A 144,179-nucleotide genomic window follows, 5' to 3' on the forward strand; every position below is an offset into this window, starting at 1 on the left:
TTGGTGGGGCATCTGTTGATTGTCTGTTTTCATGTGAGCTGAGATTTGATGGTTCTTCATATGCTGAGGGTGGTAGGCAGAAGAAAGTCTCCCTCAAAGATGTCCTTGTTCTGATTCCCGGAAACCATGAATATGTTACATTATGTGGCAGGAGGAATTAAGGTTGCAGACACAATTAAAATTTCTTATCAGCTGACCTTGAGATGGAAAGATTTATTGGTGGGCCAAATAGAATCACAAGCATCTGTAAAAGCAGAGAACATTTCCTGGCTCAAGTCAGAAGGGGATAGGACAATGGAAGGAGGGTCGGAGAAATGCTAGGTCACTTGCTCTGAAGATGGAGCGAGGGGTCCATGAGTCAAGGAATGTGGGCAGCCTTTCAAAGCTGGGAAAAGAAAGGAAACAATTCTCCCACAGAGCCTCCAAAAGGAGCCAGCCCTGCCCACACCTGGACTTTAGCCCAGTGAGACTGATTTTGGACTTCTGATTTAACAGAACTTTTAAAAAAAAAAAAGTGTATTGTTTTAAGCCACTAAGTTTGTAGACATTTGTTTCAGCAGCAATTGAAAACTAATACACTGAGTAATGCTGGACTGCATCCTGGATATTCTGAATAATATGCTCTGAGACCCCGGGATTTGTTTCCACGTTATATAAAGGTTGGTATCTGTGTTTTAACAGGCAGTCAACCCAGATGGATTCAGGCTGAGAGATCTGCCAGCCTTCTGTGGGCTGTAGTTTCCATGTCGGTTTTGTTTTCAGAATCTTCGCAGCTACTATGATTTCCACCCCCCTACCCCTGCCCTGTGTGCCCTGGGTGGGGCATGGGGGCGGGAGGTGGGTGCCACCCTGGAGCTTGGGTGGTGGTCAGCTCTCAGAGTCTTGGCGGTGCTGCTTAGGAGCAGATCTGCCCACGCCCGGCATAGGGTTGAGCCCAGGAGTTTTTAAAGAGCTTGCCCAAGGTGCTCCCTTTTTGTGATCTCTCTAGCACTTTCTAGCACTCTGGCTGTCCTTGTCCATCCTCCGGACAGAGAGCTAGTGCTCTGTTTGCCTTACTGTGCTGTGTGCTTCCCATGTGTGTGTCCACCTTCAGGGCCAGGTCCGGGAGAAACAGGAGGAGTAAAAAGGAATGGGAGAACAGGTCCTCCGAGCAGAGAGGAAGGCTATTCTGTGGGCCCTTCAGGCCCCACTGCTCCCTGCCATGGCTCTGATCGCCTGGGGACCCCATGTGCAGGAGAGAATGGCGAGAAGAGGGCAAAAGAACAGCCCCCCAGGGTTAACTACACTTGGAACCAGAACTAGAGGGAGCTCTTTCTATCTGCATGTGGGGTGTTCACTTCTACATTTGGGGCTGCCCCAAATCCAGACCGGGGGGACTGTCAAAAAACGAGTGGGAAACTCACTGCTGGTTCCGTGGCACTTCAATTTCTGGTCTTTCTCCCCGGCCCACCTGCTGCCATTTACTTTCGAGGGCGTCCGAAAGCTGCTCTGCATGCTTTGCTCAGGTTTTCTAGCTCACCAAGAGGCTGCAATGCGTTGACTCCATTTCATCCAGAACTGGACCGCCGGCCCCCCACCATTGTGTCTCCCCTTGGCATCTGCTGACACTCACACTTTTCTTCTGGGGTCCTGATCAGACCATAGCTCCCCTCTCTTGCTGCCCCTAAATGCAAACAGGCCAAAGCTGCATCCATCCATCACGGTGAAGCCACATTTTCTGAGCACCGCTCGCCTGGTCTTGCCTGTTTGGCCTTCTAGGACTCTTATCAGGAGACACATGCACAGCTCAAGCTCACTCTAGACATCTACCTATAAAGAAATCCAGACAGACAGCTTACCGCAGTGAGTTATGAGCCTCAGCATCCTCTGTGGAGAATGACTGAATCCTTCCTCTGAAATGAGAGCCATGGAACACTCCATTGCTACCTTAACACCGCAGCGAGTTTCCTACAACAGACTCTGCTCATTCTGGTATAAAGCAGTTCCTTCTCCTTGAAGAACTGGTGACATCCTTTAGACAGTGTGGCTAAGAGAAGGGGTGAGAATGTGTCTCCCTGTCCCCCTGCGCGTGTGCCTGCCCCTGGGGAGGCTGTCTCATGCCACGTTCCGTGTGGTCATTTGGGAAAGTTCAAGGCTCGTCTACTCTATGGCCACGGAGCGGCTCTTCTTTCCTCTGCGCTCTGAGAAGTGCTGCTGCTTGGCATACAGAGTCTACACACATGCTTTCCCCTTGTTTGCTCAATATGCCAGCGCGGTGCTTTGACCTGAGCAATTTGCTGTCTGACCATCTGCCTCTATTTTCTGCCCTTTTGTTTGTAATGGGACTGTGGCAAAGTAATGGGGTTTTAAGTTCTTTTAGTAGGAAAAATGCCTTCAGAACTAAAACCAGATGACTCTTCTTGGGCAGAAAACAAGGGGGCAGGACACTGCCTTGCTACCAGTAAACATTCCGCTCAATCATTTCTCATCCAGGTAGCTTGTAGGCTGTGCTTGCTAAACATTAACATACATATGAGTCATCTGAGGATCTTGTCAAAATACACGTTCTCATTGCATTGGTCGGGGATGGGGAGTGAGCACCTGCACTTATGATACTCTCACCTGGGCTACTGATGCCCATTGCTGGGTCTGCCCAAGAGCATTCATCCCCTTAAGCATTTGAAGAGCTTTTCTGCCACTGGCAGTGGTAATGCAAAAAGGCAGACCTGGGAATATCACACAGATTAAGACATGTTACTAAATCCTCTGGTCACAGTCTCAGGTCAGGCTGTCTGGGGAGCAGATGCTGAGACTCAGATTGCATGCAGGAGTGTTTTGGGAAGCGCTCTTGAGACCTGCACCTGTGCCAGAGGCAGTGGAATCAGGCAGGACGTACAGGATGCTCTATTAACCCCCCTGGGAGCTCTGAAGCAGGGATGATGCTTTCCAGTCATCCTGAGCTCAAGTGCAGGGGCTCAAGTCTTTCTAATGCAACCTTGACTGGTCCTTGGATGCCAGGGGCTCCAGGTAGGGGGTGTCACCTTGAGTGAGGTGACTCTTCAGCTGAGGCCCTTCCTGCCCAAGACTGACAGCTGAGGCTCTTTGCGGGTAGGACCAGCAGCTGAAAGACCATGTGCGTAGTGTGTCATGTTGTACACTCAGGCCAGGAGCTAGCTTTCTGGTGAGCTAGCTTAAGCCCCTCCTCCTCATTTCCAAGCTGAGATCAACACCATTGACCACAGTTCCTTTTTCATACCTTGGCCTGAAAAGCCAACTGTGGTTGTCAGTGAGAATCAGAGCCCCTAGGTGGATAGCTTGTTGTGTTTTTAAGAATTTCTAGGCTAGGTGTTTCAACACTGGAAGGGTTTCCCTTAACATTTCCTCATAGGTTCCTGCTACATCAGGGGTCCTGATACCATAAGAATGTCTGTCTCTGTGGCTTAGGGAGGGAGTCAAGGCCTAAGAAGAAAAGGACTTTCTTTCTCACAGAAAACCAAGAACTCGAGGTCTCTGCAGGGTGAACTGAAAGAAAGTTCAGGACTGAAAGCCCACTTGTAGAGGAGAAAAGCAGGAAGAGCCCAGAACAGGCTGTTTAATGATTTAATCCTGTGCCCCACTGATTGTGTAATGTGAACTTTAACCTCCTGTTAAATATAGTTTGTGCTGAGAATCCTTCACACTCTAGTAAAAATAGCTGCACACTTGAATAGCTCCTGTGCTTGATGACTGCAGGGGAAAAGGCTGGGAAATCTGGGAGAGAGGAAGGTAGAAGGTCGGAGAATGCCTGTGCTGGACTGTCTGCAGCCTCCCAGCCATTTGAATGTTCTGGACAGCAGTGGTAGAGGTGCCTGATAAAGCTGGTAGCGGGAGGTAGCCGGACGGTGGCCCGGCAGTTCCCTGGCCAAGGGGCTGCAGCAAAGCCCATCATCGCCTCCACTTAGTGCACTTCTTGTCTGTCTCTCCCACCAGAGCTGGACTGTGATGCTGGGGGAGGACAAGGCTTCCTGCCTGGGATTCCTGTAGCCTGAACATCAGGAGACCCAGTTCCTGGGTGGGAAAAATGGGAGCCCAAAGTGTGTGGGTGATGGAAAAGAACTTGAAACCAGGGCCTGGGCAGGAGCCCCGCACAAAGGCAGACATGAGGATGAAAGGCCACACAACACCCCCAACAGAGCAGAGACAGCCCCCTTGGCTGGTGTGTGGGGGTGCCCCAACTGTGCCACCACTGGACATTGGCTGATGCCCAACGGTGGCCGGGGCAAGGTGCCAGCAGAGGATCAAGTGTCCAGGAGGAGAGAGCTCTGACTTTTTTCTTTTTTCTTCTCTTTTCTTTCTTCTTCTCCTTCTCCTTTTCCTTCTCCTTCTTCTCCTTTTTCCTTCAGCTTGTGAAGTGCAAGAGGAATAAAGCCTGGAGTATGATTTTTGCTTTTGTGACTAGGGTGGCTTCAAGAATCAAAGGCAGCAATTACTGCTCTGGTACAGACTCTAGCTCCATGCCCTGCCTCGTGGCACCAGAATTTGCCATATGCTGTGTATTCAGAGATGAGAAAGGAAATGGCATCTGATGCTCCTGGGAAGGACCATGTTGAATTATTTGCACAACCAACGAGGCCTCTTATAAGGGTTGGGTTGGCAGAGAATCACCTCACTTGGGTAGAAGTGGCACACAGTGTGTCTGACAGGGAGGAGAAATGGGTCTTCCCTGAGCCAGTTTCGTCCTGCGTTCACCCCACTCCCCAAAAAAAGATTCTCCTGCAGGCTTAATGTTCATGAACAGAAAACCTATACAAGCAGAAGGTACATGGAAGCTCCCCAACCTGAACAAAGCAATGTAAATCATTCAGCGGATAGAACCACGTCCAGGGGATTAAGTGTGCCCAGCTATTAATTTACATAGATTTCTTTTTTCTAGCAAGAAAGGAGAGCAGAAGGCAACACACAATTCAGATACACTGATCCCATACCCAACACCTTTCACACCACCTGCGCCCTTTCACTGGGTGACTTCAGACTTCTTTGCTCTTGCCATTTCTAAATGTCGAAAGGAAAGAAGAGTCAAATGTATCGAGGAACTACTATATGCTTTATATGCTAATCTAATTTAATGCTTACAACCACTCAATGGGATAGGATTTTTTTTCTGTTTTCTGAAACACATGAGGGAAATTCAAAGAGAATAGGTACTCCAAGTGTCAGGGTTGGGGATTTTTAGCCTGGGCTGGACACCAAAGCCTTGTTCTGCAGGGCTTCTCAACCCTCCCTGCCCATGCATGCGTGTGTACACACACGCACATGCATCACCGAAGGAATCTGGGTGATGTGCAAGCGTGTGGGCCCCCTGAGGGGGCCAATCAGTCAGCATCTCCAGAGGCAGAGGCGCGGCCCAACATTGGTACTTTAAACGTTGGAGTGATGCGAACGCATCTGGGGTCAAGAACCACCTGGCGACACCATACTGACCTTTTCCTGTTAAAGTACCACCCCTTGGTTCTGGCCTTCCACCTGCTTTCTCTGGCCTTTCAGAAATGCCCAATCCTGCCACTTTGTCCACGGAGGGGCCAACACATGAGAACAACGTTTGAAAGTCTACAGATCATTCCTTTCATAACAAAAGTGTGCGGGGCACCACCGATGTAGGGGAGCCTTGTTCGCTGCATGTAACCAACCGTGTCTGACCAACACCAACTGAACTGCACTGTAAGTGACATGGCAACTCAGAGAGAGGGTCGCTGAATGGATGCTTTGCCGTTATTCCACGAGGTAGCAGGGAAAGTACCACATTTGGAGCCATGAACATGGGGGTTCTCGTTTCAGTCTGCCTGCTGGCTAGCTTCGGGAAATAAAGTTTCTCTCACCACCTGGATCTCAATTTCCTTCCTTGTAGAAAGGACGCCGGTGTAGGATTTGATAATATTGGAACTTGCTTCCATTACCTACCACGTGGGTCATGACATTGTTATTGTCTCAAAACCTTGCAAGGTCCAGCTATAGGACGGCTGCTGTGTCACTTCACTGCTGAGTTTACCTTAAATGTGATGGTCTCTTTCTAAAAGGAAATGTTCTAAAAACACAAAAGGCTGTTTTTCCTAAATAAAAATTAGGTTGAGCTCTCTCTCTCTCCTACCCGCCTTTTGAGAACAATCTGAATGAATTTAGAGAGCCTACTGCTTACACCTGCATGTTAATTATAAGTACTTTCAGTGACATGTATGACCTTGACTTTTAGTATTCAGGAATGGCAAGCATGGAACCTGAAGCGGGTTGTTGACACAAGATGCTTGGAAAGCAGGTAACCTTCTCTCTTTCCCAGATCAGCATGCAGCAATTTTTTTTTTTTTTGGTGCAAGTATGAAGGACACATTCATTTTAGAGAAGGTTAATTTAGTCCGATGGTGCAATTCTGTTACTTAGGTATTATTCAGGCTGCCTGACAAAGAATAGTAGAGGAATCTCTTACTGGTCCGGGGCTTGTACAGCGCAGATACCAAGAGGTCCCTGGGCTGGTGTGGAAGCTGCCAGTTTACTAAAGGGCTCCCTTCCAGCCTGGTAGCAGAGGCGTCTGAAGGCACCAGGAGCAGCAGGTGCACCCTGGCAAACCAGCTGAAGTGTGCTAGGCTGTGCTGCAAAGCCAGCCACCCTGCTTGCTCTGCCCTACCTTGCCTGGGAATCCAAAGCAGGGGCCCTAACTTCTCAACACTGACTGCAGTGTGCTTCCCAGCTGAGGTCTGAGGAGTCTGGGGTCTGCAGATGGGAGGGGGCGTCAGGAGGGCAGGAGGAACCGAGCAGGCCAGGGAACCAGCCTATTTCTGATGGGACCTGAGAGGCTGGACTTCTGTACCGTGTGCAGGTTTTCTGTAGGAAAATGTCCTGTGGCAAACAAATAAAACAATTCTGCCACACCCACCGAAGGGGATTCTTACCTAATTCCACCAAGAGGGAATAAATCAGCATCTCGTCCTGAGGAGAGCAGGCTCTGTTCCACCTGCCATAGCAGGTGGCAGAGGGACCTGTAAGAGCCGTTCTTCTCTGTAAAGATATATTTGCTTTGTAAAATAACCCAGTGAGAAGCCTTTCTTACTGTTTGGCTCGGGTGTTAACAGGTGGTCAAGACCGGTGGTCATACCCACCCACGAACTTCTGGAGGAAGCTCAGAGATGAAGGTGAGAGGGAGACTCCCGACCCCAATGCCCTCATTCCCTTGGGAACCAGGCCAGTTATGACTTTTCTCTCCCTTCTCTTTTGCTATGGGACACTGCCTGGGGAGATGATCTCTGCAGACCCAGGGCCAAAGCTTAACAATCCAAGGAGTCATCGCAATTGGAACAATTTCTTTCATAAAGTTTACGGGTACAGCCTGTGAAAATAGAATGTTCCAGCCCAAGGTACTCACCAGCCTGAATCCCACAGCTCCTAGCCAGGCACAGATGTTTACTGAGTGCCATTTCTGTCTCAAGGAAGGCTTTTTGCCCCATTCCAGTTCTGTCTCAATAGTCTGGCAGTTTGAGACTTGCTTCCCCAACCCCTAGCTATATAATAAGGACAGGTCCAGGGAGATGAGATTTCTATTCATATACTACATTTTCATTCCTTCTGATTATACAGTCCCTGTATTTTCCTAGCCTGTTACAACCCTACCAAAGCCTCAGTCCCCTTCCTGAACCTCCACATCTCAGGCCCCAGCTCCATGACATCAGGACAGGGCTTCTGTCCTCTCAAGAGTGTCTGCCTTTGGCTCAGGTCATGATCCCGGGGTCCTAAGTATCAAGTTCCGCATCGGGCTCCCCACAGGGAGCCTGCTTCTCCCTCTGCCTGTGTCTCTGCCTCTCTTTGTGTGTCTCTCATGAATAAATAAAATCTTAAAAAAAAAAAAAGAAAGAAAAGAAAATAGCTTTGAGGATAACTGAGGCTTTTTAATTATTTGGGGTTAGCTCGGCCCGGATGCAAGCAAGCGTGTCTCATTTTTTGCATCACGTCTTCCTGAGAATGAGAGCGGATGAACTCAAATTTAAATCCACTCTTTCAGTGGAGAAAGAAAAGCAAAAAATGCATTGGGAATTGCCCCAATTTATCTGATGGGTTTGGATTTTTGCAAGCACTGCGCTTCCCTCATGGGTGACAAGGTCACACGTGGCTGCCCTTGGACTATGGTCTGATCACAGACCTCGTGCATAAGGTGGAACGTTTGCCTTTCCCCATGAACTTTTCCAGTTGTTCCTTGTTGTTCTGTCCCATGTAGGAAGAGCTTAGACTCCCTTCTGTCTCTCTGGGTTCATTAACTCTCCTCTCACCTGGGCCTGTGGAGCAGACTTTTGTGTTTGTCATTGTGGGTCAGATTGTTCAGAACCTGCAGCAGGAAAGGCTAGTGCTCAGAGCTGCACCGGTACAGGATCCTGCTGGTTTGTGGTGCTTTGGCCAAGCCCAGCAGGATGGCTCTGGCAGTATGAAATAGGATTCATGTGGGTGTCGTGTTTGTCTTAAGGAAGAAGGGGAACGAGATTTATTTTTGTCACGACTCATGGTTCCTAACAGCTTTCTCTCAGCAGATGATTTCTGAGCTTTGACAATTTTCAGAGATCTCAGTTATGTAAACTTTCTTGGAGAAGAGACCCATCTTTAGAGGATGACCGATGGGGCCAATTGCTCCTGGACCCAGTTTTCTGGGGACCGTGGCAACTGAGTGATGAGGAGGGGCAGTGCTGGGATCACATTCACCTCCCAATTACGATTCCTTCTAACCAACTCCCTACATATTCCCAGTGGCCTGTTGCTGAGGGGTCCTGGCGTTGCTGCACCACCCCAGTGTTTCATTGGATGTTGTGGGCACCACTCACCGAAGCTAACCTCAATGTCCATGTAAGCCAGAGTTTGACTGTATTCGGCTATTATGAGAATAGAAAACAAGGGCCCTGCCCGCTGTCATTAACCTTGACTCAAGCTCCATTAGAGATTGCTCATAAATGTTAATTCTCCAGAATGAGGTCCTCAAAATTTCTCTAAAGCTATATGCTCCTTGGGCTATTTCATCTATTCCCATGGATTTAATTTTCACCTGAGTGTGGAAGGTCTGGTAAATCTACGTTTCAAGATTTCTTCCAGACGTCAAGAGTCCCATACCTGCCTGCCCCTTCTCATCTCCATGTGGGAGGGTCTTACATTTGTCTCGACTTTAACACATCTGACATTTAACTCTTTGTCCTCCCCCAGCCAGCGTTTTCTTCTGTAGTATTTCTCCCAGCGGGATGTGTGTCATCATCAGCCACGTATAAACCCAAGAGAGAAACGTAGCTGTCGGGAGGTGAAACCTTCACCTCCTCCCAGTGCCATCTCTCCTTCGTGTCCCTGTGCACACCAAGCAGCCTCAGTGGTTTTCCATCTCCTGCAGAATGGAGTTGAAACTTTCTTGTATAGCACAATAGGCCCTTGTCATCAGGTCCCTGAATCTGTACATGTGATCCTTGAGCTTGCTTCAGCCAAGTGTCACTTCTGGAAGCTTTCTGAATTAGCTCCTTTTTTTTTTTTTTTTTTTTTTTTTTTGGTGCACTGAGCCTGTACATACTGTTATGACAGGTTTTGTAAATGCCGAGAACACCCTTCATTCCCTTCATCCCCTGCTAGTTTCTATTGCTTCTTTAAGTCTGCTCTGGTGTCATTTCCAGAAATGCTTCTCTCTACAACAATGCCCCACCATGGGAATTTGTAGGTATTAAATTCTGGTAGGGGCTTGGCACTCCAAATATATTCACATATGTCATCTTTTTAATTTTTTTCAACAGCCCTGTAAATAAGGCATTATTGCCCTAGTTTAAGGATAGGGAAACTGGGAGGTGCCTGGGTGGCTCATTTGGTGTAGGGTCTGCCTTTGGCTCAGGTCATGATCCCAGGGTCCTGGGATCAAGCTTGAGTTGAGCCCCAAGTAGGGCTCCCTACTCAGCAGGGAGCCTGCCCTCTCCCTGTTTTCATGCTTGTGCCCTCACTCTCTCCTCTCTCTCTCTCTGAAATAAATAAATAATATCTTTTTTAAAATAGAGAAACTCTCACAGAGGAAAAGAAATCAGGGAGCTGGTCAGAAATGCGAATTCTCAAGCTCTATCCCTTGCCAGGTGAATTGGAACCTCCGGGGGCAGGACCCAGCACTTAGCTTTGTAGGAGTCCTCAGGTGATTATTTTTTTAAATTTAATTTTACTTAAATTCAATTCATTAACAGTGTATTATTAGTTTCAAAAGTAGAGTTCAATGACTCATCAGTTGCATATAACACCTGGTGCTCATCTCATCACATGCCCTCCTTCATGCCCATCACCGCAAACCAAAAGACAACCTACAGGATGACACAAAATATTTGCAAGAGTTCGCGGGTGATTCTAAGGCACAGTGCAGTTTGAGAGGCATTGCAATTGCATGGTTTTATGAGTTAGGGCAGTTCTAGAAGGGGTTGGCCCAAGGGAGAGCACCTTTATTTCAAGTGCTTGAAAACCAACTCAGTGCCTCTCAAAGATAGTAAAGATATAATTTGAAGAGGGAAATAACCTGGCGAATGAATTAGAGCACCAGGATTAAGTAAACCCATGTGAGTTAACATTAAACATACTGCTGAGTTTTAGGAAAATCCTCTTTAAGACGATGACTGCAGACAAATGTGATCTTGTCTAGCAGTTTAGTCTTAAAGGATCCCCAGGAAAGGAGTGAAGTGGGGATAGGTTGTCCCAAGTGGATATCACCTCTCTTTCAGCCACCCACAGCTCCCCTGGGCTAGCAAATATCCAACTCTCTAAGAGACCTGGAGTGGGGTCCAGTTGGACTTTGGGGGACAGTTCAGGGGTACTTACTCTTTGTCAGGAGTCTCTTTTTTTTTCATTAAAATGTACACTTTATTTTTTTTACATTTATGGTTATTGCTTCTTTTTTGTATATTTTTTATTGGAGTTTGATTTGCCAACATATAGTATAACACCCAGTGCTCATCCCATCAAGTGCCCCCCTCAGTGCCCATCACCTCATCCCCCCACCCACCTCCCCTTCCACCACCCCTTGTTCGTTTCTCAGAGTTAGGAGTCTCTCATGTTTTGTCACCCTCTCTGATATTTCCCACTCATTTTCTCTCCTTTCCCCTATGATCCCTTTCACTGTTTTTTATATTTCCTGTATGAGTGAAACCATAGGATAATTGTCCCTCTCCAATTGACTTACTTCACTCAGCATAATACCCTCCAGTTCCATCCATGTCAAAGCAAATGGTGGGTATTCGTCCTTTCTAATGGCTGAGTAATATTCCACTGTATACATAAACCACATCTTCTTTATCCATTCATCTTTCGATGGACACTGAGGCTCCTTCCACAGTTTGGCTATTGTGGACATTGCTGCTATAAACATTGGGGTGCAGTTGTCTCGGCTTTTCACTGCATCTATATCACCCCAAAGATACAAATGCGGTGTGTCAGGAGTCTCTTGAAGCTGAAAGCCTTATGGCGCCAATGGCACGCAAGCTTCTCTAAAGGTGAAATTTCAGGTCAGCAAGGGACATTTGGCAAAGAGGAATCCCCAACTGAAAAAGACTGCCAAATGGGTCAACTTGGAGATCTGACTCTGGCTGTGGCCAAAGAAGTGGCCCCGAGTATATTCCAGACAAATGCGGGGAGTCATTATTTATCATCACTGCTTGAAAAGGCAAAATAAATAACTGGCACCTAATAGGCATCATTTTACAGATACAGATACAGATATTTAGAGAGGTAAGGCAATTTATCCCAATCTACATTCTGGGGCATAGCACACAGAGTAAAATAGGAGGGAAAAAGTCTATTTTCCCCCATTAAGCTCGAACAGACTCAGAATCATCCCCAGATCTGGCATTTCCTTCAATCATGATTGTGAGCCATGAACCACTGTAGTCTGGCAGTAATGTGTCAGTAATGGAGGTTGCAGACCATTCCCTCTCATCTTCTGGTCATTGTGAATATCTGGAAATGTCCTCTATATTCACCATTCCAACAAAGTTTAGGCACTTATTAAACTTGCCTCTTGATCTTGTTACTTAATGTACTAACAAAGAAGCAAAAATATTGCTGCAACAAATTTACTTTTAAATATTATTAAAACTTTGAACATCATTTCAATTATAGTTCAGTAAAATTTGTTTCCTCTGCCATCTTCTAGAGTGCATGCATGAAAAAGACCTCATATGGGGAAGTGGCCCTTGGGCTTTACTAGATTCATGATGTCAAAAAAAAAAAAAAGAAAAGAAAAAAGAAAGAAAAGAAAAGAAAGAAAAGAAAAGAAAAAAAGAAAAAAGAAAAAAAGAAAAGAAAAGAAAAGAAAGAAAAGGAAAGAAAAGAAAAGAAAAGAAAAGAAAAGAAAAGAAAAAAAGAAAAGAAAAGAAAAGAAAAGAAAAAAAAGAAAAGAAAAGGAAGAGCTCCTGAAGGTGGAGCAGAAAGTCATACCCAGCTCCATTGATCCCGATAATCAATTTCTTTTCATACTACCTCCCACCTTGGTCCATGTTGGCCTGAGGCTGGAGTAAATTGGTAATACTCTCTGTAATATTCAGAGCCTTAGTCAACACAGTAGTTAGGCCATTAGGCCCAAGGGAGAGAGGCTGTGGATATTGGATGACTGTGCTAGTTTAAATCACATGCTGGGTGGGTCCCACAGATGCATCCAAAATGCTTTAGTGGTTTGAGAATCAATCTATAAGCTCCTTCTCTTATTACCTCTGACAGGGGAATTGCAGAATCATTGCCGACATTTGTGATACTTATTGAGTGCCGATAATGTGTTGGTTTCCATCCTGAAGCCTTAAGAGAAAGTTAGTATATTCAGTATATATTTATGTAGCATTGCAAAGCAGAGACATTGTGATAGGTGTGGGACTAAAGGGGGAAAAGGCTGGAGTTTATGCTTCAGGTGTACACAATCCAATCAGAATATAGGCAAATCCCATATTGATGGTACAGTATAGCTTGGGATCAACCAATATGGCTGTAGAAGTTAGGGATGGGAGAGCTCATTCTGACAGCATGGATGGGGAAGCCTAAGGAACAGAAGGGATTGGTTAGAACATGAAGGGTAAGCAGAACCAGTGGACTAGGGGGTGAGGATGGGGGTCTCTAGCTTAATAGGAAAAGGTAAAGTGTTTTAGTAGCCCAATACGTAAAGGTCAAACTCTTTGCAATGGTTCACAAGTTCCAATGCAGTCTGGAGCCCATGACCTCTCCCGCCTCTTCTGCTTTCTCCCTTTTGCCCACCCTAATCCAGCTGCACTGGCCTCCTCTTGCTGTTCTTTGCACACTCCAGGTCTGTTCCTGCCCCAGTGCCTTTGCATTTGCCATTCCTTCTGCCTAAAAACGCTCCTCCCCTGGATATCCTGGAAGCCCACTCCCTCATCTTTTTTTATGTCTCTGAGCGGATGTCACCTTCAGAGTAAGGCTTTTGACAAGCCTTCTTAAAATTGCACCCCCCTTCCCCACCCTGGCACACCTCCCAATTTTTCTACTTTAATTTTTAAAAAATATTTACTGTAACTGACATGCTATATTAGTGGTGCTTAAACCTGAGTAGTTACTAGAATCACCTGGAAAGTTTGTTGAAACTGCCGGGCACTATCCCAAGGTCTCTGATGCAGTAAGTCTGGGCTGGGGCTTGATAATGTGCATTTCTAACAAGTTTCCACGTGATGCTGATGCCTCTGGTCTGGAGGCTCTGAGAACCAGTGCATTCTGAATCTTACTATTTATTGCCTATCTCTACTAGAATGTAAGCGGCGTACAGCAGCAATTCTTTTTTTTACAATAATTTTATTTTTTATTGGTGTTCAATTTGCCAACATACAGAATAACACCCAGTGCTCATCCCGTCAAGTGCCCCCCCTACAGCAGCAATTCTTGTCGGTTTTGCTCATTGCTGGATCTCAGTGTCAGAACAATGGCAAGAACACTCAGTCATATCTGTTGAGTAGACAATGTAGCTTCAGTATAGGGTACACATCAGGATGCTGGGATGTGTACAGTGGGAGTAAGTTTGAAAAGGAAAGTTCGGGCAATTCCTCTTAACATATTCTTATAGCAATAACATGTTGTTATTATGAATATAATACTTATTGCAACACAACCATCATTTATTGACTGTTTGCACTATGGCCATTTAACAATGAGATTCAGACTCCAATGTGCCTAAGATCACAAAGGATGTGTAGTAAATCAGTTGGAATTTGGATTTTAACTTAGGTCTGTCTGACCCCAAAAGGGTGGCCTTAAACACTATGCCACAAAGTCATCTAATGCTTGATTTTTAAAACTTTTTAACTTTTTATTTTGAAATGATTTTAGATTTATAGAAGAGTGGCAAAGATGTAGTACAGAGTCCCCATATAACCTTCACCCAGCTTCCTCGAGGTTCTCTTACATAACTATGGTTGTTGATCAAAACCAGGAAATTCAAGTTGGTGCGATGCTATTAACCTACCTATAGACTATTTGGATTCCACCTATTTTTCCATTATAATGTCCTTATCTGTTCTGGGATCCAATCCAAGTTCCCATTGTCTAGCAGTTTTCAAGGACTTGCTGTGGACATGTTTGGATATGGGTGATATGAGGTACTGAAGATACAAGATGGCCAACATACCAAGATGGCAATGGAATCTCACATGACTCCATCACTTTCTTGAAAGGTTTCTTACTTTTATGTGCCTTGTTTTCCTCATCTGCAAAATGGGGAAACACTAGACCTCATTTTGTAGTGCTGGGAGGATTAGGAAAAATGATGGCCATAAGGCTAAGCACAATGCCAGCACACAGAGAGAAATCAATGAACGTTGGCAATTCATCAACTGTGCGTCTAGTTTACATCTTGCTTCTATTTCTTAGGCAAAATCTGAGCGGCCCGAGTAATAGTTTTGAAGAGAGCTTTCATGAATATATACGGTCTCATTACACCTTTAGTGCAATTTATCGTGCTTATTTTATAGATAAAGAAGGTAGTAGGACAGAGCAGAGTGGAATGCTAAAACTAAGATCACCTTATAATCGAGTTGAAGAGCAAGTTTTTTGGTTTAAATTCCCAGATGCTTTATATTGAGACATTGACCAAAGTCCATTAATGTTAAGGAACAGTTAGAAAAATAATGGCCTGCCTGTTCTTCAGGTCTTGTCCCAAAGATCAGCCTTTATCAGCAGTTTTGCCACATCAAACATTTTACGTGGTGGCGTATCAGACTTGTGAACATTTAAGCACCTCACAAATGCATATGGATTTCATTTGCTGAAGGACAAAGAGTCCTTGACAAATTGTTGAGTTGACAAATTGTTAGCTGTCATAAACACGGCTCACAGATTTGGGCACTTGGAGGTAGGTCTTAGGGGTTGAGCAGGCCAGTATCCATTCTCTGAGCGACCTTGAGTGGATCATCTAATGTGTAAGAGCCTCGGTATATGCATCTATATAATGGGGATTCAGATATTGCCCTCCTAAGGTTGTAGGGAGATATCAGACATACACATTGTACACACCTCGCCATTCAGATGGTGTTCTTCAAGTATGCGATTCTTTTCCTACACCATCCCTGTCCTCCTTTCTCATGGCTGTCGATGATCTGTCACAAAGGCCAGGGAATGGCAGAGATGTACAGAAAACACACAAAAATATAATTTTACCAGTGCTATTAGATGTCAGGTAGGAAGAGACCTTACACATCAGTGTCTGGGTAGATAATAAAACCAAGATGTGTTTTCCTCCCTTAAAAACTCTGAGAAGGACAGCCCCGGTGGCTCAGCGGTTTAGAGCCACCTTCAGTCCAGGGCCTGATCATGGAGACCCCAGATCGAGTCCCATGTTGGGCTCCCTGCATGGAGCCTACTTCTCCCTCTGCCTGTGTCTCTCTCTCTCTCTCTCTCTGTGTCTCTCATGAATAAATAAATAAAATCTTAAAAAAGAAAAAAAACTCTGAGAAGCCAGAATCGTCAATTAGATACTGCAGTTTCCTGTTTTAACTAGGTTTGGATTTTATTTGTGTTAATGGCTGAAATTGTGATTGCACGGGTAACTTCAAGCATCCCCAGTGGCCTGAGGTAGCCGTGAAGGACAGAGACCATTCACTTAGGTTGGACAGGCCCCATGAAAGTGTGAGTCCTGGTAACCACAGGCCTTGTGGACTGATAGGCTCAGGCCCAGGGTCGCATTCTGTATCACCCACAAGATGAGAATGAGTTTGGTTTCGAATATATACGGACATGAAAAGAAACAGCTGGCAACTCTTACAAGACAACCAATCACCAAACTCATCTCGAAGGCTCTTGTGCACATACACACACCTGAGCTGTCCTACCTTGCAAGCTGAGCTCTCAGAGGGCCACCTCTTAGAAACTGCTGTCTCCCTAGTGGCCTGCATTTCAGTGGGGACTCCCGTTTCACGGAGAGGGTGGAGCAGAGAGGCACTGGCTGTATACCATTGTGATGAAGCTCCTGGTCATCAATATTTGAACAGAGGCCCCTGAGCAGGTGCTCCTGGTGAGGTGCACAGTTGCAGAAAGTGCCCACGTCCTCGCCTTCATGTGGCCTCTCTAATGCTAGAACACACTGCCTAATCTCAAGCACCCAGTGGAGAACACATCGGCAAGGAGGGGCCCATGCCAGCCAGCCAGCCTGTGCCCAGACGTGCTATCTTGTTCTACAGACTTGGAGCTATCTGATGGTTCTCGTAGCCTGGCCAGCACATTCAGCTATGCCCTGGGGCCAGCAGGGGGTTCAGGGCAATGTTTCACTTACCTCCAGGACTGGCTAGTCTCACTTGCCTTTTCTCTAGTATTTAAAGTGAATTCCAGATCTGCCCCTCAACAATAGATCAATACCATGCCCACATTGCATGGGCTTTCCACTGCTACCCACATTCCGATTGTCATGAAAACACACACCTTTTGGCTAATATAAGCCAGGAACTGATAAGCAGTGTCCTCCTCTTTGTCCCAGACTTTTATTTCTATATATTCTATATGTTGACCTTGATACCGGGAGTGGGCATCAGGGGACCTGATTCCTGTTGTTTCTGTCTCTGGTCAACTAAAGCCAATAGTAAAATGATTTTGCCTCTTTCTGTCTCAGTTTTCAAACATGTTAAATGGAGATAATTGTCCCTTGCTCCATGTACCCACTAAGAATTTGATGGAGATAAAGTAGAATCACATATAAGGATAGCACAAAAATTAGAATGAATAATCTTTATAAATATATTTATATAAGAGCTTATATGATTTATTATATAATTATATGTAATTATACTATTTATATAATCATATTTATAAACAAAAATGAAGATGGTGGTATAGTTTTAATAGGAAAGCATCAGTGCTTTGGATTTTACTTAAGCAGAATTTGTAACTATATAGAAGGGTCAGTGCAAAAGTTTACTTTTGCACTGTTATGAAAAAAGGATGCATTAAATAATTGAACAATGCAAATAATACATGAGGGATATGTTTAACCTACATATGAGAACAATCAGGTTTCACAAAGTTAGCAGCAGCCATTTGCAGATTAAAAATTCATGTCATCCTTCTGAGTTCTCCACAGCAAGTCATGGAATACCTTCACTTAGGAAGACTTAGCTGTTAAAATCAGAAACATGGAAAGGAACTTTTAGCTCACCTAACCCAAAATTCTCATTTTAAAAAGACAACAAGGAGCACCTGGGTGGCTCAGAGGTTGAGCGTCTGCCTTCAGCTCAGGTTGTGATCACTGGGTCCTGGGATGGAGTCCTGCATCAGGCTCCCTGAAGGGAGGGAGCCTGCTTCTCCCTCTGCCTGTGTTTCTGCCTCTCTCTCTCTCTCTTTCTGTGAGTGTCTCATGAATAAATAAATAAAATCTTTTAAAAAATAAAATAAAAAATAAAAATAACAGCAACAGAAGGGGATTTTTTTGTAATTGTAGACACTACAGTATCAGACATCTTTCTGATGAGAGAGGGCTTCCTGTCTGAGTCAGTGCTGTCAAACTGAACCATTCACTTAACAATTTTCCATATCTGACGTTGGGAAGAATTTTCCATATATTAACTCTGACTTCATAATTTCAAACTTCATTTCTCTCCCACTCCTCATATATACCTGGTGGAGGGGCTACAGGGTATGCTCATGTATAATCCCAGGCCCTGTATCCACATGCTAAGATAGTGGACATGTCAGTACAGTGGGTGATAGGAGTGTTCTGGAAAGCCATTCCTTCTCTGGGATGAGTATAGTATGATAGTAACAGAACTATACACGGAAGTGACTGTGACCTACACAAATATGTGCTCCTGGGCCCAACCTAAACTTATCCTTCACTTACCTTCCCCTTAACTGGATTCCAAAAATCCCTCCAATGTTGCCCCACCTGAAGAGTTATGTGATAGAGTGGGAATCTGAGTAAAAGAAGCAGCATTATCAATCCGTTGCAATTAAAATGTACCGCTTTTGCAAATTTTACAACAGGTAACCATGTAAACACATTGGTAGGACCCTCCAGGGCCTTGGAAGGTGCTGATACAAATGAGAGTCCTGAAGATTAAGCTGCATTGACTTTGTGGTAGAAGAGAGGTCTCTGCTGCACAGGAAAGAGAGTTCTAGCTCTGAACACTAGAGACAAGGTGTGGCACATGTCTACAAGGATGGAGGTGGGAGTGTTGTCTGGGCAAACTGACAAGCAAGGAGTCTACCCTGCCTGGCTAAGGGAGGGCCAATGGTTTCATCAGCGGGGTCCAGCAGAGGTGCATGCAGTAGCACGCACTGGGTTCCTGGGGAGAAACGATCAGTTGGTGCTCATAGGGTGTGATCATGTCTTTGGTCCACCGCAGCCCATCCATGAGCCCAATTGAAAAGGAACTTAAAAAAAAAAAAAAAAAAGGAACTTAGTAATTCCTTGAAATGACATCCTTAAAAACCAATCTGTCACAATTGAAACATAACATTCAAATCTAAATTTGGATGACTGCATCATAACAAACATGTGTGTTCCCCAGACACCAGCTAACACAGGAGACAGCCTGGTGACCAAAGGAAGAAAGCCTTATGCAAGGTAAAATTCTCCTGGAGGGTTCAGATCCCACACCAAGGGCTGTTGGCTGGGAGTCCCTTTACAATGTATCCTAATGATTTGTTTCACTACAAACTTAAAGAGACCTAAAACAAATTGTTTAAGATATTCTAAAATTCTGATTTTTCACAAAGTCATTCTGGTTTTTAACTTTGGGTTGGACTCGGGTTCTTTAAGGCAGTATGGCCCAGACCATACTTCAAGGTCTGTTTTCCAGGCCTTCTTAAGCTTCATTCTTGCTGGTCAGAACGATTGTAACAACCTCTAGTCTCCCCTGTATGCTGTGGCCACATACGTGCTCTAGAGATGGCTTTCCTGCTCTTTCCCAGGAGCGATCTGTCCTGGAGTAGACACTCAGCCCTTTGGGTGGTTCTGGTCTTTCGACATTAAAGAAAGTCACCCTTCACTGTGGTTGTCTGTACATGGCTATCGCTCCTTCTATGAAGAACATTTTTTAGGATAAGAACCAAGTCCTACCTTTGCATTCCCAGCCCCATGCAAGGTCAAGGCACAAAACCAGAGCCTGGTAAATATCAATGATGACTCCATTATTGATGGTTTTCTTAACAGTCATAGTAATTGTCTTCTCCTTGCTGGCTATCAGTTAAGGGAGGTATCCAAGAAAAGTGTGTCTCTGATAACAGAAATGTGACTAGTGTGACTGAGGACCTTTGGATTTTCTCGGATTCTGATGAATTAAAACGTAAACTTCAGTAGAGCTCATCTATTGGACAGCGCGGGCCAGCTAACTCAGGTGACTCACGTTTGGCAGGGGAAATACCAAGCAGCCAGAGTTTTGTCTTCTGCAGGATGCTGTCATGTCTGGGTGTGATGCCCGGGACTATGCAGCCATCCCACAGCCTTTAGAGGAGCACAGTGAGGACAAAGCTGACACACTGAAGATGGCAGAGGTGATGGAAAGAGTGTGAGCCATACTCAGGCAACTCTGGAGCTGCCCTACCGGGGATTTCCTTCCTTCTGTGTGGGAAAGGACATTTTCCCCTTTGTTGAAGCTATTTTGAGTAGGGCTTTCGGTAATTGCAGCTAAAAGCATCAGAAGTGACAGTGCTGTTACGCGAATCTTGTGGGAAGAGGGGGCCAGGATACATCATGTCCAGTGGGATTTGTGGATGTCATATAGGGACCATGCATAATAATGCAAGAGAAATATGCTAAAAGAGAAGCCATTATGGAACCCCTGTGTATCTAAAGTATGAGTTTTTCTCAGGCACAAAACAGGGTTTATGAGTTTTTGTTGAGTGAAAAATAGAATTCCTTAGAGGACATCCATGGCTTTGGTCTAGTGAGGGCGGCTTTTGCCCTTCCTTTCTTTATAGAATCATACATCCTAGCAGGAATCATTCCTTGTGACTCAAGTAAGGCTGACCCCCAAATTCTGAGTCACAGAGGTAAGTCTGAAAGGGGAGTCTGGCCAACAGGATACCACACCTCAAGCCACAGTGTTTGATTAAAGAATGGGCATGTGACTTCCTTAAGATTTTATATGTGGACAATATAGACACTAGGAGAGATAAAGGGTGTTCTTCACCCCCCTCCCCACACATGCACCTGGGGTCATGGGCTATATGTTTTCTGGCTGGAGGAGGGAGCCCTTTGAGAGTCAAGCCAGTCCCAGAACCCAGAGGGACAGGAGAGACAGAGTCCGTTGTCACTCTCTGAGCTCCTGGGTGCTGCCATGCCTGAAACCCAAGTCCACCTTTAGACTTTACATGTGCAGGATCCAATTTGTTCCTGATGTGCTAAGTGGCTTTCTTTGACTTGCAGCTGAGAGAGTCCTGACTGATACCGTAGAGAATCATATAGGGCAAGGAGGAGGCAGGCCCTGGATCTGCTGCCATGATCAGAGTGAGGTCAGGAAAGAAAGATGTGCAGAAGACCAGAAACTGCCAAGCCTTCATGAGACAGCCTGGTACACTTGGACGGCTGTCTGGAACCTGGACGAGCATACGTTTGGGACAAAATGATCAGTGTTAATATCAGCTTATCCATTTGATCATTTGATAAATCTGAGAAAATCACTTAAACATAAAATACGGGTCTCGGTTTTCCAGTCTGTAAAATGGGAAAAGATGACTTTCCTCTTAAATCTGTCATGAGAATTAAGAGCAATGTAGATGAAGTCATTTGCATAGAACTTGGCAGACAGTACTCCCTTGATTGACATTAGCCAATAAGAATGTCCAAAGTGACTGCTTAAATTTCTTGGATTCTACTTTTCTATCTTTTGCTTGCTACTTAATCTTAGCAGTTTCAGTGGAAATTAATGCTAGCTGCCATTATTTGAACAAGGACCTTGTTTCTGTGCTTTACATAAATTATCTGCAATCTTGACAACAAGGATTCAAGGTAGGCAGCACCATTCCACAAGTTGGGAAAGATTAGTAACTTGTCTACACTGCAGAGCCAGGAAGGCATCTAGAGGCAACTACTGGGGGAGGAGAGACCGTAGTGGCATTGTTTACCACTGGGACTTTTCTTTCTCAGGAGAATTATGAAAGACATGCTGTTGTTTTGAATTTCAAACCACTAGCTACCTGTGTAATTAAAGAACCCGTAAGTCCCTCAATAGGAAAAAGTGGAAAATGACCCAGTGAATGCCAGACCAAAGGATGTATCCAATTACAGATCTCAGTGGTATATAGGTAGGGTAATGTCCTTGAACTTTGCCCAGTCTGATTCAAAATTGAGTATTTGGATTAAATTTAAAAGCAATAGTTTAGAATTATAGACTAGAAGATGAGACTCATGGTAAATGGACTTCTGCTTTCATCATTACAAAAATCCCCAAACCAAGCCAAACATCCACTGCTACCATCACCACCCCTTGCATGGTAGGGGGTGGGCACTCCCCACCCCAACTGTTTTTTTTTTTTTTTAAACATACGGGTGGTCCCATTCTGATTAGTGGCACCATCTTCATTAGGACACGAATGAAACTGTTTTTGTTCCTATGGAAACACCAAAGTTGCAAAGACCTGCCTGAGGATGTTTACTGCAGCCTGTTTGCAAGAGCAAAAACATATCTATCCTTATTACTGGTGTCCAGAAATAAGGGAGTTATTTAAATAAGTGGAACATTCTGCTACAGCTAAAAAAGAATTGAATAGATCTATACAACCTGACCGAAGAAATGTCAACAATATATCTAAACATTTAAAAACTAAGATGCAGGGACATCTGGGTGGCTCCACGGTTGAACGTCATGATCCTGGGCTCCCTGCATGGAGCCTGCTTCTCTCTGCCTGTCTCTGCCTCTCTCTGTGTGTCTCTCATGAATAAATAAATAAAGATCTTTAAAAAAAACCCTAAGATGCAGAACGATGTTTAGAATATAATCTCATTTATGTAAAAAAAAAAAAAAAAAGCAAAAAGAAAGAAAGTAACCGTATGATGGGAAAGCCTGGAAGTAACAGCAACCTATTATTAGTGGTTATTGGGTTACTGTTTGGAGTGGAATCACAGAGGAATCTTTGTGGTTTTTGGTCTTTTCTTTACAGTGAGCCAGTTTTATTTCTATATTCAGAAATATACATATATATAAAGATTTTTAAAGGTTGAGATTCACAGCATATTGGCAAATACCTAAGGGGACAGGCTGAGCTATTCACTGATACTGATGTGAATGGTAGTTTCTATTTCTCTGTCCTCTGCCCTGTGTTTATTTGCATCGCCCAGGATGGTTTCTCTAAATGCTGACTTTTTTAAATTTTTTTTTTATGATAGACAGAGAGAGAGAGAGAGAGAGAGAGGCAGAGACACAGGCAGAGGGATAAGCAGGCTCCATGCCAGGAGCCTGACGCAGGACTCGATCTCGGTACCACTGAGCCACCCAGGTGCCCCCAATTTAATCTTGCTTTAATTCTACTTGGGGACCACAGATTGTATGGAAACGTTAAAGGCAGGTTAAAAGCAGAGTAGCTACAACAACCTGGATGGACCTTCCCGAATTAAGGCAGAGGAAGCAGCAGACGAGGAGCTGGCCCAGCAAGAGGGATGGATAGTGGTTGGTGCTCCCAAGGCTAGCATAGCAGTCTCTAAGATGAGGAGCAGACTTGTTAAAAAGTCAGCAGTTAGAGGGGATCCCTGCGGGGAGGGTGCTGAGACGATTAAGATATGGTCTCTGACCTGTAGAGGCTTACAGTCTAAGTCCAACAGAAATCCAATGCAAGCCACAAATGTGATTTACATTTTTCTAGCCATATAAAAAGCATAAGAGAGAGGTGAAATTAATTTTAATCAGACATTTAGTTTAATCTAGAACATCATCGTTCCAACATGTAATCAATATAAAAATGATTGATGAAATATTTCACATCATTTTTTTCATACTAAATGTTTCGCATCCTGTGTACATCTTATACTTATACTTCAACACATCTCTATTCAGACTAGACACAGTTCAAGGGCTCAGTAGCCACATGGAGTCAGCAGCTAAAATAGTTGACAGGGCAGATAAAAGGGCAACATGGACTTGTAAATAGAACATTGAAAAACATATTGAAAGCTTCCATAGGGTGTGCCTAGGATGTTGTGGGTGATGGGCCTCACACCCTGGGGTGGTATGTTTAGGGGAGAAGGTAATGGTCAGGAAAGATTTCCTGGAAGCAGTGGCCCAGGCACAGTGGTAGTCTGATGTCTCATGGGAAGAGGCTATGTACACAAGGTGGAACAGACAGCCTGAAGATGGGCTCAGGGGCTTCAAACCATGCAGTGCAGGTAGGGGTCATCCCTAATTCGGTGGTTGTAGCTTAAAAAGTAAAACTGAAAACATACATTAAAAAGACAAAACAAACAAAGGGAAGGTTTTAGTGAGTAGGAATGAAGTAGGAGGGAAGTACAGAGGAAGGGCCAGCAGGGAGGAAAGGTTTTTCTACTTAAGGATAGACTTGACATGAGACCACAAAGATGAGGAGCACTTTGCTAGGGCTGAGCCCTGGTGAGTGGAAGCCAGGCCGGGTTTTGGCCACCGCGTGGCCCACTTTCAGGCCCTTTGTGAAGTGCATGGGCTGCACAGCCCTTTGTGGTGGCTCTTGGCTGTCCTGTCCTGCTGCACCCTCTCCAGCTAGATTTCTCCCACATTTACAGGAGAATAAGCATAGGGGAGCGGATTGGAGGATGTGATCTTGCTTTTTTTTTTTCAGGGTTGGTCCAGAAGCATGAGCTCCTAACTATGCTTGAGCCCTGCAGTGTGCCACATAAAACCTAGTGAAAAATACAGCCCATGCCTTCCTGGGATTTATCTGCCCCACACCAGCATTAAATTGGCCCTGCCTCTTAAAGGGCCTGTGTGGCTGCAAATGTGGAGAGTGAATGCTCATGCACGCTCAGCATGCGTCCAGGTGGTGGGTACCTCAGCAGGACACCCGTTCATGGGACTGACCTTGGATGAGTCACCCTGCCTCTCTGGGCTTCCTCTCAGGCTTCATCTCTTCCTCTGTGAAATGGGGGTTGGGACAGTTGACAAAGCTCCCAGGTATTGTGACTCGGACACTGTGACAAGCTGGATCAAACCTGTGTTCAAACCTACCCTCAGCAAACTATGCCCCAGGCTGTCCCCACCCCAACCCTCAGTTCTCAGTCACCACCAACCCTCAGTCTCAGACACACAGAAACCCAAACACTTGGTCCTCTCAGCCTCCCCTGAACAAGGTACTGGCTGAAACCCGGGAAAATCTGGTTTTAGATATGTCCTTATGCAACAGTTTGCCCCCTACTTTACACTGCTAGTGCCTTAGGAAACACAATATTGGCAAAATGGATCATGCTCAGAATGATTCCTGGGAACTGGACAGACCAGTTCGGTGAGAAGCCCAGGGCACCTTCTAGAAGAGCCTGGACTCTCCTGCATGCCAGCTCCCCCTTCCCTGGGATGCCGGGGAACCAGGAGCCCCGCTGGGTCACAGGAAAAAAGTCTGAACTAGCTGAAGCTGCCTGGGACAGCTCTAGCGTATCCGAGCCTTGGCGCTGCTCGCTGGGCCTTTAATAATGCAACAATAACCAGCTTCTACAGCACACAAAGGCTTTAGGAAAGCTGGAGATAAAAGTGACTTTGTTCTGTTTTTGCCCAATACAGTAGACATCCATAGGTGTTCCCACAGAAACTAGCTACTGGGCTGTCACTGTTCCTGGATTTGTTGCATTCCCTGCTTATGAGAAGCTAGGAGAGCTAAGAATGAAAACGCCATCCAGAAAAACGTGCTTTAAGGAAGAGGGCAGACAGGAGAAGAGCATATTGCAATGCTGGGTGTGCTTTCTGCAGAGCCCTTCCCTTCCGTAAGGCAAGGCCGTTGGCCCCTGCAGGATGCTGCATCCACTTCATCAAAAAGTCATCATGGGCCTAGTGAGAGTCTTAATGCAGTCAGAGCGTGGGCGGCTGCGGAGACAAAGTCATTTCTCGCCTTGCTCTGCATTCGGGCTGCATCGTGCCTGCTGGAGGGACAGCCAGCCCTGCGGGCAGCCCCACGCCTCATGTCCTCTGCCGCTGGGAACCTGCCTGCAGACCCCATCCCCTTCGCCCCGCCTCCCCCTTCCATGCCCATCCCCACCCCAGTCCCCCAAAGCTGGAGTTTAAATAGCTGGCTTCTCTGACCCCCACCTCGTCTTTCCACAGAGAGTCCAAACAGAGCGGGGCGGTAGATGGGATTCACCCAGACTGACCCACCAGTGCCTGAACTGTATCCTTATTGCTATTCATGGACAACAACCAAATGCTTTTTTTAAAAAAATAACCTTGGGACGCCTGGGTGGCTCAGCGGTTGAGCGTCTGCCTTTGGCTCAGGACGTGATCCTGGGTCCTGGGATCCAGTCCCACATCGGGCTCCCTGCAGGGAGCCTGCATCTCCCTCTACCTGTGTCTCTGCCTCTCTCTGTGTGTCTCTCATGAATAAATAAACAAAATCTTTTTAAAAAAATAACCTCAGGGATCCCTGGGTGGCGCAGCGGTTTAGCGCCTGCCTTTGGCCCAGGGCGCGATCCTGGAGACCCCGGATTGAATCCCACGTCGGGCTCCCGGTGCGTGGAGCCTGCTTCTCCCTCTGCCTATGTCTCTGCCTCTCTCTCTCACTGTGTGTCTATCATAAATAAATAAAAAAATAAAAAAATAAAAAATAAATAAAAAATAAAAAATAACCTCAGTTGTCTCCTTAAGGAGGGCACGGTGGGTCCTAGAACCAGTATAGATCAGCTTACTGGTCCAAGCTGTGTTTGGGTTTGGGTATGCAAATTTAGGGATAGCAGTCAGGGCACCACAGAATGACTCTGCATAACAGAGCAGAAGGAATCTGGGCAGGAGGAAGAGGATCCCGGAGACTGGATGGGGGCAGAGGGGGGGTTGGGTTGGAAAAGAAAGCCCTGGCAGGCTGTCCAGCAAAGGAAGGCTTTGCAGAACAGACACGTCTGGCTGTTTGTTTGTGTGTCTGAGATGGTTCGCCGTGGGTTGTGCAACTTTCACTCCCTCCAGAAACTGTCAGGAGATGCTCCGCGGCGCATTACTGTAATGTGAGTGGACAATATTACTGTAATGTGAATGGGAGGGGGGCGTTTCAAGAGTTGCTGAGAGCTGCGTCGGTGTGGATGCGGTGTGAAAGAGACAACTGCTGTAACTGCCCCATTCGGAGGACGAGAGGACAGCTGACATCTGGGCTCTACATGGAAGTCCTTGGGGGCCCAGACAGCCCTGGTCTTGATGGGCCCCACTTAGAACTGATCAGGCGTGGGTTTACACATGGAGGTGACCTTTGCTGATCCCAGGCTCTTGCCAATCTGTCAGAGCAGCAGCATTTGCCCCGGTTGCATGCCAGGCTGGAGGTCTCTGGCAGTCTTTTCTAGCTTCTAGGCTGTTGGAGTGGAAGCGACCCTAATCAGCAGGTCTGCTTCACAACCACAGGCTGCTTTCATGTGCTTCCTTCACCACACATTACCCAAAGTCCATCTGTGCGGGGCTGGGCCAAGCATGCTTCAAGGTTGGGAAATGGAATGTCTTCCAAGACCTTCATGATTTTTCGAATTCCACACTGATGGTATCTTCTTCCTGTTGCAAACTGCCATCGTTCCCTTGCCCATGGGATCAAGACTACAGTTGTGATCCTATGATTCAAACTTGTGTACTTTCTGGCCTTAACCTACACGCATGCATGCAATCAGTCACTTGCCAAATACCAATCTGGCTTCTTTTAAAATTTAAGGTGTTCCCATCACTTTTACCTTCACAGAAAAAAAAATTCCTTTCTACCTGTCCCTAAGTAGTCCATGGGAAATTCAGTCTCTGAGCACCCATCTATGCTGGCCTGGGCTCCCGGACTTCTTTTCCTCTGTGCTCCATCTGATCAGATCTGTTTCAGTTGAGCTCTTAGGTTGCAAGGAACAGCATTCACTCACCAAGGAAAGAAGGCTAGGAGTGGCTGTAAGCCTGGAGGCTGCAAGACATCAAGTTCCAAGGTGGATCCGAGGACTGGCAGCTCCAAGTTTCTCTTTTCAGTTGCCCGGTCTTTTTCTCATGCTGTTACCACTTATAATGAATGTTGGCTCCTTTACAGACCAACTGGCTCTGTCTACTCATGGTTTCTATTTCTTCCTGACTCCGACTTACACTTGACTTTGGTGGGCCCTTGACTCTCCAGCTCCAACTTGACCTGAAGGTAACACTTGAAGCCAATTTTTCCATGCCAGTCTATGCTACCAGATCTCCCATTTTAGTTTCCTGATTTCACATTCCAGAAAGAAATCTGATTGACACAGCTCATCTTCTTATGTAGGTCCAAGTCACAGATCTCAGACAGCCCAAGGATGAAACACCCTTGAATCAACTTTCTCTGGTCAGTCAACCCTGGCTGGTAGACAAGAATCCATTTCCTTCAGTGGGGGCTGGAGTTGAGTGTTTCTGCATGGGCAGTTTTAGGTGTTAGCTGGCACGCCTCTACCTACAAGGACTCTAAAGCCCAGCTCAGATCACATCTCCTCTGTATTTCTCTCCTCAATTAATTACTCATTTATTTGGTACTTGCAATATTGTATTTTTAGTTATTCTTGTCTGTGCATTTGTCCTTTGTTACCTGAATGATAGATAGCTTAAGGCCTGAGACTCTTAAAATAGAGGCCCATGAACCTTGCAGCCAAGGCTAAATGACCACCCAACCCAAATTCTTCGTGGCATTATGATTTCCAATATTCTCTACTGCCATCCCTAGAAATCAATGGAACATTTAGAGAACTTCAACCTTTTAGAACTTACTTCTGCTTATCAGAATGCCTCATATCTGGAAGTGACACAAAAATTTTATATCCCAATTTTTGAGGTTGAAAATGTGGTTGCAATATTCTTAAGGGATGGAGGACTTCTCTAAGGGTGGTGATGAAAGGCACCTAACATGCTGGAGAGAGATTAGAGAAGCAGAATAAGCTGGACTGGTGATTAATTAGAGATAGAGAATAAGGAAGAGCCCTAATAATAGTTATCTGTGTTTTGGCTTGGGTGATTGGATGGAAAATGGGAAGGGAATTCTAAATTTAGAAAATAGGAAGAAGTTTGAGTGTGATCCATATTTGATAGACCTTCAACATTAAGTCAATAAATATTTATTTAGTACCCATTCTATACCAGGTACTGGGCTAGGACTTGTGATACCAAGATGAACCAGATAATTTCCTCCATTGAGGTGTTCTGTCCAGAGAGGCAAATAGCTATGGAAAGAAAAAATTATAATACATTTTGGTAAGTATTGTAATGAAGACAGATCTGTGCAAGATCTAGTGGTATACCAAAAGGGAGAAAAACCAAGACTCCTTGAAAAGGTAAAAACAAACAAACAAACAAAAACAAAAACAAAACAAAACCTTACACTTTAGAAAGATCATAAAGGATGACTAGGTAATTAAGGAGGACATTCTTGCTATCAGAAACACCATTTGAAATATCGTGGATACATTCAAAGAAGCGATAGGAAATGAAGCAAAGTTCAGTTCCTTGAGAGCCTTACAAGGCAGGCTAACGAATGCAGATTTTATTTTCCAGAGAAGAGGGAATCATTGAAGAGTTTTAGCATGGAAGTAAGGAAAGCAGATGTGAGGTTATAAAATGACAACTCATGCAGCAATACGAAGTATGAATTAGATGGAGATGAGACAGGAGGTCAAGAGAGTGATTATGAGATTATTGCAATCATTCACAAGAGTTAGAAGATCTTTCTGAGGGAGGTGTGCAGTAGTGATAGAGAAAGTCAAAGGCTGAAGAGACATTACAGAAACAAAATGCACATGACTTGGGGACTCCCTGGATGGAGGGAATGGTGAAGAAGCGGAAGTCTTGGGTGACTGGGTTAGTGGTGGTAATTCTAAACCAGACTCCACAATACAAAAGCTGGTTTTGGACAAACTGGTTATCTCTACTAGATTGTTCTTTCCTTAAGAAGAGGAACTATGTGTTGCTCACTGTCACATCACAGGTGATGTGACAGAGCCTACTACAATATATTGAATGCGCCTAGTGATTAGAGAGTTTTGAGAATGTCGTTTTAAAACATCTGAGGGATATCTAGGTAGACACAACCAGTACTTAGCTTTGAAATTCAAGAGACAGATCTGAGCTGAAGACGCACATTTGGGAATCATCATATATAATGGTGGGTGAACGCATCCAGGGAGCCCCTAGAGGGAGACCAGAAGAGGGTTGAGGATAGGACATGGGGTAATAGCAATACTTAAGGGGCAGGTGGAAGAAGAGGAGCCATTTGTAAAACTAAGAACATTGTCATGGAAGCCAGTGTGGAGAGAGTATCCAGAACATGAGAGAGACCAACAATGTCAATGGCCACCAAGAGTTTATCACTCCCAGAAAGTGTCACTCCAGTTAATTGTTTGGCTTTAGTCTCAGAATCATAGACTGCTCTTCTATTAAATCCAGTCCTTCCAGGTATAGTCCTAGACCCAGTCCAGTTTCTCCATCCAAGGAGCCAAAGCAGCATGTGAGTAAACTTGTCCTGCTTTCCATCTGGTGCTGTTGTGAGGGTCAAATGAGATAACAAATGTCAGCAGCTCTCAAAATTTTTGGTTTTAGTACCCCTTTATACTCTTAAAGTTTATTAAAAATGCAAACAAGCTTTTGTTAAAATATGTTATATCAATATTTCCTGCATTATATAATAAAACTGGGAAATTTAGAAAAATAACTCATTTAAAATTAACAATAATAAACCACTTATGTTCATATAAACAACATATTTTGTGAAATACCACTAAATTTTCAAAAGCAACTTAGAGAAAAAGTTTTTGTTTTACAGTTTTGCCAATCTCCTTAATGCCTCGCTTAACAGAGACACTAATTTCTCATATCCACTTCTGCATTCAATGTGTGGTGATACCACATGCTGTGTAACCTCTAGAAAATTTTACTGTACTCTTGTGGAATGAGAGCTAAAAGGGGGCAAATAACATCTTGGTACTATTATGAAAATAGTCTTGTCCTTGAGGATTTCCTGCAAGCATCTCATGGATATTCAGAGATCCCCAGACCACACTTTGAGAATCACTGATGTATATGAATGCACTTTGGAAGCTGGAAAGTCCATACAAAGTTGTTATGATAACCCTGAAAATCTATACCCTGGGAATCAGAAAAGGATCTCTCTCACATGGATATAATTTGCCCCCAGAGGAGCATGATGCATGAGTAACATTGCTCCAAACAGGTCCTAGGGCCAAAGTAGAGAAAAGGATTTCTAGCCCAGATTTCTTACTTTCTCCCTTCTTAGAATTAAATGAAAAAAAAAATGTAAATGAAAATGTACTACAAAAATGCAAGGTGTAAATCCAAACTAGATTGTTTTAAGATCTTGTTATCTTCTGGCCAACCACCAAGAAAAAAATATACATTTATATATGCACACATACATATATAATACACATAAATGTACATCACACACACACACATATATATAGATATATGTATATACAAAGACAGAGCAAGGGAATGTTCTATGTTAGAAAATATTTAGAAAAGAAGGCAGTAATGAAGTCATAGAGGAACAAAAAAATCCATAAGGCACACAGGGGGGAAAAGTAGCAAAAGGAAAAATTAAATCTTACCTTATCAGTAACTACTTAAATGTAAATGGACTAAATCTACAACAGAAAAACAGAGATTGAAAAAATGGAGAAAAACCCTCCATCTAACTATATGCCATCTATAAGATACTTTACATTCAAAGATATAAATAGCTTGAAAGTAAAAGGTTGGGAAAGATATATCACACAAACAGTGCCCAAAAGAGAGCTGGAGTGGCCATATTAATATCAGACAAAGTAGACTTGAAATTAGTTATTACTAGAGGCAATAAGTACATTTTATAATAATAAGGGGATTAATCCATCAGGAAAACATAATGATTATAAACATATATCGACTTAACAATAGAGACTCAAAATACATAAAGCAAAAACTGAGCAAATTGAAGGGAGAAATGAACAATTTAAGGATTAGAAGCCTTAATACACCACTGTTAATAATGTATAAGTACCTGGGCAGAAGATCGACAATGAAATAAAAGAGTTAAACAAAGTGTAAACCAACTGGAACTAACAGACACTAAAACATTCTATTTAAAACATTCTAAAATAAAACATTCATTTTAGTGTCTAACAGACACTAAAACACCAATAGCAGAATACACCTGCTTCGCAAGTGCACATGAAACATTCTTCAGAATAGACCATGTGTTAGGCCATAAAACAAGCCATGATCTATTTAAAAGGATTAAGACAATAAAAAGTATTTCCCTGATAACAATGGAATAAAATTAGAAGTCAACTACGTAAGGATATTTGGGGAATTCATAAGTGTACAAAAATTAAACAACAGACTCCTAAATACCCAAAGGATCAAATAAATCACAAAGGAAATTAGAAAATACTTTGAGGTAAGTGAAAATGAAAACATAACAGTGCACCTGAGTGGTGCAGTTGGTTAAGCATCTGACCAGTAAGCATCTTGGTCCAGTTCAGGTCATGATCTCAGGATCATGAGATTGAGTCCTGTGTTGGGTTCTGCACTCAGCGTGGAATGTGGTTGAGATTCTCTCCCCCTCTCCCTCTGTCTCTCTCATCATTCTCTCTCTCTCTCTCTCTCTTTCTCTCCTCTCAAACAAATAAAATCTAAAAAAAAAAAAAAAACCCACACACAACATACCAAAACTTATGAATGCAACTAAAGCAGTGCTTAGAGAGAAATTTATAAATGTAAGTGTCTGTATTAAAAAAGGGAAACATTTCAAATCAATAACCTAAACTTCCATCCTAACAAACTAGGAAAAGAACAAGCTAAACTCAAAACAAACGGAAAGAAATAATAAATACTAGAGTAGAAATTAATGAAAAAGACAATGGAAAAGTGTTAGAGAAAATCAATCAAACCAAAATTTGACTTTTTGAACGGATCAAGAAAATTGACAAGACTATAGCTAGACTAAGCAAGAAAAAGACTCAAATTATTTAAAAAAAGAATGAAAGAATGACCATCACTAGCAACCTTACAGAAATACAAAGGATTAAGGAATACTATAAATAATTGTATGCCAAAAAATCAGATAACAAAGACAAAATTATCAATTTCCTAGAAAGTTGCAAACTACTGAAACTAACAACAACAAAAAACTCAAAACCCAGATGATCTAAGTAGATCTATAAGTAAAGAGATTAAATTATTAATTTAAAAACTTCCCCATACAAAAAAGCCAAGCCCCAGATGATTTCACTGGTAAATTTTAACAAACCTTTAAAGAAAATTTAACTCAAATCATCCACAAACTCTTCCTCTACCGCTAAAAAAAAAAAAGAAAAAAAGAAAAGAAGAGAATATTTCACATCTCATTCTATGAGGCTAGTCTTACATTGATACTAAAACTAAGACATCACAGGAAAAGAAAACCACAGACCATTATCTCTTATCAATATAGATGCAAAAATCCTGAACAAAGTATTAACAAATTGAACTAGCCACATAAAAAGTATCATACACATGATCAAGGGGGATTTATCTCAAGAATACAAAAATGGTTTAACATATAAAAAGTTAGTATATAAAAAAATAGTATAAGACTCCATATCAATAGAATAAAAGAAAGAAACTACATAATTACCTCAACAGATGCAGAAAAATCATTTAACAAAATCCAACATGCTTTCTTGATAACAGTACTCAAGAAAGTAGGAACAGAAGGGAGCATCTTCGACCTATTAAAATGTTTCTAGGAAAAACCCACAACAAACATCATACTTAATAGTGAAATGCTGATCTTCTAAGATTGAGAACAGGGCAAGCGTTCTTGCCACTTCTATTCAACATTGTACTAGAGATTCTAGCAAGAGCAATTAAGAAAGAAAAAGAAATAGAAGGCATCCAGATAGAAAAGAAAGAAGTGAAATTATTATTTGCAGTTGGCATAAACTTGTACATAAAAACCTAAAGAAGCCACCACAAATTATTAGAACTAAGAAACAAGTTCAGCAAAGTTGTTAGGATACAAGATTAATATATAGAAATAAATTATATTTCTAAACAATAGCAATGAATGATCCAAAAATAAAATTAAGGAAGTATGAAGGGAAATCACACTCCTTCTGCGTGTCTCCTTTACTCTCATGCTAGCACCATACTACTTCTGACACTTCTGGTCACCAAGTGAGTATGTAGGGGGTTTCTGCACTCCAGACGATTCTGTGACACCAGCTAGATGCCCTATAATTTAACTCAATTCTAACACTATATACTTGGAAATAGCATCAGATCCCATAGGTTAGGCGTTCAGTCCTACAAAACTATACCTCTTTCCCCTTGCCCTCAACTTTGGATGTCAGTTGGAAGTCCACATTATTTACCTGTACTTCTGACCAACTGGCTATAGATTGCAGGTTTCCATGACCTCTTCCTCAGGTTTGATTAATTTGCTAGAGTGGCTCACAGTACTCAGGAAAACATTTTAATTATGAGATCACCAGCCTATTATGAAAGGATACAACTCTGGAATAGCCAGGTGGAAGTGGTGCAAAGGGCTAAGTTTGAGGAAAGGGCACAGAGCTTCCATGCCCTCCTAAGCTTGCCACTCTCTAAGAACTCCCAGGTATTCACCAACTTGGAGGCTCTCTGAAACTCATTTTAGGGGGGTTTTATAGAGGCTTCAGTACATAGTCATGATTAAATAAATCACTGGCCATTGGTGATTGATTCAACCTTCTGTTCCTCTCCTCTCCCCAGAGGGTGAGAGATGGGACTGAAAAATCCAACCCTATAATCAGTGTTGGTTTCCCTGGAAACCAGCCCCCATCTTTAGAGGCTTTCCCAAAGTCCCCTCATTCACATAAACTCAAGTGCGGTTGAAAGGGGCTTGTTATAAATAATAAGATACCCATTTCATCTTTATTTCTCTGAAGCTGTTTCAGAAACTGAGGACAAAATCCAAATGTTATAAAAAAATATGATACTATTGCTCTAATAACTTAGGAAATTACAAGGGTTTAGGAACTGTGTGCTAAGAATGAGGATGAGGATCTAATACATATTTCACATATAAATCATAATACCACAGGAATCAATCCTATTTATATTAGCATAAAAAAGAATAAAATACTTAGGACTAAATTTAACAAAAGCAAATCAAGACTGTGTATACTGAAAACTACAGAAGTCATTGAAAGAAATTAGAGAAGTCTTAGATAAATGGAAAGGCACCCAAGGTTCATGGATTGAAAGAACTAATATTATTAAGATGGTAATACTTCCAAGATTGATCTACAGATTCATTGCAATCCCATTCAAAATCCTAGCTGCCTTTTTTTTTTTTTCAGATATGGATAAGCCGGTCCTAAACGTGTAATGTTGGAATATAAAGGACTGAGAATAGCCAAAGTGATCTTGAAAAATAAGAACACAGCTAGATGACTTAAACTCCAAAATTTCAAAACTTAATACAAAGCTATAGTAATCAAAATAGTGCAGTACTGCAATAAGGATAAACATATAGATCAATGAAATAGAACTGAGAATCCATCCATTTATGGTTAATTGATTTTTTACATGATTGCCAAGTCAATTCAATGGGGGAAAGACTAGTCTTTAACAAAGTATGATGCTACAACTGGAGATCTACATGCAGAGGAATGAATTTGGATACTGACTTCACATTGTACACAAAAATTAACTCAATGGATCATGGAATTAAAAGCAAAAGCTAGGGGATCCCTGGGTGGCGCAGCGGTTTGGCGCCTGCCTTTGGCCCAGGGCACGATCCTGGAGACCCGGGATCGAATCCCACATCAGGCTCCCGGTGCATGGAGCCTGCTTCTCCCTCTGCCTGTGTCTCTGCCTCTCTCTCTCTCTCTGTGACTATCATAAATAAATAAAAAATTAAAAAAAAAAAAAAAGCAAAAGCTAAAGGTATAAAACTCTGAAAAGAAAATATATGTGTAGTCATTGTGATCTTAGATTAGGCAATAATTTCTTTAGATATGAAATTAAAAATACAAGCCAAAAAAATAAATTGTACTTAATCAAAATTTGTTTCTTAAATGGGTATTATCAAGGAAATGAAAAGATGACCCAATGAATGAGTGAAAATATTTGCAAATCATATCCAATAAGAGATTTGTACCTAGAATGTATGAGGAACTCTTACAATTCAACAATAAACAAACAACCCAATTAAGTTGGCAAAGAATGTGAATGAACATTTGTCCAAAGAAGGTATAGAAATGGCCAATGAGCACATGAAAAGATGCCCAATATCATTAGTCATGAGGGAAATGCAAATCAAACCCACAATTAGATATCATTTCACACCCACTAAGATGGTTATATATACTACTAATACTAATAAGTATTGAGAGAAAGCGGAAAAAGTGGAACCCTTCATACACCACTGGTTGGAGTGTAAAATGGTGCAGCCACTTTGGAAATGCTGTAAATAGAATAGTAAGGTGAAGAATAAAGGACAAAATAGAATAAAGAACTGCCTTATTCTGGCAGTTCTTCAAAAAACTAAACACAGAGTTACCTATGCAATTCCACTCCTCGGTATATACCCAAACGAAAGTGTATGTCCATGCAAGAGCTTACACTCAAATGTTCATAGAAGCATTCATTCTTTATTCATAAGAGCCACAAGGTGGAAACAGCTCAAATGTCCGTAAACTGACAAATGGATAAATAAAATGCGGTATATCCACACAATGGGATATTATTTGGCCCACAAAAAGAATGAAGTACCATCCATACTACAATGTGAGTGGACCATGAAAACATCATGATGTGACAAAATCCAGACACAAAAGGCCACATACTGAGTGATTGTATTAATATGACATATCCATCAGGATAAATACATAAAAACAGTAGATAAGTGGTTTCCAGGGAGTGAAAAAATCTGGAATGGCCAGTGGCTGCAGTGGCTATGGGTTTCTTTCTATGGTAATAAAAATGTTCTGGAATTAGTGGGTTATGGTAACAAGGCTTTGTGAATATAGTAAAAACCATTGAATTATACATTTTAAAAGTACAAATTTTATGGTATGTGATGTATCTCTCAATAACGTTATTTCAAGAAACACTAGATTTTTGCTTTTATTGTGATTACTGTCTTCTGTTTCCTTCTAACCCATCATCTAACAGTTTGCAGGAGTCTAGAGGTGTGCTTCCAAATATCCTCATTCTTCTGTCTAATTTGGACTGGAGATGGAGATGCCAGTGGAGGTGGAAATTGCCCTGGAGAAGGGGTCAGAGGATGGAGTTTAAATCATGATTCTGGGCAGCCCTGGTGGCTCAGTGGTTTAGCGCCGCCTTCAGTCCAGGGTGTGATCCCGGAGATCCCGTGTCAGGCTCCCTGCATGGAGCCTGCTTCTCTCTCTGCCTCTGCCTCTGCCTCTGCCTCTGTCTCTGCCTCTGCCTCTGTCTCTGCCTCTCTCTCTCTCTCTCTCTCTCTCTCTCTCTCTCTCTGTGTCTCTATGAATAAATAAATTAAAAAATCTTTTTAAAAAAATCATGACTCTGTCTTACTAGCCCATTGGCCCTGGTTGGGCAAGTCACCTTGCTTCTCTGAGCCTTGGGTTCCTATTCTGAGAATACAAAAACCCTGGCCCTATGTATCTCCTAGGGTTGTGTCAGCAAGTAACCCTGTAAATGAGAATGTTGACTAAACCATAAGCACTATGCAAATATCGGCCTTTGTGATCGGGATCTCCATACCTTGATGTCAGGGTGGACAATCACAATCTTGTGAGTGAAGATATTACCATCGTTCCAGGTGACTAATCACAAGACCCTAAAGAACAATTGCAGGACCTCAAATCTTATAGTTGTTGCCTTTGGCTGTCTGGGAATAATGGTGACATTCTCCAGTGCCCAAGAAATTGCTGTTATTATTAGAAGTATTTAGTTAGATTATCTCCCTTTAAAGGATTCTCACTTGTCCAACCTACTTTTTGGCTTTTGTTGATTTTGGTGTTTATAGGCATTGGTTTTTAAAGCCCGGCTTTCTAGAACTTTGGTCAAATGTTGACAGACAAACTAAAGGTTAACCCAACAGAGGGATCTCCAAATGTCTCTCTAGAAGCAGCATAATGTGTAGCATAGATTTTAATGTTAGTCATATCTGGGTGTAAGTTCCAGTTCTACCACTTCCTACCTGTGGGACCTTGAGCAAATTATATTGTTTGATTTCTCTGAACCTCAATTTCATCATCTGTAAAATAGAGGTTCCTACCTTGATAAGATGTTGTGAGGATGACAAGAGACAATGTACAACACAAGGTTAAGCACTTCTATAGTATAGAAGTTAATAAATCTAGTCATCACTGGGTCTAGAGAATGAGTAATCAAGGTCAAACGAACATCTGCGGGGAAGAGGGTAGCAAAGGCTGGCTTTGGGTAAAACTGAAAGGAAGAGGCTCTGACAGTTATTGATTGCCTTCTCTGTGCCAAGTACTTTTCCATATGCTCTATTACTTGATCCTCACAACCCTGAAATATAGGTATTAATTCATATCTACATGTGACAGAGCAGAGGCTCCAAGAGATTAAATAATCTGTTTAAGGTCACACAGGTTATTAGTTGTCCATTTTAGAGTAGAATCCTGATTGGACTGGTTCCTAAGGCCAGGGTCTATTTTTTTCTTTTTTTTCTCTGCATGACCCCAGCCCATAGTCCCTGGTGGTCTTACTTCTTCTTGTCCATCTGGTCTTCTTTTGGTACCACAAATACAAGCCTGTCTTTTGCCATGTGACTCCATCTGTCAAGTTCCTATCCTCCTCTCCCCTCCACCTCCAACTATAGTAGCCTCTGGATGCATGCCTTCAGGTTCAAGTGTTTTGGGCAGAGGCTGGACCCATGTGACACAATGCCATAGAGGTGACTCGAGGGCTGGATGTAGGGTTGGATCCAATGGATGAGGGGCTCTTCGACCTTATTTATCTTTCAAGAGTGGGCTCAAATGTCACCTGTCACCCTCTTTGAAAGCATTAGAAAGAATTTGTCCTTTTTTCCTCTGTTCTCCCATAGTACCTTATCTAGACCTCTGTCATACATTTACTACCATACTGAAATTATCTGCTATTTGTCTGTCTCTCTTCTGGGCTCAGTGCAATCTCCAGCCTCAATGAAGAATTATTTAATACAAAATTTCTTAACATTTTTGTGCCATCTATCCTCTGGCATTTGACTAAGCTCATGGAGCCATTCTCAGTTCCTAAATACATAAAAGGAAACATAGAGGATTACCAAGGAAAAATCAATTATATTGAAATATAGTAATCAAAATCTTAAGAAATCAAATTTGCTTATAATAACATATTACATAGTTTATTCACACGTTAAATAACAAGATCTACTGGTAAGTCTAATAACTATCATGATTTTGAATTAGTGATGAGCATAAATATTACCTCAAGATCAATAACAATTTAATAGAATTGTTAAATATCTGTGCTTTTTATAATGACCAAGTCATGGTTGCTGTGAATAAAACTATGGTTTGTTCCTTATACTCATAAATAGAGAGAATGCCAAATATCAATTCTGGGTATTAAAAATAAAGATTTTTAAAAAGATTTTATTTATTTATTCATGAGAGACAGAAAGAGACAGAGACATAGGCAGAGGGAGAAGCAGGCTCCTTGTGGGGAGCCTGATGCAGGACTCGATCCCAGGACCCCTAGATCACGACCCGAACAAAAGCACTTAATCTCTGAGCCACCCAGGCGCCCAAAAATAAAGGCTTTTTTTTTTCTCATCCTAATAAACAGTCCCATGAATTCTATTCAGAGGCCTCAGACTAAGCCTCCCTGATTGAACGAATCATCTGAAAGTCCAGAGCGGTCAAGACTAACCTCCCTTTCCTGTGCTTCTGTAACACTTGCAATTGTACTTAGCACACTGAATTGTAAATTCTGATGTCTGTTCATGTGTCTTTCTCATCTACTTGGGCTGTGAACCCCTTGAAGGAGAGGAACTGTCTTATTTCTTTTTGCTTCTGAAAGAGTGCTTGGCAGAGCATGGGTCCTCAGTAAATAATGTGGACCCGATGGGCATGGATGATAAGGTCTGTCTGACCCACTGTTGAGTGATAAGAGGTTCAGCACCTCAGCAGTGCATCTTCCCATCCTATACTCTGCCCCATTCTTCAAGGTGCATCTCAGGAAAGCCTCTTCTTTAAGATGTCCCTGAGTGCTCTTGGCCTCACTCCTTTCTCTTCTAAGTGTGACCCACTACATTGGGATTCACCTGGGCATTGAATTAAAAGCCACAGTAATCTCTCCCCCAGTTTTTCTATTTTATATAAATATTTGAAAGTCACATAGCTGACAAAGGGCTTTTATCTAGACTACATAAAGAACTCTTTCAAGTCAATAAGAAAAAGAAAAATAACTCAATTACAAAATAGGCAAAGGATCTGAATAGATATTTCTCCAAAGAAGACATACAAATAGCCAATAAAGCACATGAAAAGCTGCTTAACATCATTACATTAGTCATCAGGGAAATGCAAAGCAAAACCGTGATGAGATACCGCTTCACACACACAATAGGTTGGCTATAATAAAGAGGACTGGCAATAACACGCGTTATAGAAAATATGATATACTGCAGGTGGGAATGTAAAATGGAGCCAATGCTTCTGAAGACAGATTGGCAGTTCCTCAAAAGGTCAAAACATATGGTAGTTACGGTATGATCCAGCAATTCCACTCCTAGGTGTATAATCAAGAGAAACAAAGACATATGTCTGCACAAAAATTTGTACGTGAACAGTCATAGCAGCTTTTTCATAACAGTGAAAAAGTAGAAACAATTAAAATGTCAGTCAACTGATGAGTGGATAAAGAAAATATGGCATCTTGCTACAGTGGTATATTATTCAGGAACAAAAAGGAATAAAGTCCTGATAGATGGTACAACATGGATAAACCTTGAAAATGTTACACTAAATGAAAAGAAGCCAATCCAAACAAAGGAGGCATAGTTGTATGGTTCCATTTGCATGAAATGTCCCAAACAGATAATCTGCAGAGGCAGAAAGTAGATTACGGGCGGGGGGGGGGGGGGAGGGGGGCTGTTGAGAAAAAATGGAGAGTGACTGCTAATGGGCATTGGATTTCTTTCTGGGGTGATGGAAATGTTCTATAATTGAGAATGGTAACTGGTACACAACCCTATGAATAGCCTACAAACCATTGAATTATACACTTTAAATGGGTGAATTGCACAGCATAAGAATTATATCCCAATTGTGCTATTATAATAGCTTTGAAAAGACAAAGGGGAGAGAGGCACATAGTTTATTTAGCAAAAGGAAGGAAGTTTGGTATGGCTGGATCATGAAGCAGAGACATAGACAAGTGAAGGAGCTTTGATTTGAATCTAAGGGCACTGAAAATATTTGCAAAAGGTTTAAAGAGAAGGATGACATGATCAGATTCACAGTCTAGAAAGATCTCTGAGGTGTTGAAGGAAAGCAAAGGGTAGTTACTGGAAGCGGCAATGAAGAGGCTTCTGGAGTACTAGCAATGTTCTGTTTATTGATCTGGATTTTGGCTACGTGAGTGCACTCTTTGAGAATTCAGCAAGCTGAGTGATATATGATCCTTTTCTTTATATGATGCTTTGGTCAAAATTTTTAGCATAGAAAAAAGCCCAAGGACTTTTTGATTGGATTAACTAAGATGTTTACTGCTTTCTGACAAAGCCTATTGATTCTATGCACAGAATCTAATGCAGTTACTATAAATGTGGTTTATAACTGCCAATTAATTCGGATTATCACCTGAACACTTTGACACACAGTTATAATTCATTTGCTTACCAACGGCTGGTCCTCGGAGTGGTCTGTTTCATGTGCAGTCGTAAGGAGCGCATTGCCTGGAGGAAATTTAAAACAATAATCAGACAGATTAAGAGTCGCTTTGCTTTTTTATTATTATACTGCGCTGGAAATTCTAAGGGGTTATCGGTAGTGAAATATTTCTTCCCTTCTCTAATAAATAATATGGTAATCTGAGGTTGAAATCAGTGCTACGGCTGCTGTTGAGCTACCTGGACTGCTCCCACGATACCATCCTTAGCTGGGCAACGATGGAGATAGTAGTTACAATGTGATAGGTGTGTGTGTGTGTGTGTGTGTGTGTGTGTGTTGTAAGACAATGGATCTGGCCATATTTTGAATATAAATCTCATTTAAACCTCATAGCTGTGCAGGTTAGTTATTCTCATCCCCATTTTACAATTCAGAAAGCCAAGGGCCAAGCAGATTAAGTGACTTGTGCAAATTCACTCAGCCGGTAGAGATATGAGGGAGGCGGTCAGGCTAAGCCTTCTAACTCAAAGCTCACTTTCCCATGAGGGTTTCCCATCCTTTGGTACCAAGTGGCACATGGAAGGCCCTTGGGATATATTTGCCGAAGGGTAAGTAGATGAAGAACTGGTCATTATTTTAGTTCAAGGAGGAGGTTCCACCTGAATATAACTTCTTACCTAAGTTGTTTTAGATACAAAAACCCTCCATGTGCTTCTTTCCTTCAAATTTTAAGGGTCAGTCCCTTGGAAAGTGTAGCTACCATTTCTCTGCTTATCATTGCATTTATATCATCTGGATCTCACAACTTTTAAAATTTTTTTAAAAATATTTTATTTATTTATTCATGAGAGAGGCAGAGACACAGGCAGAGGGAGAAGCAGGCTTCTCACAGGGATCCCGATGTGGGACTCGATCCCTAGACCCCAGGATCACGCCCTGAGCTAAAGGCAGACGCTCAACCGCTGAGACACCCAAACGTCCCTCACAACTATTCTAAGTAGGTTTATTATGTCTACAAATGAGGAAGCTTCAGCCTGAACACTTAAGTGATGGTCTTGCAGCTAGTAAGCGTGTAGGGGATTCACCTGGTAGTTAAGAACATGGGTTCTGGGTCCTAAGAGACCAGTGTTGGCTCTATCTCTTGCTAGCAAAGTGACCCAGATTTGCAAAGTTTTGGGCTTCAGTTTTAACACTCACAAAATTGGAATTATAATAGTATTCACCTGAGAGGTTGCAAACTCAAATGCCCACAGGAGCTAGGGGTTAGGGAGTTCTGTATTGTCGATTAGTCAGAGGCTTGGCACCTGCCTGGAATGCCGCAGGAGGCAGGGGGTTCTGGGGGTGGAGGCAGGATTGGACTCCACTCTCTAGGCTCACACTCACTCATTCCTTCGATCAATATTTCTGGAGCACCCATGATATTCTAGAATGGTTCTAAGTTCTGGAAATACAAAAATGAATAATGCTCAGGCCTTTTCTGCTCTTTCTGGAGACAAACACAAAACAACGAATGAAAACACGGTGTCGGGATCCCTGGGTGGCGCAGCGGTTTAGCGCCTGCCTTTGGCCCAGGGCGCAATCCTGGAGACCCGGGATCGAATCCCACGTCGGGCTCCCGGTGCGTGGAGCCTGCTTCTCCCTCTGCCTGTGTCTCTGCCTCTCTCTCTCTCTCTCTCTCTCTCTCTCTGTGCGACTATCATAAATAAATAAAAATTAAAAAAAAAAACATGGTGTCGTATTGTGGCACCTTCAAGTTCTGGGAATCAAGTCATTTAGCCAGTCAGCAAACCCATGAACAGAGTCGCCTACGCTCATTGTCGCCAGCAATAGGTTCTTCATGCCTGATGGAGCACAGGACAGTGCTAGGTGGGAATGCAGTCCTGTCCTCCAGAGGTTTAGAGCCTAAGACAGACAAACCAATCTGGACCAACACCTCAAGACCATAATAATACCAATCAAGGGGCACTTGGGTGGCTCAGTCAGTTAAGCATCTGCCTTTGGCTCAGGTCATGATCCCAGGATCTGAAATGCAGTCCCATGTTGGGCTCTTTGCTTAGTGGGGAGTCTGCTTCTCCCCCTGCTTGTGCTGTCTCTCTAACAAATGAATGAATGAATGAATGAATAAATAAATAAAATCTTAAAAAAAAACAATCAAGCATCACCCTCCTGGGGTCTCTTTGATGAATGGGTGGATTTAAGTGAGGGGCATTCTAGCTACGTGTGCATCTGTTTCCTGCCCTCCTGAGGTTCACCAAGTTCTCAGGCCGTCTCCCTGTAGCTTGGCTCTGGTGCTAGACGCAGGTGCAGAAATATACTCCCTCCCTTCCTACCAATCTTACTCCTTCTCAACTCCAATCCCATTCCTTTATGTTCTTTTGGCTTTTTCCTCAGGTAAGTCCATGTGGGGAGTGCAGTCTAAGAGATTAGCTGGAGTAGACTAGGGAAAACATACTTACCTGTCTTCTCACCTGCCCAGGAAAGCCTAAGAGGGGAGGAGGTGTTTCCGGAGGCAGCCGAAGAATGGAAAATGGATACCTGGCTGAGGGCAGGGCACAGAGAATTGGCCAGATGACTTGGGAGAACTATTGGAAATGAGCCCAGGACAGAAAGGATCAAGCCAATGGGGAAAAGATGACAGTTTGGAAGCAGAGGAGAGCTCCAGGACATAATCCAGGTACCAGTGGAGAGGCACAATTTGGATTTAGGTGAGGACACCAAGAGAGGGCAGGGAGGGCCGTGTGGGTTATCTAGGGAGAAAGAGCTCTACTCCACCAAAAATGAGGCCAATGCCTGGACTGAAGTGGTGACAGGGACAGGGTGGGGCTGGTTAGGTTTGGGTCAAGCTAAGCAGAACAAGCCTTCAGATTCACAGGTTTGGGTATTTCTTGGAAACTGAAGAGGCCAGCCCTCTAGTCCAGGGCATAGTGTTACATCCAGAAGGGCTCTGCTAATTTCTTCTTCAGCTCTTGTGAGAAGTATTGCAGGAGGCTTCTGTAAAGCCTTGCAACTCCATATGCTATCACTAAACCCTCCAGACTTGTATAGGGACGTCCCACTTTATGAAGAAAAGCCACCTTCTTGTTAAGAGTTAGCATGTCTTTGATCTTGGTCCACATTCAAGATGGTTCAGTGGGTGGCTGAGAGCAAGTAGAGTCAGAGGGGAGGAACCAGTCCTCGCCAGCCCTCTGTCTTGTCTTTCTTCACATGGACAAATACAAATGCTATCTACTTCGTTATTGCATTGTAAAGAAATTGAAGATTTTTTTTTTTTTAACGAAGGGCATTCCTGGATTGGGGGTCATCTATGTTTTTTGCTAAGTCTTTGTAATATTAAGTATAAGATACTTCAAAGTTCAATTCCTTGGGAGATGGGACTGTGGCCCACGTGAGGATGGAAAGAATCCCTGAAGGAAGATGCAGATCATGGGTTCACACATGAGTGTGGAACCTGGGACTACTCCAGACTTTCTCATCCAAAGTTCCTACCACTACCTATCAGCCATCAAGCTCTCCTCACATGATTTGAAATTGGTCTCTGGATATTTAGAGGAGTACCGGGGCCATGTGTTGTGCTTTCTGGAAGGATGTAAAAGCATGCTCGATTAATGGTGGGACACACAAAATGGGTGGCTATTTTGGAATGTGCTGGGTGGCAGGTGGCGGTCTAGTTACCAGCTGATAGTTGGTGTTTACCGTTGAAGGTCAGAGAGAAATGGCCCAGGAGAAAACCATGAAGACAGAAAACTCTCAGCAGATTACACTGTCCGGGTCCTGATACATAAGAAGATAAAAACAAAGAAATGTCAATCTGGATGATACCACTTCAGTCTTCCTTTTCACTAAACCCGTATTCCTCAGAACACACACACAGCCTATTTTCAGACCCTAGGGAGGCCCGTAGTCGAATTCTACCTGGGGGAGACGAGCAGTGTTGAATGAGAGTTGGGGATCGGGACTTAATGCCTGCAAAAGAGAAAGAGGGGTGAGTTCTCCCCCAGGAACATGCACCTGCCAGCCAGTCCCGAGGGGATGTAGAAATTGCCGTGTGTGTCTCAATGTGAGTGAAGAAAACCCAAATACTGATGTATTACTGAAAGCGGGTGTGTGGGGCAAATTTGCAAAATCTCAAGATCGGGGAGACAGACCACTGACACGGGCAGTCTCCGTGCTAAGTCCCTGCGTGTCTCTGACTCCACTCCTGCGAGGCTGGATCTGCACTTGCCCGGGACTCTTTTATTTCTGGTGTAGCCTGGGGAATCAGAGAGCTTGGAGACTCTGCCACAGTTCCTCGGGCACGTTAAGAGTTCCCACTAGAAAAAAATGACCTAGGTAAAAATAACACCGTCCACCGCACGAAGGGGTCTACCTGTGTTTGTATGAGAACATGCGTCCCTCCTTGAGAACTCGACGGCCAGCCGGTGCGGAGGGTCCTGGTCTGGGTGCCCGTGACCTCAGGCCGCCCAGCCCTGCCTCCAGCCGAGTGTCTGCAACTGGTCATCAGGGAACTAGATGAGAGAACGCGGATGGATCATTATTTTTCACTGTTGGAAAAACACCTGAAATCTATAACCAATTAAGTCTTGCCGAGTCACTCACTATCTTAAATCTCATCGTGTGTAAATTGGCTGACTCGTAGCTTCCTGCAAGTTTAAATGGTGAACTGCCTGACAATCATTCCTGAACTTGCCCTTGCCCCTCATCCTGTGGTGAGCGCAGGCCTTCTGATGACTGACTCTGTTCCCCAGGGTCCAACGGGGTCACATGTCAGCCTCTCTCTCGGAAGACCCCTCCAAGTTATTAATAACTAGGTAACATATTCTGTAATTACACAAATCAGGTTTTTTGGTTTCTGTGCAGTCCATGATTTGGCCCTTTTTTTTTTTTTAAGATTTTATGTATTTATTCATGAGAGATTTTATGTATTTATTCATGAAAGAAAATAAATTACATTTATTTTATGTATTTATACAGAGAGAGAGGCAGAGACACAGAGGAAGAAGCAGGCTCCCTAAGTGTAGCCCAATGTGGGACTTGATCCCAGGACCCTGGGATCATGCCATGAGCCAAAGGCAGCAGATGCTCAACCACTGAGCCACCCAGGTGCCCTGTGATTTGGACTCTCATCATAAAAAAGCCATTGCTTTTTTACAAATAAGGCACATGAAACGCAGAGAGAATAAATCATTTGCCTAAGGTCACACCACTCTCAGGTGGGAGAACCGGGGTTCGAGTTCAAATCCATCAGCTCTGAATGCCATGCCCATTCTTCTGTACCTGTATATTCTTTTTTTTTTTTTTTTTTTTTTAGATTTTATTTATTTATTCATTAGAGACACAGAGAGAGGAGAGGGAGAGACACAGGTAGAGGGAGAAGCAGGCTTCTCACAGGGAGCCTGATGTGGGACTCGATCCTGGAGCCTCCAGGATCACGTCCTGAGCCAAAGGCAGATGCTCAACTGCTGAGCCACCCAGGCATCCCTGTACCTGTATGTTCTAAACTAAGGTCTCTGCACCTCTGTGACACCAACAGAGAAAATGGTTCATTCATTCACCAAATGTTGATTAAGCATCTGCTTAATCTGATGGAGGCAATGTTGTAGATCAAGGGTTGTCAAACTTTCCTAGAAAAGACCAGAAGGTAAATATTGATGGCTTCATGGGCTATATGGTCACTCGTGATGATTCAACTCGGCCATTGTCGTGTGAAAGCAGTTGTTGACCATACATGGCTATATTCCAATAAGACCTTGTTTACAAAAACGGGCTAAGGCCGGACTGAGCTCATGAGCTGTGCCCCAGTGCTGGGCATGGGCTTACAGTGCCGAAAAAGGAAACCGGCAAAAATCCTTGTCTGTGTGAACCTTACATTCTAGAAAGGGGTAACACTTGTGTTTCCTGGCTTGTTTATCATGTAAAAACTGTCACAAAGTCTCGAAGGAGCTGAGACCTTCGGGGGAACGTCACCCAGTGCTGTCCTCATGGGCAGCTCGCCTTGCACCTCTCCTGCAAGATGGTCCTATTTTCTGTCTGAGTGCATCCGGGGCCAGGGGAGCCCACCCTTCCCTGCTCCCTGTCCCTTGCAGAGACCCTCCTATTTGCCTCCTGTCAGTCTGATCCCTTCATTCCTTTAGGTGAAACCTTCATGGGCCCTCTAACGGCTCCATACAGGAGAAATAACTTACAGGTGACATGACAAGCTCTGTCCCCACCACTCAGGTGGAATCACTAGGACACAGTGCTGGCATACCAAGATGGTCACCGCAGTCATACACAAACAATGAGAAACTGTGAAACCATTTCTGGAAGCCACAGAGAGAGAGCCAGTCAGGTGCTGAGACTGTGGGAGGTAGAAGACAGGGCAATTGAGACAGCAGTTGGGAAGGCTGGTAATAGTCTCTCTTCCACTACGTGACCTCAGGCAAGTCACTTCTCCTGGGTCTCAGCTTCCTCATCTGCAATGTGGAACCTGGCTGAGGTCCTCTGAGTAGTGGTGATTCTAGAATTCTTGAACAGGTAGCTCTCAGTAGACATCCTTACCACCTCACTCCTGGGTCTCTCCTAGGAGGCCACTAACCCAGATGGCACTTCTCTTCCAGCAGTCTGCAAGATCTGCCCTTATGTCCACTCTATGTTTGACTCTATTATTCTCTGCTTTGCATTCCCTGAGCATGTGTTAAAGTCTATGTTACCTACGACCACCAATGGCTTCCACCAATTACACTTTTCTGTTTTGCTCCACATCTGTGAGCAGAATGTTGTTTTGGGGCCTCAGATCAGCAGTTTGTAAACTCATGATACTAAACCAGACCTCTCTCCTCCTGTCCCCACCACTTGGCTCTCAAGAGGTAACTAACTCTATTGACTTCCAGGCCTTCTACAGGGACCAACGGGCCTCCAGGGCCACCCAACGTGGCTTGAGACTCCCCTTCTATCCCAGGGTCCCAGGCTCAGACAAGAACTCCCTGGTTCCTGGCACCCAGACCTTTGGAAGTTAAATTGTCATCCGTCCCGTTGTCTGATCAAGCAGCTCAGCAGCCCTTGACTTTATTTTTTTTTTTAATTTATTTTTTATTGGTGTTCAATTTGCCAACATATAGAATAACACCCAGTGCTCATCCCGCCCTTGACTTTAAACAGCAACCACAAAACAAAACTGAGGCCTCTTGGTCAGGTTTCTTGAGCTCAGCAGGTGATATGCAAATTCTGGGAAATATTGTGAAATGGGTCCATTTCCCTTCCTGTGAAAAGCTGCTTATAACAATCTGCATAAAGAGAATGAATATGGTGTCAGGCATTTGGGTAAACAAACCTGCCAGATGGGCAGGCCATCCAGCCATTGTCACGAGTTGTGTGACAGCAATCAGGTGAGCAGCCGAGTTAGGGGCTGCTGGTGGGAAGTTCCAGTCTGCCTGGAAAACAAACCTGGTGAGGGAAGAGGGAACAGTGCTTAGAGCAGTAGCATATTTGTTGTGTCAGTTCATGGAACAATTATTTATTCTTCTTAAGCCTCTTATAATTATTTCCAGAAGAGTCAGTAAATCCTAGTAAAGTGCTCGGGTTCTGGAGTCGGACCACTGGGTTTTTCTCTTGGCCCTGGTGTTTATTCACGGTATGCCTTGGGCCAGGACTCTTAATCTCCTAAAGCTTCTGTTTTCTTCTATAGAGATGGGGATGATGATGCCTACTTCCCTGGAACTGATGTAACATACAGAATAGTGTCCAACATATGGCTATTAATATTACTATTTTCACTGGTTGTTCCAAAATATTAACCCAGCTGTTTAACATATAACAAGCCTTTAATAAATGTCATATGATTAAGTCATAACCTATGGGTGAGATGGTCCAGTCATTGCTTACAAAATCCCTGGTGAGAGATGAAAGATGTTATTTGCTGAATTTCCATCACTCAGCAAACCTTTATGCTCTCTGGGTTACCTCCAGCACTTCTGGAAGTTCAGAGTGTCGGAAAACATGTCATGTTTAGAATTCGGTAGAGAATATTCACACAGAAGGAGTCTCAGAGACAGTTTTTTGAGTTAACCCACAGAGTGATCAGCTGCCCACCCAAGGTCACACGGCAGGTGAACGGTAGAGCTGGGATCAGGGGCCGTTGGACTTATTTCCTTTAGGGTACACGCTTTCACTGTTGTTGTACACCTCACCTCACTGAGTACCTGGGCCACGTGACTGAATCCACTCAGGCTGTTGGTGCCAAAGCCACAGTGACCTTTGTTTAGAAGTCAGGGCTAGAACAGAGCTAGGAGGGAGCTGGGGCAAGATGGCACATTGCTCAAGAAAATGGAGAGACAGGTCCATAGGCCTTTCTCAACTTGACCTCCTCACCCCATTCCCCACACGCTACCCTTGGTCCCCCCTCCTCCTACAGCACCTGCATCTATGTACAGATGTCTGGGGACCTCAGAATCCTGACTCATCCAATCCATATGCTGTAGACTTTCCCTTCATGGAAGAACAAAGTCCCATGAAATTGCCAGGGAATCGCTTTAAGGGCAGCTTTTTTTTTTTTTTTTTTTTTTTTTAAAGATTTTATTTATTTATTTATTTATTTTTTTTGTTTTTTTTTTTGTTTTGTTTTGTTTTTTTTGTTTTTTTTTTTTTATTGGTGTTCAATTTACTAACATACAGAATAACACCCAGTGCCCGTCACCCATTCACTCCCACCCCCCGCCCTCCTCCCCTTCTACCACCCCTAGTTCGTTTCCCAGAGTTAGCAGTCTTTACGTTCTGTCTCCCTTTCTGATATTTCCCACACATTTCTTCTCCCTTCCCTTATTTTCCCTTTCACTATTATTTATATTCTAAGGGCAGCTTTGAAAATTTAACTAACTCTATTATTTTTGCACCTTTGGCCTTAAACATTTTCCACTCTATCCTAACCAGCTGTCCCTTCTCCCTCTCTTGAGTGGTTATCCTCCCTGGAAATCCATTTGTACCTAGAGATTCTTTGCCAGCATCATCCAGTTCTCAGGGCAGCTTCTAACCTCCCCCAGCTCCTCCTGGGTGGTACCACTGGGTAGGGGTTTTGTCACTAGGTAACTGCTATAGGACAAATAAACTACAGATGCCTTTTCTCCTCTAAGACTCAGCAACCTTGCTAGGGCCGTCCTGGATGGGCCTGTGGACAGAAGCAAGAACAGCCCAACAGAAGTAAAGGAGACCCAGAAAGACACTGCTCGATTTGGGGGTCAGTTTTCTAGCACTGGGATCAATTATTCCTGACAGGGCACCTGGGTGGCTCAGTGGTTGGGTGTCTGCCTTTGGCTCAGGGTGTGATTCCAGGGCCCTGGGATCGAATCCCACATTGGGCTCCCTGCATGGAGCCTGCTTCTCCCTCTGCCTATGTCTCTGCCTTTCTCTCTGTGTTCTCTCATGGATAAATAAAAAGAAAAATAAAATTATTCTTGACAAAAAGCTACTATTGGAGAAGCAGGTCTCTTTGGTTGAATATCCAGCTTTGTAAGCAGTGCTGTCCTCTTCTTATGTATGAACTCTAGTGTTAGTCATTAAAAGGCTTAAGAGGATTTTTTCCACAATTTTCCAGACAAGACTCTTCCCCCCAGTATGCATCTTTCCAACATGGATTGAAAGCCTTACATGTAAGGAGCACTGTGCTGAGAGCAGAGGCCAGAGACAGTGAAGTACGGTTCTGTCCTGATGATCTCTTCCAACTGCTCCCTCCCAGATGAATTTCAAGGCAGTGGAGAAGTACAGGGATAGATGTGTGCATGAGGCACTGTGCAGGACCCCACAAGGGCACTAGCCTCACCTGGGAATGGGGTATGGGGGTAATGCCCTAAAGAGCACGGTAAGTGGAGGAAGGGGAACACAGGAGGCAGAGGGGCCTGCTAGCCCGTGGAGGATGTGCAGGGAGTGGCCTGGGCCAGCAGTGCTGGAGCAGGAGGCTGGAGCGGGAGGCCGGGAGGAGGCTGACAGACAAGGCAGGTCTTAGAGAGTCCTGTCAGCTACTTCAAGACAAAAGGCACACTCGTTGATTTAGCCTATAATTTATTATAATTTAAATATTTATATTTAAAAATATTTATTTTGGGGCACCTGGATGGCTCAGTCAGTGAAGCATCTGCCTTCAACTCAAGTCATGATCCCAAGGTGTTGGATCCAGCCCCTCAGGATCGGGCTCCCTGCTCAACTGGGGGTCCACTTCTCCCTCTCCCTCTGTCCCTCCCTCTGCTTGTGCTCTCTCTCTCTCTGTCAAATAAATAAATAAAATCTTAAAATTGATTTATTTTAATAATTTATAATATCTATGCAGCGAGAGACAGAATACATTTCTTTCTCTTCTTTTTTTTTTTTTTTTTAAGAGAGAGAGCATGCATGTGTGCACATACATGCATGTGCAAGGTGGGCTGTAGGCAGATGGAGAGGGAGAGAATCTGAATCCGGCTCCAGATTCTGTGCTGAGTGGGGAGTGTGATTCAGGGTCCAATCTCATGACCCCGAGATGATGACCTGAGCTGAATCAAAAGTCAGACACCCAATCAACTGAGCCACCCAAATATAAAAATGTAGAATGAATCTAAAATTCTCTCTCCTGGGATCCCTGGGTGGCGCAGCAGTTTGGCGCCTGCCTTTGGCCCAGGGCGCGATCCTGGAGACCTGGGATCGAATCCCACATTGGGGTCCCGGTGCCTGGAGCCTGCTTCTCCCTCCGCCTATGTCTCTGCCTCTCTCTCTCTCTCTCTCTGTGTGACTATCATAAATAAATAAATGATTTTAAAAAATAAAAAATAAAATTCTCTCTCCTTTCCCACCTCCCTGTGCCTGATCCTTCTCCACAAAGGAATTAAAAACGGATTACAAGGTATCTTTCCAAGGAAAACAATGCATACACTATAATATTTGAATATATATATATGCGCGTACGCTTTCTCATTAACATCAATGATTTTGTACAATGTTTATTGTTCTGCACTTTGACTCTTTTTTAAAAATATTTATTTATTTATTTGAGAGAAAGATGGAGAGAGAGCATGAGGAAGGGGAGAGGCAGGAGGAGAAGGAGAAGCAGGCTCCCCACGGAGCAGAGAGCTCCATGTGAGGCTGAATCCCAGGACCCTGAAATCATGATCTGAGCTGAAGGCAGATGCTTCACCAACAGAGCCCCCCAGGCACCCCTGCACTTTGATGTTTTTAGGTGTTTTTTTTTTCATCTTATATCTTAACAACCTCCCTGAATCCAGATATGCAGCTGTAAGACATTAGCTTTACCAACTGTAGCTTTCTCCAATCATGTACTTAAAGTCCACTCTGCTGGCAGAGTTGCATTGTTTTTGTCTATCACAAACATTGCTATAATGAACATTTTGGTTGTGTCCATTCCACAAATACTTATTGAGCATTTCTGTACACTAGGCACAGTTCTAGGAACCCAGGATATGCTAGTGACAGACGTGGGTGTTCTTTGTTCCCAAAGTCAATGGGAAAATTGCTGGACTAAAGTAAATGTGCAGTTTTAGTTTTGATAAATATTTTCAGAATGTCTGCTAAAATTGCTGCAGGGGCACCTGCGTGGCTCTGTGGGTTAAGCATCTGACTCTTGGTTTTGGCTCAGGTCATGATCTCAGGGTTATGAGATTGAGCCCCCTGTCAGGCTCCTTGCTCAGAGAAGAGTCTGTTGGAGATTCTCTCTCCCTCTGCCTGTCCCCTCAATCATTCTCTCTCTCTCTCTCTCTCTCTCTCTCTAATGAATCAATAAATTGTTATAAATAAATAAATGAATAAAATGGTTGCAGAAATCAATATGCCCTCTCAAACCTATGCAAATTGTCAGCTTTTCCACCCTGGCTGACAAGGACTGAATGTTCTCAAACTTTAAAAATGTTGTCAATCTGATGTGTGAAAAATGTCTTGCACGTGAGGAGTGAAACCAAGCATTTTTTCTTGCTTACTGACCACGTGTATATTTTTTCTGTGACACACATTCCTGTTTATTGGGCGTTTCTTCCATGGAATGATGATATACAGATTTGTACTTGTTCCTTGGAAACTAAGGAACTTTGTCCCTCATCGTGTGTTTCAAGTATCTTTTCCAGGCAATCTTTTGTCTTTGGGGTATTTTTTGCAACACTTCCTGGTGGAGTTCAAGTTGAGTCTTGAAGGATGAGTAATAATAATCACTGACTACTCATGTCCAGGGCTCAAGTGCCAAGCATGCTTCAAAGTGTTTACTATGTATCAACTCATTTAATTTTTACAGGTGAGATTATTATGATATAGAAGTGCAGAATTCAGTCTGTCCAGGTCCTCAGAGCTGCTGAGGGGCATAGACAGGATGAAGAGCTGTTTGCCAGGTAGCCTAGGAGAGGCTGCAAAGGCATGGAGCTGTGAGACAACCCAAAATATCAGGGGAAGTCCAAGAAAATATGTTTTGTATACAGATAGGCTGTTTGTGAAGAATGGGGGAGATAAAACTGGAGCAGCCCCCGGGCACACTGCATGCCTTCCTGACAGCTATGCTGCCCTCTGTTCTCTACCTGGGGTGGAGGCTCCTTGAACTCAGGAACCATGTGCAGACCGTGTCCAGGCAGATGGGAGCCAATGCAGATGCCCATCATTGTGCCTGTTACAGGGCGGTGTGAGGTGAGGTATTTTACAGGCCAAAAGGTCACAGACTCCCTCCAAAAGTAGATACAAGTGATTTTGGATGATCTGTCCTCCTGTCATTAACGTACTTATGCCCTTCCACCATGGAGGCAACACTGAGCCCTATGGGATGGGTAGAAGATTCTGGAATAACCACATATGCATTCAGTTCCTTTCTAACAGTGCTCAGCTCACTTCCAACTTGGCAGGGCTTGACAGCCTTCTCATAGGCTTCTCATTGTTGGGGCAGGAACTGTAGAAATATTGGCTTCAGAAGCAGTATAGTAAGGGAGAAAGCATCCTGGATAAGGAGCCTAATGTTGCAAAATTGCAACATCTTCCAGTCCTGAGGATGGCGGGCCCTGCCCTCCTGCCCCTCTGCTCATGGCAGATGTGGTTAATCAATCATGCACTCTTGCCTTCTGAACTCGGATATAGCCTCAGACTCCTCAAAATGGTGGCCCCCGGGAGCCTGCCCTGTTAATTGTGCTTGGTTCCTCAAACATAACATATTCATTATCCCCAACCTGACGGTTTCAAGCAGCCTATCTCGAGTCAGACATGCCTGGGTTTAAATTCTGGCTATGTGACCCTGAGCAGCGGCCTCTGCCTCTCTCAGCCACCGCTCCACCCTCATGACATTCCCCACAGAGTATGTAAAAAGTCAAATATGGATAGTATGCCTTGAGAGCTCCTTGAAAAATGCAAAAATCCAGGTCTAGTGTCAAATCTGAGAAGTCACTTAAAATCTCTGGACTACTTCTAGTTTCCTTCCAAGAGAAATCAGAGGAAAAGATTAGACCATCTCTGGAGTTGCTTCCAATTCACTTAGTGGGACTGGGCTATTTCCCCCTCACCCATTCACTGATTCCTTCGGAGACTTTTTCCTGAGTGCTACGTTGGGTTGGGCAGGCACTGTTCTAGGCTCTGAGGCAGAGGCCTGTCTTCTAGAAGCTTACATTCTAGCCAGTGGAAGTACCATAAAGAAAATTCAGAGTGGGTGACTAGAGAGGGAGTGCCTGGAGCAGATCCCCGGGCCATGATTCTCTAGAGAAAGGAACCTGTCAAGAGAGCCAAGGCTGGGGGGGTCAGCCCTTTGCCCAATCAAAACACTTGGGAAATATAAGATTGAATGGCTGCCAGTCCTTCCCCCCCACCGGGCCCCTCCCCTCCCCCAAGCCATCTGGGAGTCAGAACTTCTCTGGAGAGGACCTTGGGTGGCCCTATTAATTCAGAATTGGACACGACCATATCACACACATATGTCCAGCATCCTTTCCCCTTGATAGACTCTTCTTTGAAATGGGGTGGTCTGCCTGACTTCCAACTGTGAAGCCACGGGCTTCTGCTCACTCATGTTGCTCAGGAGCCGAAGAGGCTATGGCTCTTGGGCTGGGAAGGGGTAGAGATCCTTTAGGTTCATCCTATTGTCCCTCCCCTTAGGTGGCCAAGCATCACAATGAGCAATGGGCATGCCAAGTGCTGTCTTCTTCATTGTCTCTGTGACAGCAAGGTGGTTTTCTCCCCCACCTACCCATATCAGTAACTTAGTGCACTGTTCTAAGCTAGCAGCATGTTCTGCTACCAAGAATTAGGAGCCCATCAGAAGAGATGGAATAGAAGACAGGAGGACCCAGGTCCAGAGACAGCTGGGCCATATTGCTGTGTTGCACAATGCAAGGGGTCACCATTTGTCATGTATTCTATTGAAATGGCTTCTGCTGGGGTTGGGTGTCATGACGGCCCTGGGGTGGCCTTGAGAATGTGAAGGAATGAAAAGACAGGGGTGGAGAGGAAACTTCTTTGATCATATAATTACCCCAATTTTTATAAGGGGTATGTGTGTTTGTGTGGGTCCGGGAAGGGGAGTGGGGTAGGGAACTGGGGTGGGCCAATGCTCAGACCCTAAATCCATTTACATGAAAAGTTGCAAGAAAAGAAATGGGAAAGAGCCTCCTGGATCCTAATATTCAGGGCTTACAGAAAACAAGGGAGAGGAGAGTTATGGTTTCCAATTTAGAAGTCTGCATGATGTGAGGCAGTCTCCTCAGGGCACTGCTGACAACAGGAGACCGCAAAGCACTTTTCTGGCTGTGGGCAGCTGTCATAAAGCCTTCAGAGGGGGCCACTGCAGGCACTTGACAGGAAGGACTTCCAGCCCTGACAGGAGGCCTGGCAGGAGGGGCTTAAAAATGCCACCAAGATTATCAAACCACAAATAACCAAAGTGAGGAGAAAAGAGAAGGCACAGATTTTCATCCGAACTGGCCAAGCATCCTGCGGGAGCTTCGGATTGCTGGAGGGGAGGGTACTTGCAAGCAGTCTGTAGGCAAGCAGGGCCAAGGGACAAAATTCAAACATGAAAGGGAATCTGATCTGGGAACCCAGAGAGAGCAAGCATTAATGGGTTCATAGCAGGACTCTTTATACTTATTGAGTATCTATCATATGCCAGGAACCATTTTAAGCAACTTAGCTTGGTTATCTCATTCAAGTTCTACATCAACTCTGTGAAGCTAGGGTCCCTGTTTTTAACAGATTAGAAAATCAAGGTGCAGGTGGGTTAAGCAACTTGCCCAGAGCTTCTCAGCTAACCAAGAGTGAGCTCTTGCTCAATAAATACGAGATAACTGAATGGATAAAAGAATGAGAAACAGGAGCACTTGGGTGTCTCAGTTGGTTAAGCGTCTGCCTTTGGCTCAGGTCATGATCTCAGGGTCCTGAAATCAGCCCGAGTCAGGCTCCCCGCTCAGTGGGGAGTCTGTCTCCCTCTTCCTTGGGCCCTCCCCACTTCATGCTTCTTTTTCTAAAATAAATAAGTAAAATCTTTAAAAAAAAAAAAAAAAAGAATGAGAAACAAATTTCTCTTCCACATGAAATATTTTAAGAGGGTACTAGATCCTTGGGCATGGCTTATCAGTATTTTGTTCATCATGGTATTTGACAAAATCTTTTAAACTCTTATAAAGAAAGTAGGAACTAAAGGTGAGAGAGAGTATAGTTGGTGGGATTTGTTGACCAATGACTATGTCCCTAAGAAGGCCTCCAATGGCATTCTCCTTCCATGCCTCTCTTTGGTCGAATGTTCTTTTAATTTCAGATTCAGAATGACCTAAACTGGGACAGTTGAGTGAAGTGTGGAAGGACAGAATGAGAATTCCCAGAAATGATTGGGACAACCAATCAAACGAACTGGGTGATTGAATAAGGATGAAAGTAAAGCCCTGCCCCTGAGGCTCAATAAGTTAACTGCCCTGTTAAAATCTGGGAGTAGACTCCCCAGAGGCTTTGATGAAGCCCTGAGGATAGGAGAGGACTCCACCCTTGATCTGAATTGCCCGCAGGCCTGGCTCCTTAAGTCCTGAGGGTAATCTGGGGTTGCATGGACAAATGTACAGTAACTGAGAAGGAGATCCTGTAGTATTTTACACTGGTGGGACCCCAATGGGAGTAGGTTGGTTTTAAGCACATTTTCTGAGGGACACTGAGCATGCCCAGACAAGCGGGTTTAGGACGATCTTTGCAAACCATTTCACATTCCGAATTTACAAGGCTGCTGGGGATGCTTACCAGAGAAGCCTGAAATCTGGGGACATATGGAATATCTATCTACAGTTATTTGAAGAACTTAGCCAATGAACTCCAAAAGGTCAATGGGGTAAAAATTGTAGTGGGGCAGGCCTTCGTCGTGTGGAGACTTACCATGAAGATTTTTGTCTTTGAAATATCTGAATTATGCAATGGCTTTTGGTCTCAATTTCTTCTTCTGTGAAGCAGGTTCAATAAGAGTAACTCTTTTAACAGGATGTTATAGAAAGAAACTGAAATGTGCATATAAAGTGCACAGCCCAGTGCCTGATACACAGGGACCATTAGAAAGCTGGTATTTATCTTACTTTATAATGATTTATACTCAGAGCTGCCCTATAGTGGAACAGAATGCTGTTAGGGCAGTGGAACACAGTCAGAGGCTGTGAGCACGCTTCTTGCCAGTGATCACGCCTAAGTGTTCACACAGGTGGTATGCAAGGGATTCCATCACTGCACTAGAGTCGGTGGTCTCCAACGTCTCCTTTCTCCCACCTTCACTTCAAGGAACCAGTCTCATTCATCCTCAGCCTGAGTCTCAGTCTCCATGATTTGGGTAAGTCTGACCCCACCTCCCAGACCCAGAGGACGGTGTGAGATCAAGGCTTGGTCAGTGTGTCCCTTCCCTGGTCATGGTGATCTGTTCAGGGACATGCCTGTGACCCAAGCCAGCCCAACGACAGCTTCAGGATGGGGCTGAAGCTGCTGCAAGAAAAAAGGCTTCTTGCTAACCATAAGCCTGGAGATCTTGGTGGCATTATTTGAGAAAGAGATCAAGAGAGAGAAAAGGGAATTTGAGAGATGGAGAGAAACAAATTCCTAAGAACATTCTGTTAACAACCACATCCAGCTATTCCTGAAACCCTCTTGGATAGTTAAGGTACTTTTGTCAATAAATCCTCCTTTTCCTCCAAGTCACTGTGAGTTGAGGATTGGCCCCTCAGGAACCAGAAGAGGAATGGCCAAGCCTCTGGAGGAACCAGAGGAGGGATGGTTCCCCTCGTCCAGAGGATAGTAAGTAACCTACCAGAAACTGGGAGAGATCACAAAGTCCTTTGGGCAATTCCAGTTGAAACAACAACCCCGCTACGAGCACACCTCCATGGGACACCCAGCTGCACCCCATCATTCCACAGGACCACGAGAGACAATAATGAATCATTCCAGATAGCTACACTTGGTAACTGAATCACACATCCAACGGCGGCACCTCTGGGGAAATCCTAGCAAACACTGTAAAAACCTCCAGCCAAGGTGAACTCTCACTTTGTTTCTGGGCTACTCCGTAGCTAGAGCACAGTGACTCTACCTGCAGACCTTTATAACCCTTTGTCTAGTCTTTTCCTTATCAGTGCTTAGGATGACAGCCCTTCTTAAATTCTGGAGGATTTCTTTCATTCTTGTCCCTCATCCAGTTCACCTCCCTCTTATTCACCCAATCTGTGCGCACACATACCTTCAGGGTGGCTTGTAGTAATAAGGGGTCCTATTCCAATGTCCGGTCAATCCTTTTCACCTTATTTCAGGGAGGAATTCAATCAGGAAAACTCTTTTGGCCTTTGGAGTAGCTGTTATTTACAGAAGTTACTGATTAGATAAAATCTTTAAAGTTGAAATGTATGTACCCGTGGGTTTAGGAATCCTGCTGATAAGCATTTATTCTGTGGACATTCACAAAGGATGTTAATTGGAGCATTTTTGCCACTGGGGTGGGGGGAGGGAAGAACAAATTGTCCGTCTATAGGGACTGGTTGAGTAAATTATAGTACCTCTAAGTGTGGGATCTGTGAAGTCAGATTTTTTTTTAAGAGATAAATCTCTGTGTTGATCTGGAAAGAGCTGTGGGGTACATTACAAAGTGGAAACAACACTCCTACCACATTGCATAACTCTGGTGGGCACCATGCATGTTCTGTGCTATGGGAATGCAGCCCTTGCTCGGAGCACCCAAGAATGCAGCGGGCTTGGTGTCCCAAAGAGTTGTGCTATCTTGAGGCTCTTTGGGTGTTAAAAACATGTAAGCGCCGATGGATATGTAGTTTTGTACGGTAAACATTCTTCCCCTGAGAGAGAAGCTAAAGAAAGTTCTCAAAGTGGTTGCCTTTGGGGAGAGAAAAATAAGCAGGGGGTGGGGGCAGGTGAGAGTTTTCGCTTTTATTTTGGACCTTTTTGGACACGTATATTATCTCATCCAACGCTTGTATTCATCGGTCATCTAGATGCTCCCTGGGGGTGGCAGAGAGGGGCCGATGGGCCACGTCTGTTTTAGTCTTCAAACTTCTCTATGCTAATTTTTCAAGCCCTACCATGTGTCCCTTCTCCCTAAAGACACTGCCAGGCCTGACCCTGCACCAAGCCTAGTTTTTGGAGATTATCCAACACAAGGAATCCAGCTGTCTCATGCAAAGCATAACATTGCTCCCGTGTTCTGCTTGTTTCTGCTGGAGAAAGAAGCCCCGAGATCCTCGGGTGAGCATATATTTTTGCCCCCGCCTCCACCCAGTGGCAGCCAGTGGGATGTGGGACTGGGGTGCAGGTGGGTGACGGCTCCTGCAGAGGGCCGATGCCCCCCCACTCCTCGTCGGTGGCCCCCATCACCAGCCGTCAGGCTCCTCCTCCATGCAGCTTCCCGAATGCCAACTCCCAGGGCTGATTGGAAGAGGGAGATGAGTCAGCAGATTCGCCTGATTCCAGGCTGGCCCGGTGCCAGCGTGATGCCCTGCCCGGGCTCAACGGCCTGGCGCCAGCAACAACCGGCAAGGTGGGGTCAGAGCCTCCTCTCGGGTTCTAGAAATGAGCTCATCTGCTTTGGCAGCCCTGGAAGCCAGACCCCCCGGGGGAAGGGGAGCCGGGGGAGGTGGGTCTGGTCTGGAGGAAGGGCTGCCTCCTCCCCAGCACCTCAGGGAGAGGGAAGGGACTGGGTCTATGGCTGGAGGAGCCCGGACTGCCCATCTGATGCCACCCTCCAGGCAGAGGCTGCTCTGATCTGGCCCCTGTGCAGCCTGCAGGACACAAGGGCCGCCTCTTCCCATACATCTCTCAGCAACACCCTCTGTTCTCATCCCCCTGCCTCTTCTTGGCCGAGGGCCACAGCTACCCACAAGCCCAACAACTGGAAGAATTAAACAATCACTCAGGTACATCGGGAGTGGGAGACGTTCTTGCTGCCCGCCCTGACTCACTGTCTCTTTAAAGCTCCCTCTCCAGGGATCCCTGGGTGGCTCAGCGGCTTAGTGTCTGCCTTTAGCCCGGGGCATGATCCTGGGGACCCGGGATGGAGTCCCACATCGGGCTCCCTGCATGGAGCCTGCTTCTCCCTCTGCCTGTGTCTCTGCCTCTCTGTGTCTCTCATGAATAAATAAATAAGTCTTTAAAAAAAAAAAAAAAAAAAAAAGCTCCCTCTCCAGAAGGTCAGTCGGGCTAAGGCACCTGCCCTCTCAAACCCTGTCCTCAAGCCCCTAGCACCTGTCCCATTAAATGTGCTCTGCATTCTAGGCTTTTCACAAATCAGCCAGAGAAATGACTGGAAGGAATGCTCTCCATTCTGGGCATCCCTTGAGTTCAGTTTTTGGGTTCTGGCTGCCTGAGGGAAATGCTGTCTTCTCCCAATGTTCATGATCTGACCTTCCCAAGTCGTGGCAGGGGAGGTCCCCATGGCTTCCCTTGCTTTGAATTGGGGGAGGCTCTTTTTCAGAGGCAGGGAAGTGTTCTTTGTCCTTTGGGGCAAAGCCTCAAAGACTTTAGATACTGGGGATCCCCTCCGTTGACAGAACAACGTGGAACATCACAACTCCTGGGTTCGAGATAATTCACAGATTGAGTGCTCAGATAGACTGAGCTTGCCACCCCCACGGATGCAATATGACCCAGCCCTCTGGTTCACTCACAATGGGGGCTCTGTGCCAACATGGCAGAGAGATGGCGAGTCCCTACCTGCGGCACATACCAGTCCTGCCCTGATCCTAATTCCCATGAAAGCCTGTCAAATAGGATTGAAAAGGAAGCTGAATGAAGCTGCGAACCCTTTCCCAAGGCTCCAAAATTCAGGACCTTTTAGCCAAAGGCCCAGCTCAGTCGTCCCTCCCCGTGTTGGTAGACCTCACTGGAGGAAGACCACTGTCCTTGGGGGTTGCGTGGGCCCTGGACTCGGAGCCTTTCTCCACTCATGACGATATGGCTGGAGGAGCTCACGGGGGCCACTGCCCCCCTGAAACACCCTCCTCTGGGTAATGGTAGCAACAGCTGTTGCCATTTAGGAAAGCACCTTGCATGCCTAGTCCTTTGTCCCGTGGTTATGGTGATGAGGCTAGAAGAGTCTCTGGGGCCCCCACTCTGGCCAAACCATTATCAAAATCAATTTTCAAATAGAGGCAACTCTCCCATTTTTCAGAGACTAATGGTTTAATCTGCACATTCTCCTCCTCCTCCTCCTCAATCTTTCCCTCCCTCCTCTTCGCCCTCTGCCCTTAGGCTCTTGTGGATACACCCACTGGTGTGGGAAGAGGTGGAGAACTCCAGAGCTATCAGTGTCAGGGCCTGTGAGATCCCGGTAAAGAGTTTGTTTAAGCAGAAGGTTAAGCGGAATACGGATTTTGAGTAACCTTGCTAAGCTCCTTCCCACTTACTGTGGGTAAGAGACAGCTACCTAGTGTTCTTTGAGCTCCTCTGCTAAGTCTTGCCAGGAGAAGAAATAGAAGGATTGAAATTCACCCCCTTGGAGTCAGGTCCCAGGCCAAGACCGGCCAGGTTGAGAAGGCAGGTGTGCCCCATGCTGCCCTGTCTTGCAGACCCAGGACATACATGTGTATTTACCCAGAACCTGGTAGATGGGAGAAAATGGGTTTTTAAGATAAATGAAGCACTCAGTTTTCCTCTCTTGAGTGGCTTGAGTTTTATATGCCCAAATCGAATAAAGTCACAAAAAAAAAAAAAAAAGAAAGAAAGAAAGAAAAGAAAAGAAAAGAAAAGAAAAGAAAAGAAAAGAAAAGAAAAGAAAAGAAAAGAAAACTCATTTTTAAAAAAGTTTAATTCGGGCAGCCCAGGTGGCTCAGCGGTTTAGCACTGCCTTCAGCCCAGGGCGTGATCCTGGAGACCCAGGATGGAGTCCCACATCAGGCTCCCTGAATGGGGCCTACTTCTCCCTCTGCTCGTGTCTGCCTCTCTCCCTCTCTCTCTCTCTCTCTCCATCTCTCTCTCTGTCTCTCATGAATAAATAAATAAAATCTTTTAAAATTAAAAAAAAAAAGTTGAATTCACATACAGTAGCAGTTGCTATGTCTTTCCTAGCACACAAGAGGACTTTCAAGGCTTAGTATGCTGCGTTGCATTTCCAGAAAACCAATACCATAATTTCTCTCTCTCTCTTTTTTTTTTTTTAAGATTTTAATTATTTATTCATGAGAGACACAGAGAAAGGCAGAGACACAAGCAGAGGGAGAAGCAGGCTCCCTGCGGGGATCCCGATGTGGGACTTGATCCCAGAACCCCGGGATCACACCCTGAGCCGAAAGCAGACGCTCAACCACTGAGTCACCCAGGCGTCCCCATAACTTCTCCTTGTATTATCAATAATAACAAGTGCTAACATCTTGATATGTAAGTGCCTGACTTTATGTCTATATGAAAATATCTTTTTAATCTTTCTAACTCCATGAGGTAGAAACTACTGTTATTCTTGCTTGCAGAAAATGAGACAAAAGTTAAGTCACTTGTTCCAGCTCGCTCAGCAGCGAAGGGACAGAAGATGTTGTCTTATTCAATTTTCAGACCCCACCGTCTTTGATCTTTAGTGTGATCCGTGCCACATGATTTAGCCTTTTCTCTGGACCGCAACTACAACAACCCCAACAGTCAAAACCCCAGTCATGAAATTGGGGATCCCCAGCCCCACTCCCACCTCTCCATTGGCCTCCTGAGTCCCAGAAGACTAGCCTGAGTGCTCCTCTCTGCTAGACCATCCCTACCATTTAGCAGTGAATTGTGCACATCGTGTGGTTTTTGGATTTGTTCTCTCAAGTACCATTAGGTCTTTATAATTTACCTTTTCTTGTGATATATATTATCTCCTCAGAGTAAGAGTCTTGGAGGATGAGATGGTATCATACTCTGTGCAGATTGTAATTTGTCACTGTTCCTAGATGATTCTGGGCACAGAGTAAGCCTGTAATACCTACTTTCTGATTCTTTAGTTGATTGATTAAGGTGTAGAAAGCATGTGGAGTATACCTCTGGTGTACGTCTCACAGTGTTTAACTCAGCCCTATGCATATAGTAGATATTCAACATTTTTGTTGACTGAAGGTCAAACTACTGGGAAGAAAGAGTGGATGAATCCCAAGGTTACCAAGCAAGATGTCACCCCCTACTTTTCACATAGCCTCAAACCTACAGCTGGTGGGTAATTTTGTGATGGGCAAGCAAGGGTCTGAGCTCATACAGGCCAGGTCCTTGGAACAACTGAGAGCTAGGATGGGGTATCTCAGCCAGCAGCCCCAGGAACAGTCTGTGGAACTTAGTCCCGACGCCAGGCTCTGCCCATGTTAAGCTTTTGTCTTTGGGCAAATGACAGCAACCCCTCCAGCCCATTACTTTCCAATTGTTCCTGGACCTGAGCTGGTTCCGGTTGGATAAATCTGCCTCAGAACAGAGAGAGGGCTCCCTAGGAATCTGTGGGAATGTGGGGGAGTGGGCAAGATAAGAGACAGCAGGATTAAAAGATTTCACAGAGAAAGCACTCCTTTACACGGGACGATGCCCATGTAAACCAGCAGGCTGGTTTTAGAGCGCTGATAGATCAGGATTTCTAGAGCCCAGCAACGAGAGAGTTTATATTTACCTAAACTTCTACAAACTATTGAGGCTGCTAGTCTGCCCGTCTTGTGGGAGCCTGGGGCCATGCCAGGGTTCCCACCCGTCCTGCCAGGTCTCTGCCCACAGACTCCACTGCATGCCTGTTTCCATTGCAAGTTGTGAAAATCTCTATTCACAGGAAGGCTGATAGGTGAGACAGACCTCCACAAGAGGGTGGGTGGGAGGGAGCCCCAGTCCCACCCCACCCCAGCCCACTCTAAGGCACATGCCCTTGCACACAGCAGCATCCCTTCTGCCCACAGATGTGGGTACTATCTTTGCCTCAGCTGCAAGGCAAGGGCCACCGCGTGCACTCTGCAGGCCCCTTCTTGTCCCATCTTTAGGAGCCTGGGCTCAGCACTTAGGACCTCATCTGCCCTTGTTCACCACTGCCTGCACATCACAGGTCCTCCATAAAGATGTGTCAAATAAAGGATTTAACAACATGTCTATTAAGCTGTGCAGCATAGTGGCTGGCCTGGCAGTTGTATACATCTGGTGGGCAAGGGAGAGAGTGGGGGAGCACAGTGGGAAGGGAATCCACATGCTTGATGCTCATCAGTTCTCAGAGTGAGTTAGGGGTTGGCTCTCCCAGCTTCCTACCTGGGTTAAAAAAAAAAAAAACCTAGGCCCAGGAAGGCACTGCATGCTCAGATGCAGCCTCCACCAGCCTCTTCTTAAGCCCTGGAATTACTTCCCTTGGCACTCAAGGTCCTTCAGACCCTCACTGACCTAACTCTCCAGGTCAAATTCCCATGCCACACAGCCTCTGCACTGCGTTCGGGTACTCTTAGTATTTGGTAATTCCCTCTTCCCATCTTCCTTTGACAAACTTCTCACTTTGGAGTCCAGAGTCATCACCTCTTCTGGGGAGTCTTCCCAGGATGCCCCTAGGCAGGCTTAGAGGTGACTGTCCTTGAGTCTCACAGTGCTCTGTGCTTTCCTCTGTCATGTAGTTGGTGCTTGCATTTGTACCGTATTTGGGTTACCTGGCTTTCTCTTCTCCTTCCCGGGTGATCTTCTAGAGGAAGGACCTTGTCCCTTACCCCTCCTACATTGCCTGCCTGCTGCAGAGCAGATGTTCCAGGAATGTTGTTGAATGATGGTCACTACTCTTTATTTAAACCTGGCACTTCGAAAAAGCTCTTTCTGGGGCACCTGGGTGGCTTGGGTGGTTTAGCCTCTGACTCTTGATTTCAGCTCAGGTCGTGATCTCAGGGTCTGAGATCGAAACCAGCGGGGGCATGGAGCCTGCTTCATGAGAATCTCAGAGAGATTCTCTCTCTCTCCCTCTCCCTCTGCCTCTCCCCCCTGCCCAAGCACGCTCTCTTTCAAAAATAAAAGCCCTTTCCTTATATTAACTCATTTAATACTTACAACAACACTCCTGCGAAGTAGATGATTGAGATGGTTATTACTTCAAAGTATTTTTATAGTCATCATGAGTCTCCCGTTCGATAGGAGAGGTGATGTAAGCACAAACTATGGAGGGGCAGAGCCCACCCAGCGTAGAAGGAACACGCACACAGCCATCTCGCTGACCTCTTCCTGCCGGCCAGAACCTCTGTAAGCTCATTCTTGCCTCCTCAGGAATGTTCCCCTTGTCTACAGCCTTTCAAAATTACAACTGTCTCCAGACTCAGTCACATTTTCCATGACACTTCCTCTGCCCTCTGGCCCAAACAGCTCGCTTCTGATCTCCCACGGCATTAAAACCAGCATGTAACACATACTCTGATTTCTCTTATTGTGCCGTAAACTTGCATTATCCCCGACACGGAGGACACTATGTGCTCCTCTGGGCCAGCCTCTGAGTCTTATACTCTCATTTTCCCTCCCCTGTGCTCCGCAGATTGTTAGGAGCGCGGGAGGTGCTGAGCCCGAGAAGTGCTAGGTGGATAGAGGTGCAGGGGGATACTTTCTGACACCTTAAATGACGGAACACCTAGGAGTTCCATCTCTTCTGGGCAGATGATTGTTGCCACTTGCTGTCCCCATAATGGCAGCATGGGCTGGTGCCCCTCCACTGCTAGATGTGGGGGTAGCTCCGATCTGGGGGGCGGGGGACACAGACTGGGGCTTGGGATGTTTCAGGGTCATGTGAGGCTCTTTGTCCATCATCTGCAGGTCAGACCTGTTGACAGGTCTCTGGGCAACTGGAGTTTTCTTTCTCTTACTGATTACTTTCTCCTTTGAGTTTCTTTCCTGAGCCCTGCAGAGAGGGGTTCATGCAATAGAAGTTGAGCTGAACGAGGAAGAGATAAATAAACTCAAAGGAGCACCCTGGAAACAGGCCCATGGATCAGCTGGGGAATGGCACTGCGAGTGGCACCTCTGCCTTTCTGGGGACATCTTTGTGATGAGCCGCCAGCTCCATGGGACCCTGTACAGCCCTGTCTGAATGAACCTGTTGGATGACCCCAGGATGAGAGCTGAGGATCATGTACTCTGTGCATGACTTGAGCAAGCCACTTTCTCCCTTTACCTGAGAAATGAAATAATAATGTCTACACTGCCCTCCCTCATGGGGGATCATTGTGTGGATTAAATGAGCAAAGTACTTGGGAGTACTTGGTGGACCATAAGTCATCGTAGCCATTCATTCATTCATTCACTTACACACTCCCTCAATAAATATTTGCTGAGCACTCACCATGCACCAGACACTGAGTTTAGCCCAATGGGAGTGTATGATGGAGGGCATTGTACCAACAGAAGTGGTTCCTGATCTCAGGAAGCCCACGGTCCGGGGCGGGGGGGAACGGTTTTCAGTGAAGCACACTATGGTGAAGCGTGGTTTCCACGGGCCACTCTGGCACAGGAACGGGTCACATGACACATTTTGTTGCTGTTGTAACCTAGCCACTGGTTCTCAAATTTTGAATTGCAAGAGTCATCTGGGCCGCATCCCCAGGGAGTCTGATTTCCTAGGTCTCAAATTTCCCTTCCAGAAATTTACACTTTTAACATGCTCCTCTGCCTCACTGTCCAAGTGATTCTCATGCAACTGACCTGTGGCCAAATTTTAAGCCAGAGTGACCTAAGGTTAGTGCAGGGCCTTAATTAGAGACTGGTGCCTCCTGAAGTCTCAATGACCGTTCCTGCGTTTTTTTAGCTAATTCTGCTCCAGACCATTCCTGAAGCTTGTTGGATGAGCCACTGGATTTTCTTCTTTGCTTAAGCTACTTTGCATTGGGTTTCCATCACTTAAAAACAAACCCGCTCCTGCCTAATTCAGGTCCCTCTGATCTCTGTGAGCTGCCCTCATGATGTCTGCCGGCTCTGCGGTAAATACAGGCTGGACAGGGGTGAAGTCATGATTTACTGTTTGAAATAACAGTTAGCGTCATTACCATCCCAAGCCTTGCACCCTCCTCCCCAGTCATAGCCCCCGCATTCATCTGCAACCCGTACGGTGCACCAAACATGAATGCCAGCAACCAGTCTCGAAATACAAATTTCTGACCAAACAACACTGGTATTTACGACCATGGCTAAATAAAATGATTTGGGTTGGATGATTACTTTGTATCACCAAGCCACACAGCGTGGGAACCGGGTGTTTGCATCCTGGAGTCACACCATCTAGATTCAGGTCCTGGACCTGCTGGCTCTGTGATGGAGGACTAGAGTCACCTCACTTCTCAGAGCCTCGATTTTTCCATATACAAAATGAGCACAATGGACAGGACTTACCTCATCGAGCGGTTGCAAGGACTAAATGCACCATTGTGCATAAAGAACTGAGAATGGGTTCTGGCACACGATCAGGGCTCAATAAATACTACCTCTTATTATGTGGGTTTAAATATGCTTACGGTAGCAGTCCCTCCAGAGGGTTTCCCCAGCTTGATCACCTTTTATCCACATTTGAAAATCTTGTTCGTGACTGCTCTTCCCTTTCCCCCATAACGAAGACAGTTTTTCCATTTAAATCTACCATTTACCTCTTGTCTCCTAGGGCTTTGGCCTCTTTCACTTCTCCCTAATTTACCAATTCAGTGCCCTCTCTTTTCATGAGCTCCCGAGTCTCTGTGATGCCCCTTCCCTAACTTCAAGACTCTGCTTTGAGCCTCTGTCACTGTGTATGTCTGCAGAGACCCCAGGGAAGCTCCAGACACACTGTGCCCCCAGTGCCTGGCGCACACCATCTTGACAGCTAAAGCTATGTGCCCAGCACCAGCTAGCTGATTACAGAACACATGCCATTTGGACCTGGTCCCTGAACTCTGCATCCCTCACTTGTAAATTGAGGATAAGAACACCTACTTAATTAGATTGCTGGAAAAATTGAAGGTGATGATAGGTACAAAGTCCAGATTAATGCTTAATAGCATTTAATATTATAATTACTATGATTATCTTCAAGTAAATAGAAGAGAAAAGAAAACAAATGAAAGATCTATAATTTCACACATACATGCATCCTGTTTTGTCTGCAGATTCTAGAAGGTGAGGTCAGAACTCGGCCAACAAAACTGACCACAGTCCACCGGCACCAGTTTGGAATGATGAGGACCTCACTCATGTGCCCTGACCAGAAGAACCTGTTACTGGTCACTACCATCGCGACCCTTTTTTCTCCATCACTTTTGTTGTCGTTGTTTAGTTTCTGTATCATTTATTTCTGCTCTAGTATTTATTAGCTTGTTCCATAATGTTAACTCAGTCTGTCTGTCTGTTTCTCTGGTAAAATACACACAACACTGAAATTATCCTTAGCCATTTGTAAGCATATAGTTCAGTTGTGTTAACTGCATTCACATGGTTGTGACATCAATCAAGAGAACTCTTTTCATCCTGCAAAACTAAAGCTCTGTATCAATTAAGCCATTCCCTATTCTTTCCCGCCCCAGCCCCTGCTAACCACCATTCTACTTGACTGATCAAGGTACATCCTATAAGGGGAATCATACAATATTTGTCTTTTTGTAACTGGCGTATTGCTTGACATATGTCCTCTACATTTATCTTTGCTGTATCATGTGTCAGAATTTCTTTCCTTTTTATATTCCATTGTATGCATATGCCACATTTTGTTTATCCATTCATCATCAACATTTGGATTACTTCTACCTTTTGACTGTCATGACTACTGCTACTATGAATATGGGTGTACAAATCTTTCAAGACCCTGATTTCAGGGGCACCTGGGTGGCTCAGTGCTTGAGCATCTGCCTGTAGCTCAGGTTGTGATCCTGGGGTCCTGGGATTGAGTTTCACATCGAGCTCCCCGCAGGGAGCCTGCTTCTTCCTCTGCCTATGTCTCTGCCTTTTTCTTTGTGTCTCTCATGAAAAAATAAATAAAATCTTTTTTTAAAGAAGACCCTGATTTCAATTCTTTTGGGTATACAGGTATGCCCCACTTTTTCAAACTTCATATTAGGCCACTTGGTTTTTACAAAAGACCTACATTAGTACCTGTTTTTTGCTAACCCAAAGAAATCCAAAGAGGATTTTTGCTTTTCTTTGAATGACTTTTATTTATTTATATTTATTTATTTATTTTTAAAATATTTTAATTAATTAATTAATTAATTAATTAATTTGGGGGGGCATAAGCAGGAGGAAGGGCAGAGGGAAAAGCAGACTTCCTGCTAGAGAGTCCAACGTGGGGTTTGATCCCAGGACCCTGGGATCATGACCTGAGCTGAAGAAAGACACTTAACCAACTGAACCACCCAGGTGCTCCAAGCATTTTTTACTTTTTTTAAAAAAAGATTTTATTTAATCATTCATGAGAGACACACAGAGAGGCAGAGACACAGGCAGACGGAGAAGCAGGCTCTCTGCAAGGAGCCTGATGTGGGACTCAATCCCAGTACCCTGGGATCACAACCCGAGCCAAAGCCAGACGCTCAACCACTGAGCTACCTAGGCATCCCAGATGTTTGCTTTTATGAAAAAAGGTAAAGAGGAATAAAAGCATTCAGTGTTTGTTTTACAATAAGCCTTTATAGACAGACGCAGGTGACCTGCAAGGAGCAGGGGTGGCCCCTTGGAGCTCCTTCCCCGGGAACTACATTCAGTATCTCAGCATCAAGCTGCCATAGCCTTGAGCTGTGTCCATGAGCATCTGTGATTTGTTTTGATTTATTTTGTGCATTGTTAGCAAGATGTATCTGAAGTCATCAGAGGAGCCTAAGAGAGGTTACTTTTTGGATCTGGGAATTCTACAAAATTTTCCATATAAATTAATGGTAACTACCTCTTTGCTTTCTGCCATTTCAGCTTAAGAAAGTTTTTATAGGAACACATCTTTCGGGTAGCGGGGAAACATGCATACCCAGAAGCAGAATTGCCGGGTCATACAGTAATTCTATGCTGAATGTTCTGATGAACTGCCATGCCATTTTCCATGATGTCTGTACACTTCACGTTTTCACCAACTGTGCACACAGGTTCCAATGTCTCCACATCCTCGTCAATACTTCTTTCCTGCTTTTCTGAGGAAGCCCTCCTTGTGGGTGTGAGGTAATCCATAACTCTGTTTTATCCCTGGCCTCAGGGATTCTCTGACGCAGGACAGGCCTCAGAGGCAGACTTTCCAACATCCCCTAAGGGAAGTGGGCCAAGTTCTAACAGAGGGAGCACGGGCACCCTCCATTTAATCACTCATCAGAATTACCCTAAAATACGAGTGCTTTCACTGCACAGTTGAGAAAACAAACTCAGAATGGTAAAGCCATCTGTCCAAGAGCACACAGCTAGAAAACTGGTATTTGAACTGGGCCCCACAACATGCAGGTGTGGACAAATTACTGTGTACATCAATACCCACACTGTACTCCCTGAGTCCAAGGTGAGAACACTCCCTGTCTGATTCTCTTGAAGCAATACAACCCTTGGCTTCTGCTCTGCTGCCCCTCCCTCAGCCGCTCAGGGGCCTGCTAGGCTAGGGGAAGAGGAAACAAAGCAGACCGCATTTATTATTTAACCACACGCCTAGGTGCACCTGCTGTGGCATTGTATGCTGTTCACGATTCCAGTAAAGTAGGTAGCAGTTCCAAGCATTAGAAGATTTACAGGAGTTTCCTTCCATTCCAAAACTCAGAGAGGGAGAGGCAAGAGTCAACCAGCTGGGGTCCCTTTAAGTAAGGGAGAGAATCATTAAAAAATGCATTGGGCTTGGCTTGGCCTGACCTATGTGCAAACAGCAGCAGTTTCAAGATCTTTCCCCTGGCAGTAGCTGGGCGGAGCCCCTGTTTGGTACAGAGGGAGGAAGTGGGAGGTAAGGCACGGTAAGGCTACCCTGGATCCCAGCCGGAGAGGACTGGTCCTGCCTGACCGAGGCTTGCAGAGGCAGCCAGTCTGTTTTACTTGAAGTCCTTGTCCTAGCACAGGTATCTTAACTGCCCCCTGAGGGATTACTAGTCAATGGAGACACAGCCCTAGTAGAAAGAGGTGGAAACCTTTTAAAGGTGAGCAGAACATGTACTCCAGTGTTCACCTCAGAACCACAGGCCGGTAATACTTGACTGTCCCTTGCCTGTTATGCTCTCAAGGGACTTCAGAAGTGACTTCCATACTATGATCTGGTCATGGAGAAGCCAGAGGGCAGTCCAGTGAGAGGTATGCCCTCAAGGAAGACTATGAGAGAGGCCAAGAAGTGCTTGCAACCCCAGCTCCCAACAGCAACATGAAGCGTGGGAGGGATGGGGGTCAGGGATTGGGATGGGGGAGATGGGCAGCAAAGGAGAGCCTGAGGCTTTGACTGGAAGAGAACCCAACGAACCGTTATTGGTGAGGTACATAGCCAACATGGCTTGCACAAAAATTGTGCAGATATGACAACCCATGGACTGGAAAATGACATGGTGGAAATGCAGAACTGTGTTGGGGATGTAGAGAAGTTTGTCATGAGACTGCACAAGAGAAATGACAGGATGTGTGGTTGGTTATGAAGGGGTTAAAAGTATGAGAAGGGACTGGGCATAGCTCTGACTGAGCAATAAAATATCTATTAAAATCTACTCTGTGCAGGGCTCATGGGAATTTTAAAAGTGAGTGTAACCCTCAAGGATGTACAAAAAAGTCCTTTCTCCATATTCAGAGCTGTGTATGAGGGGTGTGTGTGTGTGTGTGTGTGTGTGTGTTTGGCAGAGAGCTCAGACTCTGGCCTCAGAGAGCTTGGGTTCAAGTCCAGTCTCACACTTACATTGTGAGCTTGTGCAAATGGCTTACCTCCAGCCGGTCTCAAATTTTAGTCCATAAAATGGAGTGTAGCAGTCTTTGTTGTAAAGCACTGGACACACTTGTACACCACACACTACTTGGCCTAGAGTGCACACTCAGGAAAAGTTGGCTATTGTTAATTAATTAATTTCAAACCAGGGCTAATAAAAAAAAAAAAACAGAGGAACACCTACCATGTACAAGACTCTGGGCCAGATTACATCTATGAATTCATAACATTTAGTCCTTATGACTACTAGCCTGGCAGCTCTTATCCGCATTACAAATGAGAAAGGGCATCCCAGCAAGAGGGCTGGCCTTGCCACTGCACCAAGATCGAAATGAACTGCTGGGGAAATGACCATGGATGCATCCCTTTGAACTGGCTTAGAGTCAACATTTGCTTGAGGAAGTATAGTAAGAGCCATACTTCAGAATTTATCATTCCTCAGCTGGTTAAATGGGGTAGAATGGGGTTGCTCTCTTAAGTCAAGTGGCTTCCTCCATCTCGTTCACAACTGCACTGAGGCCCAAATTTCCTCAGATGTGCTTTCTGCTGCATCCTACAGAGGCTCCCCAGCTCACCCAGCACCTCCAGGGGTTCTGTGGGAGGCAACGAACACCAGGGGTTAATGCAGAGGGGAAGGAGTAGGAGGCAGGGCCATGGTATGAGAGCAACTCTTCGTGTAAGAATTAGCTCTCAAAAAGCAGAGCCAGATGGACCAAAGGAAGAGAGAAAAAGGCATAAGCATCTCACTTTCAAGACGTTTTCACACAGGCTTGGGCTTCTTCATGTTCATCTATGGTTTCAGACTTGCTGAATCAATAGGATCTCCATCCTGGAAAGCCCATAAGGGCCAATTGGTCCAGCCGCACCATACAACTGGTGGCAGGTGACTCGCCCAGTGCCACACACACAGCGAACTGGCACCAAAGTCCAGACGAAAACCTTAGTTTCCTCATTCCCAGGGCAGTGCTATTTCCATCTCCTCATCTGGCTTCCACATTGCTCATTTTCCAGTTCTCTCCTGTAAGACTTTTGTCCCTGGCCCCAGAGTGACAGGCCCTTTGGACAGGAGCCAAGGGTTCAAGGGGCAGCAGGGGAGATTGCACCCTGGGGGATGGGCCACCCTGCAAGTTGGTTTTGTGCCACTTCAACGAGACCAAATGGAATCAGAGCATTAACATGTTGAGTGTGCCTCTGTGCTGTCTAAACCAGCCCTGAGTACTAACCAGGAAGCTTAGAGGGAGCTAAAAATAACTGGCTAATCACCACCAGGAAGAATTAACAAGGACTCGGAAGAAAGGAAAATGTCTTAATATTCCATCTCCTTACAGCTGGGCTCTAGCTGTGGCAAGTCCCCTCCTGGCTTCTGTAGGGCAGGTAATTAGGCAATAAGGAAGCTCCTGCTCTTAGGGGCACTGGGAGGGAGCCTGCCCCAGCCTGTAGGAGGATAAACGGATCAGGGTTATTTGGGGTGAGGTGTGGGAAAACAATGAACACAGAAGAAATGCAATGCAACAGGAGGCAGGTTTGGAAGAATCAAACTGTTGTACAGTTTACACCCCTTCTCTTTCGAGAAAGCGACATCCTTAATCAAAGGGAAACATCATTATATACTGCCTCGCAGACCCTCTGAAAGGCTTCCCTGAAGCCTTTCTGAAAGCACCTGGTTCAGCACTGGAGTGCCCTAGATATGGTACCACATTGAATTGAGGTCTTCCCAGCAAAATTACCTTCTTTGAGCAAGGACCAATGTGAACCCACAATAAATCAAATGCTGTGATGGAGAACCAGGAGGGCCTGACTAGAATGATTTGTTCATAGAACCTGAAAGAGTAGGAATAGGGAACAATTACTGCAATTTGGAATTCGGAGAGGTCAGTTCAAAAGAAATTAAAAAAAAGAAATATCATTTTGTAGAGGACAGGGTAATACTTGAAGAGCTTACTTCCTCCAAAAGATTTAATGGATTTAAGTAAATAAATAAAAATCGGTTTAAGAGGTTCATGAACACACATTCTTTTCAAGTGTACATGAAACATTCTCCAGGATAGATCACATGTGAGGCCAGAAAACCAGTCTCAGTAAATTTAAGAAAAGTGAAATCCTATCAAGCATCTTTTCCAAACACAATGGTATGGAACGAGAAATCAATTGCAAGAAAAAGCTGGAATAAACCCATATACATAGAAGCTAAACAACATGCTACTAAACAATCAGTGTAGCAACAAAGAAACCAAGGATTACAAAAAAAAAAAAAAAAAAAAAAAGTACATGGAGACAAAAGAAAATAAAAACACCATGGTCCAAATCTTTGGGACACAACAAAAGCAGATCTAAGAGGAAAGTTTATAGTGATACAGATCTAACTCAAGAAACAATAAAAATCTCAAATAAACAATGCAACCTTACACCTAAAGGGACTAGAAAAAGAAGAGCAAACAAAACTCAATGCTAGTAGAAGGAAGGAAATAATAATAACCAGAGCAGAAATAAATAGAGAAAAAAATGGAAAAGATCAGTGAAACTAAGCTGTTTTTTTGAAAGGATAAATAAAACTGATAAGCCTTTAGTCAGATTCAAGAGAAAAAGAAAGAGGACTCAAATAAATAAATCAGAAATGAAAAAGGAAAAACAACTGACACCATAGAAGTATAAAGAATTATAACCAAATACTGTGGAAAAATTATGTCAATAAATTGACATCAAGTCCTAGAAATATACAATCTTCCAAAGATGAATTAGGAAGAAATAGAAAATTTGAACTAGTATTGATTACTAGTAACAACATCGAATTGATAATCAAAACAAATAAAAGTCCAGGACCAAATAGCTTCACAGGTTAATTCAACCACTTAAGAAAGAGTTAATACCTATTCTCAAACTATTCCAAAACATTAAAGCAGAAGGAGAGCTTCCAAATTCATTCTATGAGGATAGTATTACCCTGATACCAAAACCAGAAAAAGATACAAGAAGGACTGCAGACCAATATCCCTGATGAACAAAAATGCTAAAATCCTCAAGAAAAATTTAGTTAACTGAATTTGATAATACATTAAAAGAATCATTCACTGGGTACCTGGGTGGCTCGGTGGTTGAGCATCTGCCTTTGGCTCAGGTCATGATCCCAGGGTCCTGGGATTAGTTCCTAATCAGGCAACCTGCGGGGAACCTGCTTTGTTTCTGCCCCTCTCTCTCTCTCTCTGTGTCTCTCCTGAATAAATAAATAAATAATCTTTAAAAAAAAGCATTCACCACAATTAAGTAGGATTTATTCCAGGGCTGCAAGGGTGGTATATTCACAAATCAACCAATGTGATATATCACATTAAAATGAAAAAGAATAGAAACCATATGATCATCTTGATATGGAAAAAGCATTTGACAGAATACAACATCCATTTATGGTAAAAAAAAAAAAACTCTCAACAATGTGGAGTTAGAGGAAATATACTTTAACATGATAAAGGACATAAATGAAAAAATTCATAGTTAACATCATCCCCAATGGGGAAAAACTAAAAGCTGTTTCTCTAAAGTCAAGAACAAGACAAGGATGGCCGCTCTCACCATTTTTATTCACCATAATACTGAAAGTCCTAGCCACAGCAGTCACACAAGAAAAAGAATAGACATCCAAATTGGTAAGAAATAAATAAAACTTTCACTATTTGCAGATGACATGATACTACACATAGAAGGTCCTAAAGACTAAATCAAAAAACTATTAGAACCAATAAATGAATTCAGTAAATGTACAGAATGCAAAATCATATCTAAAACAATCTGTTGTGCTTCTATAGACTAATAATGAAACAACAGGAGGAGAAATTAAGAAAACAATCCCATTTACAATTGCACCAAAAAGAATAAAATACCTAGGAATAAATTTAACCAAGGAAGTGAGAGACTTATATTCTGAAAACTATAAGATACAGATGAAAGAAATTGAAGATGACATAAACAAATGGAAAGATATACTGTGCTCATAGATTGGAAGAATTAATGCTGTTAAAATGTCCATACTATTCAAAGCAATCTATGGATTCAGTGCAATCTCTATCAAAATACCAATAGCATTTTTCATAGAACTAGAGTAAGTAATCCTAAAATTTGTATAGAATCGCAAAAGACCTTGAAAAGCCAACGCAGTCTTGAGAAAGAACAAAGCCAAACATATTACAATCCTAGATTTTGAGATTTACCACAAAGCTGTGGTAATCAAAACAGTACGATACTAGCACAAAAACAGACACATAGATCAACGGGATCGGATAGAGAGCTCAGAAATAAACCTGCACTTATATGGTCAATTAATCTGTGAGAAAGAAGACAAGATTATACAATGGGGGGAGGACAGTCTTAATAAACAGTATCGTGAAAACTGGACCACTTTCTTGTGCCATACACAAAAATAAACTTAAAATGGATTAAAGACCTAAATGTGAGACAGGAATCCATAAACCTCCTAAAAGAAAACATAGGCAGTAATTTCTTGCACATCACCCTTAGCAACATATTTACAGATATATCTCCTCAGGCAGAGAAAACAAAAGCAAAATTAAGCTATTGAGACTATACCAAAATAAAAGGCTTTTGCACAGCAAAGGAAATGACCAACAAAACAAAGGCAACCTACTGAATGGGTGAAGATATTTGCATATCACATATCTGATATGGGTTAAAATCCAAAATATATAAAGAACTTATACAGCCCAACACCAAAAAAAAAAAAAAAAAAAGATTTAAAAATGGCCAATGAACATATGAAAAGATATTCAACATCACTCATCATCAGAGAAATGCAACTCAAAGCCACAATGACATATCGTTTCATACCTGTCAGAATGGTTAGTATCAAAAACACAAGAAATTACAAGTGTTGGCAAGGATGTGGAGAGAAGGGAACCCTCATGCGCTGCTGATGAAAATGTAAATTGGTGCAGTTACTATGGAAAGCAGTATAGAGGTTCTACAAAAAATTAAAAGTAGAAATGCCATATAAATCAGTGATTCCACTACTGGGTATTTACCCAAAGGAAATGATAACACTGGTTTGAAAAGATGCACTCCTAAGTTTATTACAGAATTATTTATAAATAGCCAAGGTATGGAAGAAACCCAAGTATCCATTGACAGATGAATGGATAAAGAATATGTGGTGTATCTTGAATATATATATACACACACACACCATGGAATATTATTCAACCATGAAAAAGAATGAATCTTGCCATTTGCCATTTGCAACAACATGAATGGGCCTAGGGGGTATTGTGCTACGTGAAATAAGTCAGAAAGACAAGTACCAGGTGGTTTTACTTTTATGTGGGATCTAAAAAATAAAACAAATGAACCAACAAACAGATTCTCAAATTCAGAGAACAAACTGGTTGGTTGCCAGAGGGGACGTGGGTGGTGGGGTGGGAAAAATAGGTGAAGAGGATTAAAAAAATTATAAATGACAAGTACATTATTAAAAAGAGCTGCAGTGAGGAGCTGTTTGGTAGCACACCCAGACCACTGGATTCACTACTATTGGCAACATGCTCATGATGCTTCCCCCAGTCCATGTGCTTGGCGCAGGCAGGTATTGTGCCTGCTGGGAGTAAAAATAAGAGGAAGAGCAATGTGAAAAAAGAATGTGGATTAGAAAAAAGAAGAAGAATGGTGGACTTTGGTTGTGGAAGATGGGTTCAAGTCCTACTCCACCAATTTTTAGCTGGATCTTAGCTTGACTCAGACAGCTATGTTTAACTTGATTCTCCAGGTCTTTATTTTCTCACCTGCAGATAAGGATGATAGGAGTATCATTTTCTCTGTAAGGAGAATCAAACCACCTCACCAATGTGAAAACACTTCATCCTAAAGTGCAACACAGATATGAATAACTGTTAAGCTCTGGAAAGAGACAGACATGAATCAGCCCAATCTTTCTGATGCACAGATTAAGACAAAGAAGTATTCAACTGCTCAGCACCTGCACCTGTTTCCCAAGGCAGTCGTTCTTGATTAGGTGAGTCTCATCATCCTACTTCTTCTGCTGTTTGTCCTGGTGTGGGGTTCTAGTGGCTGCATCCACCACTGCCATTGCCTTGGGGGAAGGGTACTATTGGTGAGTTGCAAGGGGGCCAATTTCTGGAAATCATAAAGTCTCTGTGTTGGCTTCCCACAGCCAGAGGGGCGCCATCCTGCTGCCTGAGTCACACTGTGGTCCCCAGGGAGGAGAGAACAGTCTTCACTGAGACGGGAAGACTTCAGAGGATCCTGCATGGGATGCTAGGGAAAGGCAAATCAGGAGTTTCAAAAAATCCATTGGTCTGATGTTGTTCCCACTTCAAACCGGTAGATTTTTATTGTATTATTATTATTATTATTATTATTATTTACTTTGGGGGCTCTTTGTCTGATATTACTTAAAACTTCTAAACAGCGAGATGGTTTTGAAAGAAGAAAGAATAAAATTTAGAAAACTGAGTTAAAATGGCAGCTGTGCCACTTATTGGTTACATGACATTATCAAGTCATTGAACTGCTCTGAGCTTCATCTGGTAAAGAGGAGAGAGGCTTGCCCTGCTGCCTCACAGGGCTGCTATGGGAGTCATTTGTGAAAAAAGTATAAGAAACAAAGTTATAAACTGGATTATCTCATCAAATGTGAACTTAAGTCATTTGAACTGTTAGGTAGATGATTCTCAGTAATAACTTGCATTAGAATAGCACTTGATTTGGTCATTTATTAAGGTATAAATTGATGAATGTGTCCTTTATAATGTACAGTTGTGAGACTTTTTAAAAAAAGATTTTATTTGATAGAGTGAGAGAGAAAGAGCACAAGCAGGGGGAGTGGCAGCAGTGGGAGAGGGAAAAGCAGACTCCCTGCTGAGAAGAGAGCCCGATGCAGGGCTCCATCCCAGGACCCTGAGATCATGACCCGAGCTGAAGGAAAACACTTAGCCAACTGAGCCACGCAGGCACCCCTAGTTGTGAGTTTTGACAAACACATCCAGTTGTGTAAGCACCAGCACACGGAAGATATAGAACAGTCCTACCACCGCCATTCCCTGATGCTTCTTTGTGGTCAAGGGTTCTTCACATCCCCAAGAGGTGGCAATCACTGCTTCAATCACCCCCTGGCAATTACTGATCTGTTTTTTGCCCCTACATGTTTTACTTTTTTCCAGAATGTCATACAAATGGAATAACACAACATGAAGCCTTTGGAGTCAGGCTTCTTTCACTTATCATAATGCACTGAGATTTACCTGGCTTATTTCCTATATTCAGTAACTCATTTCTTTTTATTGCTGAGAAAGTATCATTTCATTCCATGGGTGTATGTCATAGTTTCTTCATCTTTTTGGATTTTTTCCACAGTTAAACCACTATTAACATTTGTATACAGATTTTTGTGTGAACATAACTTTTTATTTGTCTTGGGCAAATACCTAGGAGTGGGATTGCTACATCATATGGTAGGTGTTTGTCTAACTGTATGACATTGACAGAGACTGGTTTTTGTTGTTGTTGTTTTGTTTTGTTTCTCTGGGTTTTGGGGGGTTGTTTTTGTTGTTGTTAGAGAGGGAGAGGGAGAGCGAGGGGGGTACAGAAGGAGAGGGAGAGGGAGAAAGTTAAACAGACTCTACACCCAACACAGAGCCTGACATGGGGCTCCATCTCACAACCCTGAGATCATGACCTGAGTCGAAATCAAGAGTTGGATACTTAGCTGACTGAGTCATCCAGGCGCCCCCGACAGACTGTTTTCTTAAGTGGCTATGGAATTTTGCATTCTAGCACAGCACTTTAAAAAAAAAAAAAAACCTTTAAAAAATATTCCTCTCAGCCCTCATGTACCCCATTTCATTTTATCCCCCAGGTAGCTCTGTGTAATAAAGAGGGTAAATCACTACCCTTGTGTAACAGGTGTAACAGAGATGTGAGGGCTGAGGGGAGAAATCACTATGGCAGAGGTTGCTACAGTCTCCAGTAGATCTCCTCTCCCCTTCTTCCTTTTAGGGACCACTCTCCTGCTTCCTGCTGAGTTTTGGCTGAGCAGGTGGTACCCATCAAGAAACTACATTCCCCAGCTTCCCTTGCATCTAAGAGGTCATGTGACTAGACTCTGGCCAGTGGGATATGAGCAGGGATCATATGTGCAAACTCCAATTCTGGAAGGCTGAATTTACTCCCTCTTTGCCTTCTCTTTTCCCTTTTCTGCTGGCTGGAATGCAGCTGTGGACTTGTGGCTGAAGATGGGACAAAAATGGAAGAAACCCAGGTGCTTGATTGAGGTTATGGAACAGGGCTGACCCCAACAGGCAGGGGCCACTCAGACTGTTAATGTGTCCCTTCCTTCCCCCATGGTAGTTTTGGGTTCTCTTTGTCATCACAGCGTGGTGTTTATCCTAGCTACTACAGTCACATGTCAGGTAAGTGGGAGCATGTTACATTGGTCCGCTCCGCCTCTTCCATCTGGTATAGAAAATTAAGAAGAAAATCAACCTGCTGAAAGCAAGATATTATCCTCTGAGGATCACCTCTTCTGATTTTCCAGACCCCTGAGGAGCTGAGTCTGCTGCTACATGAGAAGCATTTATTTTGTTCATGGAGGACTTCATGTGAACAGCAAGAAATGAAGTAGTTAGAGACAGGCTGGTAACTGAAAGACTCTGGAGGTCCAACTAAGGCAGTTGGACTTCATGGATTAAGCAAGAGGTGGAAAACACTTGCAGAGGGAACCAAGAAGATAGAATCATGTCTGGCAGTTGTGTAGTGAGAAGATTGGAAGGGAAGAGTCCAGGATAGGAGGCCCTCTTGGGAGGAGACATGAGGACTTTTGGAATGTACAGGCAGAGGTTGGGCAGCTGCCAGCACATCATGTGGGGAGAAAAGAAGCCAACGATGAAGGGGAAGCATATGGGGTGGACTTAGGCTACAGGAAAACTGAAACAGATTGCTGAGGAACCCTCTCCCAGGGCCACCTGCAGTACTCACCCCTGTCTACTCCCTTTCCTGCATTCCTAGCTAGCACCTCTTCACTTGTTGGCAACACCTTGTTTGTTTAGTCTTCAAATCATGTGTCAAGAGCCAAATAGGCCTGGCTTATCCTCCACAGTAACACAACATGCCCAGTCCAGAACCCTGAATCCCAGAGCAGCAGGTGAAGGAGGTGGAGAAGGCTTTGATGCCATAGGTAACAGGGAGCCACTGTAGGTTTTGGAGGAAGGGCATATCTTATTGAAAATAATACTGGAGCCAATAGTGTAAGCCTCACCAACAACGGATAATCCTACACAGAAAGTGATTAGACTTATTCAGGTTATTAATTAATTCGATTCGTCTAGGACCTAAATGTAGTCTTGAAGATGGGATATAAAGCTGCTTGGGGTCTATGGACAAAGGTCAGTGATAAAGAATAATGTATTTAAGAAGAGAAGGGGGCACAGGGATTAACTTCTATGCCCTTATTTTGAATTACATAATTTTAGAACACAATGGGATCTTCAAAAGCATGAAAGGCTGAAGATAAGGACAAATGGAAGAGTCTCGACTGAAAGGACCAACTCTACCACCAACTTGCTCTGTGGCCTTACACCAGTCATTTACCTTCTCTGAGCTCCAGAGGGGCCAACCATACCTGATGATCCCTACAGCTGCTAACTTTTTCACCACGTAGTACAATTCAATAGCACCTACACCAAATGTGAACGTGTCACCTATATCATTGATGGTGAGTTAGTGGGCTTGCAAATAAGAAAGAAAAATGCACCAATTTGTGGATCTACGTTTCTCAAACAAGCTACACATGCCCCCAAGAGTGTCAGTGGTGCCCCAAGGGGTATAAGGAGCCACAGGGTGAACAAGGAATGTTTTCCTGAGATTTCAATTATATTTGCCAGTCAGTGGTTTCAAATATATTTATATAATATTCAAAATAAATATATCATGGAGAAGAATATAATACTCTAATATGTTTTAAAAAATAGAACATAAAACTTCAAAAAATTCTGAGCATAAGGAGAGCTGTTTGGAACTGTGTGTCTCTCTGTGTGCATGCTGAAGGAGATGGGATAAGGTTATAAAAGCAAGACAAAATGGAAAGAGGAGGGTGAAAACCAGAGAGGCAGGAGAGAGCCTGAAGGAAGGGAGTGAGAAAATGAGAACCAGCACAGGTTTGACGTTTCTGCAGTCATAGGAAGCACACAGCCATTAATGAGAGAAGCCTTGGGTTCAACTTCCACATCTGCCGTTGCTGGGATTGGAGCTGGCTTGGGAGACCACCAGGATCTATAAGCTCTAGAGATTTTCTTTTTTTTCTCAAGTTCAAGGTTACTTCTTCCTCCCCTCTGGGCCCTTTTGTATACAGTAGTGTTTATTACCTTGGCAGAAAGAAACATTAGCTGTTCTTCAAAATGTCTTTCTGCTCATGGAGCCCGGCCCTGCTATTTACCCTGTAAGGTGCTTTCACCAGGGAAATCAGCCTTGGTTGCAAGTCTGCAGGCCTCTGGGAAGTGTAATTTGCTAAAGGAGTTCAAATAAATACACCACCCAGAGCAGAGCCGTGCCCAAGGTTGAAAAGAATCCACCTGCCAAATGGCCCGGCTCCTCCCAAGTGGCAGTGAAACAGAAAAGCCCCAACAATAGGAGGAACAGAGAGCTTTGCCCCAGCATTTAGAGGCTTGTGGAAAGACAGACTCTCCTTTTATGTTGTTATTCAGCAGCTGATGGGGAGGGAAAGGCCAAGCAGGGCCTTCTGAACCTGGCTTCCGGTTTGTCGCTGGCATATCCTGGCTGCGGCCCCAGGCAAGCAAGTAGGCAGGGCAGGGGCACTTGGGCGGTCCTGGCCCTGGAGTCAGCATCCCTCCACTAGTGTCCAGTGACTCTCTAGAGCACATTTCCCAGAGCCTTTTCTGTGCAGGCACGAGGCTGGGGCCTGGAACACAAATACACATAAGAATCCTCAGTTGCCCTTGAGAAGGTCGCAGGGTGGAGCAGACACACAACCAGTAATTTTGGCACAGAGTGATGAGTTTCACATGAAGGGAAGTCAGGAAACTGTGAGGAGCACCTGTGCCCACATTCACACCAGTGTGAATGGAACGTTGCAGGTTGGAGGGATCCCAAGGGAAAACAAGAAGACCTGAGTCACCCAAGGGTGGGATGTGATGTCATAGTTGTGACAACTGAGCTACACAGTTTACTTTCTTCTCAATTTCTCCTTCTACTCTGACCTTTGGGCAAAAGACACAGATTGAAAGCAGGGGAAGGGTAGGAGGGAAGAGTTCTTCTCCAGGCCTTGGATCTGAGCCCCTGGTTACCAATACAGCAGGGCCTTTGTCACAGAGGACAGTGCCCTCAGGAGCTCAGAGGGGCAGCTGACTGTGTGACAGAAGGTGAGGGACTACACAGGGTTCCACAGCAGAGGTGGGGGCAGAGTGTTGGCAGAGGCCCACAGTTCCATGGAAGGCCTAGAGGGCATTCTCGCTTCCTTCTCGACTTCCAGCCAACCAACAAAGTGGAAAATTATTTACTTTCCCTCCCTCCCTCATTGCTTTTTTTCTCAAACATATTGGTGGTTTTATATCTTCTGGGTGTAGCAGAGTTGGAACATTCTGTCTTGGCAAGACATTCCTTCTTAGAGATCATTCAGAAAGAACTGCCCTTTCTGGCTTAGAGCAAACTGAGCTTCAGGTAGACACTATTACTGTCCAGGTGCTTTCTAGTGGCTACTGTCTTTGGAGGGAAGCTGGACCACAGAAAATTAGCGAGGAATCTGTAGTTGCTGATCCTGCAGGAGGCAGGCAAGGGACTTGACAAGACTGGCTAAGATAGAGTTATTTGCAGGTTCTTATTGAAAGCTAATTGCACACATCAGATTTCTACATGCAGGAGTGTGAAAGCATAGACATAACGCTTCATCAAAATGGAGAAAAAAATGCAACAGTGGGCATGTCATTTATCTTCATTTCTCTTCTTTCTGGGTGTTATCATAGGACTCCCATGCCCAGGAGAAAGGGACTAGATCCCAGAGGATGAGCCTTAAAACCCATCAGTGGTTCCCTCCAACTTCCAAAATAAATTTCAACTCCCCCACTCCCCTACTTCCCCTTGATTCCCCCCACCGCCAGCATTGCCTTATAGTCTGCTACTCATTTCCAACAGGGAAAAATGGTATCCAAAACCAAGCAGCAAGCAAACTGTATTTTGCATCTCTGTGGCCCAAATGTAACAAATCATCAGGGACTACTGTTTAAAATGAGAACTTAAACCCTACTTTGACCTTCCCCTCACTCCCATGCTTCTGCTCATCCTCCTAGTTGACTATATTTCCTGATTACCTGTCAGTTGGCTGGGAATATATGGTTTTGCTATTCCAAATGCAGAGAGCAATGAATCCGTATCATTTGCTTCTTAAATGTGCCAGGTCTTTTTTTTCCTCCCCCTCTTTTGATGGATAGTCAGCACATGTAGCATCTTAGATTGTCCTGCTACAACTGCCCTTTGGTATTACTATTAACCTTAAAAATAAAACTGCCAGTTATTTTACCAGAAAAATAGGTTTATTCAGGAATAGCAGAAAATTGCAATCTGGAACATGCAAACCATGTCAAAACCATAGGCAAGTCCAGAGAACAGAGGAGAGGAATGCTTTTTTATAGAGGAAAGTGGGGAGTTGGGAGCGATTGTTATAAGTAAAAAGTCCATTGGAGTAAACTAGGAGTTTGAAGTGTAGTGGCTTCTCATTGGCTGAGTTGTGACAATCTCTTATTGGCTGGGCTGTTGCCAGGCAAGGAGAAAATCTTCCTCCTGCTAGGGTAATAAAGTAAGCTTCTTTCTGTTGGGAATGCAAATACTCTCTTCCTGTTGGGTCTGCACCTGACTGGGAATGGCAGAGGATGAGATTGCCCCTTTCTGGCTTCCTGACTCTATTTTCTTTTCTTTTTTTTTATTTTTTAGGTTGATATTTATTTATTCATGAAAGACACACACACAGAGAGAGAGAGCAGTGACATAGGCAGAGAGAAGCATGCTCTCTGTGAGGAGCCTGATGTGGGACTCAATCCCAGGACTCCAGGATCACAACTAAAGGCAAAGGCAGACCCTTAACCATAGAGCCACTCAAGTACCCCTTGACTCCATTTTAAATAAGGTTTCCTTCAATCACTTTCACACAGTCAATATGCACTTGATAATGTTATGACCTTAGGAAATGATGGTGCAATCTTTCCCCTTTAAAACCTGACTACTTATGTAAGACACTTTCTCCTAACTATATATCCCTTCTCTGAAACAGCACACTCTTTTGTCACCTTGCTGGTTTCTTTGCTACCAAGATAATAAACTTTGACATATGCTCAAGATCAATTTGTCTAAGACATTTAATATTTTGACATCACCCTGCTCTCAGGGCCCAACTAACTGCAAAGGTTTTCTCAGCCTCCTTCTCCCCAAGCATTTCCAGATGCATAGAGGACAGGTAAGTCTCTAGTCCCTGCCCCCTTGCCCCATGCCCACTCCATCCTTTCTTTTCTAAGAGTCTTCTTATGTCTGTTTGTTTTTTTTTTTTTTTATTTTTTTTTTTATTTTTTTTTTTATTTATTTATGATAGTCACAGAGAGAGAGAGACAGAGAGAGACACAGGCAGAGGGAGAAGCAGGCTCCATGCACCGGGAGCCCGACGTGGGACTCGATCCCGGGTCTCCAGGATCGCGCCCTGGGCCAAAGGCAGGCGCCAAACCGCTGCGCCACCCAGGGTTCCCCCTTATGTCTGTTTGTTTTTCAGGACTCAGCTCAAAGCTATCTCTTTCTGAGAAGCCCTTCCTGAGTCATTCCCATTCTCACTCTCCCACAGTTCCTCTCGCCACACCAGGTTAGGGGCTCCTCTGTGCTCCTGTGATCACATTGTTTACATCCATAGCAACACTATAACAACAACAACAAAAAAACAATTTTTAAAACTTGCCTAAATTTATAACCTAATCATGAAGCACAGGAAAAATATTTTTAGTTCACATTGATTTGAGAGCTTATTGTGCACCAGGTACCATTCTAAGAGCTTTCTACAAATGATCTTATTACAGTTTTGGAACAGCCCTGTAGTAGACACTCCTGCTGCATACCAAACAATCAGTTCCCTTCTTTATGGCTGACAGAGCTCTAATTTTATTCGGATGCCTACAATTCAAAGAAAGCTATAACCCACTACTGTGGGTTGAAACCAACTACTGTGATCCTATTTCTCTTAGAGTGATTGGTTTCAGTATGGACATGTGAAAAAAATTCTAGTCGGTGAGATATGAAAAGAAGTCTAACGAGTGGGGAGGTGCTTCTCAACAGTTTCTAGATGCCAGAAACTTTAGCAATCATTTTACAATTAGCAGGGGAATTAGCCTCGGAATAAGGAGACAGAGAACGTCAGAACCAAGAAATGGAAAATAATTATGTCTTTGATAGTGTCACTGATTACTGAGGTAACCACTCCAGAAATATCAGGACTTTTTTTTATGTGATGAAATATAGTTTATTTATTGTTTAAATTGAATTACTTGTAGTCAAAAGCATCTTAATCATTGTGAAATCCTTTAGAATGTCCTGTTATTATTTCCATTTTACAAATGAGATAATTGCAGCTCAAAGATGTTAAGATTAACTGCTTATAAAAAGTTAACCTGCCCCTAGGACTTTCTTCTCTGCTACATGTATTTTATTTTGCCCATAATGAAAACAACTGATTGACTAAACTGTTCCAGAGATGTTAGTATTCATTAATCAAGAAGTAAATGAAGGTCAGACTCACAATCTTACTTGCTTACACCAAGTTCCATCTCCATCCCGTGCCCAGTGTAACTGCCCCTCTCAGTCACCCTTGCATCAGTCCCAGTCCAGTGGACTCCCTCCCCTAGAAGACTGGCCCACCACTCTGCCAACCCTACATTTCCTGACTTGGGAGTTCTGCAGAACTTTGGTTCTGGTGGTGGTGGTGACAGGTCTCATTTCACAAACAAACTAAAGCACACCTAGTTAAAATGCATCATATTCAGGCCAGGGACTGAACACTTCCCTCAATAGGCAAAGAGAGCTTCCACAGATGACTGGCCTGGAGGATAAAGTGGCCAGGACATAATAGTAGAACATAAGCAGGGATCCCTGGGTGGCGCAGCGGTTTAGCGCTTGCCTTTGGCCCAGGGCGCGATCCTGGAGATCCGGGATCGAATCCCACGTCGGGCTCCCGGTGCATGGAGCCTGCTTCTCCCTCTGCCTGTGTCTCTGCCTCTCTCTCTCTCTCTCTGTGTGACTATCATAAATAAATAAAAATTAAAAAAAAAAAAAAAAAAAGAACATAAGCAGCACACATTGGAGCACTCCCTGAAGTGCCAAGCCTGGGGAACAGGGGGCACTACATGGCATGGCACTAAAGGACTTCTTCTTTGCAAGGCCATTACCCTCAAGAACAAGAGACATAGCTGACTTTCCTAACAGAGAGAAACAGGCACAGAAACTTAGGCAAAATGCAAAGACAGAGAAATGTATCCCAAATGAAAGAACAAGACAAGACCATGGCCAGAGATCTCAGTGAAACCGTTGCAAGTAACATGCCTGACTGAGAATTTAAAATAATAATTATAAGGATACTCACTGGATTTGAGAAAAAAGTGGAAGACATGAATGAGACTCTTACCACAGAAATAAGGAATAACACAGCAGAGATAAAGAGCTCAATGAATGAAATAAGAAACACACTCGATAGAATGAACAGCAGGCTACAAGAAGCAGAGAAACAAATTAATGACCTAGAAGACAGAGTAATGGAAAGTAATCATGCTGAACAAAAGAGAGAACAAAAGAATTACACCAAATGAGCCTAGACTAGGGAAATCACTGACTCCATCAAATGTATTAATGTTCGACATTATAGGAGTCCCAGAAGGAGAAGAGAGAAAAAGGGGCAGAAAATTTATTTGAAGAAATAACAGTGGAAAACTTCCCCAATCTAGGGAAGGAAACAGATATCCAGATCCAGGAGGCACTGAGAACTCCCATCAAAACCAACAAAAGCAGATCCACACCAAAACATACTGTAATTAAATTGGCAAAATATAATGATAAAGAAAAATACAATTTTAAAAGCAGCAAGACAAAAGATGACAGTAACTTATAAGAAAAACCCATAAGGCTAGCAGGGGGGTTCTCAGCAGAAACCTTTCAAGCTAGAAGGGAGTGTGGTATGTTCAAAGTGCTGAATGGGAAAAATCTGCAGCCAAAAAACCCTATCCAACAAGGCTATCATTCAGAATAGAAAGAGAGATAAAGAGTTTCTTAGGCAATCAAAAACTAAAAGAGTGCATGATCATGAAACCAGCCCTGCAAGAAATATTAAAGGGGAGTCTTGAGTAAAAAAGAGATCAAAAGTGACAGTATAAAGGTAGGAAACACAAAACCAGTAAAAATGAATATTTCTGTAAAAATCAGTCAAGGAACTCACAAAATGATATAAAATATAACAACATATACCTAACACATGGGGAAGAGACAAGTAAAGAATAGGTTCAAACTACAAACCTAATGGTAACTACAAATCAAAACCCACTAATAAACATATAAAGAATAAAGAGAAACAAATCCAAATATATGACTAAAGAAAATCAGCAAACCACGAAAGAGACAAAAACAAGAGTCAGAGAAAATCTTCAGAAACAACCACAAAACAAATAATAAAAGGACAGTAAGTACATATCTATCAATAATTACTTTGAATATAAATGGACTAAACATTCCAATCAAAAGACATAGGGTGACAGGATATACCAAAAAAAAAAAAAAAAAACACAAAACAAACAAACAAACAAAAACAAACAAAAAATAAAACAAAACAAAACAAACAAACAAAAAACAAGACCCATTCACATGATGCCTACAAGAGACTCATTTTAGCCCTAAAGACATCTGCAGATTGAAAGTGAAGGGATGGAGAAACATCTATCACACAAATAGATGTCAAAAGAAAGCTTGAGCAGCAATACTTATATTGAACAAAGTAGATTTTTTTGTGTGGGGTGGAACATCAGTCAGGGGTGGAGAGGCAGAGAAAAAGGGAGAGAGAGAATTTTAAGCAGGTTTCACATCCAGCACAGAACCCAACATGAGGCTCAATCTGATGACCCTGAGATCATGACTTCAGAGCCAAAATCAAGAGTTAGATGCTCAACTGACTGAGCCCCAAACACTGTAGATTTTAAAACAAAGACTGTAAAAGAGAAAAAAGAGTGCCACTACATAATAATAAGGGGGACAATCCAACAAAAAGATACAATAATTGTAAATGATTATGCATCCAAGTACATAAAACAGTTAATAACAAACAAAGAAACTAATCAATAATAATACAATAATAGTAGGGGACTTTCACACCCACTTACATCGATGGATAGATCATCTAAATGGAAAATCAACATGGGAACAGTGGCTTTGAATGACACACTGGAAGAGACGGATTTAACAAATATATTCAGAACATTCCATCCTAAAACAAGAGAATACCCATTCTTTTCAAGTGCACATGGAACTGTCTCCAGAATGGATAACATGTAAGACCACAAAACAAGCCTCAAAAATTCAAAAAGATCAAAGTCACACCATGCATCTTTTCTGAACTCAATGCTATGAAACTAGAAATCAACCACAAGAAAAAATCTGGGAAGACCACAAACACATGGAAATTAAATAACATGCTACTAAACAATGAATGGGTCAATCAGGAAATCAAAGAAGAAATTTAAAAAACATGGAAATGACTGAAAATTAAAACACACGAGTCCAAAACTTTGGGATGCAGCAAAAGTGGTACAAAGAGGGAAGTTTGGGATCCCTGGGTGGCGCAGCGGTTTGGCGCCTGCCTTTGGCCCAGGGCGCGATCCTGGAGACCCGGGATCGAATCCCACATCGGGCTCCCGGTGCATGGAGCCTGCTTCTCCCTCTGCCTGTGTCTCTGCCTCTCTCTCTCTCTCTCTCTGTGACTATCATGAATAAATAAATAAAATCTTTAAAAAAAAAAAAAAAAAAAAAAAAACAAAGAGGGAAGTTTACAGCAATACAGACCTACCTCAAGAAACAAGAAAAACCTCAAATAAACAACCTAACCTTATACCTAAAGGAACTGGAAAAAAATAAACCTAAAACCACCAGAAGGAAGGAAAGAATAAAGATTAGAACAGAAATAAATGATATAGAAACTGAAAAAACAATAGAAACAGATCAATGAAACCAGGAGCTGGTTCTTTGAAAAAAATCAATAAAACGGATAAACCTCTATCCAGATTTATCCAAAAGAAAGAAGAAAGGACCCAAATGAATAAAATCCAAATGACAGAGGAGAAATAACAACTAACACCACAAAAATACACACAATTATAAGAGAATATTATGAAAAAACAAATGCAAACAACTTCGACAGCCTGAAAGAAATGGAAATTTTTCTATAAACATATAAACTACTAAAACTGAGGCAGGAAGAAATAGAAAACTTGAACAGACTGATAACCACCAAAAAATTGAATCAATAATCTTAACTCCCAACAAACAAGTCCAGGACCAGATGGCTTCACAGGCAAATTCTACCAAATATTTAAAGAAGGTTAATACCTATTCTTCTCCAACTATTCCAAAAAATAGAAGAGAAAGGAAAAGTTACCATTCATTCTACTAGGCCAGCTCTCCTTGGTACCAAAACCAGTTAAAGACACCACAAAAAGAGAACTACAGGCCAATATCCCTGGTGAAAATGGATGCAAAAATCCTCAACAAAATACTAACAAACCGAATGTAACAATACATTAAAAAAAATCATTCACCATGAGCAAGTGGGATTTATTCCTGGGTATCAAGGGTAGTTCAATATTCACAAATCAATCAACATGATACATCACATCAATAAGAGAAAAGATAAGAACCATATGATCATTTCAGTAGACACGGAAAAAGCATTTGACAAAGTATAATGTCTGTTCGTGATTAAAAAAAAAAAAAAACCCTCAACAAAGTAAGGATATAGCAAACATACCTCAACATCATAGAGGACATATACAAAAGACCCATAGTTAATATCATCCTCAATAGGGAAAAACTGAGAGCTTTTCCTCTCTGGTCAGGAACAAGACAGGGATGTCCACTCTCACCACTGTTATGCAACACAGTACTGGAAGTCCTAGTCTCAGCAATCAGACAATAAAAAGAAATAAAGGGCATCCAAATCAGCAAGGAAGATGTCAATCTTTCACTGTTTGCATGTCATTTGCAGATGACATGATACTAGGTAAACCCTAAAGACTCCACCCAAAACCTGCTAGAACTGATAAACCAATTCAGTAAAGTTGCAGGATACAAGATCAGTGCATAGAAACCTGTTGCGGGAGGAGCGCGGGGGCCAGGGTAGTGCGGCCTGGGGTGCCAGCGGGCAGTGGAGCCTCGGCCTATGTGACTGGGTGGCGCCGGCGCGACCTCCGTCTGGAGAGGATTCAAGATGACCAACGAGGAACCTCTTCCCAAAAAGGTTCGACTGAGTGAAACAAACTTCAAAGTCATGGCACGAGATGAGTTCATTCTAAGGTGGAAACAATATGAAGCATATGTCCAAGCCTTGGGGGGCAAGTACACAGATCTTAATTCTAATGATGTAACTGGGTTAAGGGAGTCTGAAGAAAAACTAAAGCAACAAGAGTCTGCCCGCAGGGAAAACATCCTTGTAGTGCGACTAGCAACCAAGGAGCAAGAGATGCAAGAGTGTACTACTCAAATCCAGTACCTCAAGCAAGTCCAGCAGCCTAGGGTTGCCCAACTGAGATCAACAATGGTAGACCCACGATCAACTTGTTTTTCCTAAAAATGAAAGGTGAACTGGAAGAGACTAAAGACAAACTGGAACAAGCCCAAAATGAACTGGGTGCCTGGAAGTTTGTGCCTGATAGGTAAACAAATCATACTCCCCAGTCAAGACTTCCCTGACAGTCCCACTACGAGAAAGCTGTGGTGGGACAGCCAAGTACTTGTTTTCACACCAAGACTCAGACTTTCTGAGCAAAAAAAAAAAAAAAAAAAAAAAAAAAAAAAAAAGAGCCACATTCTTATACTATCCAGCTGGTAATGGTTAATGTAAAACTTACCAGATGAACCTTGTGTTTCAGCTTTTTTTTCTTCCCCCTCCCCTTGCTTCAGAGGCCTGATGGCGTTGGACTATTCCACAGAAGTGGCCACCTTCGAAAAATTCCCCTTCTAGAATATGTAGACACTTGAGAAATGTTTCTGTTTGAAGAAAATAGAGGGAGAAACAGAAGTCTTAAGTCTGTGGCGCACTGTGTCTTCAGACAGTTTGGAGGAATGAAAACCTAGAGATTTAAAATCATGAATTGAACGTGTAAAATTCCAGTAAAATGCATCACTCTTAACCTTGAGCACAGTGACTTAGAGACACTGTATCTCAAGTTTGCCAATAAGACTGTGGACTTCGTGACTGTTGTTGAACTTCTGGGTCAAAACTCAAATGAGGTGAATTTTGCCCTTAAAGGGTTTATTTGCAAATAACCAATTTAATAGTCACGAGAGAATCAAATAATAGATGTCAGGACAAGTAGTTCATATGTTTAACCGTTTAGTTGGGGCTCTATATTACTTGATTGAGCCTTAAATCAATGTGGTTTTAATCAATGGTTTGTTCTTTGAATGGTTGCTAATGCTGTAGATAATCTTACTGAGGACTGTACAAACAAACATAAAGGTGTGGTATCAAACTTCAGGTTAAAACTGTTTGAAGCATTATAAACATTCATTTCACTACTAGATTGTATAAGGATATTGGCTGTGATGAGACTCACTGTGTTATATTTTTCAGTAGTAAAATTAAATCCCCATTCCATTCAACAGGCACAAGTTGAAAGCGCATTGTCGTTGGTGTTAATGGGGGAATGTGTTTCCTTCATTGTATTTGGGCCTTTTGTATCGCACTCTCGATATTAAATTAAATGTGCCTTGAAGTAAAAAAAAAAAAAAAAGAAAAAAAGAAACCTGTTGCATTTCTATATACCAATAATGAAGCAATAGAAAGAGAAATTAAGACCATAACCCCATTTATAACTGCACCAAAAATAAGATACCAAGGAATAAGCCTAACCAAAAAAGTGAGAGACCTGTACTCTGAAAACTATAAAATGCTGATGTAAGAAACTGAAGATAACACAAAGAAATGGAAAGACAAAAAAAAAAAAAAAAAAAGAAATGGAAAGACACCCCATGCTCATGGCTTAGAAGAACAGATATTGTTAAAATGTCTATACTACCTAAGTTAATCTACAGATTTAATGCTATCCCTATCAAAATACCAACAGCATTTTTCACAGAATTTACAACAAGCAATCCTAAAATTTGTATGAAACTACAAAAGATCCCGAATAGCCAAAGCAATCTTGAAAAGAAGAGCAAAACTGAAGGCATCATAATTCTGGACTTCAAGCTATATTACAAAGCTGTAGTAATCAAAACAGTATGGTGATGGAACAAAAATAGACACACAGATACACAGAATAGAATATAAAGCCCAGAAATAAATCTACAACTATATGGTCAATTAACCTTTGATAAAGCAGCAGAGAATATTCGATGGGAAAAAGTCTCTTCAACAAACGGTGTTGGGAAAACTGGACGGCAACATGCAAAGGAAAGAAACTGGACCACTTTGTTACCCCATACCCAAAAATAAATTCAAAATGGATTAAAGACCTAAATGTGAGCCATGAAACCATAAAAATCCTAGATAAGAACACAGGCAGTAACCTCTTTGACATGGGCCATAGCAACTTTTTCTAGCTATGTCTCCTGAGGCAAGGGAAATAAAAGCAAAAATAAACTATTGGGAGGGACTACATCAAAATAAAAAGCTTCTGCACAACAAAGGAAACAATCAACAAAACTAAAAGGCAGCCTATAGAATGGGAGAAGATATCTGCAAAGAACATATCCAGTAAAGGGCTAGTATCCAAAACATATAAAGAACTTATAAAACTCAACACCCAAAAAGCAAATAATCCAATTACATAACAGGCAGAAGACATGAACAGACATTTCTTCAAAGAAAAAATACAGATATCAACAGACACATGCAAAGATGCTCATCATCACTTACCATCAGGGAAATATAAATCAAAACTACAATGACATAATACCTCACACCTGTCAGAATGGCTACGATCAAAGACAAAAAAAAAAAAAAGGTGTTAGCGACTACGTGGAGAAAAAAGAACGCTCACGCACTCTTAGTGGGAATGCAAACTGATGCGGCCCCTGGTGAAAACGGTATGGAGGTGCCTCACAAAGTTAAGAATAGAACTGTGATCCAGCAATCACACAACTGGGTATTTACCCAAAGAATGCAAAAATACGAATTCAAAGGGATACATGAACCCCTATGTTTATAGCAGCGTTATTTAGAATCACCAAGATATGGAAGCAGCCCAAGTGTCTACCGATTGAAGAATGGATAAAGATGTGGTATGTGGCGTGTGTGTGTGTGTGTGTGTGTGTGTGGGTGGGTGTATGCTTCTGCTGCTTTGTTTAGATATATATACATATATATATACACATATACATTTATATATATACACACACACAAAGAAATATTATTCAGCCATAAAAATGAAATCTTGCCATTTGCAATAACAAAGATGGATCTAAAGAATATAATGTTAAGTAAAATAAGTTAGAGTGATTTCACTCATATGTGAAATTTAAGAAACAAAACAAAGGGGAAAAAGAGAAATCAAGGAACAGATTCTTAATGATTGAGAACTGATGGTTATCAGAGAGGAGGGGAGTACAGGGGTGCATTAAGTAGGTGATGGGGTTTAAGGGGTGCATTTGTCATGATGAGCCCTGATGATGTATGGAATTGTTGAATCACTATATCATACACCTGACACTAACATAATACTGTATGTTAGATAACTGAAATTAAAATTACGATTTTTACTTCTTTTTTTTTTTAATGAGGTCAGAAGGCATACTTTCCCTTTCTTCTCAAACATATATTGCAAGTATCACAGAAAGTCCTAATAACATATGCAACACCACCTGGTTTCAAAATAAAGAGAGCACACACAAGAATGGTGAGTACTAAAGATCCACATGGATCAAACCAGGAGCAATGCTTCAGGATGCTGGAACCTACCCAGTCCATTATTCGCCCTGCCCCCTGCACTTCTAAGTATTTGCCCTGTGGAGTCCACTGCTCTTTGTCAGATTGAAATCCCAGTAGCTCTCTTCCCACATTCCAGGTTAATAGTTGCCTCCTATCCCAAGATGTATAGTCCATACATAGAAATCCAGGCACCTTCAAGTAGATTTGCTAAGCTTAGCCATGTTTCAAGTGGCATCTCTGCAAGCCACATTCCAGCTCAAATTCTGTACAGAAAGTTGCTAGCAAGGAACTCTCACCCCTTCTGGACTTGCTTTGCTACTGAAGCTCTGGTCACCAGGCTCCTCTGTCTTCACTCTTGGCTTCTTCCTTCTCCTTCTCCTTCTCCTTCTCCTTCTCCTTCTCCTTCTCCTTCTCCTTCTCCTTCTCCTCCCCCTCCCCCTCCTCCCCCTCCCCCCTCCTTCCCCCTCCCTCCTCCTCTCCTCCTCCTCCTCCTCCTCCTCCTCCTCCTCCTCCTCCTCCTCCTCCTTCTTCTTCTTCTTCTTCTTCTTCTTCTTCTTCTTCTTCTTCTTCTTCTTCTTCTTCTTCTTCTTCTTTCTTTTCATAAACCAGCAGTGCACTTTTAATTAAGGAGCTATGGCTGTGCAGAGTGCAAGCATCTCCTTCAAGCCAGCATCCCTCCTCTTGCTCCCACTGGGCTCAAGCAATGGGGGCAGAGCGCTGAGTGGACCAAGGCCCCTTCTGGGTCAGGGAGAGAGGAGAGGTGGTTAATGGGGGGCAGGGATGGTGGTGGTGGCTGCAGATGGAGGGAGGGATATCTTCACACAGGGAAAAAAGTCTCCATGACAGACACAGGGTCTCTAAAAATAGTCCTGCTGGGAGCCTAATGGTCCTTGCCATAATTGCTGAAGTCAGGAGAGGAGGTGTCTGGAGTTTGCTCAAGTGGCTGAGTGGGAAGGAGGTGCCACCAACTTGGAGGAGGACCTGGAGCCAGGCCGGCTATGAACAGGGGAGGGACCAGCACTGTGGCTGGGGGAAAGAGACAGGGACACAGAGAGCCCAGCAGGTGGGGGAGCTGACACATGGTTCCCTTACCAATCACATGGCAATCCACCATTGTTAGTTTCTGTGGTGCCCTCACAATCATGGTAGAGTACTTCTGCAGCTCTGATGACTTGGAGCTGCAGCCAACAGGTGCAGAACTCTCCTCCGGGACCAGATTCCTTTATCCCCTCCCTCTGTCTCCTTGATGTATCTATATTGTGAGTGCTCGATTCTATCCCTCTCAAAACTGTGTTGTGACCTTGGACTTTGAATGGGGCTTCATCCCTTGGCATCAGAAAAGAGCCTGATACATAGAGTGGCCTGCAGAGAGGGTTTTCAAGGCTATCCCCAGAGCGAGCCTAGGAACTGCTAGAGCATCGGGTGAGCCCAGCTTTTTTAAGGACTTTGTATCCTGCTTGTTCCAGCTGCACATTGGGTACCACACCGGTATGGACATCAAAAATTCAGCCAGTCTGGAAACTGACCAGGACTCTGCAAATTACGTATATAAATACTGGATCTGCTCCTATGCTTCCCACGTCAGGGTCCTGAGTAGGGTACTTGGAGCCTCCATTTGCCTCCAAATTTTCTGGAACCGAGTGGCTTTTTTTCCCTGTCATTTCAGGGTGCTGGGGGCAGGGTGAGGAGGTGGGGAGGTGGGGGGGGGGGAGAACCAATGGCAGAAGCCACACCTGAGAAGCAAGATGCATGGTTGAAGAACCCAGCTCTCTTCTCTCTGTTGGCAAGTGCAACCAGGACATGTTTGTCTGCACAGTCTTGCTCTGCACACTGTCCCGCAAATGTGCCTGGAACAACCGCTGAGCGTGCCAAATTTTCTAAACAGGTATTGGGAGTACTTAACTGGTGAGGGAGCCCATGGTCCGAAGAGAGCTGAACACCTGCTCCAGCAACCCTGACAACTGATGAGGAACAAGAGCTGCTGCGCATGAGCTTCCCCTTCCCTCTCCTCGCGTGCCCAGTGGGAACCAGTCCACTAAGGGCAGGTACAGCCTTGGCTCTACCCCAGGGTCTCGAACACAGAGAGTAACTGCAGTACAGACACACCCTGCCCAGCGAGAGGCTCAGAGTAGCCCTGGTGTGGACAAAAACCCGACTTTGGAGCAGCCCGGATGGCTCAGCGGTTAAGCACCGCCTTCAGTCCGGGGCGTGATCCTGGAGACCCTGGATCGAGTCCCACGTCGGGCTCCCCACATGGAGCCTGCTTCTCCCTCTGCCTGTGTCTCTGTCTCTATGTGTGTGTGTCTCTCATGAATAAATAAATAAAATCTTAAAAAAAAAAAACGACTTTGGGCTTCAAAAAGAGTATACAAAACCTCTATGGAGAAAATGACCGAAGTTTACCGAAAGACTTAAAAGAAGCCCCAAGTTAAGTTAAATTAATTAGGTTAAATATGGCAAGTTCATGAACTGTGATTATTGTAAAATTTCCAATCCTCCCCAAACCATTAATTGAACTTAATGAAGAACAAAAAATGGAACTCGAGTTACCAGATATCAATGCTTGACACGACATAAGATTCCAAAGCATTGAGTAGATTAAGGCTTCTTAAACTTTACTGCTCGTAGGAATCTCCTGGGGGATCTTGTTTTTGTTTTTTAAAGATTTTATTTATTCGTGAGAGACACACAGAGAGAGAGAGAGAGAGAGAAGAGAGACAGGCAGAGGGAGAAGGAGGCTCCCTGCAGGGAGCAACATGTGGGAGCTGATCCCAGGACCCCGGGGATCACACCCTGAGCCAAAGCAGTCAACCGCTGAGCCACCCTGGTGCCCCCTGGGGGATCTTATTAACCGCAGGCCCTAACTGAGAAAATACAGGATGCAGCTTGAGATTCTGCATTCCGAACAGGCTACCAGGTGGTGCTGATGCTGCTGGTCCTCAGACTATACTTTTGAGAAGCAAAGGAATAAATAATTGAAAGAAGAGAATAGAGAGCCCAAAAACAAACCCATGCATTTCTGATAGCTTGCTATACAGGAAAGATGGCATAGCAGATTATAGGGAAAGTGAACTATTTAATAAACTAAGCTGATCCATGGTCCTTGCAAGAGGGTCATAAGAATGTCAAAATGAGGGACAGATTTGAAGATACTTTGTGGTTGCTTGGAAGATAGAGGAAGGGGGGTCCAAGCCAAGAAATGGGTGCTAGAAGCCAGAAAAGGCAAGGAAACTAATTTCTCCCCTAGAGCCTGAAGAAGGAATACAGCCCTGCCTACACATTGATTTTAGCTAAGCAAAACCCATTTCTGACCTTCTGACCTTATAAGATAATAAATTTGTTATGTTAAGCCACTAAGATCGTGGTAATTTGTTACAGGAGCATCAGGACACAAATGCATCATGTAACAAAGGACACCATATAACAAAGTGAAAAGATAAGCTACAGACTGGGAGGTTTTTGCAAAGCATACAGTGTACAGGATTAAGATACAAGAATATAAGATGAACTACGTCAATAAAATAGGACAAGTGGCCCACTAGAAAAACAAACAAAAGATACACATAGAATTCGAAGAGGAGAGAGCCTCAGTGGCCAAGAGTAATAAGATGCACAGGCTCGCCAATAACTCTTGGAAATGCAAATTAGAAAAATTAGATACCATTGTACACGCATAAAAATTTTAACATTTTGATAATGCCAAGTGTTGAGAATGTGGAACAATGGGAACTTTCATTAAAAAATGCTGACAGGAGTGCATATTTTTGCGATGACTTTGGAGAGAGCAATTTGGCAAAACTTAGTAAACTTGAAGGCACTTGTACTCTGATTCAGTAATTGCACCTGTAGGTATTTCATTAGAGACATTATCACATGTGAGTACTTGGAGAAACCTGGCATACTATTCATTAAAGCATTTTTGTAATAATAAACAATTGGAAACGATCTAAATATCCTTCAATGGGCAAATGGATAGATTATGGTATATTTCCACAATGGAATAGACATAGCAATTAAATTGAATGAATCAGCACTTCCTCTCTTCCCTAACTATATACATAATTATGCCTTAGGTTGTTTTCCTATGTCTGGTGTCTTCTCCATTTCTGTACACTTGGAAGACCTTTGAAAATCTGGCCGTGTCTTTACTTTTGTTAAAAATTCTGTAGTGGGTTTTTTAAAAATTGTTTTTTGGGGGTATAATATACCATAAACTGCAGATATTTAAATTATATAATGGATTTAGTTTTAACACATGCATAAATATCACCATGAACAATGGAGTGAACATAGTAGCCATCATCCCCAAATGTTTCCTTGTGGTTTTTTTTTTTATATTTTATTTATTTATTTATTCATGAGAGATACACAGAGAGAGACAGAGACATAGGCAGAGGGAGAAGCAGCCTCCCTGTGGGGATCCCAATTCAGGACTCAATCCCAGGACCCTGGGATCATGCCCTGAGCCAAAGGATGATGCTCAACCATGGAGCCACCCAGTTGCCCCTCCTTATGTCCTTTTGTAGTATCTCTGCCCCCTTCCTCCAGTCTCTTCCATCCCCAAGGACCCATTGATCTGCTTTCTGTCACTATAGATCCATTTGCATTTCCAGAGTTTTATTAAATAGAATCATATGGTATATTATTTTCTTTTTATTCTTGCTTCTTTCATCCAGCATAATTATTTTAAGATTCATGCATGTTGCTATGTAGTTCATTCTTTTTGATTGCTGAGTAGGATTCCATTGTATGGATATAGTACAATATGTTTATCCATTCGCCTGTTGGACATCTGGGTTGTTTCCAATTTTTGACTATTACAAATAAAGCTGCTGTGAACATTGTGCACAACTCTTTATGTGGACATCTGGTTTCTTTTCTCTTAGGTAAATTCATAGAAATGGAATGGCTAGATTAAATGGCAGACATATGTTTAACTTTTTAAGAAACCGCCATAGTGGTTGTGCCATTTTACATTCCCTTAGCAGGCTTCAGTGAGCTTTAAGAATAAGATCTGGGGCACTCATTAGGCATTGGTAAAGGGCCTTTGCAGATGTAATTAACTTAAGGATATCGAGATGAGATCATCCTGAATTTAGAGTGGGGCCCAAGTCTAAGAGAAATGCAGATGGAACCAGTGACAGAGACCAAGACAGAGGCAGAGTGGAGTTACGTTGCCCAACATAAGGAATGCCTGGAGCTCCCAGAACCTAAACCCTGCGCGCTGGGCCATAGACTTGTGCCCTTGCCTTCCCCACTCTACTCTCACCCATGTACCTCACCTGCCCTCTCAGCTGTCCTCTATCTTCTTTCCCACATTTTCCCATCTGTACCATGCCCTCTTACCTGTGCTCCATCTTCTCACCTATGTTCTGTCCTTTCACCACCTCTCCAGAGTATGTATCTCTTTTGCAGGGTTCAGGAAGGGTGAAACTGTTGGAGTGTAGTTAATCTCTACTCAATTCATGGTAATGACATTATGGACCCCACTGGAATGTAAGCTCTCTGAGAGGGCAGGGAACCAACATATTAAACATTTAAACTCCTAACACCTGTAAGGCACGTCTATCTACTCTAGCCCATCAAATTCTGATGAGAACCTCGTGAGTAGATATTTTTACCTCTATTTCACAGAATACTAAGCTCAAAGAGCATATTGCTTGCCCAGTATCTCACAGGAGGGACTCACACAGAGCTCCAGCTGGCTCCCAACTCCAAGGTTTCTGTGTCATGGCCCTGGGGAAGCAACTGCATCAGACCCTCCATGCACTTCCTAGCTTATTTGCTCCAAGATGATAAGTGCTGGATACATGTTTGCATGATGCTGAAAGTAGTTTATCCTCAGCCAGCAGGTCCATTAAACAGTCTTCGTATTCATTTTCCATTAGAGCTTCTTCTCCCTGAAGCTTAAAATAGGATTGGAAATTTGCTGTGTTTGACCTATTTTTACCCATTAGCATAACTTATCAGACTAGAGAACTGCGAAGCTCCTGGATAAAGATATGAAGGAGCCCCAGGAATCTCAGAGTGGGAAGGCAGAGGGAACTGCGAAGGCCATGGGGGCCCCAGGAGCACCATGGAGAGAAGGGAGGAAGACTAACAGTGGCCCAGAAATCGAGACAGGAGAAAAGACAAACTTTCACAGAGGAGTGAAAAGAGCTCCTAGACTCAGACTCTAGCCCTGCCACCCACCATCAGGGAACCTGAGGCAAATGATGCACCGCCTGCATCTCTGCTTATTCCTCTGAAAACTCTCAGAGGCTACCAACCTCACCAGAGTGATGGCATTAATTCTAACGAGATGATGTGTGTGAATGCTGCTTGTAAAGAACCAAAAGAGTGAGATATTTACAGTGTTCTATGTGACATGGCTTTTTCTTCCTTGCTTTGGATTCAATCTCTTAGTCTGCAAGACAGGATGTAATGAAATTGCTCTAAGTGCTTTGAGGCAGGGACCATCTTTACCTGCTCCCATCCCCTAGGACCTAGAATGGTACTTTGCATAGGACAGGCGCTCAGAGACATCTACTCAAATGAATGAGTTAAGCTCATAACTGTTCAGGCCATGACCCTGTGCAACTATTACTATCATGCTCCCTGATCTCCTCTTGAGGGTCCTCAAGTGCTAGCCTGTCCAGCAGCAGTCACTGGGGAATTACAGTAATAGGTAAGAGCAGCTAGTAGGAATGGGGCAGAGTCCAGTTTAGCCACAGGAGGAAGAGGTCCCTGAATCATTTCTTTGCTGGCCACCAAAGATCCAGGGTTGGTGTGGGAACAGCTAGGCACCAGAGTGCAACTAATGATCTGAGGATAAACAAGGGGTAGGCATCATACAATTAGATAAAAGCAAAAGCAACAAAAATAAATAATAATGGATAAATAATAAAAATCAAATGACCTTTTTAAAACACATAATACACACACACGTACCCAAATTGTACTTATAGTTCCTTTAGTTGGTAATAGAGAGTAAGATTGTGTTTGATGTTGGAGGCTTAAAATAAAATGTTTCCTGTGTGTATGTGTGTGTTCTTTCTCCAGATTCCAGCAAACATTGTGCTATGTTTCCATCCATAGGTGGTAGTACATATACTGCTCATTTCCAATTGCAACTCTTGATGACTTCTGGCAGGAAAATCACCGCTCTTGGTCGAGAGAGTGATTTGTTACCATCAAAAGAAAAATTGAGGTGGATTCTTACAATTGGTTGAATAATAACCCCCCCAAAATATGTCTACATCCCAATCCCTAGAACTTGTGAGTGCTACCTGATTTGGAAAAAGGATATATACGGATTTAATTGTCTTCAAGAGAATCTTGACACGAGATCATCCTGGATCATTCAGTGAGCCCTAAGTCAGCTGACCAAGATTCTTATAATGGAAAGGCAGAGAGAAATTTGAGACAGAGGATGAGAAGACACCAAGAGGAGAAGGTGACATGAAGACAGAGGCGGAGAGGGGAATGATATGACTACAAGCCAAGGAATGCCAAGGATTGTCTATAGTCACCAGGAGCTAGGAGAGAGGTATGGGAAGGATTCTGTCCCAGGGCCTCAAAAGGAAGCGTGGCCCTGCTAACACCATATTTTCAGACTTCTGCCTCAAGACAGTGAGAGAAGAAATTTCTACTGTTCTAAGTCATCTCGTTTGGGGTAATTTGTTACGGTGTGGCTATGAAATGAATAGAATTCTGAGATGCTATCTTTTCACAAATATTCCACATGAAAATTATGAACACCCAAATCATCAATCCAAATTCCAGTGATATGAAGTCCCCATGGAGGGCCTAGCCAGATACTCTGGGCTCAACAATCTCTCAGAGTACTACCCAGTGAGTCCCTAGACAAGAACCATCCATTACTGGGCTTAAGAGTTTACAGAGCACTTCAAAAATTTATCTATCTATCTATCATCTATCTATCTATCTATCTTAGAGAAAGAGAGAGAGTCAGAGAGAGAGCAGAGTGCCCAGGCAGGAGGGGCAGATGGAGAGGGAGACAGAGTCTCAAGCAGCTGAGCCCCACACCCCAGCTTTTAAGGATGTTTAGCACTATTTCTCATCTACCCAAGTTCACAGGCTCTAGGGCTTAGGAGAGAGTCTTAAGATGTGCCTGAAATCCTCTCAGGGAGGTATGTTGATTCTGGTTCTGGCAGCCGTCTTTGAGCACTATGCTCACACCAGAGTGTATCAGCACTATGAAGGACTAGATAATTGTGTGCTGAGTGGTTAGATCTAGTATGTATTTCTGATGAGACCTGCCTGGACAAACGGTGAATGGGACACCCTTGTGTTCTAATTTCCTCCAATCTCCCTTCAAAAGCTTCCCAACTCTGAAGCATTCAGGGTCTCTTTGTAAGTCTGATCTTCCCTCTGCAGGGCCCATTCTGCTGCCCCTCTCACTGCTTCCACAAAATGAATCCCCCCATGTCTGTTGGTCTAGGCCTTTCTCCAATGCTAAGGGACAATATCATTAATGTGTTAATTAGGTCAGCTCAGGAGTTTGAAAAAATCTCTCATGATGGAGACCAGATGGAGAAAGGTGGGTTGGACAGTATATCCGTGGGTGGATTCATAGTTGGCTGAAGGTTCTTACACAGAAAAAAAAATCCTTGGCCTTCTGAAGAGAGGTTTATTTGCCCTTGGCCCAATCCTAGTCAACATTTTAACCAAGGATTTGAATAAAGCCAAAGAGGCAAGTTTAATTTGCAAATGACAACCCTAAGCAATGTAGAATACATTGGTTTACACATTCATTGTTTTTTTAAAAAATATGAAATGATGAATCGCAATGAATAAATCAGAATCTGTGTAGCTTCTTTTAGTTGGTTTCAGAAAATAATCCACAAAAGTAAAAGATAGGTTAAATCACTTCTTTGAAGAGAAGATTTAGTGGTTCTAGTTTATTTTAAGCTCAATATGAGTCAACAGTCTGAGAAGAAGTTTTTAAAAGGACATAAATTTAGGTTGCATTTCTAGAATGTGCGGGTCCAGATCCAGATCACCATTCTGGTATGTTCTGCACTGCCAGAACCTGGCTGCAATTATGAACGTGGTTCTGGATATCATGGTCAAAGAGAGATATGCCTCATTGGTGGGCACCCAGTGAGACAAGTCACTTGGGTGATGATGAGTTTAACCCCATAGGCTTGTCACATGAGCAAAATTGCTTTTTAGTCCAGAGAAGAAAAGACTCAGGGGCATATGTTACCTATTTTCACATACCTGAAGAGCCATTCACTTAGGAGGGGTGGGAGTATAGGTTGTTGGGGGTAGGTTGACATTCTGTGAAGCTTCAGAGAGTGAAAAAGAGACACAGGAAAATCTGAAAGGACCAGAATTCATTTTATTTCTAAGAACCAGAGATGTACAGCAATAGGGTGGTCTCTCTTGTGAGAAGGTGATACTCCCATCCTTGGAAATATTCAAGCAAAGCTATCATTGCAGTGATCACCAAGGTGGGCCAGACTGGAGTCACCAGCTGGTTGGGGTCCTCTTCCACCTTCACCAATCAGGATATATCTTCTTAAAAGCCACATGGTTGGGATCCCTGGGTGGCGCAGCGGTTTGGCGCCTGCCTTTGGCCCAGGGTGCTATCCTGGAGACCCGGGATCGAATCCCACGTCGGGCTCCTGGTGCATGGAGCCTGCTTCTCCCTCTGCCTATGTCTCTGCCTCTCTCTCTCTCTCTCTCTGTGACTATCATAAATAAATAAAAAATTTAAAAAAATAAAAATATTTAAAAAAAAAGCCACATGGTTGATCAAAAAGGATGGCTCTTCCAGATGCAAGGCAGCCACTCTTGGTTAGAGTCCTAAGTGGCATTGTCACTGGTTACAAGCTCTAAATAAGCTCTCAAAATCCATTTCAATGAATCTCTTGGATAATATATTACTTGTAGATAGTATTTTATTAGGATTAGTTTGATTTCAGGTGAAAAATGCCCAACTCACACAGGCTTATGGGGGGAATAAAGGAATTTTTTTTCATGTGACAAATATAATTTGTTCCTTTGATTCTGGAAGACAGAAGTGAAGCTGCTCTCAGAAACAACAGGTCAGAGCCTCCCTCTCCACCTCTGAATTCTGCTTCCTCTGTTCAGAACCCAGCGCTGTGAAGAATTCCAGGCAGCCTTCATTCCAGCTAGTAACCCAATAAAACAAAGGGACAAGCTCTTCCTAGGGAAGAACTTTGGCTTGGCATGGGTCATGTGTTCACCCTTGGACCAATCACTGTGGCTAGACCTGGGTCACTTTCTCACTCCTTTGGCCCAGGTGGAAGGGCTATGATCAGCAGTCAGAATCACAGGATAGATAATGGGAGGAAGCTGCCAGGCAGATAAAACAAGAGCCACCCATTACTGGGCTTAAGAGCTTACAGAGCACTTTGTATGTATGTATGTATGTATTTATTTATTTATTTTAGAGAAAGAGAGAGAGTGAGAGACTGAGCGCCCAGCTTAAGAGCTTACAGAGCACTTTTTATTTATTTATCTATTTATTTATTTATTTATTTATTTATTTATTTATTTATTTATTTATTTTAGAGAAAGAGAGAGAGTGAGAGACTGAGCGCCCAGGCAGGAGGGGCAAAGGGAGAGGGAGAGTCTTAAGCAGACTCCACACTCAGTGCTAGCCTGACTAGGAGCTTGAGCCCACCACCCAAGCAGAAACCAGGAGTCCCACACTCAACCACATGTGCCACCCAGGCACTACCCACCCCACCCCCCTCCCCCGCCCCAGTACTTTTGCACACATGATTTCATTTAATTCTCACTATTAGTCCTGTGAGGAATGCGGAGCACATACATATTTGTTCTTCATCGTATGATGCGATTTCACCTTACAGAGGCAGTTTGCCCCATAGTAGACAAAAATACTTTGAATTTCCTAAAAAACCTTGTCACAAGAAGGATAGATTGATTGAACGTCCTTTATTGTCATCTGATACTGCCCTTGCACACTGCCAGCTGAAGCTATTTCAATAACTCCTGATAGTAGAAAGTCCTTTTTGAGTTTTCTGATAGCAGGTCCCTGGGGAGCAGCTTGATTCCTGCACAAAAAGTAGATCAGTAGCATGGCCATCACTAGACTTCCTAGGGACCCACCTTTAGAAGCATAGGTCCTCCCTCTCTTCCCCAAACTCTTTCCTGGCTCTTTCTCGATCAGGAAAGTCAGACACCATTAGGAAACTTCAACAGGTGTTATTTCAAGCAGAACTGCACTTGGCACCAGGCCATTTACTTATTCGTGCATTCATTTTTATTTATTCTTTTGTTTATCCATGCAGCCATTCATTCACATACACAAAAATTGTGTAGAGCACCTGTATGCTGATTAGTGATTAGGCAAAGCAATTTTAATAAAGGGATCTCAAAATAGAATAGCTTAAGAAAAATTGTGATTTAGTTGTCTCTCATTAAGTGTCTGGAATGAGCTGTCCAGCAGGTGGGGTGGGGGGAAGGGGATGAGGGTTTGCTAGGGACTCAGTTTCCTTCCATCTTGTTGCTCTGCCATCCTGAGGGTATAGTTCTTTTCTACATCGTGGGAAGGGAGAAGCACAAAGAGGCAAGTTACTCCATGGTTAGGAATGTGAAGTGGAACCTCACCTCACTTCTGCTCGTACCCATTTGACGAAAACCACCTATGGCCAAGCCTAGCTGCAAAGGAATCAGGGAATGTAGCTCTAGCTGGTTAGGCAGCCACATACTCAGCCAAGATTTACTCCCAGGAAGAATAGGAGAAGGGGTTATTGGGACAATGGTCTGCCACAACCTGCTCTGGCTATAGTGCACTGTGTGGGGTAGAATGGCACGAGCCTCACTCTCAGGGTGCTTGTAAACTGTCAGGAAAAGGGGATCCCTGGGTGGCTCAGCAGTTTAGCACCTGCCTTTGGCCCAGGGTGCGATCCTGGAGTCCCAGGATCGAGTCCCACGTCAGGCTCCCAGCATGGAGCCTGCTTCTCCCTCCTCCTGTGTCTCCGCCTCTCTCTCTCTCTCTCTCTCTTTCTCTCTCTCTTATGAATAAATAAATAAATAAATCTTTAAAAAAATAAATAAACTGTCAGGAAAGGAATGCCTTGTTTCCCAGCAGTAACACAAGGTGATATGGAAAAAAGGTCAGGGGAGTGGGGCAAAGAGCATAGAAAGTTCACAGGAGGAAGAATGACTTGGACTTGAGATGCTTAGAACAGGTTCCTGAAGCAGGTGGCATTAGAGCTGGTTGGCCTTGGCTTGAAAGATGTGTATGAACCTGAACCCGACAATGGGTGAGGACAACAGGCAGGACAAAGAGCAGTTACAGTTGTCAAGCAAGGGTCAGATTCTCCCGTGAATGTCAGATTCTTCAGCTACCCCTCCTGGACAGTTCTGAACACATCCCAACCCATGAGCCATTTATGTACCCACCTGCATTAGCATCTGCGAGCTCCTGGTCCTCCTTGGCCCTTCCTGGAAGACACAATGCCATCCAGATGTCTAGGACAGTTTTCCAAGTATGGCTAGGCAGTGTTCACTGGGGCCAGCTTCCATCCTTTTGGAGCAAGAGAGGCTGTGAGGCCTAAAGAGACAAGCCAGGCGGTGAGTCAGAGCCGGGAGACCTAGAGTCTAATAACTTAGTAATTGCAAACATTTTCAGAGCTTTGCTGTTTACAGAGCATACCAAATATAGAATTTGCTTTCATTCTCATCTCAACTCAGAGGGGCGGCTAAGTAAGACATCAGCTATCAAAATGCTTTCAAAAGTCAACAGAGCCACAGGATGGAAAAACATCATTATGGAAACACCAAAATCTTATTCTTGCAAACTCCATTGATTCTGAATGTGTGGTAATTTGCACAAGGGTCTAGGCCGAAAACCCTTTTTACACTCACCATAACTAAAAGGATTTGCTCAGCAAATTTCAGAGTGTGGCCAAGATGGCTGGGAGACATTTGTAACCTATGGAGGACAACTGTTTTCCGTGAAAATTGTGTCACTATTGCGAGAGTACTATGCTTCAATTAAGTTTGCATAGTGCTCTTTTCATTAAAGTAGGTCTGGTGGGACTTCTACAAGGCAATAAAACTTTGTTGGCCATTTGTTTGAGCTTCTGACTATGCTAAAGAGGATGAACATTACTAAGCAAATTAGTCTGGGGCCTCACAGAAAGAATTTAAGTGTTTAAGAAAAGGCAGGGCCATCATTTGGCTAGGATGTGGAAGAGCAGATTTTGGCGCTCGTCTGCAGTTTGGATTAATTTTGGCAGCAAAAGCTCTTCCTTTCTCCTTTCCCTTAAAATTGCCATAAATGTTCAACCAAGCAGAGGCATGCAGAGCAATTCTGGCCAAAGTGAGGTGTGTCTTCTCATCTATTTCTCACTGCTTCCCTAACTAGTTCTCAAAGCACCTTTGACCAGGTGCTGAAGAGCTCAAAACCTTGGTGATGGGTAAAATCTCTTTGAGCCCTGTGTCTATACACTGATGGAAAGTCACAATCCATAGCTGCCGGTGTTTATTTGGAGCTTATGCTGCCGTAGGTCTATGCTGCCTGCGTGCTTGCACAAGATGAAGCCACTGCAGCTTTAGAGGGTTTCAGACCCGGTCCACAGTCACACTAACAGTACATGGTGGATCCAAGACTCATGCTGGTCTCACAGGTACAAAGAATGTGCTTTTATAACCATCGTCCCTATAGATGACACCTTGGCACCAGCATCCCCCTCTCTATTGGGTTGGACACGACTTAGTGGCCTTCTGGTCTACATTTGTAATATTTATGTCCTAACAAAACTCTGAAGATGAGGACCCCTCTTCTAACCATATCCTTTTGAAGCCTTACTAGGAGAGCATGGTGACATGGCCCTGTCCCCAGGGGCCCAGAGCCAGTCGTTGGAGTGGACAAGAACCGAGGAGCTCAGTTAATGGGAAACTAAGTGTATAAATGTACATAGTGTTTTGGGCACATGGGTGGCTCAGTGGTTGAGCGTCTGCCTTTGGTTCAGGTCATGATCCCGGGGTCCTGGGATCGAGTCCCACATCAGGCTCCCCACAAGGAGCCTGCTCCTCCCTCTGCCTATGTCTCTGTCTCTGTCTCTCTCTCTCTCTGTCTCTCATGAATTAAAAAACAAACAAACAAACAAAAAAACACATAGTGTTTCAAAGTGGAGACATTCTTGTGGGGAGCATGGGGGGCAGTCCAGAAACAGACATTGGGGATGAATATAGGGCTGATCAAGCTGTTTATGGAGCTTAAATTTGGTTATTCTATTTGAAGGTCATTCATTTATCAGACCTTTATTGAGTCTGCCTTCCATGACAGGCACCAGGCTCTGTGTTGAGGATACAGAAGGAAGATGAGACCGCTGCCCCTCAAGGGAAATGTGAAAAAAAATAACATCCAAAAAATCAGAATAACAAGAGCATGGGTAAGGAGCAGTCAGAGCGGAAGTGGCTGTGGGTGACCGGCACGCACTGCAGGGCTCTGTGGGGCCCATCTGTCAAGTGTTTCACTGCAGTGACAAGGGGGGAGTGATCCTTCTTGCTTGAAGGGTAGGAGTCAAGACAGGCTTCATCAGGAAGACTCTAATGAATCTTCATGATGACACTGCAGCCATCTTACAGACAGAGGAGATTTGGCCAAGGCATGGGGGCCCTTGGGAGAGGTCACCAGGCTCCCTCTGCAGCCTCAGGCTCCCTGGGCTGTTGGCTCCTGCGGCAAGGATTTAGAGAACAGGTCATGATTGATTAGAGGATTCAGAGGCTGCTTTCTCACCTCAGATACCCTCTCACTTTTGCAGAGGGAGGCCGCATTCAATTCGCGCTCAAACTCCTTCTGGCTGAAGCATCTAGTACTCTGTCTACCTGGCAGGCCCTCCCCACCAGGCACTGCATTCTCATTCCACGGCTCCCTGGGCCCGTGATGGGAGAGAAGCAGATGCACAAGAAAAATTGGAAGTGCTGGCTCCCAGAGTGTCAGCCGTAGGGAGTGGGTGACGGGTCTGGGGGGAGAAGATTGTCTAACCACATGGGGATATGCCCAGGTCTGGTGCTGAGCCAAAGCCTGTCATTAGCTGTGCCACAGCAGAAACCCTTTTCAAAACCCAAGAGGTCACCGCCTTGCCTCCTTAGGACTTTTCCACAATGCCTTGAGTTTCAAGAAAGAGGATCTTACTCAGTTGCTTCAAGTACGAGGCTTGTTTCCCTGGGTGGGCTTGGCTATAAAGACAAGTGAGCTCTTGTGGGAGCTCAGGGAGCGTGCTTTGCTGGATTGCATGGCCATGAGAGGTGCAAGAGCCAGACCCATAGGACCCAGAACAGTAACAGCCAACTATCTGCCCCCGTCTTGGCCGCAGGGGCTTCTCTGTTCCAGGCCTCCTCCTGTGCTGCTGTTGGAACACCTGTCACCATACACCGCCCTGCAACTTGTGCCGCATCACCACCCCTGCCGCCTCCGTGGCCCTGCCCACCAGCCTACTCTCTGGATTTGTTTCAGTTTGTCTTGTTGTCCTGTAACCCCCGACCCCTCTCCTTATAACCTCCAGTTCCAATTCCTGCTGTTCTGGAGCTTTCTTGCAATAGTACTTGCCTGCGGCTGGTTCAGGTCGTCACTGACAGATGGTCACAGTACCATAGTATTGAAGTTGCTTCTGATGAAGGAATGTCCCTTAGCAGAGTTCTTTGGGCTGGTGGCTGGACCCCCCATCCACCCTGAGGCTCCCCACACTGTGGCTCTTCACCTCCCTGAGAAGGGAGCATTAGGACTGTTCTGCCCAGTTGGGGCTCTGTTTTCAGGACACAGACTCTGAGCAGGGGGTCTTAAAGATTATCTTGTCCAAAGTCCCTATAGGCTGAGATTCCTGGTACCACAGCCTGGCCAAAGCAATGTCTAGCCTCTTTTTTAATTGATTTACTTTGAGGGGTGGGGAGAGGCAAAGGGAGAGGGAGAGAGAATGTGAAGCAGACTCCACACCCTACACAGAGCCTGACATGGGGCTTAATCTCACAACCCTGAGATCATCACGCGAGCCAAAACCAAGAGTCAGACACTTAACGGACTGAGCCACCCAGGCGCCCCAATGTCCAGCCTTTTCTTAAACACCCCCTGGGACAAGGCATGCACACAGCCCAAAGCAACCTGCTGTGACAAAGAACGAGGTTCTCCTCCTGAGCTTTCTGCCAAGGACGGAATCTTGGGTCCTGCTCTATCCTACCAGGCCTTACCACTTCCTCCCAGTTACACCTTATGGCCTCTTACATAACAGAAGACCGTTTTCTTACATTTTTTCCTCAGTACTAAGTTCCCTCCAGTTCTGACAAGCATTCCTCATCTGACTTATTTTGAATGATCTGAGCACAGGATCGTTCTCCTGGGAATGTGGCCCCGTTTGTTAGTGTCCCTTTTGAGGTGTGGCCCGGAAGAGAAGCAGTTCTGAGTGTGGGCTGACAAGTGCAGCCCTGGGTGGCCAGGCCTGCTCCCACTCCCGATTTCTTTCTCCCCACTAGGGGCTCCATGGTCCCCGCCGATCCTACTAGGGAGCATACGGCCAACAGCAATACTTCTGTTTTCAGGGTGCACGTATTGTTAAAATGGCATCAGCCAAAGACCACCAGGGACAACCTGCAGTCTGACAGGCACACAGTCAGATCATTGGTCTGTTCCCCTCTGGAGTCGGAGGAGCGGCCAAGAGGGAGGAAGGGAGCAAGTTTTGTGTCCCTGCAGGATTCTGAGAGGACCCCAGGGGAACAGGAATCTGTGGCCAAGGGGCTGCTCTCTGAGGTGGGGTGCTGTCTCGAGGTAAGGGCAGCCTGGCAGTTGGGAACCCTCAGTACCAGATGGGTTAGCGAGGTGGCTCTGGGCCACCACTGGGGAAAAAAGCAGTGGTCACTCATTTTCCAGCCACGGCGTGGCCTTGGGAGAAATGAAGTCTCCTGTTAACTTTGCAGCTGGTTTTATCCATGTCCCTCCAGCCTGATTAGCTGCAGGAATCTTCTTCTTTGTCAGGCTGAGCTGACTTCAGTCTTTCAATCCCAGATGGTTTATTTTTGCAGTGTCTGTGTGGATTCTAGGGGCTTTATTTAGGTGGCAGCACACTCTGTCAGTGTTTACAAGGTGGTTACAAACGAGATGCCCGTGTGAATCATGCAGGACCTTCTGTTAGTTCTTGCATGGACCCTCTTTTTACTTGTCCCATTGTCAATCTGATTCAGACCCCCCCCCCCCAACCAGACTGTGCCCACAGTCTCCAAGTGCCTCCGAACTCCTCGGGGGCCCCAGGTCTGTTCATCCAGCTGTCTGCCGAAATGGCCCACTGGGGATCCAACAGGCTCCTGAGATGCAACACACCCCAACTCAACTGTCCTGTCTCCTCCACCACCCTTGGTCACTCCATCCTGCCTTCTAGTTGTTATTGGGTGCATTGTATATCCAACTGCCACCTCGTTTGGACCAAACAACCAGGTGTCCCCCCTAACCAAGATGCCTCCCTCACCCATAGGCCCAACTGGTTTCAATCACCTGCCAATTCTTCTTCCTAAATGTCTTTCAGATCTGCTTCTCCTCCTCCTTGTGTGGGTTCTCTGATCCTTTGCTTGGATTAGTGCAAAAGCCTCCTTATCCATCTGCCCACTCCAGTCCCTTCTCCCTCTATCCCGCTGAATGCCCTGCTGCCAGAGGGAGACTTTTAAAATGCAAATCTGATCTCTCCCTCCCTCCATAACATCCTTTAATAGCATCTCATAACCTAGTGTGAAATCTGAAACATCTTACACAGCACATAAGGCTTTGTATCTGACAGGGCCCGTTTACTAGCACGTCTTCCCTTGCACTGGGTGCTCCAGCCACAGAAAGCCACCGGCAGCTCCGCAAACTGGCTGCCCTGTGTCTTCTCTGACCATCAGACAGGCCACTTCCACTGTCTGGGATGTCAGAAATATTAACGGCATGAATACAGTTACATTGCCATTTATTGATCACATCCTCTAGGTCCGGCACCCCACTAATGAGTTCACATGTGTCATCGTGGCAATTCCGTACAACAGATCCTATCATGAGGTCCATTTTCCAAATGAAGAAAGAGCAGCTTCAGAGAGGTGGAGGGAAAGCCAAGGCCACACAGCAGATAAGCCATAGGGCCAGGATAGGAATCTAGGTATCTGATGGACAGATTCTCCTGCACAGAGGTACCGTACACAACAAATCCTACTAGTCATGTTCTAAAACCCAGTGGCTGTATCTGTTTATTCCAAACCCTTCCCTGGCCTCTCATTTGCAAGCAGGTAGCTAATTCCCTCCTTCCTGCCACTATGTCTGGTATAGCAGCCATCTCCCCTCTCTCTCCTGGGCCTGTGGGCAGTGCCAGCCTGCACATATAGCCCTCCCTGTCTAAGCAGCCATGCACTATCCTGGGGCCTGCCCACAACCCAGGCTGTGGCCGACTGACCCTGGAACAGACACCTAACCCCCAAGGCTAGTCCATGGGCTTGGAATATAGCTGTGATGCATATGTTTATATGCCTAAATCAAGAGCAGGTCCAAATCAAGAGCATCTGGAAGGCCGTGTCGGCCATGGACATGCTCCATTCAGCTCTCTTTCAAAAGAAGGTGCTGAGGGATAAGTAGCTGACCTACAGGCCCCAGCTGCTACCTTTTGGATCATACCATGGTGTTCACATTTCTGCCTGCCTGCTTTTATTTTATTTTATTTATGATAGGCACACAGTGAGAGAGAGAGAGAGGCAGAGACACAGGCAGAGGGAGAAGCAGGCTCCATGCACCAGGAGCCCGACGTGGGATTCAATCCTGGGTCTCCAGGATCGTGCCCTGGGCCAAAGGCAGGCGCTAAACCGCTGCGCCACCCAGGGATCCCTGCCTGCCTGCTTTTAACCAACAAGCGTGCTGATGGTGCTGGAGCCAGTCCCTTCCTGCCCACATGGGACTCCTCCAACGGACAGCCTTGGCCTAGAGGCTGTTGGCCTCAAGACTTTCTGCCAATTGCCCTGCGACCTGCCACTCTTCCTCCGGCTCTCTTCTCACAGGGTCAGACTGGTGTCCCCATCTGAGGGTTCTCCCCACCAGCCCCTGCTTCTCCCTCCTTCATCTTCCATAGGCATGTCCCCCAGGAAATTTCTTGCATGTCATATTCTGTTTCGGTGTCTGCTTCTTGAAGGACCTGAAATGACATGGAGGGAAGAAACCATCTTTAGGCATGTGACACATACCAAGTGCCCAGTCGATGTTTACTGACTAAGGGAAGAAATGAGCCACCTCCCCAACTATTGCTGTTCCTGCCCCCCGCCCCCACCCGCCCAGTCCATTTCTCTACCACTTCCAGATCAATCTTCCTAGAACATGACTTTGTGCCCGGCACTTCCTTTCCTTCCCCAAGGCAAAGTAATAGCAGATAAAAAAAAAGAAAGAAAGAAAGAAGAAAGAAAGAAAGAAAGAAAGAAAGAAAGAAAGAAAGAAAGAAAGAAAGAAAAAAAGAAAAAGATACAATGTTTTAGGCTTTGTAAACCCGGTCACGCATCATAGAGATATTAATGATGTGGGATGTACCTTCTCTAATTACATTATGAGTCTTTAAAACAAGAAGAAGTACAAAATGGGAGGATGACTTTTGATACTTGAGTAATGCAAATGGGTCAAGAAGTATTTTTAGAAAATCAAAATTTTACTAGAGAGAAAGTTCCTCCCGCCTCAACATGACCCTTGGCAAGTTCGATGTGTCAGGCTTGGGGGTCTGCTGTCTCCCCTCGGAAGAGCTCAGAACCCTCACTTACCACCTTAAGTCACCTGTTTTCCCCATCATTAGTCTTTAAATCAGGATTCAGTGCCTTCCATAGATGCCCACTTCCTGTGGCTGGCAAGGGCTGCCACCATGCTCAGTTCCAAGGGCATACTGTTCCCATCACAATTTCTGCATCCAGCAGCCCCTCAATGGCAATGTAGGCAATGCACAGCCCTGTGTGGATTCTCCTTCCCCAGGACAGTCTTCAGGAAAATTTTCTCCTCCCCCAACCCCCTGCACCAGACTCTATAGCTTGAAACCAGCCCAAAACTATTCCAATGTGATCAGATGCTTGCTGCCTTCCCTGGCAAATTTCCTTGAAAAAGACTATTCATGTAGTGTTTTGGCATGATCGTCCCAAGAAAGGGTTATAATAAGCATCATCTTGAAGACTTAAATACAGTCTCTGGTTCTGCAAATACCATAATGACAGACTTGCGTTCTCAGTCCCAGGAAATTTTGTGGGCACCAGAGCTCAGAAATGTCCTAGGCATGTAAGCAAGCCTTATTCTTCTTTGTGTCTGGGAGCCAAAGAGAAAATAAGGGGTTCCCAGAACTAGTTCACACAACACTCTCATGGAGGCAGGGGGAGGATCTCCACAACCGCATTTGTGTGATGAGAAGGTGAGCAGAATGCACCTGTGTGGGTTGCTCAGGGCCCATGGGCTATGATACTGTGAGAGTGCAGCGTTGGGGGCGTGTTTCCAATGGCCAAACGCAGAGGCAGAGGGGAGGTCTGGGCAGATGGAATCAAGCCTCCTGGCACACACTGCCTGTGGTCAGAAATGCTCATGGTTACTGCTGGAACTGGAGACATTATGGCTGGAAAGACGTCAGGGGGTTACCGAGGGGTTAGCACACAAGCACCACCCAGCAGTGGACACCAGGCTTCCCTGTGCACACAGTCCTTGGCCATCCTCTCCTCTCTCAGTGGCAACCAGGAGCTTCATCTTGCCCATCCCGAGGCCTAAGGCCAACTTGTTCTCATAAGATCGACTCCAATACCTGTTTCAAATCCATGTGTACCCTTATGTTGCAGGTATACGTCTAATTGAGGAATTCAATGAAAAGCACAAGTATTTTAAAACCTTGTACTTTTGTTAGAAAAGAAGGAAGTGCCTAGTAAGAGCATGTCTGTTCAGTTTTCTTGTAAGTCAAGAAAGTCAAGAGTTTGTAAAACCAGCTTTTTCGTGCACTGAGCTCCTAAGACACAGATAAAGGATACAATGGCATCTTCCTAAGGAAACTTTGGGATCCTGGTGAGCTGCTCTACCTTTTAGGATTTGGGCAGTGAGGGACACAGTGTGGGTGGCCTGTGGCTCTGGCTGTTGGGGGAACTGTCTGGGCCCTAGTGCCGGCACGAATGCTGTCCTGGACAGTGGGGTGGGATGGGAGGAGGTGGGGCTGGAGTCAGTTCTCTGGGACTTTCACTGATAGGGGTGGACTGTCCACAGTTCTCTCGGAGCACCCAGTTACCTGCAGGGCAGCCAGGCTTTGGCTGGCTTCCAGGAAACTGCTGTGGTCTGACCTGTGAAGCTTCCAGGCTTCACCAGACGCGTGGCTTGGAAGGGATGAGGCAGAGGAACCCCTCCCCTGAGCAAATTCTCCGTGAATGGCACTTTTGCAATCATGTTTGCAGGGTGATATTGTGGCCCAGTGGCTGCTCAGATTAGATGAAAATTCATTACAGGAAGCAGGCGGAAACTGCAGGTCGCTTGGACCTGTTAGCAACTGACATCTTAGTGGTTGCATTAGTCTAATCTAGCTGCTATAACAAAATACCACAGGCTGGGTCTTCACACGGTTCTGGAAGCTAAAGTCCAAGATCAAGGGGTTGGCCAATTCGGTTTCTGGGAAGATCTGTCTTCCTATCTTGCAGATGGGGCCACCTTCTTGCTGTGTCCTCACGAGAAAGAGAGGTGAGGGGGAGAGAGAGAGAGAAAGAGAGAGAGAGGGGAATCAAGCTCTCTAGTGTCTTTTCTTGTAAGGACACTAATCCTAATAGACCAGGGCTCCACCCCTAAGGATCTCAATGAACAGTAACTACCTCCTTATGCATCCTATCTCCAAATTACCCTGGTACGAGGGCGTCGGCGTAGGATTTGGAGGAATACAATTCAGGCCATAACAGTGGTTGAACCAAGAGATATTCAGGGAATGGGGTGCCTTTTGAGGCGTTTCCTGCCCTCATCCCCTGGCCTACCCACACTTCAGGCTTCTTTCTCCATCTTAGAATCTGGCTGTGCTTCTGCCACACCATCCAGAGGGCAGGGTGGTGGCCCTGGAGGCAGAATGCAGGACCTCAGGCTGGCAGAGCTGCCTGGATGCAGCATTGTGTCCAGGAAGCCCACCAGCACCTTGCCCACTCTCATTTGTCTTTGTTCCCATCTCAGCCATGGGCCAGGCCCTGGGGAAGCCTGGAGGCAGGGTGAAAGGAAGCCGAGAGTGACAAATCTCATCTGTTACTTAGCAGAAGTAGGAACCCACCTGGGGACAGAACACAGATGCTGCAGGCTTCCTTGCGCATTTCATAGGTTAAACCACTGAAAACTGGGGTCCTTTGCATGCCCAGCCTATGATGTGGAGAGAGCTTGTCACCGGCGGAGGCCAGGTTAATCTGCTAAATAAAAACAGGAGTGAATGAAAACCACTTGTCATTTGCCTAACGTTGCAAAGAGCTCAAATGATAGCCTCAGAAAAGGCTCCAGTCCCTGCTATTCTCTTTCCACCCTGAAAATGCTGCAGTCCCCCGTCCTGCTCTCCTCAGCCTGCACTCCCACCTGGCTGTTATCCTTTCTCTGCCTGTGTTTCACTGTGGTGAAGGGCTACGCCCTTCCAAAGCTCAGGGGATGGTCCTCCAGTGTCAGAGCACCCAGCCATGCCGCTCAGACTGCCCCCACTCAAGAGTTTATTCTTCTAGCGATGAGTCACTGCTACCACCTTGTCCCGATGCTTCCTGCAAGCAGATAAGGCGAGGAAAAGGAAAGGAGGGGTACTCCGCTAGCTCATGTGGCACCTTGTGGGCCTGGGTGGGCTCCAGCCATAGGAATCTAGAAGGGATGGAACAGGCAGCAAAATGATCAGTCCTGCTGCCCTGGAATAGGGGCAAAAACCCTGCCTCCATAGGATGGGAGGGTCACATGGGGCTGCACTGTCCCCCAGGTAGGGGACCACGGCAATCTCACTGAGACAGCATGAGCTTTGGGCTCCAGCAGATCTGATTTTGAAGTCTGGATCCACTGCTTCCAGCATCCTGGCACACTACCTAGTACCTGTTTGGGACTTGATTTCCTCAGCTATAGGATAGAGACCCCAATGTCCTTCATAGGATTAGCATGAAGGCTAAAGGGCATGGCCTCAGCAAAGCACCAGAGCGGTGCCCTGCATGAAACGGGAGCTGAGCCCGTATTAGGGTTCTCCTTGTGCCATCATCCAATGCCAGGACGCTGTCCTCAGAAATGTTCAGCCCACTGTTCCACCATCTCACAAAGGCAGGCTGCCACATGCCCAGAGACCGTGCTTCTTGCTGGGAAACAGGAACAGCTGGTGATCGGGATGGGGGCGAGGGGTGGGGGGTATGAGCCTGTGCACCCTGGACCAAGGGGGCCCTACGCACCCTCGTTCGTTTTATCTCAACACTGTGTTTGGCAATGATTTATTAGCTAATTCTCACATCTCAAGCTCGTGGCAAGAATTTGAATCCCCTTTTAAACGCAGTTCTTATCATCATGCAGCTCCATAGTCATTATTCAATATTTATTATGTTCAGGGCCATCTTCCAGACACTATATATTTACTTCAGTCTGGAAAGCTGAAGGCTGGGAGGGGCTGCTGGCAATGTCCATAGTGTCCCAAAGGGCAAACAGGGCTCCAGGAGCAAGTCCTTATCCACACAATCTCAGCATTGGAGTTTAGGGAGGGATCAGTGACATTGGAGCAAGGGGACTTTTAGGTTAAGTGAAAGGAAATGCTTTTCCTTTTCTAGCAAGTAATAAACCCACAGAATTCATTATCCAACAGGGAGTTGGATGTAAGTGTAAAAGTACATCGAAAGGAGTTTTAGGTAAATTCATAGTTGGCTGGCTGACCTCTGCAGAGGGTGTTCCATGACTCTCTGAACTTGCTACCGGGAAGGACGGCCAGTGTTTTACAAGGTCTAAAGGAGGAGAACTCTGTGCCCTTGGGCCTTGGGTTCTGGCCCATGTCGCAGTTCCCATGTCCACAGGATTGCCCTGGATTTCTCAGATTTGTGATTTTTCAATGCTGTTCATCTGAGCTGGGAGAGAAAGGAGGGAGCATTCCTGGAGAAAGTGGGGTAAGCATCTCCCAGGCAAAATACTGGACAGCGAAATTTTTTTTTTCCTGCTTAAAATTCCAAAGGCCTACACCCTTTTAAGACTGCAGCAATTTCACAAGAGCATAGAACATTTGCATTGGAAGAGAATTGCTGGACCATTCCACTTACTGCAGTTTCTGCCCTGAACAGTTTTGTGCAATAGCAATTAGATTCAGAAATAGAAACAGTGACAGTGCTAGAAATGCAGTTGCTGAGCTGTGTATCTTTGATGCAAAAAAAAAAAAAAAAGTCTATGTACCTAACAAATGAACGTTTGCTCATTTATACAACAAATGTTCTGAGCACCAATTCTGAGCTATGAGCTTTGGATACAGGATGAATAAGACAAAACATCTGCCTCCTGAGAATTTAGCCAGTGGTGAAAACAAACAGCCCCAATATTGTGGGTGTTATGAGAACAGGGGGTCTATCTGTACTTGCAGAAGTCAGGATATAAAGGACAGCCAGGAAGTCCCTGGTGGAAATGAGAGGGGCAGAGAGGGCTTCTCTGCAGACCACATTAGTGTGGACTAGCTGGAGACGTGCTAAAATTCACTTGGGTTGTCCGAGACAAAGGGGCAGGAGGAGACTATGGAGAGAAGACAAGACAGGGATGACCTTGACAGTGGTAGTCCAAGCTAAGGCACAGGGCACCAATTGTGGAAGGAAAGCTGGAAAGAGGTATGATCAGTTTCTAATTGTAGGGAGATGACGGGGGTGGGGGGGTGACCTAGGTGAGGGCAAGACTCTAAACACCCACGAGTCAGGTGACTATTACAATATCCAGGAGAACATGACTGAGGACAACAGCAAAGTCCTGAAGTTATTCGAAAGGTAGGACCAATACCTTTGGCTGCCAGAGGTGCAAGGTAAAGGGAGAAAAGAAAGGAGGTCAAGGATCACCTCCTGGTTTCTCTGAGTGGATGGAGGGACCATTCACTGAATGGTAAGTGGGCACTATAGAAGAATGTCACACTGAAAATAATGATGAAGATTTTGATAGGTTTGCACTTGATTTCTGAATGAGGCAGCCACACAGAGACAGCCATCAGGCTGTTTCTGTCAAGATCCAAGTTCTGGAGAAGAGTGGAGACCCCAGGCCTCGAGACATCAGCAGATGGAGGTGAAAGCTAGCTAAGGAAGAACCCAAATGGAACCAGAGGAGCACACTGAAGGTGCCACACCACAGAATGGTGCAGGCAGAGGAAAAGAAGCCCGCCAAGGAGAACAAGCAAGGAGGTGGAGGAGACAGGCTTACCAAAAAACACAGGAGGCTGATTTTTTTAGGAAAAGGGCAATGTTGTATATGCAAAGGCCATGAAGGGACTCCAAAGAAGCCAGTAATGAGGTCCCTGGGTGGCTCAGTCAGTTAAGTATCTGACTCTTGATTTTGGCTGGGGTCATGAACTCAGGGTCATGGGAGACCTCCTGCATCAGGCTCCATGCTCAGTGGGGAGTCTGCTTGAGGATTCTCTCTCTTCCCCTCCCCCTGCTTGTGCTCTCTCTCTCTCTCAAATAAATAAAAAAAAATCTGAAGAAGAAGAAAAGAAGAAGAAGAAGAAGAAGAAGAAGAAGAAGAAGAAGAAGAAGAAGAAGCAGCAGCCTCCAGTAACTCTGCCACCTGGGTAATTTTGCTGACCGGGTGAAAGATTCTTTGGGAAGATATGAGGAGATGCCAGAGAGTCAAGCAGTAGATGAAAGCAAGGAGTGGTGACAGTAGGTAGACTGTTCCAACCAGAAATGTAGCCACGAAGAGGAGAGCTTGGAGGGTGCACCAAGGAGGCAAGTTCAACAGAGTGGACTTGAACATCGTGACCTGGACAGGAGAAGTGGATCGTCTAGGACAAGTAAGAGACCACGCTGGTGGAACAGCAGGTGGAAGGTGCTCAGAGTGCAGCTCAGGTATCTCGTGCTCCAATTTCCCTCCCAGTTTTGTCCCTTCTTCACAGCCCAAAGACCTTCACCCAGACCTCTCACCCTCAGTGCTCACACACTGCCCTCCAATATGGTCATTTCACTGTGTATCTTCCATAATTCATTTTGAATCTCTTCCAGGGTGGGAACTCTATCTGAAACATATCTGATGTAATTCATGGTGCTTATTATTATTATTATTATTAAGGGAACTCCTTTTTATAGCATTTTTTTAAAATTGACATATAACTTACATACCATAAAGAACACAAAGAGGGTGCAGTTTGATAACTTTTTACATATGTACACATCCGTGAATCTACTACTCCAACTATATAGAATATATCCAGCTCCACTAGAAGGCTCTCTCATGGCCCACCCAGGATGTGTCTCATTTCAAAGTAACTTCCATTCTGACCTTTATGTTTGTATTAACCTTTGCCTGCTCTTGGTCTTATAAATGGGATCAGATGGTGTGTGTTATTTTGTACCAAGTTTTTTTCTCTCAACAGTACATCTTTTGTTGTGGGCAATGGTTACTAAGCTCTTGCTCATTGCTGTGAAGTACACTATGGTTTTTTTTTTTTTTTTTTTAAAGATTTTATTCATTTATTCATGAAAGACAGAGAGTGAGAGAGAGAGAGAGAGAGAGAGAAACAGGCAGAGGGAGAAGCAGGTTCCATGCAAGAAGCCTGATGTGGAACTCGATCCCCAGACTCTGGGATCTCATCCTGAGCCAAAGGGAGATCCTCAACCACTGAGCCACCCACTTGAGCCACCCACGTGTCCCACACTGTGGGGTTTCTATCTGTTGATAGATACTAGTTTGGATACGAGTTTACTACAATTTGGGGCTATTGGAGATAGTGCTGCCATGAACCATCCTATATGTGCACAGTGGGGGTCGCAGCACTCATTCTGCTCCATATGTGCTCCAGAGTGGTATGGCAGGGTCACAGGCTAGACATTCATTCAGCCTTAGTAGATCCTGCTAAAGTTTGTGCCAAGTGATATCCCTTTTCGCAATGTATGAGTGCTCTGGCTCTACAGTATTTTCAAATAAAATACGATTCTATGAAGAATGCTTAACACACTGAAAAAAACGATTGCTCTCAACACTTCAGAAGTATCTATTGATAAGTTAACAATTACTATGCAAGTAATACATACCTCAATCCACTAAGGCTTCCCTTATAGAAACCCTCATTGGCCTGATGAGAGTTAAGGTAAATCTTTGGATATAAAATAAGCCAATTTCTTTATAAATAATTTTATCGTGTGCAAAACTGTCGCTAATTTAAAAAGACTTTCTCGCCTTACATTCAGAGTCATAATATTTTATTCTAATTCTCAATTGTGAGGATCCCGTTTTTCCTGGGAGCTAGCAGAACTGCCTTATCCTAACTGCACAGCCTATGAATCTTGGGCGGCTGAGAATCTCATCTTGATCTAATTCAATTAGATCTTCATGTGTGCACTCTGTACACTGAGCAGCTACTCTGTGTCAGGCACTGGACTAGGCCCTGGGGTATCACCCACCCCCCAGTGGATACAAAGAGCCAAAATGCAGAGTAGAAAGTTACCAAGTCTCAGACCTCATTGCAAGTTTTTCTACAGGGCGGGGCAAGCTGCCAGCTTAGGTGGAACTCTGGCAGGAGAAACTGCCATTTCATACAATCGCTTCTTTTCTGTCTGAATGGAGACTACATGTCACCTGAGGGCAGATTTTGTTCTCCAGCCACTTGAGTATACCGTCAATGTAAGCTTCTCAGACACCCATTACCTAGAAAGGACAGAAACCTCTGGATTTGACAAAGCCTGCCCTTTTAAATGTCCCTAGGAAGAAACTGGGCAAAATTGCTTAAAGTCAAAGAACCTCTTGGAATCTAGAAGTCCTAGACCCTGTCATGTTTATAATCCTGCCAATTATTGAGATGGTTCCAAGCGGTGTCAGCTGGCAGGGAAGGAGAGAACTCTCACTCATTAAATCCAGTGCTAGGGCCTCGATGGTTGACACAGAAGTGCTGATTCTGGCACAGTAAGCAAGTGAGGAGAGAAGCCTCTCTCTTTGGACCCACCAGGCTTGCACAAAGAACCTACTTTGGGAACAGGGGCTGAATATGTGAGTGTGACCTTGGAATCCAAGCATAGAGCATCTTTAGCTGAATATAACTCAGGAGAGAGTGGGATGTGCACATCTAAAAGCTGAGTTCCTATTCACACTTCAAGCTGCTGAAGACTTTCATACCAATTGTAGGCTTAGCAGATATCGTTGGCTATTATAGGCACTCTCTGCATCCCATATTCTCTGCAGATCCCTTTACTATTCTTGTGCACATAGGCTTCTGTGGCCTTCCTGAAGGAAGGGAAATTGTCAGGGAAAATGGACTGCTCTGTATAGTCCACATTCTAAGTTCATCTCAGCTAACTTTAGCTCTTAGAAATGTGTCACAACAGAGGGCTTCTTGGTGGGGGGGGTGGGGGGTGCAGTCAGACTAGCTCATCTAGCTAGCAAGCAAAGAGTAGAGAACGGCACATGGTAAAGAATCCTGTCCATGGGTTGAAAGCTGATAGGGTGAATCTGGGCATCTCCCAATGTGCCTGTCTCTTTGACTGGTGTTGTACACATCTGGGCTGCTGCCCTCTGTGTTTGGTTTATACAGTGTCATCCTGGGATCTTTTTTAACCATCCTCCTGGAAATCCCCTTTACTTCTCTTCAGTGTTGAAACTTCTGTTCCTGTTACATGTTTCGCTTTCTCAGAAATACATTCTCGAGACTTTGTGTGTGTGAAAATGTCTTTATTCAATTTTTGTGCTTTTTTAGGGTAATTTGGCTGGGTATGGAACTCTAGGTTAGAGAGCATTTCCTTTTAGAATTTGGAATACACTGCCCCATTTTCTTTGTTTCTGGTGATGCTATTGAGAAGTCTGCAACCATTCTAATTTCTGATCCTGGTATGTGACTTTTTTTCTTTCTCTAGAACCTTGTCGACTCTTTATTTCCTCCAATTTTTGGAAAATTTCCAACGATGTGCCTCAGTGTGCATCTATTTTCATTTACTGTGACCCAATATTTGACGTATTCTTTGAAGCTGGAAACATATGTCTTTTTTTAATCTCTGGGAAATTTGAAGAAATAATTTCATTTGTGATTAACTCCGTTCTGTCTTGTTTTCTTCTTTCTCTCTCTCTCTCTCTCTCTCTCTCTCTCTCTGGAACTCCTATTATTTACAGGCTGTACTTCTTGCACTATTCTTTTAATTTTGCTTTCTTTTCAAAATTTTTTGCTCTACTTTCAACTTTTTGCCCTACTTTTTGAGAGAGTTACTATTGAGTTTTTCATTTCTGCTGTTTTTATTTTCCAAGAATTTTGTTTTGGCCTCAGAATGCTCTTTTTTTGTTTCACCCTGTTCTTTTTTCTTGGATTCAGTATCTTCTCTATGTAAAGATGCAATAAATATACACTTTAATTTTCCTCTCCTCTCATGTTCTCACTTTTCCCAGATACTACTTTGTTTGTTGTTTGTTTTGTTGTTTATCTTCCACATACTTGGCTTTCCTCAGATGTTTGGTAGCACTGACACATCCATGTGGACAAGCATGTGGACCTGGGGCACCTGGGTGGCTCAGTTGGTTAAGCATCTTCCTTCAGCTCAGGTCGTGATCCCAGGGTCCCGGGATTCAGCCCTGCATTGGGCTCCCTGCTCAGCGGGGAGTCTGCTTCTCCCTCTCACTCTGTCTGCCACTCCTCCTGTTTGTGTGTGCTCTCTCTCTAATCTGATTGGGAATCCTTAAGCTGATTTAAAACTACAGGCAAGTGGGTAGAACTTCGGACTTCAGCTAGATCTGTTGATCTTGAATTACAGATTCCCCAACTACTCTAAAGGTTTAAGAGAATGCCTGACATATTAGAAGTGTTCAATATGTGTTACTCTTGTTGTTGTTGTAGAAAATACGTATGCTGAGAAGCGAATGTAGACACAACTTAACTAATCAAAAGCCCATACCTTTGTTAGGAGCTTCACAGAGACTTATAAAGATGCAATCATTCTCAGAAATTTGGGCACAAGCTTTAAATGGCGGCTTCAGTGCTTCATGGTTGGTGGGTGGATGATGGAGAAAACAAATGGAATGAAGATACTGGAGGCCACCACAGGAGAAGATGGGAGGCAGCTGGCTGAGAAGGAGAAGGTGGCTAGAAGAGGTGTCAAGTCACCATGGTGGCTTCCAGAGAATGCTAGTGGTTTCCTCATTAAGCTTGTGTCTAAACACCCTCCATCTTTACAGTTCTAGGAGAATGGGTTCTTGGGGACAAATTTGTTAATTACTTCCATGACTTCTTGGGTGGCTGTCCATTTTTTTTTTAATTTTTATTTATTTATGATAGGCACACAGTGAGAGAGAGAGAGGCAGAGACACAGGCAAAGGGAGAAGCAGGCTCCATGCACCGGGAGCCCGACGTGGGTTTCGATCCCGGGTCTCCAGGATCACGCCCTGGGTCAAAGGCAGGCACCAAACCGCTGCGCCACCCAGGGATCCCCGGGTGGCTGTCCATTTTACAGGTGATGGCCCCAGAGGCCCAGCTCTGCCAGGGGAAAGAAGGAATATTCCATTCATCGGGCTATGGGTTATTAAGCCACTCTCTTCCTGTCACAGACAGATTGTGAATAACACTGTGTTCTCTTCCATCCCCTTTGCTGCCTCCTCTTCTCTTTCCACAGCCAGGGGAAGACAGTGGGTGTAACAAGGCCTTGCTATCCTCAGTCTGGTGGGTGCTGGCCTGTCTGGCCCTTGGTAATGGGAAGAGTACCTTTTTCCTTCTTCCCACACCTGTCAGTCCCCAACCACCTGGGAGTCCCCTCCAGAAATCTGACCTCCAGCTTCCGCAGTGCTGGGCCACTGGCCACAGTGGTGGATTCCTCCTGGAAGCTGGTGTAGCCTTTGGCAGGAGACCAGCTCTGCAAGTCATTGATTTCAACTACTCAGCATCTTGTCTCGGCAATTCTTGTGCATCCGCCTCTCTCAATTCAATTCTAATAACTTTATTGGCACAAAGAGATGAAGAAAGGATTGCCAAAGACAATAATCAAATTTCTGCAACTAGGATGATATGTGTGTGTTTATTTATTTATTTACTTATTTATTTATTTAGAGGCTGTTTCATTAAGATAAGAACTGTATGGGCTCATATTGTGTATTATCTTTGGATTCTTCTCCAGTGAGACAGTCTATATTAGGAGGTTTGATTCAGATCCTTCCTCCCAGTTGTGCAGCCTCATTATTTTCTCTTCTTGTTTTATTCTTGTTCATTCCCGTGTCTTTTTCGTGCAACGTTTTTAATGATGAAAGAAGCCAAATAAGCAAATATTTTCTGAGAACCTACTATGTCCTAGGCAGAGTGATGGAGTATTTAAAAACATACACTACTTTTTAATCTAAAGTAGGAAAAAAGCTGGGGCAAGCCATAGCAAAGTGATCACATAAGTTTACCCATCCATCCAAGATAATATCCTTTCTATAAATTAAAGAGAAAGGAAAGCTGAGGGGTTAAGTGTGCAGGTGTCCAGGTCTGCCCCTCACTAGATGTGATTTGGGGCAAACTACTTTGTGTCTGTTTCCTCACTTACAAAGAAGTGAATGGTAACAGTAACACCTACCTCTTAGGGTTGTTATGAAAATCATGCAAGGTTGAACACAGCACTTAGAAAAGCCTGGCGCTTAGTAAGCACTTACTAAATGGTAACTATTATTATTATTGTTATGGTTATGGTTATTGTTATTATTATTATCAATATTATTATTATGACTTACAGAGACCTTCCCAGTTTTCTCACCCAAGCTCCTCCTCTTCATAGTGAGGATATAAAAGACCAGAGAGATTTACTTGCCCAAAGTCATAGTTTGGTCTCTTTCATTGCAGACAAAGATGCTAAATAATCTACATCATGCTGCTCCCTTGGCCAATGGTGTGAGTTTTGATTCTGGAAACTCAATCAAAATTTTGGCAAGGGATTCTTCTCTGGGCCACCATTCAGTGAATAACCCCTCACAGAGTTTGCTGGACTTTCATTGTCTCCTAATCACTTGATTGATTGGGATAGAGTTATACAGACATCACCAGTATCTAGGTGAGGGATGGTACTTTGGTTCAGATGGTCACAAGACAGTGCAGTGGTTAAAAGCCACTGAGTCTGGTGCCAAACAGACTGATTCAAATCCTGGCTCTTTCCTTTTCACCTGCTGTGTGAACTTGGACCAATTACTTAACATCTCGAAGCCTCAAAGTCCTTAGGAACAAATGTGGATAGCAATGACACTACCCCTTATTACAATGTCATGAGGATGAAACAAAATTATTTAGAATAGTAAGTAAAGAGCTTAGCTTAGTGGCTGGGATACAGTAATACTCAATACATGGAAATTAATATGATTTTTATACTAGTTTTTAGTGTTCTCTTTTTTACCTGTGACCTCATTTTATCCTCAAGACCTCCCTCTAAGAGAAGCAGGAGAGATTCTTTTATTTCCACTCCTAGCTAAAGGAAAGAGTCTTCATGGAGGCTGAGGATCACACCACTAGCAAGTGGCGGCAGCAGGACCTGAGGCACACAGAGACTTAGTGACACCTAAAGCAGGGCTTTTTCTCCTCCACAAGTGTACCTTAGGCACTAAGCAAATCTAAACACATCCTCATAATTGAGAAGGGAAAAAAATAAAGAGAACTGGGAAAAAAATGAATGGAATCATCGTAAAGTTACAGTGATGTTTTTGTTAGACCCATTAAATCAAAGCACCTACATGAGGTGCAGGTGGGAAAAAGGAAGCTCTTCATATAGCCCCACAAGAACCCCAAACGAAACAAAACAGAAGCACGCTGTCTATAGAGAAGAACAGAGGAACCAATCATCAGAAGTTGCCTTGGAAGTCAAAGCCAGGATATGGTAGCCTGAATTAATACTCTCAGCTCATCTCAGACGTAGGGCAGAACAAAGTCTCGGAGAGAAAGATAAGCAGATCAGAGTCAGATTGCTTGGGTGAAGCGTCAGATCAGAGTCTGCAAAGACAGTACCTGCTCATGAAAATGACTGTGATGGTGAGTGCAGCTGTTAAGATAATAATCTTTGCATCCATGTAACCATCAGCCAGGGAGCCAATGCATTGTGGGACTGTTCATTAAGTCAGGAAGCATTAGGACGTCTGCAGCTGATCTTTTTTCTCCCTTGGTTCCCAAAACACTATGAATCCGAAGGAGGTCCCAAGCAGACCTGCTGAGGAGATGAGTCATTTTTGTCAGAATCAGTGGTCTGCACTAAGGCCAAAGCCACCTCCCAGCCACCCTGCATCTCGTGCCTTGCATGGCCTGACTGGTCTGTCTTCTCCCAAAAACCTCCAGACATTGGCTACCCTCTAGATGGGTGGAAAACCTGAAATCTCTCTTGGCATCAGTTTCCCCAACAACTTCTGTTGTTGATACATGTGGCAGGGGCCTGGGAGTTTGTGGGATAAGAAGCAAGAGTGAGTCAGGAGGCACTGTCGCTCAGGATCTGGGATGTTGATGGTTATGGAATAAACTGGGACTGGGCCCTCTCTCTCTTCCTGCTCCACAACCATAGAGTTCAAGCATGGTGGAGCATGCTGCACTAAATATGGAAACACAGAATGCAGAGAAACTGCCCCTTCTGAAAGTCCTGAAACCCCTCTAGGTAGAAATTGTTGTCCTACCAAATGGAACAGTTGGGCCTAAGAAGCAGGCAACATGGGTCCAAGGCATATCAGACAAATATGGGCCCCGGGCCCCAGGAGACAGCTGTACTGGTAGCAGCATCGTGATAGCTTTGACACATCTGGTTTCATCTTTCTTTCTTTCTTTCTTTCTTTCTTTCTTTCTTTCTTTCTTTCTTTCTTTTTTTTTATTGTTTTATTACAGGTACATGTGGGTACAGTGCTGACACTCTTCGTCACCCAGCAAAATCTCCTAATGCTCACAGTCAGCTGTCTGCTCGTACTGGGAGAGGCAAGAAGGGCTCCTTACATCTGCCTGCCTGCTATCTGGAGGCAGGAGCCAGGTCTGTTTGCCTCAGACGGTCTGCCACTCTCTGTAACTCTCCTTTGATCGATCCCTGGGAAAACTCTGATGGGCATTTTGCCATTCAGTGGTACACGATCGGCTGCCAAGGCAGTTGGGCATGGAAAGGAAGAATGTTATAAAAACAAGAGAGGAAGTTGGGCTTCTCACATTGAGAGAAAGGAAGGATGGGGAATTTAAGGTGAAGAATGGGAGATGGGTACCATGGTGAGAAAACTGGACTTGGCATTCCTGCCTCCAAGGGCATGAGGGGTTTAGAATGGGTCCACAGCGGGGACCAAGTAAAGGCAGGGATAGTGCCAGTGGAGATGGGTAATGAGGAATCCCGGGGTGGCTGCTAGCATGGGATGGGCGGAGGAGGGGCATCTAGAAGACTGTTCTTTTCCCTCGCTCTGAGGATTGGTATGCTCTGACTTCACCAGCATGGTGAATTAAGGATGTTTCAGTCAGTGCCTCTTTTTAAACCAGCTGCTGAGAAAGGGTACTGGGTTCAATCCATTGCTTGTGGAGGAAATAACTTCTGCTCCTTGAAACCTCATGGAGTGCACTATTTTGAATTTAGTAAATCCAATTTGGAAGTAAGAGCCATCATGCTGTTTGGATTTATCAGCAATTAAGTTTTTAAGCCAACATTTGTAAAGTGCTATTGAATTTAAAACAATCTTATGCGCTATCCACTTGGTTTTTGAAATAACTCCAGTAGTTCCACTTTATAGAGGTAAAATTGAGGTCTTAAAAAAAGATTCAAAAAAGGCCGCAGAGCTAACAAAAGTCCAATAGACGTCCCGATTTTGCTGTTTTGCTTTGCTTATTTCCTCACACTAAATCTTATTTTTTTCGTCACACTAAATCTTTTTTGGGGGTGCCTGGGTGGCTCAGTGCTTGAGAGTCTGCCTTTGGCTCAGGTCATGATCCCAGAATCCTGGGATCAAGCGCCATATCAGGCTTTCTGCAGGGAGCCTGCTTCTCCCTCTGCCTATGTCTCTGCCTCTTTCTCTGTCTCTCTGTCTCTCATGAGTAAATAAATAAAATCTTTCAAAAATAGATAAATAAATAAATACCTTTTTTTTCAGTGATATCATAGGGCTATAACTTGGAGATCATGAATAAGTGACAAGACATCAGTGGATCTCCTAAAATTATTTACAAAATTTGTACGAAAGTGCCTGTGTGCTCTTTTTTCTAAGGAGGGGGTCCACACTTAGAGCAGAGTCATAAATATTTTCATGATAGCAAAACATTAAACAAAATATCAGGGGATCCCTGGGTGGCTCAGTGGTTTAGCGCCTGCCTTCGGCCCAGGGCATGATCCTGGAGTCTCGGGATCAAGTCCCACATCGGACTCCCTGCATGGAGCCTGCTTCTCCCTCTGCCTGTGTCTCTGCCTCTCTCTCTCTCTCTCTCTCTCTGTCTCTCATAAATAAATAAATAAAATCTTTGGAAAAAAACATCATAAAAGGAAAAGCTGTTTGGCTAACAGTTATGCACCTAACACCTATATCCCCTGCACACACCAGTATCACAACGAACCAAAACGAAATTGTTAGTACAAGTATAACAATCTCCAAAAGCTACGCGAAACAGATCAATTGAATCTTCAATTCTATTGGAATTTTGGGATCTGTGTAGGCACAATGTAGCTCTCTTGTCCTAACTGCTTCCTGCGTCTTTTGCTCCCATTCCCACCCAGCCTGGGGAGGGGGGCCAGCAGACAGGCAGGAGATAGGTTTCTGGCTCTCTTCAGAATGCTATCCTTTAGACTCTTGCAGCCACTCTTGATTTTTCACCCAGAATCCCGCTCTGTTGTTTGCTTTCCAACATGCTCAGTCCTCAGTGTGGCCATGGGCTCTCCTGAATTTGGCCCTAATCCCAGGCCCAGCACATCAATCTTGATCATCTAACCAATCAAGGTAATTTTATTCCCCTTGCTAGGAACTGACTTAAGAAAGAACATGTAACTTAATTCTGATCAATGAGATTGGAGGCTAACTCTACTGGGGATGCTTCTGGGAAAGGTTTTTTAGCTTTTAAGAGAACTGAAAAGAATCCAGACATCTCTTTTCTACCTCTGAATATGGCTGTGCACAAATATGATCACTGGAGCTGTGGCAGCCATCTTGAGGCCACAAGAAAAAATGACCAACATGGTAAAGACAGCTGAGCAGAAAGTACAGAAAATACTGAATGAATCAACCAAGAAGCTGTCCTCCTACACTTCATGTTATGTGAGATAGTAAATGCCCTAATTGTTTAAGACATTTTTTTAATAATAAATTTATTTTTTACTGGTGTTCAATTTGCCAACATACAGAATAACACCCAGTGCTCATCCCGTCAAGTGTCCCCCCCCGGTGCCCACCACCCAGTCACCCCCACCCCTCACTCTCCTCCCCTTCCACCACCCCTAGTTCGTTTCCCAGAGTTAGAAGTCTTCCATGTTCTTTCTCCCTTTCTGATATTTCCCACCCATTTCTTCTCCCTTCCCCTCTATTCCCTTTCACTATTATTTATATTCCCCAAATGAATGAGAACATATAATGTTTGTCCTTCTCCAATTGACTTATTTCACTCAGCATAATACCCTCCAGTTCCATCCACGTCGAAGCAAATGGTGGGTATTTGTCGTTTCTAATGGCTGAGTAATATTCCATTGTATACATAGACCACAGCTTCTTTATCCATTCGTCTTTCGATGGACACCGAGGCTCCTTCCACAGTTTGGCTATTGTGGACATTGCTGCTATAAACATCGGGGTGCAGGTGTCCCGGCGTTTCACTGCATCTGTATCTTTGGGGTAAATCCCCAGCAGTGCAATTGCTGGGTCATAGGGCAGATCTATTTTTAACTCTTTGAGGAACCATCAAGATAAGAAGCTTTTGCACAGCAAAGGATACAGTCAACAAAACTAAAAGACAACCTACAGAATGGGAGAAGATATTTGCAAATGACATATCAGATAAAGGGCTAGTCTCCAAGATCTATAAAGAACTTATTAAACTCAACAGCAAAGAAACAAACAATCCAATCATGAAATGGGCAAAAGACATGAACAGAAATCTCACAGAGGAAGACCTAGACATGGCCAACAAGCACATGAGAAAATGCTCCGCATCACTTGCCATCAGGGAAATACAAATCAAAACCACAATGAGATACCACCTCACACCAGGGAGAATGGGGAAAATTAACAAGGTAGGAAACCACAAATGTTGGAGAGGATGCGGAGAAAAGGGAACCCTCTTGCACTGTTGGTGGGAATGTGAAATGGTGCAGCCACTCTGGAAAACTGTGTGGAGGTTCCTCTAAGACATTTTAAATTCAGATGACAATGACCTGTTGGCAACAACAAGTTGGCAACTTGTTGGCAATGACTAATTTATTTAAGTCCTATGCTATGGAACCACCTTCTATGGAATGTCTTAAAGTAAGAGAATTCTATTAGTTTTGAGGTAGACTCACCTTATAGAGAATAGAGAGCCAGCGTACCTGGATGAATGACCAAAGTAGGAGGGGTTGGATCTCATGCATTCATCTCTGTAACTTAAAATTCCAAATTTTCGAAGGGACTCTAGGGATAGTTTGGATCATTGTTGAACTCTGGTCAATGGACAACTACAGTCATGCAGGGATACTTTAGGAGCCTACAAATACTTGATTTTTGTTGTACAGGGTGCCTGAGGGGCTCTGTCAGTTAAGCAACTGTTTTTGGCTCAGATCATGATCCCAGGGTCCTGGGATTGAGTCCCATGTCAGGCTCCCTGCTTTTCCTTCTCCCTCTGCCTGCCACTCCTGTTTGTGCTCTCTCTCTCTCTCTCTCTCTCTGTCAAATAAATAAATAAAATCATTTTTTAAAAAAGATTTTTGTTTTACAATCACAAATACCTCGATTAAAGAAATTCACGTTAAATATTTCGCACACCAAATGTTTATATACTAGAAACAACCAACATCTTTAAATTGGGCTTCCAGCTTTACATGCTTCTGTGTATGTAGCTCCTGCCGGAAATATGTTGTAAATGTTTGTTGATTCAGAATGTTGCAGCTCTGTACTGGTTCTTTCTATGTTATTATTGTTTGGGCTTTTTTTTTCTTTTTTAATGCAGGCCTTCCCATGTCTATTTACATAAAATTGTACACATGACTATCAAATATAGCATGCACAGGCCCTAAGAAATTAAATGCCAGATGAAATATATATTTGCCCAGCACCCCTCAAGATCACAGTACAGTAATTAGTCTTAAAATACTATTGGACAAAGGTTGCAGGGCAATGATTGCTTCACATTATACATAGTTCCAGCATCTATTGTAAGATCTGAATGCTTCTCTTCCTTTGAAAGCCTGAATAAGTTTACTTTGGCAAGGTGAAGCTTTTGGGTTAATCACAGGTAATTGATCTGCAAAGACATCAAACCATGTAGTCAATGTTTCAAGCAAAATAGACTTATCTATTTTAAATTTTTTAGTAAATATCTGACAGAGACAGGCAATGGAGAAGCTAGGACCTCATTGGACATCTCACCATTGTTAACAGTTGTTGTTATGAGGTGTCCATCATTATTCTAGAGCCTCGCCTGTATTGGTGGATGCAAGCCACCCACAACCTCATAAGGTAGGCACCATTAACGTGCCCATTTTGCAAACATATGACACAAAAACAGAGGCACTCAGTCCACAGGGAATAGTCTTAGGAGTTGAAGTCATAAAGTGTGCCTCCAGAATCTGGACTGTTTTTCACTGCATGATATTTTGCTTTGAGGAATGAGGATTTCCTTGGTCGAACAAACTGTTTGCTAACTCCCTCCCTCCAGACTGGACATTCTCCCCTTCAGGAAGAACAGGTCTCACGTGCTGGTATTAACTCCATCTTGAAGGGAAATTATCCTCACGCTCCTCTTTGACACCTTCTGATCTGAAATTGCCAGGTGAACACACCTGTACATTTGCAACCACCCACGTGTGTGAATTAGGATTCTCTTAATACCACGCAGCTAAAACAAAACTACATCGAACAATGGGGCTGAGATGAGACAGCAACTGTTTTCCTCTGTTCTCAAATTTTATGTATTCTTGAGACAACATTTTTTTAATGGGGTGACAGGGAAATGTTACAAAACTGAACCTATAAAGTACATTAATAGCAACATCCACATCTGTCAGCCTGTCCCTCCTGTTTAGCCAGGTTCTGCAGCTGACTTAGAGTAAATATCAGAAAAGCACCTAGAAGCAAGGAATAGAAACTCAGTGGCTTGAACAAAGAGGGACCTGTTGCTCTCACATCACAAGAAGCAGGGATGTAGATGGTGCTGGTGTTGGTCTGGCCATTCTACATCAGCCAACATCTCCGACATTCTCTTGGCTTTTCCCAATGGACACAAGCAGGCTGATGTAGGTGCAGCCAACACAGTCACCCCACAGACAGAAAAAGGAGCAAGGAAAGTATCTACCTCCTTTGTCCCTTCCATCAGGAAAGGAAAATGTTCCCAGAAAACTGCAGGCTTCTGCTTACATCTCACTTACTTCAAAACTGTCGCCTGGTCACTTCCAATACAGCGAGGCTGACAAAGTGCTTAGCTTCCCTGGGCTTTAGAAGCAAAAGTGGACAAGAGAAATGAGGTTAGAAATGGATACCGAGTCGTATCCTGTGTCTGCTACAAAGAAAAACAAAGATTTTCCAGGTTACCGTGGGTACATGTCCTTTAGGGAACCATACAATATCGGCTTTGAGGGATTTAACAAATAGGACACGCATGCAGCCATTTAAAAACATTTGGTTAATTGCTTATTTTTCATGTAACACTGCACTGGGGCCTGGGAAGTCTCAGAGGTCTGGCACTAGCAGCTTTCCCCACCTGAAGAAGGAAGAGATGAGCTCGCTAACCAATTTTTCATAGCGCTAAGGAATCACGGGAAATTTTCAATCTCCATTTCGGTGTTACAAAAAGATTGGCTCTCTAAGGACGTGTCAAACTCTAGAGCTCTCTGATTTTGTATAAATAATAATTTATTAAGATGTTCTCTGTCCCTGCTGCAATGTCACTGTGAGGGTTGCTGTCAGCAACATGTAATGACCCACATTTCCCCAGGAGCTTAAGCCATCATTGCATTAATCTGATGTGATGGGGGCAACCAGAACGTGGCATAGGAATTGTATTTTAATACGAAACAGCACTACAACCTTGAGAAGGCAAGAACAGATGATAAAAGCTTGGAAAAGACTGGAAAAAGTCAACATAAATAGGAAATAAGAATTTAGAACTTGTAGCTAGTATTAATAAACAATTTATAAACAATTTTCATCCATCCAAGATTCTAACACTGCTGAGGCCCCTTTTCAGGAATAAACGGCCTGCCTGTTTCTAAAGGTGGCCGCTCTTCATTCAACCTTCGGTGCTTACCCTGAGTGACCTTGTAGACACGGTCCTTCATACACTCAATAAGTCTTTAATGAGCACATTTATGTTCCAAGCACTGTAGTAGATCCCTGGGACAGAAACATGAAATAAATCCTGGCCTCTTACTTTAGGATGCTTATGTCTGCTGGAGGAGATGGCCACCTTGACTAAACACTGAAATTCATTGGGGCAAGTGGCTATAATAGAATAGTGAACCAGGTGCAGAGAAAGTACTGAGAGATTCAAGTCAATCCTGCCTGATGCAGGTATGAGACAAGGAGGGCATAAGTGGAAGAAGAATGGGCAGAGTCTTCCACAAGCAGAGGAAAGGTACCTTTTGAGTGGCAGGACAAGTGCAAAGGCAAGGAAATATGTTCGGAAAGCTGTGTATCATTTTGTGCATCTTCTAGAATACAGGGTCTATCGGGGAGAATGGTGGGTGAAATACTCAGACAGTCCAGCTCATTTTGAAAGTGTTTTTGGTTGCATACATACAGAAGGATAGTCTAGCAAAGTAAGGCAAAACTGTGCTGGCTCTTGGTTTTTCTTGGTTTCTCTTACAACCAACTTTTATTTCTACCATTTGTGTCCTTTATTATAGGGGTTGGAAGCCTGAGAACTATGTATCCCATGCTCCTTTATGTCCGGCGCTCTGAACCACATAACAGTCAGCCAATGAGATTTGCTTAAGATTTGGAGATGGAAGGGCCTGGAAGCATGCTGTGTTGTTCTGTCTCTGGCAGTGGCTTGTCGGTGCTTGGGCTTTGATAGAAACAAGGGTTTGCAAAGTCCTCAGGGCACCCTGTCAGCTACCACTTTCACTGCTGTAGGACAGCCGTGATCCATCAGTGGAGGTTTTCTGTAGTTTCCTGACAACTTTTAATTGTAAAACCACAGCTGCAGGGGTAAACCTAAAAGCTAGCGACTTCCTATGACTTTCACTAATTCCATTTTCCCAACAGTGTTGTAGGCACCTAATCCTCTCTATTAAGTCTCTCCGCCTGCAATACCAAGAGCCACTCCTAATTTCCTGACAGAACTCTCCCTGCTATCAATATATGGGAAGGTAAGGGACAAAACCACTCCTAACTGCAGTTAATGTAACTGTCTACATAGAAAATCCACAGTTACATCTTAGAACTGAAAGGAAAATTCATCAAGTTTGCTAGATAGTAGAGCTGATACATTTAAAAATTGCACAAGTCACACACCTACATGTTATCCTTGATTCTTTCTTCCCCATCACCTCTCACATCTAATCAGTCACCAAGTCCTGTTGATTATATCTACTCAACATTGTGCAAATGCATCAACACCCCCCCCCACCACCACCACCCTAATCAGACCACCAACATTTCTCCCCTAGATTACTAACTTAGCCCATTTGGGCTGCTATCTAAAATAATACCACAAACTGGGTGACTGATAACAGATATTTTTTCTCACAGTTCTGGAAGCCAGGAAGTCCTGGATCAAGGTGCTGACAGATTGAGTGTCTGGTAAGAGCTCACTTCCTGGTTCAAAAGTGGATAGTCTTGCTAGACTATCTTTCTGCATGTATGCAACCGAAAACACTTTCAAAATGAGTTGGACTGTCTGAGTTCTGATGTGATAGAAGGGATTAGGGAACTCTCTGGCCTATTTTATAAGGGCACTAATCTTTTTTTTTTTTAAATGTTTATTTATTTATGATAGTCACAGAGAGAGAAAGAGAGAGAGGCAGAGGGAGAAGCAGGCTCCATGCACTGGAAGCCCGATGCGGGATTCGATCCCGGGTCTCCAGGATCGCGCCCTGGGCCAAAGGCAGGCGCCAAACCCCTGCGCCACCCAGGGATCCCAGGGCACTAATCTTATTCATGAGGCCTCCACCCCCATGATGTAATCACCTCCCAAAGGTCCCACTTCCAAATGCCATCATGCTGGGGGTTGAGTTTCAACATATGAATTTGGGGGGTAGAGGACACACACATTCAGTCCATAGCAGCAACCCTAACAGCATCCTAACTAGTCTTCTGGATGAGTTTTACCTTCCTGCATTCTTCACAGCACAGATGGAATGGTCTTTCTGAAACATGAACTCAATCCAAGCATTCTCCTGTTTCAAAGGTTCCTCACTGCTCTGGGGATTAATTCCAAATTCTTCCATGTAGTTTTCAAAGTCCTTCACAACCTTCCCTCTGGCTCCCTCTCTAGTTTCACTCTTTCTACACCACACTTGCCTCTTGAGAGCTCTAGTCTTACTGTAATTCTGTCATGTTCTCAAATAAGCCTTTTCACGAACAGTTATCTCTGAGAGCCTCATCCTTCTCATTAGTCCCTCCTGCCCCTCAGATCCTAATCAAGCTTCAGGCTGGGGACTGGACCTCATGTCTTCTGACTGGCAAATGGGGCTCTTCTAATTCTGATACCTCTGCTCCACTATGGCCCTTACTATACTTTATTATTACTGCTTGTTTAATTGTTGTTCTCCAACAGCCAACTATAAGCTCCATGAGACTGAGAATGTGTAGATCATTGTACACCTAGTGCTGACACATGGAAGATACCCCTTAAACATTTGTTGAAAATAAACCCTTATATTCATCTTCAGATGTTAGATTGAGGGGTGACGGGTGGGCAGGGGTAAGGGAGGCCATGACAAAGACAAGCAAGGCTCCACTGTTGGGTTATTGTCCTACACAAACCACCATAGGTTACCACAGGGAAGTTCATTTCCATCTCAGTAAACCCCAGGATGAGGTGAGACACTTGCCTTGGACGTACAATATAGGGAGGTACCAGGAAATTCATTAATCAAGATAACATTTTTTTAAGATAAAGAACATTTTAGTGAACACAAAAGAGCCACATTAGAGATGGAGGCAAAAAGGAAAAAATTGGGAAAAATACTGATCCAGTCTATATTTAAAATTTGTAAATTTTATCTATTTTATTCGTCAAGGAGTTTTTACATTAATTTTATTTTTTTAAATGTTGCATTAAGATACTGTTTAGTTTACTTGATTGCTGAGTGTTTTGGCATGCTCTTAGCATTTGTACCTCAGTCAGGTTCCTCACTTACCTAACTATAGTCTCAGCTCTGTAGAGTGTTTCACCAAACTCTGATGGGAGGGCTTGTTCTGTTTCCTTGTTCAACATAATGTGTGTTATGGGGGTTTTAAAAAAGATATACTCTTTATAAATTAAGGGTTTTCCTTTTATTCCTGGCTTACTAAAAATATTTATTAGGGATAGTCACCGAATTCAAAAACAAGTGCTTTTTTAGCATCTCTTGAAATGATCATGTAGTGTTCCTCCTTTATTTTCTTTTTAAAGTTTTACTTATTTGTTCATGACAGACACACAGAGAGAAAGAGAGACAGGCAGAGACACAGGCAGAGGGAGAGGCAGGCCCACATGGGACTCGATCCCAGGTCTCCAGGATCACACCCCGGGCTGAAGGTAGCACTAAACCGCTGAGCCACCGGGGCTGCCCACGTTCCTCCTTTATTTTTTTTTTTTAATTTTTATTTATTTATGATAGTCACACAGAATGAGAGAGAGAGAGGCAGAGACACAGGCAGAGGGAGAAGCAGGCTCCATGCACCGGGAGCCCGACGTGGGATTCGATCCCGGGTCTCCAGGATCGCGCCCTGGGCCAAAGGCAGGTGCTAAACCGCTGCGCCACCCAGGGATCCCACGTTCCTCCTTTAATGTAAGAATGTAGTGAATTACATGGATAACAGTAAGAAAAGTTGTTCCCATTTTTTTGTTATCATAAGCAAACAATAATCATATATATGAATCAATGATCTTTAGTCATTTGAATTATATCTTTAGGTTAAATCCCCTAGCATTCTAAGTGGAATTAATGGGTTGTCATTTTATTTGAAGTTTTTTCATTTTAAACTTTTCTCCAGGCACCTGGGTTGCTCTGTGTTTGAGCGTCTGCCTTTAGCTCAATGATTAGATCCTATATGTCTCAGGATCAAGTCCCGCATCCGGCTTCCCTCAGAGAGCCTGTTCCTCCCTCTGCCTGTGTCTCTGCCTCTCTCTCTCTGTGTGTCTCTCTGAATAAATAAAATCTTTATAAAGAAGAAAGAAAGAAGAAAGAAGAAAGAAGAAAGAAAGAAAGAAAGAAAGAAAGAAAGAAAGAAAGAAAGAAAGAAGAAAGAAAGAAAGGAAGGAAGGAAGGAAGAAAAGAAAGAAAAAGAAGAAAGAAAGAAAGAAAGAAGAAAGAAAGAAAGAAAGAAAGAAAGAAAGAAAGAAAGAAAGAAAGAAAGAAAGAAAGAAAGAAAGAAAGAAAGAAAGAAAGAAAGAAAGAAAGAAAGAAAAGAAAGAAAGAAAGAAAAAACAACCTTTTCTCAAATGAAGCACATTTCCAAGACATGCCATTATCAATAGTAGCCGTCTTCCTTCACGAGTGGCCTGGGGGAAGTTGACACGTTTTCACTTCCAATCTCCTCTTTTACAATTTCCTGGCACAGTCGTGTGTGAGTGAGGGTCTGGCAGTGGTAACAGTGCAGTAACTGTTAAACCTGATGGGAACTTTCAATACCTTTTATAGGAAATGAAAGAAGAGCCCCACTCAACCGTACTTGAGTTACAAATTAAAAGGAGAAAAAGAAATTTAAAAAAAGAAAACAGAGAATCCCCACATATGGCAGGATTCTGTCAAGGGGAAATTGCTACTTTGGAATCTCCTAACGTGTGTGAGTATTGCAGAAAAATAAAGTTGGGGCTTAGGTAGGAGAAAAGGTAGCCAACTCTTTTTTTTTTTTTTTTTTTTTTTGTAGCCAACTCTTTTGTGTCTTCTCTTCATATCTTGGCTGGGAATACGGAAGAGAGATAATATCATAACTGACTCACCACGGGGCAGCTCAGCCTCTTCTCTCTTTTCTAGGAGGATCTGTGGACTGTTGCTTAATTAGATAGCTCAATGTGAAGTCCTGCAGGAGAATGAGGCAGAGGCACATGGGGACGCTGCAAAAGTGAGTGAGGTTTCCCAGGAGGAGTATGGACAGCAGCTGGGGCAGCGCCCAGGACTACAGTGTAAGCTCCATCAGAGCAGGGGCCTCGTCTATCTGCCCGGCTGCACCTGCCATGCTTCATATAAGGCCCAACACACGGCAGCGCCCAGTAAATACTTAGCAATGAGTAAAAGAATGAACCACTAAGTGCTGCCAGACCCCACTATCAAGGACTGGACTCTGGAGAGGAAATACAAGAAGTGATCAGAAAAATCTAGTGACCTGGTATCCTGAATGCCAAGGGAAGAATATTTTAAGTGGGGGAAATAGATAACATTGTGCCAAATTATGCTGAGCAGGGGAAGTCATAGCAGTTACAAAACAGTCCATCTGAAGTAAAAAAAAAAAAAAAAAAATCGCAGCTATGACTTCAAAAGATAAGGGTTTTGATGCTGCTATTGTTGTTTGTTTGATGCATAGTAAGAAATTTAGAGACACAATGCTCAACAATGGCCCAGTGCCTTTCTTTCTCTCTGCCACTGGCAGCATGTTGGATGTCCTTCTCCTGCCACAAGATGGGTGCTCCACCTCCAGGGATCGAGGTCCACATCCATGGGAAGGAGAGTAAAGCAAGCCAGCTGAGTCCACCTATTTTTCTCAGGAACACTAAAGCTTTCCCAGAACAAGCTTTTACTTTCCTCTCTTTCCTCTCTAGGTCATGTGGTCACCTTTAGATCAATCCTGGACCCAAAGTTGTAACCTTCCACCCATCCCTGCCTTTGTCAATCAGATTCATTCTCTATAGCTCAGGAATGGCCTCCCCCTGAAATCAAGGGGTCTCAATGGCAGCTGAAAAGAATGGGAATCTGTTGGAGGAATGGAGGGAGAAGGCATGTTGGGTGGACCATGGATGATGTTTGATACAGAAGTTACATTTTTAAAAGATCCCAGCAGGATTAGCAGCATAATTTGTGAGGCCTGGTGCAAAATGGGAATCTAGAATCCCTTGTTCAAAAAATATATTAAGAATTTCAAGACAGCAACAGTGGAGCGCTAAACCAAGCATGGGGCCCTTCTGCGGAGGGGTGCCCGTGCCACTGTCTTCCTCTCGTGCCCCCGAAGTCAGCCCTGGGCCCCAAAGCTGTCCATTGAGCTGGGAGCTGGGGGCTCACTGGTCAATTCAGGTGAAGTGGGGAGGGGGAGGAGAGAAGAGTGCAGTAGGTTGGGGAGTGAATGGGGGTGAGCAAGTGGCAACGGCATCAACACTCACTGGAGAAAATAGATACAACGTGGTAGGAGAAGGCTGGCTAACTAGGGAAAGAGAGAAGAGAGGGGGCGGAGGCTATGTGTACCCAGAGAACTGCTGCTCAGGCATTTTCTGTCTCTCTTCTGGGCCAGCTTGCTTTGGAGCCTGGGGCGGGAGGTGGCGGGGAGGGAGAGACATTCATGTAGGGCAGGTGGGAGAGGAGCTGGGGCTGAGAGCTGCACTCACCCCTCACCAAGCACTCGCCACCAAACCAGGGGATCATGGAAACAGAGCCCTGGGTCTGAAAAGCTAGGTTGGAATCCTAGGTCAGAACTAGCCCAACTCTGAGTCTCCATCCCTTAGTTAGCTCACCTGTCAACAGAGGCAGGAAAATGCATGTCACGTGGTTTATAAGGGGGTGACTTGCTACAAAGGGAAGGCACAGTTACTGCCCTTTGAGCAGATGCCCTCCACACAAAAGCTGGGCATCCCTCTGCTGCCCATCCCTCCACCACTACTGACCCCAGCCACTCAACACTGATTTTAAGGGGAGGTGTCAATTTTAATAGATTCCTCTAATTATGTTATGATACTGTCAATACAAGTGGTGGGTGGGATTGTGCAGGGAAGGGAAGGAAAGGAAGAGGTAGGCATGTTTGTTTATGTAAATTCACTCTGTTCCTTTCCCCCCACCCCTTTGCCATCCATTAGAGACCGGCTCAGGGCTTACGGCACCCGGTGATGTAAACAGTGCCTCGGTGATATCACCCCCATCAGTGCCAGGAGACATAAATTTCATTTCCCAGAAGATGCAGCAGAGAGTAGCTTCTGGGCAACAGTGACTCTAGCAATAAATATTGGCAGAGGAGAGAGACCTTTAATGGAAAAGCTTTGCGAACTCTAGAGCAGCCAGGCTGTAAATCCCAAAACAGTGAGGGATTCGATATCTCAGATCAGAAGACAGATTCATGAGAGCAAAATAAATAATTCTATAGCCCATTTGAGGCAATCAACTATTAAAATGTAAGTATTAAAATAAAAAGCACATCGGAGGTAGGAAAGCATGGAAAGGAGGCAGAAACCCCCTAACTAGAGCAAGCCACCTAGCCTGGGTGGGCTGGTGGGGGGCGGGCTGAGGGGCGTGTCCTCCCGCAGGAGGAGCAGGTGGGCGGAGCCAGCCAGGAGGTGGTGGGCGGAGCTCCTCTGGGTTCTGGGTAGGAAGAGGGGGCACCTCAGAGCCCCCAAGGTAGATCCCACCAGATGGAGCTACCTCGTGGCAAGCACAGACTGTGCAGGGAGGACAGCAAGAATTCACCTGGGAAACACAAAAGGCCAAGTTGCAAGCTAACATAAAAGTCAGAGTGTGTCCCCCCAATATCACTTGTCAACAGAATACTTTGGGAACCTGAGTGCCATGACATTTCAAGTGATGTAATGCGTGTTCCTCTGCAGGGCGCTCGCTCGAAACACTGCCTGGATTCAGGAAGAATCCTAGGCTTCTCTTCATCTTGCACGATGTCTGGGCATCTGATGCTTCGGAACAGGTTGGTTCTTCTGAAAAGGTGACACCAAAATGCAGGGACCAAATCCTGCTCTAGTTGACCCAGGAGATCGCACATCATTCCCTAGGTCTACAAAGGCAGATCTAGAGTGGGAAGGATGCACCCAGATGAT

The 144,179-nt window shown here is 44.1% G+C and overlaps 3 long non-coding RNA genes and 1 pseudogene across 15 annotated transcripts in view; 1 reads left to right on the top strand and 3 right to left on the bottom strand.

Moving 5' to 3' along the window:
- Positions 1–13,784: 13,784 nt before the first annotated feature.
- LOC140601102 (uncharacterized) lies at positions 13,785–96,239 on the bottom strand. 10 transcript variants are annotated; one of them, XR_012004157.1, is made up of 9 exons: positions 96,111–96,239; positions 92,792–92,930; positions 45,756–45,894; positions 45,302–45,352; positions 45,083–45,160; positions 41,399–41,454; positions 18,299–18,831; positions 15,487–15,569; positions 13,785–13,923 (listed from the first exon to the last, which is right to left on the bottom strand). It is a non-coding gene; the product is annotated as an uncharacterized lncRNA (long non-coding RNA). The 10 variants fall into 10 exon arrangements; XR_012004152.1 differs by lacking the exon at positions 96,111–96,239 and having other exon boundaries at positions 92,792–93,026; XR_012004159.1 differs by lacking the exons at positions 18,299–18,831; positions 96,111–96,239 and adding an exon at positions 43,846–43,928 and having other exon boundaries at positions 92,792–93,026.
- LOC140601101 (pre-mRNA-splicing regulator WTAP-like) lies at positions 92,092–93,060 on the top strand (annotated as a pseudogene).
- An 11,985-nt stretch (positions 96,240–108,224) lies between the features above and the next one.
- On the bottom strand, positions 108,225–118,197 carry LOC140601105 (uncharacterized). The gene is made up of 3 exons (XR_012004162.1): positions 118,065–118,197; positions 113,306–114,959; positions 108,225–108,370 (listed from the first exon to the last, which is right to left on the bottom strand). It is a non-coding gene; the product is annotated as an uncharacterized lncRNA (long non-coding RNA).
- A 14,127-nt stretch (positions 118,198–132,324) lies between these two features.
- Positions 132,325–144,179, bottom strand: part of LOC140600644 (uncharacterized) — a 17,756-nt gene continuing 5,901 nt past the window's right edge. For 2 of the 4 annotated variants that reach the window (XR_012003823.1, XR_012003821.1), the window contains exons 2-3: positions 135,436–135,499; positions 132,325–134,312 (exon numbers count right to left, since the gene is read on the bottom strand). This is a non-coding gene — a long non-coding RNA (uncharacterized lncRNA). Of the gene's footprint in view, positions 134,313–135,362; positions 135,500–144,179 lie in introns of all 4 variants that reach the window. The other 2 variants (XR_012003822.1, XR_012003820.1) reach the window with 1 other exon arrangement.

Source organism: Canis lupus, chromosome 12, assembly GCF_048164855.1.
Source record: "Canis lupus baileyi chromosome 12, mCanLup2.hap1, whole genome shotgun sequence".
NCBI lineage: Eukaryota > Metazoa > Chordata > Mammalia > Carnivora > Canidae > Canis > Canis lupus.